The sequence below is a fragment of the Barbatula barbatula genome (genome assembly GCF_947034865.1).
Source record: "Barbatula barbatula genome assembly, chromosome: 15".
Classification (NCBI taxonomy): domain Eukaryota; kingdom Metazoa; phylum Chordata; class Actinopteri; order Cypriniformes; family Nemacheilidae; genus Barbatula; species Barbatula barbatula.
The window spans coordinates 10,700,294-10,844,472 of record NC_136778.1 but is presented as its reverse complement, the minus strand read 5'-3'; positions in this window follow the sequence as shown (position 1 = coordinate 10,844,472).

The window sequence follows — 144,179 nt, the reverse complement described above, 5'->3', positions numbered from 1 at the left end:
AGATTAGACTTCATTGATTAAAGTGCATGGCAAATCAATTGCCCCAACATCAAATATAAACCATGCTAATCCATGCAAGATGAAGTTTTGTTAATAGACCTTAAACTGCCTCTATTTCTATAACCTTAATGCATTATAGCAACTCTGTAAAAGGCCACTTGAGAACACCTCCTCATTCCATATGCAATAGGCACTGGGGATTAATGGCATTTAGGCGTTTGCATAAATTCTTTATTAAGCTTGAGTGCTTCAATTTATACTGTGCCTAGAATAGTCACTGTATTCATATTCTATCAGGCAGAGTCACACCTGGACCCGTGGCTCTGTCTTAGACTCGGGTCCTGAAGATCTGCTCCCACTGAACGGGCTTATTAATTCAGCACGACGCCGGCGGTTCCGTAAGAGAAGTCAGAAGCAGGCGCTTTGGAGTGGAGGGCACCATTTGTCCCCAGCAGCCAGCACTGGTGAAGACTTCGACAGAAACAAAGAACAGGAAAGAGGCACGGTGGCTTTTCTACGAATGCTTTCATCAAGTCTTCACCTTCAAATAAAGTAGAGGTCATTAGTAGAGAATTATCTCATTAACAGCCCTGCTCCTCTGCTCTCCCAGGACCAGTTTCAGTAGAGGCCATACCTCATATGGATGGAGTTTTAATGTGGTCTATAAAAACTAAAGGGCCTAGCTAAAATCTGCGCTGTAAAACTTGGTCCGTGACAATACCGCCTCGGCTTTGTAGATAAAAGGCTTTGGCGGGCACTTGGAGCTGATTTAGGATTTGTTTCTAGTATCTAAATCAAATTGAATCATTATGGATGAAAGCTCAGGACTGGTCACTAAACAGTTGGTGAAGTGGATTGCCTTAAACAGCTTGAAAGTATTAAACAGCTGCTGGAGAGGAGGGGAGTTAACGGTTTCGCAGTGACTCAGGATTCAGTGCGAGTAAATAATTAAACAAGAATAAACATAATCGAAAAAGCTTAATGAATATTATGTGAGGCAGACTATTTGTGTCTGTGAGTAAAGCTTACTGAGAATCCAAGCTGGTAGCTCTTTTGGAATATCGTAGATGGTTTTAAAGGAATCGTTCACTTTGGAATTAAAATTTTATGCCTCAAAGACGTCCATGTCTTTATTTCTTCTGTAGAAACTAATCCAAGGTTGTTGAAGACAACGTTTCAGGATCTTTCTCCGTAAAACAGAGTTAATGGGGGCAACCTGATTTAAGGTCCGAATATAACGTTTTTTCGCAGCTTTGCATGGCTAAACGTGACATCCGCCGATGAATTAGTGTCATGATCGTGGTGCGGGAACAAGGACAGAGGACCCAAGAACAGACACTGGGTGCGTAAATAAATACGTGGCTCAAAAACATAAAATGTTTCGCAAATTATCCAGCGACAACTGAACGGTCTTCCTTCTCACCAACATCTGCTTATGCCAGAAGTGGGACGTTTCCCACGTGATTAAGTATTACGGGAAGTCTAGATATTAGATATTAAATTCTAGTATTTCAATTTTGTGTTTAGTCATTTAAGACTGCAAAGAAACTGATATTTGGACTTAAATCAGGTTGCCCCACATTAAATCCATTATATGGAAGAAGATCTGGAATTGATTTCCTCAACAACCTTGGAATAGTTTCTACAGAAGAAATAAAGACATGAAACTGGGTGACATTAGGGTAAATAAGCATAACATTTTAATTCATAAGTGAACGATTTCTTTAAGGTAGACTAAACTGATCATTAGCTGGCTACAGTCCAATAATCGTAATAATCTTGTAATAACACCAGAATTGAACAGTCTTTGTGGTACTGTCAGAACATTTTTATTTATTTGAGCCTGCAACCAAATCCACTTGTTTGTCCAACCAATGACAGACAGAAGGAGATGTCTGGAAACTTCCAAATTTTGTGCTAATGGTGCAGAATTGACACCCAGAAGTTTTTTACCGAAACGATCATTCATCCTGGCAGTTTCAGTCTTATGTCCAGTAAATCACTCAAGTAAATAAAAATACAGCACCCACACCGACTCTGTTTATTTCTAACACCTAAGCATTCTCATTATTATATCTCTGCGGTGACTATGCGAATCGCTATTTTAAGCATCTTAATTCCTGCAAACTCATCTCTTCTCACCAGCTGCGAGAAAGGAATGTTTTTGTCGGATTGGACAGCTGTTTAACGCAACACACCATCTCGCCATCTGCAGCAAAAAACTTGTTGGCCAATTATACCCGTCGAGTGTGGAGTTATCGGTAGGCTGACAATTAGCCAACGCTGCCATTTGTACTCAAGCATTAGGCACAGACAGTGAAACTGCAATGCAGCGTGGGAAGTGAAGGAGTGGGTTGCTGATTACAGCCATCAATTAAGAGTTTTCTTTCCTCACAGTCACTCATCACACTTATTTCAGACATTCACTTTTTATCCTAAAATGGTGAAATGGTATTTTAAATGGCAGAGCTCGAGAAAGGGCAGGCAATTTGGGATATTTTCAGACTATTTGTCAGACGCCAGAAAGGTTAGCTCGGAGGGAGTGCATGGCTTATTTTCAATCGCCAGTATTTTAAGTGTTTTAAATCACAGATAAAACTGCTTTAATTAAGAAGTATGAGTTGATGCCACAAGATCAGGTTATGTCTCTAAAAGCTGTTGGGGAATCATTTTGAAACATGACCCAACTAACCAAAATAGACAATAAGTGGGTCTTCATTACCTTCAACACTTTTTTAAGCTGTACCGTTTCTGTTTGATAACTTCAAAGGACTCTTATTCATACTTGTTCAGGAAATTCCATTCTAGTGTGATGTCTCAAAGTTTAAAAGGGATAGTTCACCCAAGAAGGAAAATGTTGTCATCAAGTCATCAACCTTCAAGTTGTTCCAAACCTTTATAAATTTCTTTATTCTGATGAACACAGAGAAAGATATTTGGAAGAATGTTCCATTTTAGTCATAGTAGGAAAAGGGTAGTCAAAGGTCCCCCGGTACTGTTTGCTTTCCTAACTTCTTCAAAATATCACATTTTGTGTTAAACAGAACTACTAATGAATGATGTGCCAAAAGTGAAAATTGCTAATATTCTTCCAAATATATTTTTCTGTGATCAAAAGAACCAAGAACTGTATACAGGTTTGAAACAACTTGAGGGTGAGTAAATGATGACACAATTTTCCTTTTTAAGTGAACTGTCCCTTAAATGGTAGTTTTCCATAGTCAGTGAATTGTCACATCCATATTCCTCCTAAATGGACACATGAAAATGTATATTCTATTATAAATTTTTGGAATGAAAATGTCTCATCCATAACGCTGGAATTGCCCTATATTTCTTTCTGCACCAAAAGCACATCATTTTACGAAGGCTCCCTGCAGCTTCTTATCCCAACAACATGTACAGTACAAACCTCCAGACCACTTTCCTCCTGTGAGCCTTTTGATGTCTGGTTTTGGATGCACTTGTCAGAGTTCTCTCTTTTTCTTGCAACATTGACTTTTATTCTTTATATTTTAAAGGTGTTAATAGTGGAGAAGTGTGGAGATGTTTCTTGATTTAAAGGGTATGAAAGAAATGGCTAGAGGGTCCAAATGAAAATCAATGTACAAACAGCATGTCCTTGTTCAGTAAGAAAGTCGTTCAATAATAAAAACCCAGAACATATGTTCATTTACAAACAGCAAACTGGTGTGCGAGAGAAACAGGCCTCTATATAGGAATTGTCAAAGTGTGGGGACCCAGAAGTAAAGCTGAAAGAGACATTCACCAAGCAACTTTTAAAGGTGGGATGTTGTGGGTTGTTGGTTCCGGGTTTACCGGTGTGTGAAAGTTTACTCTCACTCGCTGTTCTTATACTTATTGGTTTTAAGTGGAGAGTAAAGTTGACTCGACGCATCTCCGTCTCTTGTCTCCTCATTTATTGCACTCCACAACAGTGACTATATTGAATTATGTTTGACTATGTTTATGTATTTGTACCGTAAGAAATTTGTTTCCCCGATCACTATTCACAGTAATGCACCAGAGGGCATTACTTAGGTAATATATCCCAAGTTAAAGCTGCTTTCATAAGTCTAGAGACGTTGGGCTATACAGAAACTACAGGACCATAAAAATGTGCTGCCACAGGTGCCAACTGGGCAGGAATGAGGCAATACTAAAATAATTCTCATCTCCTTAACAAGGCCGAGTTATGACTACCATCACCGGCACTGGCAACTTTTTAGAGGAGTTATTCCATTTAATCTTGTCTTATAAAATAACACGAAATTTGGCTTTTGCACAGGATCTCCCAAACTTCACTTCTTTGTTTATGGGACTACATCAATGCCAATGAGGCAATCACCTGAGGTGTATATACCATGTGACCAGTCGCTGGAAGTGAAGGTAGATTATGTCATTAAAAAACTGGCTAAGGGCACCAAGAATAGTTACTTTCCAGAGTAGACAGTTTCATCGGACGCACATGCTGTCCCGAAGTTAACTTTCTGTGTGTTTTGTTATAATATCTTTTTTTTAAACTTATTTTGTATTTATATTAATTCTTATATATAAGGAAAAGACCGACATCCTGGGAAGTGGAAAGTTGTTTTAGCAGCACCAGGGGCACCGCTATGCCACGAACTGCCCCTAACACTACCGAGGATGACCCCTGTAAACGTCAACGGCAGAGATCCACCCGCTCGTGATTCCCGTTATGCACTCTTCTTACGTATGTCTGCTGGCAGGATCATGGCAGAACCTCATGTTAAATGTGGAGAGAGGCAATTATTGTTGTTATGGCCTTCCATACACTCTCCGGTCTCGTCTCTGTTCCCATCCTCTCGATACCTCGTTATTGATTCATGCCCTACACCTGTTCCCCTCTTGATTTGGTCCCTTACTTAATGCTCCTGTGTCTTCTGTCTTGTGCTGGTTCATTGTGGTTGTTGTGTGAGTTCCTGTGTTGTGTGAGTTCCTGTGTTGTGTGAGTTCCTGTGTTGTGTGAGTTCCTGTGTTGTGTGAGTTCCTGTGTTGTGTGAGTTCCTGTGTTGTGTGAGTTCCTGTGTTGTGTGAGTTCCTGTGTTGTGTGAGTTCCTGTGTTGTGTGAGTTCCTGTGTTGTGTGAGTTCCTGTGTTGTGTGAGTTCCTGTGTTGTGTGAGTTCCTGTGTTGTGTGAGTTCCTGTGTTGTGTGAGTTCCTGTGTTGTGTGAGTTCCTGTGTTGTGTGAGTTCCTGTGTTGTGTTATTTTAGTCATGTGTAGTTTTGTAGTTCATTTTCTAAAGTTTATTTTTGTCTTGTTTAAGTGTAGTAAGTCTTAGTCCTGTCATGTTATTACAGTCCCATGTTTTGTTCTGTTACCCCTCGTTGGTCTTGTTTTGCAGTTATTTATTAAATATCTGTTAACCCCTTAACCACTGTCTGCACCTGGGTCCTCTGTCCGTGTCTCACCCCACGCTCTTGACAGAAAATGATGCGGCTCAACTATCATATCTATTTGTGTTATATATCCCTAAAGGCTTGTGAAATGTGTTTATGGATGATCAGTCTGATTAATGAGTTATCCAAATAGCAAACAGCATGTTTCTTTTACATGCAAAAGCTGTTTATTACCTTTTTACATGATGTCAACACTGTTGCTATTTCGTTACACCGGCAAATTCATCATGGCGGTCAAAATTAATCGCAGATGACAGTTTAAATAGGCATACAGGTTGAAGTTTGAATCCATGATTTGTTTATCTTTGTTTAAATTTAAGTGGTGCAAAACAACTTGAATAAAAATTTAACTAGGATCAGGAATAAACTCTGTTTACTTTAATCCTTGTTGGTGCAACCCAGTCAGTGATTTTAAGTTATACTTGGCTTCACTGGCCCTGCCACAAAAATAAAATAGTTGTTTTTGACCCATCATGTTATCTTGAAAACTTATATGACACCAAAATAGATACCATCTTTACCACAGCAAAAACTATTGACCTAACAAATATAAAGTTCAAACCTTATTAAAGACAAGTAAAGTAAACAGTCAGTAAATAAGAACTATCTCCCTCTTTCGGGTTTCTCTCATCGCAGCTGTTTTTACGCTGCATGCAGTCAGTAAAAAATAACAAATGAACAAAAAATTACACTATTACACAATATAAAAAACAGAACAAATTAAACATTGCTTTGGGTTTTCGGGCTTAATGGTGTTCAGATACAGATATAATAAAATGCAATAGCCTAATCGAAAAAAAAATATTTTCTGATATTCTTCGCTGTATTACATATAAAAATGACATAACTTGACTGACTGTTTTCCAGGATACTCGTCAAGTCGGGTATTATGATATTCTTCAGTATTTATTTGTCACCAAGAAAAAGAAGACACGGAAAGAAAGAAAGAAAGAAAGAAAGAGAGGTCTGAGGTGCACCCTGATCGAGCAAGTCACAAATCCAACTGGCTTGAGCGTCTTTCACACTGGCTATCGGCACCTGAGCTGACTAGCTTTCCAACGTTAAACAAAGAGAAGTTATGTGACAGCCACCATCATATGCCTTTTTACTTAAAAGTGTTAAATAAGTATTTACCTTTAAGGACTCGATGACAGTGAAAACATAAGCACTATTAAGATGCTGTATACAGAAATTAGTTAGATCTAATGGACGAAATAAGCTCATGCAGTTTACATATGAATGCGGCAGGAGATGAGTTATTATTTGGTGAGAAACCAAAAAGTTTGGTGAGTTTTAAACATTGTGCTTAAAGTTTCAATCCTGTCTGGCTAGCTCGCAGAGAGTAGTCGGTCTTTTGTGGCTGCTCGGACGCCTTCAACCACATGAGCGTCTTCACCACAAACACACTCCGGTCGAATGAGTTTTTCGACTTCTGGAAGTGGTAGAAAGTCTACCAGCTCAAAACGTTTCACACCACTTTAACATCGTCCACTTGTGATCTGATCAACCAAAACGCATATCAGGTGTAGGCTACACAGGCCTTGAGAGGACACTTCAGGGGTCAATACGTTTTAAACTGGGGCCAGTGTCCCTCTGGTCCTGGCGTCATTAATTGTTAATTCACCCAGAAAAATATTTCTCAGCTGGTGCGAAAGGGGCAAGGCTAACATGTCAAAACACAACTTTTGATATTTTAAAGCGAAAGAAATAAGCTGCATCATTCTAATTGGTTTCTTCATCTATATCTTTTTGGCTTTCTATAACCCAGGCAAACTCTCCCATGTGAAAATCTGAACTTTTCGGTTGAGATGAAGCTATCCTCTACCCACTGACCCCTTGGGGAGCGGCCTCATAAATGTATTAAAAAAATCCATGTTCAGCTCAGGCCGGCGATATAGATATCATTTCAGACCGGCTCTCTCTGTGGGGTTCCACAGGCTAGTGAAGAATACTTCACCTGAAGCTGATTTTGTACCGCTGAGAGGCAGAGAAGCAATCTACCAGCTGTCCTTTGCCAGGGTGATGCTGGACCGTGCTATCATAGATGCCATTGATTCTTAGTGCTTGATGGTATTGAATAGACAAATTAATGTAGATGTGGCTGAGCTGAAGAGTAGGGTTGAGTTGAGAAAGGTCATGTTTGTTCTTCAAGTTCCAGTCATTCCAACTTTACTCGTTCAATGAATTTAGATTCACATGGACTGCAGCAGATCCCTCCCTTCTTTTTTAGACTCATCTTGTGTCTGATCTTTTCCCACACCTTTATTTTACTCACCTTTTAAAATTTTCCACAGATCTCTTTGCATGCTGTTTGTTTCAAGTGTTGGGAAAATAGAGAATAAAAACCAAAAAGAGGTGTTTCTCAGTTATTGGGCATATTCAAACCGTGAACCATTTGGCAAAATCAAGTGGGCAATTCCCAAATCCATTCTCCCATTGGATGGTTGGAAAATGCCTAACCTGTTTGGAAACGGCCAATAATAAAAATGGGCTTTCTCCATTACAATTTTTTTGTCTTTATAGCTTATATGATGAGTGCAAGACAGGTAATTATATGAGGAGGGAGAGAGACTGAATAGGAGCTGGGAAAAGAACCATGAGCGGGGACACAACTTGGGTCACCCAATGTGCAACTGCACAACATGTCGGCACAGTCCAGTGGACAACCGCCCGGGACAAGCTTCCAATCATTTTCCATTAGACAGAGACCTGTACTTCTAAATGTAACTTTTAAGACTCCAAACATTTTTGTTCATCTGTCAGCTGACAGAGATTCTTCTTCAGACTATCAGTATGATCGATGGTCGGCTTACAGGCATTTAATTGTCTTTATAGACAGTTGTCATATGTTTATATTATACCACCTAAAGGTATTTTCTCAAATTACTTTGTGGCGTAAGTACCGTATATACATGCAGATTGGGAAACAAAACTATTAACTTTCTTTTACTGTACATTAGCTTGCTCGCTCTCGCTATCTCTATATCTCATCTTCGTTGTTGCTTGTATAAATATGCTGTCTCTCTTTTGTGGTGTGTGCAGCTCTTAGCTGCAGGACTTCTGTACGTCACGGTGCAGTTGCGTCTGTGTGAATTGGTTTAAATTAGTTCTGACAGGTCGAATGCATTCTCGCAGAGACGGCCGAGGCTAGACGCAGGGCTAAGGCACGCCATCCACATCTCAGACCCCGCACTACCAGTAGGACCTGGTTTGTGAGGAGGCAGCAGTGGCTGTCTTAGATCCCTTCTTGTCCTTGGCAAGGTTGTATCAACTTTGTTTCAAAATGTTGTTCTCCAAAAGTTCCTTAGGAATTAAGAAATAATACAGTTTTGAAGTACAGTTAGAGTTAAGCTATATACCAGGGGTATTTGATAAAATAAAAAAGAGATTTATTTTCTTCTGGACAGTATGTTTTTGGAAAATAAATATTTAATCAATTTAGCCCAGTTAGATATATATACCGTATATAATCTTTTATCAAGCCACATTTGATACTTTAATATCCACAGTATGTATTGTAGGCTCTTCGGCTCAATTTAAAGAACCTTTTTTTAGGCCATGTCTCGCGGTCCGGATGGAACGAAGCAAAGGTTCGGATCCGGCCCACGGTTTACAATTCATATGTATTGCATAGCTCATCTTATTTGGTGTTCGATAGATTTGATGAACCACATGAGTTCATATTGAGTTCAAACCGTGTACTATTTTTAAGGATACATTCTGAGATACAGTAGAATTAAGTCTCTATTTGCTCACCATGTAACATCATTGCTGTCTAGGAGAAACAACAAAGATATTCAAGACAATTCATCTGTTGTTTTTCTTGTGTGAAGCTTTCCCCTGCCCAGCTTCTATTTTTTTTCGACATCTGCTGGCAGCACTATGGGACCGATGAAAAATGTTGCCACAATGAACTGCAACAACATAAAATACTAACACAGTGTTTCCTTCCAGTCTCCATCTGCTTGTGTGTGTGCATTCACCATTTAGATTCTCATTAGGACAGAATTAACGTTAATTTCCTTATTGCTATGATTTAAATTAAATTTCATAACAGATCCGACAGCAAGCAAATGAACAATGTGATGCAATCAAATTATCCCGGCGTTTCGCTTCCCATAGTTACAGCGTCTAAGGCCTGCGATTTCTGGTCCAATCAGAACCCGGGTTCCGATCATGCACGCTCATTTAGGACAGATGCAGGGGGCAGAAGAATTCAATTGACTGGCAGCGGGACGCTGTTGCAGTCTATTTTGCCGGGTAACGATTGTTCGCGTTTGATGAGAGATATTAAGGAGTACAGCAGGAAGTTATTGTCAGGGGCAAATTAATAACACATTTCAGACTGACCTCGACCAGTGGCTCTTATTTTGAAATAGGATTAAGGTCCTGCTGAGGTGATTGTTCGTTGTCGAAAGTTCAGGCCACTGGAAAATAGGGAAAAGGAGAAGTCTTAATAGTTTATATAGAGCATGTTTTGCATTCAGTACTGTACATGTACAAGGTCACTGCAATACTGTAGAAAGAACTCCTTTAATGATAAGACAATAAAGGTCAATCAGAGTTCATTAGAAACTGTAAGTTTCAATTAGACTTACCTTCATGTAGCTCAAAACTTGTATATCTGTGGAGGACAAAAGAAGATATTTTCAGAAATTTCTTGTTTTTATGTCCATACAATGGACGTCAATGAGGGCCAATGTTGTTTGGTCACCAACGTTCTTTAAAAAATCTTATTTCGTGTTATGCAGAAGAAAGAAAGTCATGCAGGTTTGGAATGACACGAGTATGTCAAATATATATTTTAAAATTTGTCGAGTATGCTTTTCAAAGCATCACGGAAATCCCTATAGGTCCATTAACATGCAAAATCCTCAATTATAAATTATAAGAGGAAATACTGTCAAGCAGTCATGGGTTTTGTTGTTGCGTTTCTTTAGAAATTGTATCATAAGCCTATGTAATCATACTGTACTGGTTTGGCAGTTGTTGAGAAACCTTTTTTGAAACTTCATCTATGAAATTAAAGAAAATTGTTCTTATGAAACTAAACACAGTCGTTGAAGGATGCGTGTCAAAGAGCCTCACAGCGTGACTCCAATCCAGCTTTAGTTTCATGGAGAAATGCACATTTAAAAACATAACACTATAAAGAAAGGTTCACTGATTCAACTCCATCACGCCTTTAAGACAAGCTCACAATGGATGTGTGACAGATGATGGTTGAAAACAGGCGCTTTTAGAAATCTAAAAGGTTCAAAAGGCTAAATTTGAGCTGAAAGCTGTCAAGTACTTTCTCAATGAACACAATATATTTTTTGGCATGATTCTTTTTTAATAAAAAGATTATTCTTTGCAATAAAAGTTAAATATCCCCAATGGACCAAAAGTAAACATTGACCGAGCACCCCCCTGTGTCTGCATGAAATGGTTTGTTCCTGCCTCAGCGCGCTCATCAGTGACGTGTTTAGTTGCAGAAAGTCGTGTCGCATCAGAAACAGAGATACTATGTTGCGTAGTAAAAAAATCTGGGTTTCAAAAAAGCAAAAGAAACAAAATTGAGAGAGCAAAGACAAAAGAAAGGATGTCAATCTGAACCCAGTTTTTCACCAAGAAAGGTGTGTAGCATTCAGTCTGTGAGTGGTATTAACCTGTTGTCCATAGTGAAATAAGATAGCTAGCTGCAGGCTAGTGTCAGCCTACATTTCATAAACATTTAATCAATGCAGGGAAACGTTTAGCAAGATATTCATATGAAATAATTGTCCATGACTCCATGGCCATCATAACAGACTTAACAACAGATGAGCCAGCAGCACCCCAGTCTCCCCATAACTGCACCCCTCCCTGTCCCAGTGAAGAAGGTGAGCAACACTGTGTTAATGACTTAACCATAACAAAAAAGAAAGTGGAATATTTATTAATGACAGAAATCAAACAAAATTGTTTTTCTCACATAATGACCGTTATGACATAAAAAAGAACCTCTTGTCTGTATTAGATGCATTTAGAAACAATGAGTAGCTCACCTCAACCTGCATGTAGGTTACAGACAATATTAAAATAATCCAGTTTGATGCGTTCATTTAGACTGAATTTTGGCTGTTAAATGACATCTATAGATACAGACCTTATTATTCCCACCATGAAGGGCAATTTATTTGAGAAGCTTGCACACACACACACACACACACACACACACACACACACACACACACACACACACACACACACACACACGCACACACACACACACACACACACACACACACACAAATCTATCATATCTAATGTATGTAATCAAGTGATGATAATACAGAACTATAGGTAATTTGGGTCAATGTTCTGTAGTGTTAGTGTCATTTATTGGTATATATTTCCATTGTTCTTATTTGTACCATGTTAACTTACCTTTTAATTTGATGTCACTGGTACTGTTAGTTTTGTTATGACCATATTCCACCTATTGATTTAGTGATCACTTGATCTCTTTTGTAGCACTATAATAACCCTGATGTGGAAATTTCGTTTTACACGTCAACTTTATTTTGTTGTTGGCATATATGTGCAGTTAAGTAAAAAAAAGCTGTTTTCATTGTTTTGAGATGATGATGTTAATTTATTTTGATTAAAAAGTTAATATATATTTAGGTTTTTTCTTTTTCTTTTTTTAAATCTGTCAATATTTTTACAATAACAATACATTAAGAATGGACATTTTTATGGTGGCTTTTAATCTTGCATCAAATAGTGAACTGTATACTGTATGTAGACTTGCATTTACAGATCACCAGGAGTAAATATTTTGCTAGTACTAGTATTGAACTACAAGAAGCAAGACAGTTGCAAGCCTTTGATTGGAGTTATTGAAAGCTTTTGATTGGACGGTTAGGTCCTAGAGATGTGGTGCCAACAGCTGCACAGAGGGGGCGCAATTAGATTTTTTTTCATGGGGCCCAAAATTCCTGGCGGCGCCCCTGCTTAAAGGTCAAGTGTATGAAATTAACCGGCATCTAACGGTGAGGTTGCGAATCGCAACCAACGGCTCATTCCACCCGTTCCTTTCGAAGCACTACGGTGGCTGACACAGGGCTCGTCACAATTTCACTTTGCTGAAGGAGGCAACGTATATAAGAGTTTGTCCGTTTAGGGCTACCGTAGAAACAACATGGTGAATTCCATGCAAGGGGACCCGCTGTGTTTTGTAAATATAAATAGCTCATTCTGAGGTAAGAAAAACATAACCTTTCATTATGTAAGATCTTTATACACCTCTAAAGATAGCAGATCAGTCAGAAGTTCAAAACATTAGACATCATACCTTTAAATGCATGTTACAAGTTAATAAGATTAATGATATGTTTCTACTTAATGCATTTCTGACCATGTGTCACAAATGAATTAAGTATTAAACACACCAGTCAAGAAAGAACGCAGAAGGGTTGAGCAGTTTTACTGATGTAAATATATATGTACATATTTTTTCCTTACATCTTGTTGAAATGCAAAATGAAAGCCAGAGTGCATTTTGACAGAAAATCACTTCAGCCAAGTTTAAATGGAAACAGGTATACCAGGCAGATGCTTTAGCAACAGCAACACACACACATTCACAAACTTTAGACTGTAACAGCTTAGAAAAATTGCATTTTCATCACCCACAGTGGAAGTATTTGATTTCGCTCCTTTGCGTATGTGCTTAGAATTTGGTCTTGTTGCTTTTTTTATTAAACACAACCTTTTACATACCTTACAATCCCAAGCTAGATTTAAAAGAATGCATACTGTAAATGAATGTCTGCAAATACAAAAAAACATTTTCCATGTCGCAACAATGCCGTGTAGCAAGCCTGTGTCTTTAAAAAGATAATTTTGGATTCATATTAAGATGACTAACTCACACAAACTTCCAAAAACTCACATGATGTCTCACCACTAATCCACATCAAGCTGCTGAAAACCCGGCGTGGCATATACGTTATTGTGCAATGTTGAGGAAAAACACACACGAAAGCTGATTTGATTTATGCTCTCAGTCTGTCAGAGAATAATGGCGCATGAACCGTGAGCTACACAATAAGATCAAGTCGATCAAAGTGAGCGTCAGCATCACGACAATTCACCCTGCCAGAACAAAGAGAGACGCAGTTCAGCTAATCTCCTACGGGTGGCGCTGTATGAACAAATGATTCCACACACAATACAGGAAAAAGCACACTATGGGTTGAACTTGCACTGTCACCTGATATAGCTGGGTTCACACCTCAGTGGGGGGGGGGGTCACATTTAGGGGTAGCGATAGTGCCGAGTCGGAGGGTCGGCAAATGAATGGTGTGCAGGTACAAAACCAGACCTCACCCCATTATGTAATTTGCAGGGCTGACAAAATGGAGCAGACATCTATGAGTTAATGACTTTGCTCTGCTACTCTGGTCCGTGTGTGTATATATGTGTGAGTCTGAATTTGTGTCACTTGTTGGTTGCCGCATGCCTGAGCGAATGAGCAAGGAAGAGAGGTGGGTGACTAGCCTTACTAGGGGATACATTATGTAAAAAGAGTAAAAACATGTGTGAATGACAGAAAGCCACCCTTTGCTTATCAAACCCACCTTCAACGATTTGTCAATTTGCATAAGCCCCTCTAATATCGGATGTAGAGGAGCGATGGCGGCCTCGCTTGAGCGGTTAAGCAGGCAAGTGCATCCACACGAGTGAACCCGCGCATCTGACTGAACAGAGAGAGTTCCAATAGCGACGTTAAACGCGCCTGTCCTTTTTCACAGGTAATTTGCTTCACATTTCCATATTCGGATTACGGCAGTGGGCCAGTGCTGGTGGCCTTTTGCAGGTTTTTATTAGATATATAACCACCTCGTTTTCCTCTGTTGGAGTTTTCTAGTGCACTACTCTTCTTCCCTCGATTGTGTGTATTTTGGAATCTGCTTATTTCTTAAGCAACAAAACTATATGCAACTATTAGTAACACTGTGTTTTGACATTCGTATTTGCAGCAGGATTTTTCCTTTCGTTCCGGGCGATTATGGTTGCAGCTATATATAACAGTTTGGACAGAAGGCTTTCATTTGTCACAATATTGAAGTGTCCGTAAGGATGAGTGATGGTTGAAACAGACAAAGCAACTCAATCTTTGGCCAATTCAACACTTTTACGAGGTTGCTAATTCGTATGAATTTGCACAATTTCATTCTTATGTATATGAATTGCTTTTGCGCCAGTGACGTTCACTGTAAAAACGTTTTTTCTGTATATTTGCATATTTTAAAAATCTGTAAACAACAGTAACATTTTGTAAAAGTATACATGAAGAATCTGTAAAAATAGCATTTAAATTCTTTTTTTACAGTAAAGGTTTAGGGGTGGGGTTGGGTGGGCTTCAGTCTGGCATTTTTCTAATTATACAGTTTTGTTCGATTCACATGGTACAAATGGATACTAGTGGAAATGGAACTAGCCACCTCGTAAAATAATTACAAATTCCTTTGAGATCAGGCTGGACAGACAGATGACAGACAGCTGTGATGATGTAATGTGAATGACTTTCCCCAGCCGTACTGTTCCTATCCCATCAGCCATCAAACCTTCCCTACAGACCAAAATTACAAATCTGAACTAGAAAGACAGACTGAGAAGCTCCTTACAGCCAGAGCACTATGAACGATAATAGTAACATGGCACATCTGTCCAATCCCATTCTCTCCCATACCTACTTTTTTATTACTTTTGTTTGGATCTAATCATAAAGAAGCAGAAGTCTGATGGTGGAGAGACAGAACCTTCTAGTTCTATCAGGGGATTAAAATAGCTGGAACAAACATTCGACAAACAAATCATTTCCTTTAGCAGGGAAAGTTACCAACCATTTACAAAGTATCATTTTGAATGTTTGAGGCAGTAAGCAAAGTACTTTATAAAAATACTGTTGCGCCATAAATATCTTTGAACTCACAGTCTGATGATTTTTTTATGTATCATTAAGAGAAAAATATATATGGCGACATTTCGCTGAATATTGGATTTGGATTGGTGTATTGTGCAGGCAGATATTTCACTATAATGAGAGCTGCATATTTGATGGTTGCTCATGGTAACCTAATGGTGGATAAATTGACATTGTAATTTAGATGTAATGTTCCAGTTCTTGCTTGGCCGGTTGTCTTCTACATTGTAATGTGCTATTGTTAAATTAAAAAGTAAAATACAATCTCACATGAAATTGTAACTATTTTACATGGTGGCTAATTCACATACATTTGTACAAGCTTATTTCTATGGTTTTATTTATACATTTTTGTATGATTTGCATCTGGGCTAGTGAAGTTAGGCTTAGGAGAGGGAAGGGGTTTCAGTATTTAGTTTTTGTGATATTTGGATGTTTTTATTCAATTAACATAATATGTATTCAGAATAAATAGCAACCTCACAATATAGTTACGAATAAGCTTAGGTAGATAAAATACTAAAAAGGTGTCAACTCAAACATTTCATGTTCATATTTGATACACATACTTATTAAAACTATGAATATAATGCTATGTTTACAGACCTACAACTTTTTAAAACAACATCGTGAATTTGCGCCTTGCAATAATACTGTTCTTTACATGTCACAGTTTTCCTATATTCTCCGACTGAACTAATATTTACCATATTTTATTACATATACTGTATTTATTTACTAAAATGTGTATTACCGGAAAACTGTCTTGCAACAACTCCATCAGGCTTTATTTGTTCTGGATTTCTTTGTTACGATGTCTAGCTGATTATACATTGTCTTAATTTTAAGTCCTATTTCCGTACCCCATTCCTGTAGCTCAGTGGTAAGAGCATACAGTTAACAATGCAAAGATGGCGGGTTCGATCTCAGGGGATTGCACATACTTAGAAACAAATGTATAGGATAATGCAAGTCGCTTTGGATAAAAGCGTCTGCCAAATGCGTAAATGTAAATGTTGTTTCTGATGCTTAACTACACAGCACACTGGCCGTGTCCACCAAATGTGCAACTCATAAACCGTCGGAATACAGTAAAATGATCTGTCTTGCAATAATGCTTACTGTTGGGGTTGGAAACTTTATGTAATGTGCAGAACCAAGTCTCTGCCAGCAAATCAAATGAGCTTTTTTTCTATCTTTATATTTATCATTTCTCTCAAAATGCTACCAAATCCAGAACGGATGCAAAAATAAAGCAAATATTTAGCTGGGAATATATCACCTCAGACTCCTGTATTGAAGAGAGAGCCATTAAAGCCACATGTTTGTACCATTCAGACTCTTTTAAATGATACAGCCGGCGAGGTGCATGAGTGTATGAGCTTTTGTATAAACCCTGTGATTATTGGCTGTGGGCAGAAATATGATTAACTGTACTCAGAGTTCAGAGGCGATAAGCTCGAGCATTGCTTTTGCTTCAGAAATATGGGAACAACTTGCTTTAAGGCTATTTGATTTACTGTGTGAAAGGTCAAGTTCGGACTCGAGAAGGAATATATTATACAAGTAGTGTAACCTTATTAAGTGTGAGTAATGACTGAACACACACCTACTGACTCCAGTTCTGTGAAATGTGCAAACGTGGCTGTACAGATTGCAGGATCATCATGAGTCAAATGTTGGGCCACATGCAGTATATCTGCAGAAGACAAGTCTATGTGATTCTCTACAGTTTGTTTCATTTTATGTTTAGTTCTCATAATGAAAAAGCTAATTTAAAAGGATTGGTCACCTAACAATTGTGGCATAATTTTTTTACCCTCATGTTGTCCTAAAGCTGTTCTTGACGCTTTCGTTTATGTGAAACATAAAAGAAGATATTTTGAGAAAAGTCTTATTTGATTTGTGCCCATACATGTTTGCTTTTGTTTTCCAAACAACACCTTTTGTGTACAGGTTTGGAACGACACGAGGGAGAGTAAATGATGACAGTTTTTGGGTGAACTGTCCCTTTAAGAAAGACTCCGACTGCCACCTAATGCGCTTTGATGCATTCTAAAGTATTACAGTATTACAGCAATGCAACGTTCATGAATCTTTGCCCTAGTGTCTAAAGAGACGATGTCGACTCGTTGTTAAAAATATGATATTTGTTTCAGTTAAGATAAGACAGGATGTATTCAAAGAGGCCATACGATCCCATTATGACATTGATTTATATAAGCCTTTAAATGACACTCCTGGAGAAAAGAGCCATCGACACATGCCGTAATTATGAGGCTATTTGCTTGATGACAGAATTGATCATTGGATAGATTTTGGCTCTGCATTCGCAAGCATGGGCAAAACCTCATAAACAGTTTGCTTTGCTGCCTTGCTACAGGTCAGTTGTAAGTCCAGAACTCCTTTAAATTAACCTGAAAGTAAACATAGCAAACGGCATTGCAAACAAAAACTCTTAACTGCCCAAGGACCATAATGGGGTTGTTATGAAAGCCCCAGAGATAGATAACCCCATCGATTCCTGCACCCTGCGTCGATTGTGGAATCTCTACCCAAATTCTCTGATGATTTTCATGGTAAATATTGTCAAATTGTAGCTTATCTCATGGGACGCTGTCTCTAAGGTGTTGGTTTATTCAGTCTGATCCTTATATTATTTATTACTGCAGTTCCAGGACTCTGATTAATTCTCGGCTAATTGCACCCTGTGCATGAGCTATTGATTTGTGAGACATCATTTTTGCCCATGGCTGCAATTTAGTAATTGTGCAAAGACAAATGTGTCTAAAACCCAATCTGAAACTCGGAAAAATTGCAGCCACCATCACCCAATATTTTAGAGGCTGGTAAACACAGCGTCTGTGACAAAAGCTGCCCCGCTTCCTGAATCCAGCCGTTGAAAACATACAGATGGAGTAAAAAATAGGGCATTGATTTTACAAGCCTGAAGCCTTAGAGATATGTTGTGATATTAAAGAGAAATGCTGAAATGATCATGTATAGCCAGAAGAAATCTACTTCTATCCAGAGAGGAATTAACTGTGTATTAAAACGCGCCGATGTACGAGCCCTTACATAACATCACCTCATATGCACAAGCATTAATGAGTTACAGTAATGGAATTACATAGTCTATAGCTTCCAGTGCTTCAGTTTGTGTTAATAATATGTAAAAAAGTGAATATTCACAGCCCACTTGTGAGTGATATATTAAACTTTAATTGGACATGTTTTATAATGTAATGTTTAGTAATGTTTACTGATACTCGGTCAGTCACTATGGAGCGTGTGCATGAGCAATAAGTACACTCAAAAATAAATGCTTAAAAAGAATATCTTCGATGCCATAGAAGAACCCTTTGGTTCAATAAAGAACCTTTAACATCTGAAGAACCTTTCTGTTTCACAAAAGGTTCTTTGTGGCAGAAAAAGGTTCTTCAGATTATAAAAAAGTATGAAAGAGATGGTTCTTCAAAGAACCTTTGGCTGAATGGTTCTTTGTGGGACCAAACATTTTTCTTCTATGGAATCACTGTGAAGAACCTTTTAAGCACCTTTATTTTTAAGACTGTAACCAGCTGCAGTTTACCTAGTGGCTTATGTGTTGCTAATAAAAAGCTTTTTGAATCCTAAATAACCACATTTTACATACATTAATCACATTTAATGTGAAATTATAAAAATGACAACGCTACTTGTTAACATTAGTAAATGCTAAATGAATATGAGCTTAACGTATAAATGCTAAAATGAAAATGAACAAAAATGAATAATTATTCTAGACGTACAGTTCATTGTTAGTTTGTTAGCTCATGCATTAACTAATGTTAAAGGAACAGTTCACCCAAAAATATATATTCTGTCTTTATTAAAGCTCACCACCATTGACTACTCTTGTAGGAAAAATGTATTTGTTCTGTTGAACATAAAAGATATTTAGAAAAATGTAGGAAAGAAAACAGTTCTGGGGCACTTTGGCTACCATTGTCATTTTCCTACTAGTCAATAGTGGCAGACCTGATGGATGAATTAATAGGAAGCGTCTATGTTTTTGACCTGGACCTGGCGACCCGTCCTTATTCCCATGAGTCTGCTCGTAGTCTACTAAGTGTCAGGTATGAAACTGCCAAACACATAGCAAACTTCATTCAGCTTCTCCCCGAAATGTGCCGGCACATGACAGCACAGCGCTGAAAACGAGCCATTGCCATGGAAACATCTTTAGGCTGTGTCTATCAGGCCTGATGCCTGTTTGAGTGTGATGTACTGTACGCTTGAGTCAGCTGCTCAAGTGACCTTACCAGTGAAGCAGATCAGATCAGATCTTCACAACATTGAATCTAATGTGAAACCATTCGAGAACTACGTGTCTAACTTGTTACAGCCACCAAGCATAACAACCAAATAGCCAAATATAACCAAATATGTAATTGCAGTAAAACTATAAAACTAATCAAAATAAATAAATTGAAACAATACAAAATATAGCCTGTTTCTGGCAAAAAAGTCAATATTATATTAGTATTATACTGTATATAAATATATATTATAATATAAAATGTTAACTTTATATTTGCAAAAAGTACAGAGTTTTATGCACCTCAATTCATGCAGCCGTGTACATCTTCTAAAGGTGCTCCCATGGCTGTTATTTTCCCCTGACCTTTTGCTGAACTCCTGCCATTAGACCGAGTCGAATCCGAACAAAGTGCATATTTAAAAATGTGTACTCTTTTCATCTTCCGCCGAAGCCTCCTGACATCCGGAGGGAATGTGAATCCACGTGATATCTGGAAAAGTGCATTAAAGTGATAAGTTTATTCCACAGGCATGAAAGGGAATCGCAAAATAAGGCATCTGGCTCCGAGTGCCACGCTGCCTTGCGAAGCGGGAAGGACTAATCAGACTCGAGCCTTCGCGGAGAGCGAGGACGTCTGCCGCAACATCGGTGCAGACAAATCTGAGACATACTGAGAATCCAGATTTCATTTGAACAGGGACCGTAAATTATGAAGGACTAACAAGGAGTGATAAGCTTGATGTACGGCTGTGATTATGCGTAAACAGACGTGATTGGTGAATTTTCGTTCTGAGACGATAATTATGAGAGAAATGTGCTTGTTGCTCGCTTTGTGTGCTTTATTATCTTGTTACGTCTTGGACTAGATCAAAGCTTGTATTGCACTGCAATGATGCCGCTTCGACGGATCATTCAATTCTTTGATCTTACACAGACACGGAGACATTATAATTGAGAAATTCTGTTTTCATTTTTCTATAAAGTATTGTTACCATTCATCCACAATGCTTGTTAGATGCTAAAGATCATGTTAAATGTCACAATCGACAAAACAATAAGAACACACAGACACATTGCTCCATTATACAAAGCCATAAGGAAAACTAACATCAAATTTCTCCCCTAAAACCCCCGATACGGGTAAATAATTCTCTCGGCAGATTGCAAACGCTCCCTGACTGGAGGCTTTGTGAGTTTTTGTGTGTACTGTGTACAGTAGTGCCCTGGTATGATAATAAGATGCGTATTGACTGTTTAGAATCAGAATAGATGTAGCGGATGCACTCTGCGAATCCCCCATCGTGTTTTAAGATCAGCTTTGCTCTGATGAGGAGCCAGCACAGCCACAGACTCACTGAGATCTGCTCTCTCTCTCCCCGCATCACATTGTAAGCCAAACTTTACTCCCCGGAGAGCTATTGGCTATAAACACATCTTCACCTCCGATGTCATCTCTAAAAATGTTTACAGTTTTGCACAATTTATCGTGCCGCTAGATCCAATTATGATGTGATTTTTGTGTTCCTGTAGGCCGACTGAGAGCATTGTGGTTTGTGCAAAGGTTGGGGGTTCTCGGAGAACACACGTGGCTTGAACGAACAAAGTCACTTTGAATGAAAGCATCTACCAAATACATAAATGTAAATGGGTTTTGATATAGAGAAGCTTTAAATGCAGCTGTGCTGCAGTGTAGCAACTGTGTTAATAAATACAGTACATAAATGAACACATGACTACCCTTTACCAAACATTTAAAATTACGACTAACGCATTTATTTACGCTTTTCTTCAGAAATTATGAAAGTTGTAGTTTATTGAACCATGCTTCACCAGGTCATGTCAATAACCCATTCGTACACAGGAGCCTGACCCCCAGTTAACTTCCGGTTTGTGTTTGGATAGTGTCTAATAATATAACTATTTATTAATTTATATGATTTTTTATTGTATACACAATTTGTTGAACGGGTCGTGCAGTTTGGTCGCATTTAAACCAACCGTATTGACATCTAGCGGTTGAGCTTTGTATCAGAGTCTAAATTCTAAATGTTGGAGAGACAAGTTTAGCAAAGTGACGCTTCTTCTCGGTTTCTTTTGATTGTTATCATAAATTATCTACAAGCACTGTATTGTTTGTGACTGTGTACCGAAAGTCAAGGTGGGGTGACAAAAGTGTGCATGCGCAGGTCTATATACTGTACAGTAGTTAGGTGGTTTGAATGCTTTGTAGTTTTTGGAATACCAAAATGTAATCATGCAGTTAACGTGTAATGTGTAGAATAAATAGCTAGAGGACATAGAGTTAAGAGCTGCCATTGCTCTAACAGTGGAGTAGTATTTACATCTAAACACCCTCAGAATCCACGCCGTGACCTGCAAGAGGTCCATTTTCTAAATCTATGGTGGTGGTGATTGTGCATTAGCCTGAGGCTGATTAAATTTGGGGGATTTGTGAATAAGGAGTTGATTTGGTTGAAAGGGCAGGCTATAGTATGATTAATGGCCTTATCCCGAGCTGATTCCTACCCATCGGTGATTAGATAATCAGTCATCTCTCTGTCACACTTGACTGCAGAAATGAGGGGTAAGAGAAGGAAGAGGTGTCATAGAATATGAAAACGAGGTGACACAGGGCCATTATGAGCGGTTTCAAATGTGTGAATTTTACAGATATGAACCAAATGTGATCAGACTGAGCAAGCTTCGTTGTGCATTTGTCATTTTGTCTAATCTTGACAGTCGATTTTTGGTAATGTAATGCATTATCTAATCAACACGGTGTTACATTGTGTAATAAAGATTTCACAGTGTCATATAAATTCACATTATTTTCCGAAATGTGCTTATAGATAGGGTCAGCAATATTTTTATGATACATTTTTCTATGAGAAAGATGGATTCTGGTCCACAGGTGTTTTGGAGGAGGCGTGGCTTAGGAGAGAGCTCTGCGAAGATGATTGTATCTTCCTATTTTATGTTTTAAAAAGCTAGCCGTTTCAGCCAGGCTTGGGCTATATGAATGTTTTTTGTGCAGTCCACTTAATATAAATCCAACTTCAGTTTGTTTGTTTTGATTTGAGCCATAATAACAAAAAAAAACAGCTAACGCAATAAAAACATTTGAAATTTTTTTTTAAGCGGAGTTATCTCATTTTGGAACCAAACTCTTCATATATAGGATGTCACTTCTGTTTAACTGTTGCTGTAATTGGGTGCTGGAAATGACAGTGCTGTAGGAAAGATCCGTGATAAAGATAAATAACTGCTACTCTGGAACATTTTGTGCATCATTAAACATGGCAAACATATTAGCTTGCATAGAGTGAAGGAGAATCCCAGAGGAGCTGGGGATGAATCGTACAGCCCACAGTGATCATAAAGGGGTATAGACTCTTGCCAATCCTTGTAACATAAAAGAGAAATGGAGAATTTGCTGCATGCCACCTGAATGACTAAACAGAGGAGGGCTTTGCATATAGGCAGACACTTGGGAAGTGGGATATCTTTGTGAATTTCCTCATAATACCTTTAAGCCTCAATTTAAAGACATCAGTGCTAAATGATAACCCTCTTTCTGTTTTGAATAACATGACATCGAAGTTCTTTCTCGAAATTAGTTTATCAAAATTGTTTTTTTTTGGTTTCAGTATGAATATTTTAACCTCATGGATCTCTATAATAAAGCACTGTTTTCAAAAACCCTAACACTTAGCATTTAGAAAATAAAAGCATTTAACAATTTTTTCTGACATCAGCCAACATGCGACCATTGCCTTTGAATGCCAGCATAGTTTTTTTGCTGCGATTTACTATTTCCTGCATAAAATGCACATGATTTAAAGAACATTATGCAAAACTTTAACCTTGATATCTTTCATATTGACTTAGTAAGGTCATGTCATAATTGAAATCAATATTTATGAAGCCAGTTTCTGTATTGTTTGTGCAAAATAATAAAATGCATTGTCAATAAAAGCATAAATGTCAGTTTTATAAACAGAAATTGGAAATCTATCTGTACAGTAATCCATCGTTTACACCGATAAACACGCATTACACATTTTACCATGGATCATCATATGGATCATCGACGTTGACATCAATTTGATGACATCATTCTGCAATTCATCTCATTATTTATTGGCTATTGTGAAAGAGGAGGAACCACTCAACATGTCCCGTAATATTTCAAATGACAAAACGCATTAGAAAAAGCTGAACAACTTCAGTGGGTCTTTACTTTTTTTAAATGTGTAAACAAGATTCAAACCTGTGACCCCTCACACTTCAAATATTCCTCTGAGCCACATGACGTCCCTTGAAATCTTAACCCCCCCTGATCTTACCAAACATTTCACGGTCATACCTTTGTTTTTATGGGTATGGACAAGCCTGAAACGTTAATGGTCAATGTAAGTGTTATTGTCCATTTGGGATGGAACATAAAACCGCACCCACATTCCATCTGCCTCTGTAAGGTCTCACCTCTGCCCTTCTGAATCTCTGCCTTTAATAAACAGGACTGCTAGTTCTTTCATCAGCTTGAACAAGCGTTACACACAACCTGCTCATCTGGGACTCCACTGACAGAAACTCACCTCATTGTGAGCCAATAAGGCCACTTACCTCCTCCTTCAGGGCTTATATCTCTCTCAGATAGAAAAGCCGGTTCCCGAAACAACAAATGTAATGGGATTTTAGCAGTTTCAGCAGCAGTTGAGAGAGAAGCACTCTGGCCTGGACATGCTGCAGAATACCATTGTTTTGAGTATATATTGACATTTCACAGGCTGGTAAATGAGGGAGACCTGGCCCTTGGCCCCTGGCCCTCAATGTGAGTTCGGTGGCACAGAGCAAATTAAACGTTGGACTGGGGGACTGATGGGAAATTGATGTTCCTGTGTGTCCCTCGGCACTGTTTGTTTTTCGACGAAGGCAATAAGTCGGCGTGTGGTCTGGGTGCGAACTTGCCATTTCTACACATTGTGCAAAGCAGGTGGATGGAGTCTGTAGCATAAACCACAGGTTTCACTTTCTTGTTGGTAGTTTTGGGGGAAAAACGAATCAAAGCCGAAAATACCATTACTATCTCCATAGAGAAATTCGGTAAAAGAGCTAAATATGACATCTATTGCTAAATAGAGATGAAATATAATTTGGGAACGTTTCGAAAAGGGACCGCAGCCAGGAACATGTGATTTATCCCACCTAGGAGAGAAAGGAGAAAATTGGAGAGTTGTGGTGGTGTTTGTTTCGTGTGATTGGGTTTCTTGGAGCATGAAGTGTGTAGGTACGCGTGACGTTTTGTTAGAGTAGCTCATGTTATTGTAGGTGTCAGGGAGATGGAAGTTGGCAGACACGTATAGAGTTTATGAACTGGAGTTTATGATCTAAGGTTCTTTCGTCCTTGAGAAGTGGAGATGCGCGTCTGTGTCTGCGAGATGCGCGCATACATGTCTGTAAGTGTCTGAATGTACTCGTTCTTTGATGGAAAGGCAGCGTCTGCCCGGATCTTTATTGTCTCAATCTATTAAATGAACTGTCAGTTATCTTAAGTCCGCGTCTCTCTACAGGAAAGAAAGTTGTAAAAGTGAGTCAATGAGCAAAGCAGAGGTCATTTTAAAGACGCATCTCCTAGAAAGCGCCTTGAATTCTGGACGAAAGTAGATGATGCTTGTATTTTCTCTCATGTGTATAAGGGAACTTCAACAACAAATTCATGATTCTTTGTTTATACTCCGCAAAACATATCATGCTTTTGTCATTGTGTCGTGGCCACATTTGTTTAGTCTAAACATTCGTTTATTCGCCCAGATTGTATCAATTGTTTTAAAAATATTCGATTTTGATTATTTTATAATAGTAAATTTACTGTTTATTGTATAGTATTTATTCTGTATACCTATGGTACAGTATGTTTTTACTGCATAGTTTTTACTGTTATTATCATACATCTGCACCTGCATAGCTGTAAAACTCTCATCTACTACAGTAAACAGCTTTAAGGACAGGCGAGAACAATGAAAGTAGTTAATCAGCTCAAGGAATACTTCAGGCTGCATGGGTCACTGGGTGGCCGCCACACCTGTGCTGCAGACACGCTTCATGTCTCGCCACCATCTAATGAGCGATTTGATGAGTGAAACCTATCAGGTTTCCATCTGTGGCATATAAAAGCGCAAGGTCCGGTCTGTCACAGAACCAGAGCTCAAACAGCCGGAGAAAGATTTACAGCAGTGTCTGTTTATTTGAGAGAGTGCTTGTGGTCAGATATGAAAATCCCCTTTTCCCTCTCTGCCTTTACTTACTGAAACACACATGTGGGTGTATATGGAAAGTTCAAATATTCTCTCTTATTATTCTCACATTGTCTGCAATGCAATGTGGTCGATTTGATCCTATTGTTTTCATGGGATATTTCAATTCCAGCCGTATTGCAATCATCATTTTAATGTACTGCTTGGTTCATGTTTAATTATTTAATCAGACTTGCGAAAGATAATAGATTTTAGGCAAAAATCTAATTGAGACATATGCAAAATAAACAACTTTTCCCGAAGTGGGACAACACCCGCTAAATAAGGCTTGCAACCTATTTAGGTCATGTGAAGAATGACATACAATATGATATCTATGTAATCCTGTTGCTTGAGCTGCCATCTTGTGACATCCGTTTAAATTTTGTGCTGATACCGCTTTAAGAAGTTCTCTCACAGGGTTTTTTCATTCACAGATCTGTTCCATTTATATTCATATACAAGCATTAAACATTAAATGTTTTTTAAAGGTACAGTTAGTAACTTTTTTGCAGTAATGAAATAAAATCATGTTCTCTAGCGGCGAATTTTACAAACAGGGCCTTTAACAGAACAACAAAGATTATTGAAAATTGTTAATGTATTGGAAGTCCTTTATTTTAAATTGTTCACAATTTGTTAGAAATATCTTGATACAGTCGTAACTGTAAAGTCAGTTTTGTGCGTCATTGAATTGCGAGATGAGTGAGTGGTTACACAACTTATGTGTACTGTCTCACATGCTGTCTTTACAAGCAGGCAATATAATGTGTTGTATGCTTATCTTTTAATTCTGAACATAACCAGTGAATCACAGTGACTCATCATGGCTGTGAAAGAAAGAAATCCTGAGACAATTGTTAACATCCCTCTTATCTCCTTCAGTTACGCTGCTTCTAATGACAAAAGCTGAACTTGTGACTGTCTGAAAATCATAACTTCAAGTAAAAACCAGCATTCAGAGCATGGGACAGGCTTTACGCATATGGACGGACGCATTTCGCAGACTGCCACTTTGACGGGAGAACCCAGTGAAAAACGTTCATCTTCAGCACTTCAATAGCATTTAAGCTCTGTTGAGCCCCCTTTTGTTGTACAAAGATTTTATTATCACGACTCACAAATGTTGAAACTCTGGAGACCAGGTTTGGGTCTTCAAAAGATGATGGACAAAAGAGGAAAGGGAGCTCGCTGAGGGACTTCTGTCAACCCCGCCGGCTCTCAGCAGCGGCGTCAATCGCACAATTTACCCAAATGTGCTCATTAACAAAGGCTACTCACGGTGTTTATATTTTCTACCCTTGTAAATCTGGTTGGTCTGGTGATGAAAAAGCCGGCAGCCTCTTCTATTAACCAGGCATTGTAATCGGATTAGGTCTTAAAGAAACATAAAATGGCAGACTCCTCCGGGAGATTGTCGCTGGTGAGCGGATTACAGTTTGTCGTAGATGAAAGCAATTATTTAATGTCTGCAGGAGTCAAAAGTGTAATGGGGAGCATGTTAGTGTGATGTGTTGGAATGTGCTGTAAGCAGTGTTATCAGCCGAGTAAAGACTGTGGCAGGTTTGCATACATCACCCTTTTTGTGTTTCTTACTTACCAAATGATGTATTTTTTAATTACAAAATCTCTGAAGAACTTACATTCCTTGAACGAGAGATTTTTGAGTTTTAAAGGTTTTTGAAAGGGCCTTTCACACAAAGAATGGTAACTATATGGATAACTATACATATAAAGTTTAAAAAAATTATGAAATTTTCACATTTTACTGGGAAATGAGAAATAATTTTGTTGGGATCACTTTCAGAGCATAATGAACAATAAACTCTGAGAGCCAATCAAAAATCCATTCAGATCTGCAGCACGCAAGCTTAGAAAAGTGTTTGAACAACGTTAGAATAACATTATTGAAGTTGGTGTGGATGCTAATGTAATGATTGTTATCTTTATAGTTACAGGTGTCTGTATGTACATGCATTCTTGGTGAACAATCTTTACGTAGGTGTCTGATCAAACGTGTTAGTTGGGGAATTATTTCTTTATTGTTTCATTCTCACTCCATTCCATCTTAAGGCTGCATTTATTGCGAGAGCTAGTCAATCCACACACAAGCCTATCCTGTTAGATTGGGAAATAAATCTTTATTTACTTTCAATCTAGTTTTATTGCTTTCAAAGTAAAACAATTGAAGTGATTCAATTGTTAACTTCTTTTAATGTTTACTTTCAGCAGATCTAAAGAATAGAATTTCGGAATGTAATGTGAAATCTGAGTATTACGTCTTCACATGATGACAAACTTTTGTTAGATAAGATCATTTCCTTACAAAATGTATTGGTGATTAGTCAAAACAAGTATGGAAATCGCAAATATGCAGTGGCATAAATCTGACCCAGAGCATTTTTGGAAGCCATCCCAGGTTCCGCTTTCAATATTATGTTTCTTATATTTTGAGATAAATTGGTACAGTAGACTCCACAGAAATCGTTCTTTCTCCAAGATGATGTCAGAGATAAGCCGCAACTTATCTGGATAAGCTCGCTCTGGCAGTCCTAACACTGCTCTGTCTTTAACACCAGTCTGATTCCTCTGTAAAAAATGACTGTTATCAAAATCGCATCAGAGCGGTCTGTGCGTGATTAGTCTTGTCATGGGAGAGTGAAAGCGAGAACAATGAGCTCATCAATTCTCTTAATTCATCTAAACTGGGGATTAGTCAAAAAGAACTGGATCCTCAACCCCGTAAGTCTCCTGTTTCCTAAAGCTTGCAGTGCTTCTTGCCTCAGTGCTTCTAACAAATGTGATCTTGCTTAGCACCAGTTTTATCCATTTTAAAATAACATGCTGAATATAAAGTTCACGGCCACACACTCCCTGGCTCCTCCCTCAATCTTCACGTACCCTTGTAGAAAAACGAGGAAGCCTATACAACCCGAATGTTTCTCGCTTATGTCCTCTTGTCCTTTCGCAGTAATGAGCCCCTCCCGTTGAAAGATTTCTCCCTGGTGTCATTGTAGTCGCCTAAACTTTAGTTCCTGATGATTCGTGCTATGCCTCCTTTGCTGCACTTTGGCAAGGTTGCACTATATCTGGTGGCGAATGACAAATCGCCGGCCTTCTCGGTTCCTCCTCTCCTCAGGGGAGAGAGACTCTGTGCGACTGTTCGCTGCTTGTACCTCTTTGGGACATTGCTTCAAATGAAAGAACAGGGTTTCTTCATGGAAGGGAAGAATACTGTATGTCAACACTGCAGACCCTTGGATTTCTGGGGGGCTAGTACAGTTCTGTTGCATATGTGCTTAAAAGAATAGTTCCTTAAACATCACACCGGTTCTCCAATAAATAATGAATATTTTTTAGATGAACTACCCCCTCGATTAGTTTATGTACACTTCTTAAAGCCTAGGGAATATATGCATTCATACTGTGAGAGTACAGTAAACCCCGGCTGTCTAATCAATTGACTGACATACAGGACTCAATCTCAAGAAAGCCAGGGCCATTAAAAGCGACGCCAAAAGGCTATTAAATGCAAATGAAGTGACTAGGTAATCTGTGAAAATTTGTTGTGTTGATTGTTTGCAGGGGAAGACAACAGACCTCATCAAGACTTGTTTATACTGGCAATAATGCAGCCGAACGAGGACGACGAGAATGTGACCTGGCAAACAAAATAAAGATAATTACAAATCAAAAGAGAAGCGATGGCGTCTCACGCACGTAATCTCTAATACGTTCAGTGGGAAAAAACAATTAGCAGTCAGTCTTTATTATTGCTGTAGAAAGACGTTTAGGATGAGTAATATGAATCGTAAGGTGTCTTTATTAATAGTGAAAGATTTTACTGTTTTCATTAATCTGGGTTGTATTTATTTAAGCTATTGAGTAATGGCTAATATAATTAGTTCCTCCTGTACTGCAGTCATTATTGGCAGAACATTATGAGATGCATGGATTACTTCAGCTGTGCAGTCTCTAAAGTCTCAGATTCGTCTTAACCGATAGCATGATTAGATCAGGAAATGATTTACAATTCACAGCCCGCGCTGCTTATTTTCTGACAATTAACGTTGAGGGAACATCCGCACGTGAGAGAGGCAGATTAACTACACAACAGTGGTTTTCGCACAGGAGGGAGCGGAACGTATTGGGGTAAGACGAGGCCGCTGTGACAAGACAAATCTTCTGTCATTTAATTAAGTTGTTCGGCTCCACAACTTCTGTCTCCAAACTAGAAAAACATTGGCTGGCAGACAATAAAGTTTCTCCGAGATGTTTAAAGTTTAATGCCGCACGTGGGGCGCCATGGATTTGTACAGAACCTCGCCGACAGCTCCCAGGGTGACCCGGGCTGGCACCACACTGAAAGTGCATAAGGAAATATGGCTGCAATTATCCCCCCCAAAAAAGTGGGCACTCCTCAAGAACTCTTTTTCATTCCCCCTTCTTGTGAACACGGTCTCTCTCGGCACTAATCCTGTATTAATGCGGTAGAGTTCATCTAGAGTATCAGCGCTGGCTAAGTATAGACGATATTCACCCTCCAAAACTCTCTGTAACAACAGCATTGTGATAATGACGCTTAGAGGATGAGCGGCGTGAAACTGATAGTTGGACAAAGAAACGTAGAAATAAGGGATAAACCAGCATGCCGTTTTATAATTGGCCTTGTGGATTCATCCTGCTCGTCTGCGTGTGTTAAACCTCTGATGTGGCATTGGCTAAATGAGTATGATATTCTACAATTAAGAACATCACATGCTGTTTATCTTCTCAGTGGCGGAGAGCTAACATGTCATCCATTTCATCATTTAACGTTTGTCCGTTTTTTTTCAATTGTCGCTTCTCATTTTCTGCTTGTGAGACCTCGAGGGCATCGTACTTTCAGTTGTTAATTTGGCACAGATGAATTAGAAAGCAGATAAGGTGTGCGCGTGCCAGAATGTGTGTGACAGAGCGAGCAAAGAAAAAGAATCATTTCACTGTCCGTCTTCTCCCAAACAATTATGTCGCCGAATTAATCACTTTGCGCACAGCGGGAAGCCTTCGATAATTTGTGTATGAAAAGTCAGAAATGGGGATTCGCAAAAATAAATTAACACCGTTTGACCTCAATCTTCTTAACTTCAATCTAGTTAGTCAGCGCTTTAATCACTGTAATTAATTGGCTGCCTGGTTTATTCATATCAAGGATAATGCTCGTATTTTAGCCACTCGGCTTCTTTACACAATGTATCTCTCATATTAGTGACATCGAACAAGGCTTGATGCTTTATGGTAGAATATGAATAATAATATAAGCTGATTATAAAAGCAGAAGTCTTTGTGATTATAGCGGAACGGGTGAGTGACCCCGGCGGCGATCGCTGCCTTTTTCTGCCCCTTTCCTAAGCTGGATATGGATACGTCAAAACGAGAGGCCGAGATCATTCATTTCAAAACTGATCTCCTGAAATGAAATGTTATCAACATATTTACCTGAACAAGAAGAGCCGTTAAAAGGATGAAATATAGCAGTCAAAAGGATGAAAGCGAACCCGCGTTTGGAATTAGATGGAACTGTGAGCGGACTGAGAATGAGGCATTTGGGTCATTTTGTCAGCTTGAGAAGGCGACAGATAAGTCACTCGTGCATTTTTGCAATGTGCATTTTCGTGTCTGCTGTTTTTGTGTCTGCTGTTAGTATGTCCTGCTTTTATCATCACGTTTTAAGATTAAAGGACTAAAATAGTCAAATGCTTTGTTTCGAGCTGTTTGAAATGCAGAGCACGTCCTGCTGCAATGCTTGCAGAAAATGATGCCATAACCGATGCCAAGTTTTAAAACGAGGCATTTGTTGGCATGTTTTTATAAAACTTAGTGTAAGATTTTTTAAGTTGACAAGTTGAAAGTCTTTTTATTATTATTGTAATTTTTGTGTTTGGAGTCATTTCTGGCTACTTCTGACTAGATTATAAGGGTGACCATACAGTATGTGCCATTTTTCCCAGTCCTGACTAGGATTTCGGGTGCATCCTCCAGAGGTGGCATTTGTCCACCGCATACGTCATCAAGGTTTATTATTTCAGGTTTGTTTCATAAAGCAACCATTATATTTTGAGGTAAGAATGAAACTACAATAAGTATACATCTTAAGAGAAATAAATGTAGATTTTTATGATGTTTTTTTAAATGAAATGTGAGAACCTTGATGATGTATGCGGTGGACTAACGCGACCTCCGGAGGACGTGTCTTGGAAAAGTGCACGTATGGCCATCCTAGTTTATTACTGTCACAGAATTGTATATGTTAGTTTTAAAAATCAAGAAAAACATATTTAGTTTTGCTGCATTGTTTGGGCAAAGGATCTTTCATTCTAACTGTTACAAAGTTCGTCTGTAAATATGCACATTGATACCCAGACAAAGGCTTGTGAATAAATATAGCTAAAGTCGCTGCTCTTTTAGGTGTGTGTGGTGATTTTGTCAGATGATGTCACAGTTATAAATCAGGACTGAAATTAAAACAGATTTTTGGGCAATAGGCTGAATGTTTGTCAGAGCTTAACTATTTAAGTTAACAATACAGAATGTTTGTCAGAGCCAACGCAACTGTGCCTCTGGTGACACGAGTTAAAATCCCGGCTTTAGTTCATGTGCCTATGCTTCACCCATCTTTCCACCTTATACTTTCCTGTCAAAATCTCTCTACTGTCCTGTCAAAAAAATATAAATATGCAGAATTCTCATTGAGTTAAAGTGAAATGGATCTCAAGTGGCACCACAAATACGACACAATGACATAATCATCATGCACCATAGTCCCCCGAAATCCTGTTGGAAACACTTCATGCTAATAAAAATAAAGTGTTTTTATTTTTGACCTCAACAACTTTGAAACGCCATACAAGCGAATCATTCAGACAACAAAGCATGTTTTTTTTTTTATTTTGCAATAACTCTTCCAAGGTCAAAAGTGATTGTACCAACTTTAACGTTGAGCTCTGGGTTTTTTTTAGCCAGACCATTGATCTAAGCGTTCCATCATTGACGAGCGGCTGATCTGATGTCTATGATCTTTTTACCCAGAGTGTCATGATTGATTTTACCTGTATTCTCTCATAGGCTGCGATCAATGCTCTCAGTTGATGAGACTGGGATTACAGGGCTACCCCAGAAAAGCTGCACATTCAAACTTTTCTCTTTCCTTCTGACCCTCGTGCTCATTTTGTATGTTTCTCCCGCTTCCCGCTTCCCTCTTGCCGTGACACTGCGGACCTCTCGAAAAAAAATGAAGTATCGGCGAGAAACAAAATTACTTTGCAGAGATGTAGCTTATTGTCTTCCTTTGAATTGACAAAGTGCAATGTCAGATGGTAAGATGTGTCTCTCAAGGGAAGCGAATCTGTCATTGCAGTCGAAAGAGCTGGAAGACCATGACTTTTCTAACCAGGATGCAATATGTGGGACAAGCCTAAACATGCAAAAACTCATGACAAATGCGACACGGTTTTATATTTATGGGCTGCCAATGCATTAGGCTATCTTTGACTTTGTAAACACCAAAGTAAAGTGCAAACTCTGCCAGTTATAAATTTGACCTTGTGAGTACTCTAATAAACAATAAGCTATTTTATATTTGTCTCTGGTACCGAACGTGATTTTCTGTTTTCTTCCTGTCCTTTTTGTCATTCTGCCTTGACCATTCACTCTAAGGCTTAGCAGCTAGCAGAAAGGGAGCGTGGATCACTGTCGCATATGTCTTGTAAAAGCTCTTAAGCTAGCGTAACGTCGAAACTCGCTGCTATTTGGGAGCTAATCCTGCTCTGAATGCCTACTACTGTTATATCCCTGTGTGGCGTGAAAGCCTTTTTTATCAGGGAAAAAATATAGATGGGATAGCACGTTTTTCAATTAGTCAATTTTGCAATGGCACGAGTGCTGTATATGAAATGAAACTTTCAGATACTTTGCAAACTTAACTTTAACTACATTCCCACAGATAATGGTTCCGAGTTTACACAGAAGAATAATTAGACATTACCCAGGAAGTGTTTGAAACTTATTTTTATCTTATCTAAATGAACTTCCTTTATTACAAAAAACAAGTACTGTATACTTCAAGTTCATTTTATTATGTAGGTTCAGGTATATTTTAAGGATACTTTATGTGTTAAGCATATGACGTAAGCCGCATAGTTCAGCCTTTAGCCGGTTAAATGCTGATGCATCTGAATTCCAGAGGGCGCTTTCACGCAAAAACTCCAAATATACGCCACAGAAGACTTAACACACATAGTTCCAGGAAATTCCAATGGGCATCTTTCTATAGCTGTTCTGTTATAACTTACACTAACTTTCTTAGTTTAAAAAATCAATACTAATCACTTGTAAACTTTTTTGTAAGGGCAACAGCCAACGTGGCACAATAAACATTACTTCCCATGTTTTCTCATTCAGCAGAAATACTTGTTGACCACCAGAGAGTTCAGATGCCTATAAGAGATAGTTTGTCACCACGAGGAATAGACTGGATAATGAGCCTTCTCATAATCCTTTGGCTTGGAACTAATGGGGCATTTAAGGGAAGACTATGCATCTTCCTGCATATAGCCCGGCCTCTTCATCTCATCCTCATTTGTGGGAAGTCATGTAAAAGTCACTGCACAATTAGTAGCCTTAACAATGAACAGCAGCGCTCTGTTAAAGTATTTACTAGCTTCACTGGACATGGAAATTTACCAGTCACGCTGTCAGAGAGAGGAGCTATGAGGGCTCTTTAATTTTTACAAGAGGTTCTCTGTTTCTTTTTGTGAAAGAAGGTCCTTAAACGCATGAATTTTTTATGCCCTTTACATATTGCGACGGTTATGTTTTATTCATATCGAGATCATGAGCTCTATGTCAACTAATTTAAAACTCCTTTGTTCATAATGTACATTATAAAAGGAACATGGGAAACGAATCATTCCCGGTGATCCAGAGCAACGCTCCGAGCAAGCATTATGCCAAAGCCAGGTAATCTCACGACCGTATCGTGATGATAAAACCGTTTGGATCTGTGCTGAACCGCGGACCTGTACAACAGACAATTTGTTCTCTTGGCAGAAGCCCAAACCCACCTATCGACATTATTCATTGTGAGTCGTCTTTGTGACATTGCCATCAAATTTGCGCTGCACAAACCTCTGGGTTGCGTTTAATTAATAATGATAGTGCTTAGAAATAATGGTTCATTCCACTGCATTTGTCTTCTCTGGGGAGCATTGAGTTCCAATGGGCCGTCATTGCTGGACGGTGGCCCAGAAAAATCATATTCCTCTTCATAGTCTATCAAAGACGGAAACAAAGAACTTCAACCGCGGAAAGTCTGCTGTCTTCCACCCCCTGATGTTTAGAGCAACGATATTTCCACTTTTTTGTTTGAACACGGCGACCTCATCACAGAAAAGATGTGCTGTTCTCTCCTGTATGTGTGTTTAATGAATATTTATGCCTGGTGACAACAACATTGCGAGAATTGCTGTGGGCTCAGTGACTGCTAAGCTCGGTTGATCACGTAGACCGCGAGCCATCATTTTCATACCTTTTGTCTTGCTCCTGCTGCGCTCGGGATTGCCAACTATCTCCTCCCTGCGACAGATCTACTTGCATCTCACGTGAGAGTCACGCGAAGCTGATGTGTGGTTCAACTGTAAATGGGTTCGTAATCAAGGCAGAACGCATCATTGTCGCCTCGCAAATGCGATTTGATCGTGGTGCGTTCTTTGTGTTGTGATGCCGCATTGCTCTTTTATAAATGGTATGGAATTCTTAAACAAGCAATCAACACGTACACATGTAGTTTATGTATAGCGTGCTGTTAGAATGCATAGTCCACTCGGGCCGCAATAGAAATTATTATGTTTAATTGGATATAGAAGTGACATACACGGGAGGTGAGACCTCCGGTGGATATTCCCTCTGTCTCTCTCGTGTTGGGTGATAATGAGACCCGTGGTATTTCATGTTCCTTAAAGGTCGTTGAAGTTTAATTTGGACATTTCGCCAAAAACTCAGTGCTGTGTCAAGGGGGTCTGAATGACAATTTCAGTTCTCGGTTCTGGTGAAAAGGAACTAAATGTAATAAGGGTTTGTTTTTGCATGAAAGAGGTCATTTTGTAATTATCCGTTCAGTGGTGTGTACTGTAAGTTATGTCTTTACATTTTGCTGTACATTCAAGAGGGCTTCTAAATGGAGATGCAGAATGTTTCAAAAACCTTTAAAGTAACTCCATATTATAATGTCTGTATCTAGTAGATCACTGGTTCTCAAACTTGTATGATCAAGTACCACCTTTAATGAAATGAGTTGTTCCAAGTACAACCTAATGAATAAAGAATCAAATCGAAAGTAGAGCTGTGAATCTTCTCTCTTTACATCTCGTCCTTCGATTCTAATGAATTAATATATATTATAAAACATAGGATGAGTTGTAATTTCCTTTGTTTTTTACTAAAAAAACGAAATATTACTTATCGGACCAAAGACACGTAAGCCGAATATTTCCGGTTATAACCTGCAAATTGAAGGCTGCACTGTTACTCCAAAAAATACAGTAAGAGATCTAGGCGTTATATTAGACAGGAACCTGTCATTTCGAAATCACATCACAAATGTCACAAAAACAGCCTCCTTCCACCTTAGAAATGTTGCCAAATTACGAAATATTCAGTTTTTCTGACGCAGAGAAGCTTATTCATGCATTTGTGACCTCAAGACTTGACTACTGTAATGCGCTACTTAGTGGTTGTCCTACATCAACAATAAACAAACTACAGTTAGTTCTGAATGCAGCTGCCAGAGTTCTAACCAGGTCCAGAAAATACGATCACATAACCCCAATGTTATCAACCCTTCATTGGCTACCCATTAAGTATCGTATTGACTTTAAAGTTCTCAGGACTTTTGATAATACCTAGAATAACTAAATCCATCAAAGGGGGTCAAGCTTTCAAATGCGTAGCACCTAAACTCTGGAATTGCCTTCCCGATGCTATTCAAGGGTCAGACACACTCGCCCAATTTAAATCTAGATTAAAGACACATCTTTTCAGCCAAGCATTCACTTAATGCTAAATATGCTAAATAAACCACCGGGAGACTGCTGACATTAGATATTATTTACTAGAATGATCTTGCTTGTTCAGTGAACACCAACACTGTGCTGTGCGTTGCCTTTTTTGTGTTTTTCAGTTTTTATTATTTTCTCCTGTAAAGCTGCTTTGGAACAATGCACATTGTGAAAAGCGCTATATAAATAAAATTGAATTGATTTATTAATAATAAAAACATTTATGGTTTATTAACCAGCTGTTTTCAAACTAAAGAACATGTTTTTTTCATGTTTTCAAGTTAGTCAGCAGCAGTAATAGTGGACGCAAAACACTTTCCTGTAGTGCACTGTAAATAGGGCTCTGTAAATGACTTTTATGGGGGATTTATTGACTTTGTGGGGACTTGCAGAAAGACTACAAACTTATATTAAAGACAAACAATGTGGAATGAATATTTAAGACATTAGATGAATAAATATACGGATACTTAAACATCAAGAGAACAGCTGTATACAACAAACTTGTTGTCTAAGCGACGTGTCAAAAATACATTGCAACACGCGCTTCATTGATTTAACCTCGAGTAGATGAAGACGCGTGTTGAATTAGCACTTTACAGCAATAACAAACAGATTTAAAAAGCGGTTCAAGTGCAGAAATACAAAGAAACTTAATTTGCACGAAGCTTGTCAGAAGAGAGAGAGGGACTCACAAGTGCTTGAGCTGCCCGTCATGCAACTGGTTTACATCAACCAATGATAAATAGAAACTGAAAATAGGCTGAAATGTATTCCGTATTTATCAATCATGTATTAAACATTTGAAATTGGATTTAAAACACAAAATGTAAATTGAAATATAGAGTTTTCTGTTGTGACACCTACCAGCGGGGTCTCTTCAAGTACAACTAGTGGCAGCATACCACAGTATGAGAACCACTCTAGTAGACGTAAACATGTTTTCTCCACTGCCCAACCTCTGGATATCTGAAATACTGAACATACAGTAATGATAAATGAGTAAATCAAATAATTATGTATTTAATAACAATGTACAGATAGTTTATGGTTGTGAAAAATGATCCGAGAAGTCATCATTTATTTCCGTTCATGTTATTCAAAACCTGTTTATGACTCTTTCTTCTGTGAAACATAACAGAACATTTTTGAATATTGTTTTTTTTGTCCGACCAATGGAAGTCAGTAGGGGCCAATGTTGTTTTATTACCAACATTTTTCTTTCAGGAACAAATAGGAAGAAAATGATAAAACAATTTCAATTTTTAAGGTAAACTATCCCATTTTCATTCTTTAGTGGGTAAATACATCCTCTATTTTACAATAACGCATTTGCTTCATCATCAATGAAGGAACAATCTCTCTTTATAGGTCTGTGATGTAGAAAGTAGCCTTACGAATGACAATTAAGAAATGCGGGGATGTATTTGATGTAAGAAATTTGTATTTGATCTGTAAAATGTGTGTTTGGGGTCACTTACCTTATCAGCTTGGCTCATGAATATTAATTTGGTAAGGTCATATTCATCCACTGCATTAATATGAAACTAATGTCTTTTATGATTAATATCTCTATAGGCCCGATTTAAAGTCTTTTTTCAGAACACGACTGAAATTTTTTTATACGCTTTCACTTTAATAGCTCAGGGTATATTTAAAATAGTCATTAATATAAATCAAACAATTAGCTCTCAACTAATTGGTATGTTTTCACTTTTTTAAGGGCCAGTCTGTGCCTGCTGCTTCTGAAGCCACAGACATTGATCAAAATTGAGATAAATACACCAAATTCGTTCTGACGGTTCGTGGGACATAACGCTGGGTTCTGAAGGAATTAGTTAACCTTTAACCTTTACTTCCTTCAATGAAGTTCCTTGTCTGTGTTTAGTCAAAATACATTTTTTTAAACTGACATTAAACATGTTTGTCATAACAATTGTTATTATACAGAAATCCCAGCTGAAGGGCCTTAATATATACTTGATTATTTTTGTTTCGGGAATAAAAATATGTTTGGAAACAGTTGGTCTTGTACCACAGCGAACGTGTAATTGTCATGATCCTGCCTCTCCTTGGCTTGGTTTTCGAGTCTTGTGGCAGGATCATGTCAGTCCCATGTGTTTTGTGTGGAGAAAGAGCATTGTTTTGGTTTAAAAAACGCCATGCTCTCTCTCCGGTGTCGCGTCCTTAAGCCCCGCCCCCTTGTTTCCCTGTTAGCGGCATTAGTGTTTAGTCCTGTCACCGTCCCTGTTCATTCATTCACTTCACCTGCCTCGTGCAATCCTCTTGTTAGCTTTCCCTTAGTGTTTCATCCATGTGCCTACTTCCTGGCGGGCCTCGTTAAGCCTCCACCATTGGAGGAACGGGAGAGGCTGATCCGGGGGTCCTCTCAGCAACTGGTCAGCAGTCTTGCCTCCAGCTGCCCTTCGGCTACATGCTCTCCCCTGCCTTCGATCCCACAGAGTCGTTCCCTGAGAATCAGGGTTTTGGGCATCGCCACACCCTCTGCTCCACCACCAGCTAGTCTCCGTGGTAGGCGTGGACGGAGGGAGTCGTGGGACTCCCTGTCCGACTCTTCCAGCACGGAGGTAGTTGGGTTCCCCACCGCTACTCTGCAGCCGGCCACACCTCCTGTGAGCCGGTCAAAGAGGAAGCAGAAGAGAGGGGCACCGTCCAGCCCTGCCCGGCAGCCGGTCCCCAGTCCTGCTTGTCCGGTGGTCCCGTCAAGTCCGGTGGTCCGTCCTGCACCCAGTCCTTCTCAGCCGGCCCTCCAATCGGTGTCTCAGCCGGCCCTCCAACCTACAGCCCAGTCGGCCTTGCCCCAGCCGTTCCCTACTATGGCCGTCCTGTCTTGCCCTACCCCTTCTAGTTCCTCCCACTCCAAGAAAGGTATCCCTACCATGCCCAGACCTTCCTACCCCACCTCCCAGCTCTAGGAAGCAGGGTCCTGTCCCTCCTAGGTCCCCACCCAGTTATGTTCCCAAGTTTTTCCCACCAGTTCCGCCTCCCCCCTTCCCATTGATGTTTATTTTATTGTCCAATCCCTTTCTAGTCATGTCAGCCCTGCCCTTAGTGTGTTCTGTTCTGTGTTTATGGTGTCTGTGCTCCTGTCTGTCGGTCTTGTCATGTTTAGTGTGATCTTGAAGAACTCCTGGAGGAGTTCTTTAAGGCGGGGCTCTGTCATGATCCTGCGTCTCCTTGTCTTGGTTTTCGAGTCTTGTGGCAGGATCATGTCAGTCCCATGTGTTTTGTGTGGAGAAAGAGCATTGTTTTGGTTTGAAACGCCATGCTCTCTCTCCGGTGTCGCGTCCTTAAGCCCCGCCCCCTTGTTTCCCTGTTAGCGGCATTAGTGTTTAGTCCTGTCACCGTCCCTGTACAATCTTCCCCTTAGTGTTTCATTCACTTCACCTGCCTCGTGCAATCCTCTTGTTAGCTTTCCCTTAGTGTTTCATCCATGTCACCTGCTGCCACTCTCCCTGCGTATTCAGTCCTCGTTAGTGTTCCCTTTTATCAAGCCCCAGTTTCCCTCTGTCCCATGTTGGTTCATTCCTCACGTTTACCCACCTTAGTATGTCCTGATACCTTGCCTTCTATTGGAGTAACCTTCTTGCTGTTCCCTGTTCCCTGGAAGTTTGTGGACTTATAGTTTATTTATTATTCTTATTACCTTGTTTGTTTTTTTCCCCTTGTGGGAAGTTTTTAATTTTCAGTCTTGTCTAGTTTTTGTTCATGTTTTCCCCATCGAGGGTCTTTGTTTAAATAAAGTTTTATTATTTAGCAAACAGCTGCCTGCGCTTGGGTTCTGTCCATACCTCATGACAGTAATTTACTACAAACTTTCTCATTTAATAGTCACTTTTGGTTTGACAGACATATGAGTATCAATATTGCAGGACTGAAATGTTGCCTCCGGTATATGACATGCATTACAAAAAATACCACTGACATTTCCAACTTTCGATGCAGTCTAAAAAAAAGCATCAAACTCCAAATCTCACGGTGGTATATGTTTGATTCCAATGTCCCTGTCTGTGATATTATTTGATGACAAAGGATTACTCTGAAGAACAGGGTGGAGAGGAATGAAACAATGGATCTTAAATCTTTCTATATCTTTATCTCTCAGAGCCACAGTAGCACAGTAAAGCGTAGAACGGTCTACATCAGCCTTAATAACCTTGAACGTGTCTCTGGCCGTATTAACAGTGCCGTCTCGGGCTTATGTGGGGCTGAGCCGGCTGTTGATTACCTTGTCAAGCAATTCACGATGTGAAGGCTAGTACCTTGGCAACTTTTAAGGTGCAAGAATGTTCTCGGGGCTGTTTTCAAAAATAGCCCAGACAAATTGCCACCTTTGCGTTCAGGAAATTGTCAGGCAAATTGCCAGGCTTTGTGTGTTTTTGTACTCTTCTATGATGGAGGAAGTTAAAACCACCGCAGTGCAGAGAATTTATTTCTCTGTAGGCTGTTGTTTATGCCGACGCGGTGTTAATTTAGTCACAGGATATTATGTTGCTAACTGGATAAAATGTAGCGTTGAAAAGTAGAAATGTTTTTTTAACCTTCAATGGTTGACATTTGTTTTAAGTAGCTTCAATAACAAAAGAAAAATTGAGGTTTTCTGTTACAAGTGACAAGTGTGTCCCGCCATGGCAACTTTTAAAATTTCAAATGACTATCGTGTTTTGCGTAAATATAGCCCCGGAAGACCTTTCCAAATCTTTGTTTATTTCACATTTCTGGATGTTTTGTGCCCATTCCAGTCCAGTCCACCTGAACCCCATCCCATGGACTCTATATATACTCAGCCTTTTGTCATGTTATCGTCCAGTCAAGTTGTAATTTGTCATTGTTCAATACCCTACTAGTGGACTCGCTTTTTGCGATCTTGGGCCTGTTTAGTTTGTCGCTGATATACATTTAGGATTATTTTTGCCTGTGTTCTCAGTGGATATTATTTTGGATTGTATTACTTTGATGTTCCCTATTTAAACCTGAGCACTTATAAGTTTGGACTCATTAAAACCACTTGTTCACTTCAACATCCTGTGTCCCATATATATATATATATATATATAAACATTTAGAAATAAATGCAGTAGCCTAATACAACTGACCATTTTGTAGTTTATTGGAAGGGTGAGAAATATAATATATTGCTGCATCTTAAAAAGATATATAAAAAATATTTATTCTTTACATATTTATTTTTATTAAATTAACATTATCATATACAGTAGTCAAAAACTAATAGGCAAATGATCTTACAGGTCAAATAAAACAAAGTCTGCCTCATTACCTATTCATCCGGTTAACTCTACCCAACTTTTCATACTTGAAGATGAGGCTCATTTGTAAACAGTCGTGTCTCTGGCCGTCTGGCTGCACTCTACGTGGCTCTCGCTTTCTAAGAACTGGGTCAAAGTCCCAGTCATGCACTCGGGATTACCTTTGTGTATCTAATTATATTCTGTATGATATATTTACTTGATTTTACTTAAATGACAAAGACATACTGCCTTCCTTAAGCCCCTCATAATTTAAATCAAACAAGCATATGGCCGCTACCGACTTATCATTTAGTTTTCTATTTATTTAACGTTTTTTATCAAAGTTTCTTCAAGAACATTCTATAAGAGTGTAGATGTGCCAATGGGTATTAAAACTTTAGTCGTAGAAGCTGGTCTTTGTGCAATAAAACAAGAAGTATGTTGTAAAAAGTGTTTTCCAAGAGACTGTGTGATACTTCAGTATGAAATAATTTCAGCCAATGACTATCAGCTGTGACCTTTACTGGACAGCAGAGAGCTGTGATGTCATTAGCACCTGAGACAGCGAGGTTGTGTGTGTGTGAGTGGGGGGGGCTACCACTAATGATGGTGTCTGCCATACAAAGGTCAATTGAGAGAACACGGAAGGGAAAAACTTATGCCAAGTATAAACAGCAACTCTAAAGACGTGGTGGAAAAACACTTTAGACTGCAATGACATGAACGTTACTGTGAATGTGACATCATTCTGGGGTGCGTTTCCCAAAAGCATCGTTAGCCAACTATTGTCGCAAGTTCCGTCATCCCAGCATAGTTCAACGATTTAAGTGTTTCTCAAAACCATGGTTCCAACGATCAATCGCAAGCAGCATTGCAAAGTTGCGTGGATGTACGTTAATCTGAACGTATTTATTAGTAGACGTCATTACTCCACCACCTGTGTGGCATCAACTAGATTGCTGAACCAACTTTGTTCAAACAATTGATCTCTGACAGAGTTACTACGGTTTTGGGAAACAGTCTATTGAATAAGTCAATTGTCATGCCATAGAATCTTTTGTTTTTATGCGTTTCTGGGGAATAGGATGTAATATTAAATATGTCATGCCAGTTAGTATTATTAGTCCACTTTAAATACAGATACACTAAATGAAGATTATTGTAGGTCATTTGGTGCGTGCCATTAAAGTATTATGAAACGTAACAGAAAGTTTAGCCTTTGCAAGGCTCAAACTTTTTCTGAAAGCAAATTCATCTCCAGACCAGTTCTTCACGCTTCAATGCTAAGCTAGATTTTCAAAGTGTTTTTACCCGGAAATTTGTGGTCTGAAACCTTATCCTCTGCAATCTCTGTCACTCAAATCCATGTTGCGACTGGCGTGTGAGACAAAGAGCTTATTCGTTTGATTTGCACAATGGAAACACAATTTCTCTTTCCTTGAGAAGCTGAAATGGGCTGTGATGAAATGGGTAGAACAGCGGTTCAGAAACAAAGACGACTTCTCATCACGCTTGTGTCCAGACGCATCATGCACGCTACATCATCAGACGGAATGATGACTAGGTTGCTGAAATTTGGCAAATGAAAAATACAGCTGATGAAAGCGCGTCAAACATAAGAAGAGATGGAATCGTGACGTTGTTTAGCCGGTGTCATTGTGGAGGGTCGTGTCTCAGACACAGTAATTCTTCATTCGAGTCTGCCTCGGTTAAATGATGTAGGACAACAAGTGTTGAGCAATAAATAAAGCAATTTGGAGATCAATTGCTGTGAAATTTGGTAGTGGAAGGTCAGATCTCGGCTTGGTGTCTTGATATTTTGCTGCTGCTGGGAATTATTTCTGTGATCTTCATATGTGAACAATATTAAGTTTTAATGTGAAGAAAAACAGTATGCTTAATTTTGGGGTACAGTCAATAACACATTTCTTAAACTAAAGTAGCATGAATATTAATCCTTGATGGGTTTACACACTGTTAAAAAAATGTGCTGTACTGTAACTTGTTAAATCGTTGGCTTTACAAGTTACTTGAATTTAAATTACATTAAACTGACTTGTAAAATATAGCTTAATCCATTTCAACTTTATAAGTTATTCAAAATGCACTCGATTTTAAATCCGAGTGACTTGCAAAGCCAGTTTGATTTAACTTTAAAGCAGGTGTGAACTAAAGTTTTTATGTTGAATACATACAGTTAAAACATTTTCATACATTTTTGCCATAAATCATTATTGTTAGTCACCCTTAATGTTCTTTACTGGGTTTGCAAATATATAACAAATCAACTTTGACAACACAATATTTAGTCTTTTCTTCCATTTCCTGAAAAACTGTGAATTTGGACATACGAAGTTTCAGAAGGACGGCTACAATATAATAGATGTGATTGTTTCTACTGACACTACTCACTCCATATCCTTGAATTTTTTGGTTGTCATAAAATTGTCAAGGTGAAAGCAATCTTTCTTTGTCCAACTGAGGTCTGCGCATTTAGAGGTGAGATGTGTGTTACAGGCAGAGATGTATAGTATACTAAACTATTTCACTACTGTACTTAAAAGGCTGTTTCTGTACTCTACTGGAGTATTCCTATTTTTTCCTACTTCCACTTTTAGTTCAGTATATATTTTCAAAGAGTTTAATACTTGTTTTACTCCGATACATTTTCTATGTGCTGCGTCATTACTCGTTACAATTACATTCATTCCAAACCCACATTATCACTTCCAGAGCGGTAGATGGCTCTGTCACCAGGTTTGATGAAGCTGGCTCATCATTGAGCGAAATCAAGCTAACAAGAAGGTCGAGCGTGGTCCCATTCTGCCTTTCACTCTGTTGCCTGCCTGAATTGAGAACACTTGAACTTTGTAGTTCTTTCAAGATGGAAGAACCAGAAACACCACCTTCAACTTCGAGTGGCGGGGAGGAGAGGGGAGGGATGCTTTAAAGGGGGAAGGGGCATACTTGATCTGTTTTTGTTTACAAAGAGTTAAGCTCAGTGTTTTAAGGTGCTCTAGTACATTCCTGTCCTTGTAATGCTGCTACAGCCAAAGGAATTGTGAGTGTCCTTTAGGCTAAACATTTAAAATAATTTAACAATATGATGTTCCAACTTTTGACTGCTTTCTTTGCAAAATACTTGTACTTTTTCTTTCAGTACTTGAGTAGTAAATTTAAAAATAAACTACTTGCAAAATACTTAGGTACAAAAGATGTTGAATACTTTAGTACTTCCACTTAAGTGTTGTGCTTAAAGTGGCGGTCCGGAAGATTTAGCTTCTTTGTCGCCATCTCAGTTTGTAATTGCTACTGCAAGTGATGTGTGGAGGTAATTTCTTTACGCGAGTTGTGATTTGGCACTGCTCAACTGCGCGGCTGAGTCTGATGTTTTGAGTCGTATGTCACGAGTGGCCTGTGACAGTGAACCAGTGAGAATCGTCACTGTACATCAGTAGCGCGTAATAAACAAAACAGATAAAAAACAATTAGAGTGCGTCACATGAAATACAGATGTGGGGAGGTAATTTCTAAATCACACGAGGTCCCCAGATAATACTAATCCTGTGCAAAAGGGCTTAAGTAAAATTTATTATAATGAAAATAACAAAGAGAGAAAGAACAACTGATGAAACCGTGTACCCGTCTGTAACACTTCAAGTGCGCTACAATATTTCTATTGAAATATTAATATGTCTTAGCTGTTCTGTTCAGAAGAAATAAATCCATGTCAGCCAATATTAATTCTTGTTTTCGCACGAATCCAATCACATTTCTCGTGTGATGAAATTATGCATAGACGAAAGATACCAAATAAGGATAGCCGGAAAAGTCGACACGACAGGTAAACAAAAAAGTATTTTGAGTGTTTGGGATTTTATTAGAGTATGAGATAAAATAGGACTTAATACATTTCCTGTGGAAAATAAAATGTCATCCTGAAGAACAATATCAGGGGTGGGTTTTCCTCCACCAATGGGTCCCCAGAGGAATATTAATGTAAGAGGTATCCTTAACGGTTTATCATTTAATACATTTCATGCAATCTTCATTTCAACTTGGTCTTGGAAGAATTTGATTGGAAATGTTTAAGTTCATGTTTAAATGTCTGACTTGATTTGCAGATGTCTGAGCAAATCAGAGCATCAACTATATTTAGTTTTAGTTTCAGGAGAAGAATCTGAATAGCAGAAGCTTACTGATTCTTACTGCTGTCTAGAAGAAATGCAATAGGCTAGTTGCACGAAGCCGCCATATTAGATTTCCGATCAATGAGTGTGGGCAGGCTTATTTCCGGTCGTTTAACACTGTATGGGAAATGTAGGATTTTTAGCTGGCACATATGAGCGTTTTTTAGATAAAAATGAGAAACTGATACTATCGGTGATATAACAGAACAACCTCTTTACATCGCTGCTGAGTAACCCAATGAGCCAACAAAACAACAGCAAAAAAGAATTTAATTCTCTCCCGATTTATTCTTTAGTCTATGCTCATGTGGTTAACCAAAATACGTATACACAATTTATGTATACAGCATGTGTATTGTACATTTCCACAGAAAATATTTTGTTTGACAGTTGGGGGACTGCGAAATGCATAAAAAGCATGTATTACCTCTTTCGATGTGAAACCGCTCTCTCCTCACCGAGAGCTATCCCGCTTGACTGCGCGATGAATGGAATACAAACAGCACCTGATCATGACTGTATTAATACATTCTTTGTGATAAAATTTTTGTATGATTTACTTTTTAAAAGATGAGGTCCAAAGCCTTTCGTTACTTTTCATGTTGAAGGTGTATGTGAAAATGCTTTCCGATAGCAATTGGCAACAACAGCAATGTTCTTCTACCTGTATGGAGTAGCTTTATGCTCAGTGACTCTGGAGTGAAGTAGGGTTGAATCAAGACAGCAGAGCATGAAAATTACTTTCCTGAGGCTCAAGGGTAAAGAGAGAGAAGAGGGAGGGAGAGGAAAAGTGAGCTAGAGAGGCCACTCCGCTCTGCAGGAGACAAACGCTTTAGTCGGGGAGCCAGAGCAGCGGGAACATGGGAGAAGTCACAGAAGCATCGAGATGTTACTTCATATATTTGCAACACAGAAAGGGAGTTGGTGGAGATAGATTATCAAAAGATATGAATATAACCAATTCTGGCAACAAAATTTCCTACGGGATAAAACATCACAAATGAGATACAAACGAGAGTTTCCTCATAAAAATCAATGACACAATTGAAAACATCACATCAGGTACAAAGGGTTTAAAATGTTACATTCCAAGTTTAAAATGTGACCCAGTCTGCATGTGGTTCAGTGGGTCTTTTTACTCTACTGGCAGTGGGGGTTGATCTTTCTTAACCCAGTGGTTGGGACCGATTAGGGGGGGTATATTTTTGCAGTTTTCCCCTCTGCATGTGCATATTTAGCCCACATAACGGTGTGTTCTCTTGAATTTTCCTATTGTGATACGTGCTGGATAAGAACCTGCAATGTTGTTGTGTAAAGCATCTCTTGGCATGCAGTGAGAATGTTGAATTGGGTTGACAGGATGGCATTTGCTTGCTCTGTCATTTGCAGCTTTGTGATGTAATCGTTCATGCTTTGCTGAGGAGAATTTGTATTCAGTGGGTCCTCTGAGGTGTTCTGTGGTTTTAGAGAAAAAAGCAGATGTCTCACAGGAGCTCATTATGTCAAGCTTGATATCTTCATCTCTTCACGCCGATGCCCCCCTGAGGAAATTTTCCACATAGACTTTCATGTATATTATCACTATTCTGTTTAGAGCTGTTACACTAGGATATTATTTGATGCAAAGTCGACTCCATCAATATTACGTCAGAGACAGAGATCATATACAAAAAGACAACCCTCACATCACAATGTACTGTACCTCTCGCTGACAAAAATGGAAATGTTACCCTTTTCTAAATTTAGGGGTAAGGATTGTTCACTGAATTATATGGTTTCACACAGATGCAGTGGGCTTTTTTATTTATCTGGCATCCAACCGGTTGTTTATAGTGGGTGTGAAATACAGACCCTTCAAAGGATTTACAGGACAGTAAACCGAGAAGACCATTCTCTGAGGAATTCCTTGTAACACCTGCCTTTTCATGTTAGCTGTGCTAACTTATCCCTTCAGTCTGGTTAATGAGGAAACTACTGTACGATACCTGACCATCAGACAGCTTAAAGTAATAGTTGACGCAAAAATTAAAATTTGGTTATCATTTACTCACCCTCTTCTCAAACTGTACGACTTACTTTCTTCTGTAGAACACAAAAGAAGCAAGACATTTTAAAGAATGTTGGTAACCGAACTACGCCATTGACTTTCTATACAATACAGTATTTTCATTTTTGGGTCACTTTGTCATGGTCAATAGACCTTTTTTACAAATAAATGGGTTTAAATGGTTAATCAAAGTGATGTATCAGAAGAAGATTTTTGGTTCCCCAAAGAACCATCACTAGAACCATTTTGTTCTTTTCTTTTATTTACTGCAGGAACCATTTCGTAAAGAAACAAATGTTAGCAGCAATTGTTGACTCAGTGTTGATTTTTTCCCCATATCACCTTTAACTGTAGCAGGAGATTTAATCTCTAATTCTTTCTCCTTTTGCTCTTTCAATCTCAATTTACGGTTTATGTCTACATTACATATCGGTTATCACAAAACCCTTTACAGACAAAAACAACTCTGATCAGTTTTCTTGCTTTTAAAATGATGCACCGTTGGCCAGCTTACGTCACTTTCGAGATCCTAATGCTGGTGCGAATGCAACCGTGGTTCATGGCCTGAAGGAAAACTTGATTCTTGAACTTTGTAAATTAAATGATGTGGTGCAAAATTGGAACTAGTCTGTAGAATCTTTATTAAATACAAAGAAAAAGTTCTGTGAATGTTACAGGCTCTTTATGGAACCGTGCGGTCCAACTAAAAACCCTGTAGAAACGTTATCTTTCAATGTTATTTTACAAAAATATTGTTTAGTGTGACCGAATCAACTTTTAAAATCAATATAACTATAAACAATAAGTACAATAGTACAAATAATGTTACAATTGTACAGTATTTGACGTGCTTAGTGATTTGGAAATGAGTAAACGGAAGGCTTTTATAAATGCTTTTAAATTGATAAAATCGTAAATTTAATGAAGCACAAACAAGAGCTGCTGTTTTTTTGTCCTCGGCTCATGTTAGTACCGCCTTTCACGTGGAACCACCTTCCTAGTTCCATCGACTACAGGGGTATTCTCATTACACTGGACCACCTAGCTCTCAAGTGTTGGCAGATAATTGTTTAAGAGCTTTCTCCTTTACCTGACAGACCCATTAATGGTTCCATTTTTAGTGAATGGCCATTCAGCCCAGTCAGAGCTCACAGAATGAGCTAATGCGAAGCTCCATTCAACAAGAGCAACCAATTTACTCTCACCAGAGGAACAGCGAGGAGTCGGTCAGCGAGTAGATCCTCTAGTGCCTGAGGAGAAAGTCTTGGACACCTTAGGATCTCGGTTCAGCTATTCTCACTTTTCCTTTTTGTTTCTTTATAAAGAAGGCTCAAGAGGTCAGGTGGATAATGATGTCTGAACACAGCGTTCGGAAGATCAGCCTCTTTGGCTCGTAGCCTCCGGTTATAACAACAATCTGTTGTCAGGGATCGCTGAGACTGTACTGATGGAGCTGAACTTCTCAGTTTTGGACTTCTCTTCTAAACTCCGATGTTTCCAGCATTGGAAGACTGTGAGTGACAGATTGGGTGTTGGCTGCTTGTCTTGGTGGAGCTAGAGTATAGTGAGGTTACTGTGAATCGAAAGACTGCAGTGCTTGTTTGATATTAAGGGCCTCTTTTCAGTGTTTGAAGTTTGTTTTTGAAGTTGGTCTAGTTCACCTGCTCGCTTTGGAATAAAGTAACCAAGGTTAACCCTTATCGACTGTTTCCTTTTGAAAATAGAAAATGTTTGTCCTTGGAAGAAATAGAGCGACAGAAGTGCTCCTTCAATTTTTTTTTATAAATCCTGCGAACTGCTTGCTACTTATCATTATGTTTGAAGTTGTGAAGCTGAGCATTAAATACTGTAAGGTCACTTCACTCTGTAAAGCAGTAAATATTAATGAAAAGCCACTGATGGCAGAAATACGTAAATTTGCTCATTCATATTCCGGACAATCTTTTTATGGGGGCAAAACTAATCTCTCACCTACGCTTCTCTTTGCAAACCTAAATTGGCTGTTGTGTTTTGGGAAGAGAACTTAATTCTCTGCAAACAGCTGTTAGTCACGCTCCCATTAAGAGATATTTCCAGTAAAATAAACAGAAATATGTCGAGCTTTTCTTCTAGCAGAACTGGTAAAGGATGAAACTAGCAATGCCAACATCTAGGGGTGGTTCTAGCTTAGCCCAGAGACATCCATATGTGTCAGAATATAAGGCATACACATTTTGTGTCTTAAAAAAGCACGGAAAACGTAAGCCTTTACGCGAGCATCGGCATCTGAAATAACAAACTTGTGTGTGCAAAACACAAATGTGAACGGCCCCTACGTTACTCGTACATGGTAATAAAAACATTTGGTGGGTGATTCTCACGAAATCACGAAAAGATGTCAAACATGATTTTCGTGACTTCCTTTTTATTCATAAAAAACACAATTTTGAATTTGTTTTACAAAAAAAGTCAGTAAAAATTATCATTACCGTAAACATTTGAAGACATTTGGTCCTACAGCATGTTTTGTTAAAAACAGCGAAACCATGATGCTTAAAGAAGTATTTATTAACCATGCATTATAAGACATTTACATTTAGTCATGCAGCAGATGCTTTTATTCAAAGCGACTTACAAAGTAGGGGAAAACAATAGAAGTAATTTGTGTTACAAAAGAACAACAATGCATAGGTGCAGTAAAACTGGTATCAGTTAGCTTACCATGGTATACGAAGCTAATATTATTTTTTGGGGGGATAGAAAAGTAGAAAAGAAGTAGAAGACTGTACTATTGGCTCAGATGTTGACAGAAGAGATGTTTTTAGCCGATTCTTAAAGACAACTATAGAATCCGCTGATCTTGTTGCAAGAGGGAGACTGTTCCAGAGTCATGGAACACATCCGGAGAAAGTGCAGATAAATGCAGATTAATGAATTATATTTAAATAGAAAAAATGTAAAATTTTTATAATGCGGAAATCTACCTGTATCGGTACTGAGAATGAAAAAAGTTGTGTACACAGCGTGACCAGAGAATATTAAGCTTTTAACTAGAATAATATAAAGTAATCTGTTAACTTGTCTGCCATTTAAATGTACTGGTAGATGTGTTTCTTAACATAAAATCAAACTTAATGTTATTACATTTAAACTGTTTCAACAGGCTTTTAAATGTGTTACAAAGGATGAGAATATCAGGCATGGAAACTTTCTTTTCCCACTATTTCCTTTTTATGATACATCTTTTATAATTAAAATCTTTACTGCCATGGTGTTTCAATGGTTTGGTGAGAATAACCCTGATGGTTTACATAAAACATTTGGGGCTTCATCCCCCTTAGCAAACCCCTAGCACCACCCCTTCCGAAATCACAGTATGTTTAGTATCCTCAGAACAAACATAATGATAAAATGTCTACCTTAAATGGTGTGATATATTTTAGTATTGAAAATATCTGCCGCTACCAGGAAGTCTATTGTAGTCATCATAAATCATAAAGCTTAACCAATTTAAAGTAAACAACATGATCAATTGTTGAACACAGAGAAGCTAGTGTTGACCAGAGAATACTAACAATATACCTATTTTAATTTGCGGAAACTTTAAATCTGTTTAGAGAATTTAATTGCTTGGATTGAAATAAGACCGTTGTCTCAAATAAAGTATAAGCATCACAATTTGCCTTTAAGTAACGAAAAATGAATCCTTTGTTACTCAATGAAATATGGTGAAATTATTCTCCCGTCCTCTTTTATAGTCTAGGAGGGACACAGCAGGTTACGTCGTGCAGGTCAAGAACATATCGGCTCGTGCTTTCATGTTTTTTTTATCCAATGTGTAGACCGTCCCCCCACCCCTTTCTTCTGATAAGAAAATAGCGTTCCTTTCCACTTCCTCTCATATTTTTTCTGACAGGCTGTGTCTCTTTTTGTACTCTTATTAACTCAGCTGTGACTCTTTTTTCATCTTCCATCCCACTTCAAAAGTCGATGCATAGTCAACACGCAGGGAGCCAGAGATGGGATCAATGGCATCAGTGCACTACCTTGTTTATTACCATGAATGTCAGCAGGCCCCTTCATCCTTAGCTGCCCTCTAGGTCTGCCAGACAAAAATGTCAGATGTATTAACGACAGCCATAACAACCGGATGATGCCCGCTGAGGAGTACAACAGAGGGTAAGACAGGCAGAGAACAGTAAATAGAGCTTTCTTTTATATGTAATTTTGATAAATGCCCCCAGCCGAAAAGAACTGTGGCAGCTTATGAGCGGCGTGGACCAAGGTGCCTGTCGGAGACAGAGGGGTAATTTACTGAGAATGAATTGTGCCCGGTAATAGTGCCACAATGTCTGTCTGTTATTTTAGCTCTTGGTTCGCTAACAGCCTGTCTACACCAGACACGATCGATGCCGTGGTGGTTTGAGTCGGTGTACACTGGAAAAACGTTCACTAACATGAACCAATCAGCTGTGAGCTTCACATACTGTTGATGAGTTTAGTAACAATAAAACAGGTAAAACTATGTATACCGTATAGGAAATCCATAAAAATCATATTTGTGATATTTTGTTGTAATTATTCGCCTTGTTATATTTACTGTAATAGTTAAAGGCTTTCCGTGCGCACAACTCAAAATCTTGTACAAGCTATTATCCCTAATATATTTGTCAGACCCCTCAGTGTTAAAATAGCTGTCAAACCAGACAGCTTAAGAACATTTATGCTTTTTTGCATCTGTTTGGCTCAAATTGGCTCCTGCTTTGCATAAGTGTCCATCTCACTCTGCGCTTGCATAATGAACTCTAAAATGCACAAATGGAAACGCTGGCTGCAGTTTAGCTCCATGTACATTGTTAAAGTCACCCCTGTTGTCCGACTCAATAATACGGGGGGAGGCTGTGTAACTGTTCTTCAGGGGTCTGTTTTAATAAGAGCTGAGGGACTTTCATTGGAAGGAGTTCTCTGAAGGCTAATTTGTAAGGGTGCCAGTTACAGAAAGTTCTGACAGGCTGGAGAAACTCTCAGCGTGATTACCCGGATGATAAAGCGTGCTTGTTATTAAACCTGTTTCTCATGCATTGGGAGTGGATTTTATTGGGAAACGCAGGGTTTTTAGAAGTCAAGCTCTTAATAGACCTGCATTTAACACTGATGTTGACATTGTGTTCAGACAGTGTTACATTAAGATATTCAACCATTTGATCTAAATCACAAAAAATGTCTTTTGCTGGGTTTTCACATACCTTGACCCTGCCTGTGAAAACCCAGCTAATGCCATTGTCATTTAATGTTTTCTGCATAAAACCAGTAGAGAAGTAATGCACTCTCCGGTTCGAAATAAACCGTTAAAATATGAGGTACAACACACAAAAGGAATTTGATATATTTAGTATTTTGATGTATATTTTAAGGTAGAAATTCAAATTAGTATAATTAATTCTGGGTGTAATTAAAAATTAAGGAACACTCTTAAGTGTTCGTTTAGACCGAAACATTTTAGTTAAAAAACCTTTAGGTCTGCAAAAACAAATAGTTAAAAATAAATTGCCTTTACAAGTACCCAGCATTTTTCTTCAAAACTTCACAAAAACTTGCTTCTCGTATGTAAATGTGTATGATAAATCAAAATGTTTTGATGGAAAGAAAAAGTAAATCAATAATTTACATTGAGTCATTAAGGAGATGCTTTTTTCCAAAGCGACTAACAAAGAGTTCAGGGAACAACAAGCGATATGTCATACAAAGAGCAATAGTACGATGGGTGCTAATACAAAGTTACTAGTTTCAACAAAAACTAGACCACTACCTGTTGAGAGAAGAGAGAGGGTTAGTATACATGCATTTTTCTTTCTTTTTTTTCATTCGTCTGTCAAGTATTCACAGAAGAGATGGGTCTTAAGTAGATTTTTAAAGGTTGTGAGAGATGTGGTTGACTGGACCGAGTTAGGAAGAATGTTCCACCAGGAAGGAGTTGTGAAGGAGAATGAGCGGAGGACCGAAGGAGAATAATATTACATACTACTTATTACATACTAAAATTACAGGCTAATATTGCATACTACTTATTACATTCTAATATTACATACTAATATTACATACTACTTATTACATACTACTTATATTGCAAGTTCATGTTGTTTATGCCCACTGTAGTGTATAGGCTATAAGTTGACTTGTAAATCTTTGAAAAAAGTGGCCGATCTGCCATGTAGAATTAGGTTTTGCTCAGCATGAATAAAAATGAGAGAGTACATTGGTGAAAAGCCTCCTGCTATGTAACCTTCCTTAGTATTAACATAAGGGGAAACCTTGTTTACACACTGCTTTGCATCAGCAGCATTTCCTTGAAAACTTCAGCGAGCTGATGAACACAGATGAGAGCACGACGGCCCCGGTGCTCCACGGCATAATTGCCCGCAGCTGTGAGAGCTGTGTAGAGCGACACTGTTGTCTGTACTGAGTGCCACTTTTAAGATGCGGACATAAATTGCAGGCAAAATTACAGATTCATTCACATTTTAATCAACATAAAGCGCTCATCAGTCGCACATCATGGCGGTGTCGTCTAAGCTTTTCCGTGGCGAATGAAACCAGCTTGAACGTTTATAATTAGAGGAGGGTTATAATGATAAATGTGGTCGCACGTGGGCATACAATATTTGTCTCTTTTGACCGTTCATATGTTAAACGTCTTTGCAAATCACAGTATGGAAAGTATAGTTTGTAAAAACGTTTTAGAAACTTATTTTAAGACTAAATGAATGTTAATAAATGAAAAACTGTAAATTAAAGAGCTGACTTTGTAGGCATCAAGCGTTTCTTTTCCAATTTCTGTGTTAGTATTATGATTCCTACTATATTTATATTTATAGTCTGTTTATTTCACATGATTGACTTTTGTATTTGCGTGGGTAGAACTGTGCCATTGTTAACAAGCGATTTTACATCGTGCAACTATTTATATGTACAGTATATTAGTTTTAATGCTAACAAGATGCTGTACTTCCTATTTTACAATGCTGTTTATTCGTGCATTATAGAAGTACCTCTGCGACTTGCTTCAGAGAGCAAATATCTTTGGTTTAATTGGCATTTAAACAGAGATTGGCATCAATTACTCTCAGCATGAAATATGTAATGAACGCACCGACCCATGGTCGCGTTCTGGTTGGCCACCCACAGGAGAAAGAAGCACATGTTTGATGGCTGTGTGAGAGGGACTGTTGGATTGTGGGGTTTTATTGTTAATCCTGAGTGAGAGGGCCAGATGCTATCAGAGTGCTGTGATCTGGGATTACGGAGAGTTGAAGGCATCACAGTATCCCACTCAACTCTGATCTTCTCTCCTTCAAACCCTGTCTCCTCTTCTCTCCGTCTCTCTGTCTTAACTTGACTTAGTTATGTCTTAAGGTTTCTCTAAGATGTTTGCTTTTTAACACCTTTTGCTACTTTTTCTTTTGCAACGGTTTGTCTTTTTCTTACATGGACGTGGTAATTTTGCAGGGGTTTGAAGTACTTTAGTCATTGTACTTCGTAAGCGATCGGTTCTTTCCCGAATGAGATAACATATTTTTACGAAACGTATTCTGTAGAGTAGTTTGTCAGTTTAGGGCTACTGTAGAAACAACATGGCAACATCATGTATGTAGATATAAATAGCTCGTTCAAAGCTAATAAAAAACACAATGCTTCATTATGTAAGGTCTTATAAAATTTAATATGAAAGTAAATTATATTTCATATATCTATTTCATTACATTTCTGTCCTTCATAAAATTACACACCGGACGAGTCGAACTTGACCTCTACAGAAAACATTATTCATGTGTCTAAGAACTATTAAATCAGCCTAGTCAATATGTTTTAGAATATTGGTTTTGGTTTAACATCTGGTGTGTCCTAGAGTCTTTCAAAGTCAGGAAAACATTGATAAACTGTATGCAGTGCAGCGGTAATGTGAAAAACTTCACTGTACTTATTTCATGAGTCAATTTCAAGTTAAGAAAATTATTTCCTTGGTTTATTTGAATTTTAACTGAGTACATTTTTGATACGCTATACTTACAGTACAATAAAAGTGTTGGTGAGTAAACAACATAATTTTCATTCTTGGGTGACCTATCCGTTTAAGCATTAATAGAATACAGTTTCTTAGTACTTTTTCAACACTTTTGAATACCTTTGAGTCTTTCTGTTTTCATTCTTCACTCGCTCTGACCCTCATTCTTCACCTGCTACATTGCTTTAGGTGAAACACCAGTATTATACACCGTCTGATTACACAAGGGATATTATACAGTATAGCAGTGCAGGTGAGATCAGACTGTACAGAATTCTGCAAAATGAGTTGCACATTGTAAATAATAAAGGAAATCCTGAGTAGCGGTCTAATGTTTTGATACATTGTCAATTTACACTTTCCTGTGGTTTGTAGTTAAAGATTGTGAAGCGATGCATGTGACCGGACTGGTCTGGACCGGAAAAAATAAAATAAACAAAATAATATGATAAAAACGCATCTTTCTTTGATTGAAATGGAATAAAAAATTTGGTAAATTATTAAATAAAGAATTAAATAAAGTATATATGGTTCATTATTCATAATTTTTTGTGTTCATTGTTAAACAGATGGCGCCACAGAAGTGAAGTTTAATTAGAATTAAAAACATACGTGGCACATATAAAGATGTGCTAACAGCACAAGCAAAAAAATGAAATGTGATTATGCACAGCAGGGACTGAGCCTGTTTCTTTTCTGTCTGATTACGTACAGCAGAAAAGGAAATTGCCATCAATACCTGCTATAAATAGAAGAATTAATGTACGGATATGTGTGGGCATTTGCAATTACAGACAGAAGATTCTAAATTAGGACTTATTTATGGCACGATGCTATTTCTTCCACAGACATTTAATAACTTTCACACAACAAGAGAAAGAGTAAAATATTGTGTCAGTAATGCGCTTTGCATCACTTCAGGTCATTTGTTAGTGATAGTTCATGCTTCAACATATCTTCTTTAGTGTTCTGCAGAAACTTTCTCAAAATTATGTGTTTCGGTATATCTGAAATTCAGTTTTTTTAAATTGTGGACAATGTTTTAACTGAACAAAATCACTATTTTAGGTTATTTACAAAATCGCTATCAGTAGGAATAAATAACAGATGTATAGACTGGAAACAAATCTCTGCATCTCAATTTGAAAGATATGCCACATTTTTGCATACTCTCATCTGACTGTAAACACCTTTTTAAGCATATCTATACTTGAATTTATACTTGAGTTTGATTGACATACAGTAATGCTGCGTCCAAGAATAGGATGGATGTTACATTTTGGCAGACACATTAAGGAAAGATTCACACTCAGAAAAGCTTATTCTAATCCAGCTCGCGTCCGTATTGACTTCCCCGTTGTCCTTCTGCCTTTGCTATCAATCAAATACAAAAAATAATAGACGCTATATTAATAAAGACCTAGTTTTGGCATTTATGAGGAACGTAAGGGAAATGTTTCTTGATGATAAAGTTATTCTTGGGTCTCAGCAGAATTGCATAGCTAAATTTATGTGTCTATTCAGCATCTCCCAAGTTTTTCCTGCAGAGCTGAAAGTCTCGCAAACACCAGAAGTATGTTCCTGTATTTAACTCGCTCGCTGTGTCTCAGAATAGTTGATCAGCAGAAGACTTGGAGATGTGTGGAATATTATTTATGAGTAAGTGTTGCCAGGGACCCAATTCCTGAACCCTGACTCTTCCCCTCATCCCAGAGCAGGTTAAGGTGATGTAAAGGAGTTCATATTCACCCAGGACTAATTACATTACCAGCCTGATCAAAAGTGTGTACTTTGATAAACTTTTTTGCTGGTGTCTATACTTTTGCACTTGCTGCCTTCTAATAAATATTAATGACACAAACAGAAATCAGAAATGCTTTTTTTTCCGTCTAACCATCCTTGCAAGTCAAGGTTGTGCTACATCCTAATAAACATATTTTTAATGGAGACAAAAAGTTTGAAATGATCATTTGAAAATAGGGAGTTTATGGATAAAAATCCACATTTTATATAACATGATATAACTATATAAACACATTATCATCATAAATAATACATTTTCAGTCAAAGCATTTAAGAAACCTCAGTGTATGCTTCCACAAAAATTTTATGAAACCATTATTACTGTATGCCCACCTACATTCATAATGCACAGCCTATAATGCCCATATTCTGTTGAGGGCAGAAGGCACAGAGAGCATCATGGGAAATGTGTGTAGCCGTTTGATCAGAGCTAATGTCCTGGAAGCAGGAGAGGATTTTTCCCTTACCGTTCTATTCTCATGAGAGAGAGGCAACGGAGGAAGAAAGAGTGAACGAAGATATTCCCAGCGGACGCGTATAGAGCATATCTCTGCATCATCCATCAGGAATTTCCCCTATGAGTTAATACCTCTGAGGACCCATCCTGACAGGTTTGGCCTTAATGCCACGTCGTAGAGAATTCTGTTCTAGTTTACATGGGCTGGGAATATATAGCACAGCATATGTTTCTTCAATGCTTATGTGTGGTGGGTTTACATCTCATGACCTCGTACGTTTTGTGACACGGAGGGCAACCGGCATGTGATGGTCTGTTAAGAAGGTCGGAGAAGAGATTGCAACTTCTTAAAAAAGCTTTTAAACCTTACAGAGCGTAAATGTTGCACATAGATTTATAGATAGAAAATGTTCACAGCAGTTAATATTCACATGTGACGTATATGTTTTATGCATGACACGTGTGCTTCTACAGCTGTTATAAGCAATAATTCTTTGCTCTGTTATTTGGACTAGCAAGGTGCGAATGTGTTGTCACATTTGTAATGTACAGGCTTTTAGAGCCCTGTATATACAGTATCAAAATACAACACAATCAAAAAATAATAGTAAAACTAATATAGGGGTTTCAAAAGTTGAATTGCATCCAGAATAAAATGTTGTTGAGTTTAATATATGTCTTTGTATTGTGCATAATCATTTTTATTTATAAGCAAAAACATACAGACAACTAACGTAGGCCAGCGAGAAAGAGCTGTGCGAGTAAGCCTCACTCCCCGACCAACAGAGATGCTTTAGCGACAGACGCTAGAGGCTGCGGTTTTCAGCCTCATTGCTTGAGCGCCCCTCTCCCATCTGCGCAGAGCGGGGGAGTAGGACCTATATAGGGCTGGACGATATGGCCAAAAATGATATTAAAATATATTTCTTAATTTCGGTCGATACGATATAATTCTGATAACGATATGAGAAATATTACAAAGAGCTATAAGTTGAGAGAGCCCTCTAATATGAACAATAAAATGCTGATCAAAATCATTCTAGATGCCAGCAGTGTGCAGAGGTAAATATGTTAAGAATAATAACTTTTTCTATAGCACTGTGCCCTTACCTTATGTAAGTATCAAATATTAAAATCATGTTACCAATAAAATAATAACTTCTCTAAATGTGCTTCAAAGCATAATTGCATAAATTCAAAATTTGCTTTAAAGCATGGCCGTATCTGCAAAGCGCTTAAGGGGCACAGGCCTCCCATTACTTGACACTTTTTTCATGAAACCCTGCTTTTTGACATATTCATCTAAATTAATAATTTTCAATTGATTCTTCAAATGTAAACTAATGGTACCGTTTAGCGTGTTGACAAAATGTTTAAATGCTCTCCTACTTGTAAGTCGCTTTGCATAAAAGCATCTGCCAAATGACTTAATGTAAATGTAAATTATTAACGTTCAATGAATTTTATGTATCACTGTAATACATGTAAACATTTCTTTATACAAGATTTGCCATGCTCTCCTGCAAGTTGACTTTCATAGCGAGATTGGAGACTTCGATGTCTACAACGCGTTGGACGCGTCCCTAATGCATGCACATGCTCCATCAGGCTCCAAGTTTATTCCTGTGGCAGGATGGGCCACATCTAACTATTTTTATTCAGTTTAAGTTAAAAACGTGTGGCTCTTAATAGTTCATCAATGAATAGGTAGTGCACGGCTGGTTAATGCAGAAAGAAAACAGACCAGCGCGGACATGTATTTCTGCATGCATAACGTTGTTGTCCGGCTTCGTTTCTTACGTTTTGATCTTCTATTGGTCTTACTCACTCACGTGATGTGAATTCGCAGGTCAGAGTTCACCATACTTGAACTTTGCTGCGCAGCGAAATGTCATTGAACGGGCTTCACATTCGTATGAATAGAGTTAAAAGTCAAGTGTGACCGTGGCATAAGTTGCAGATCCGTTTTGTAAATGAATAAACAGACAGAAATGATCAATGTAAACTTAAAATAAAGATTTATGGGGCACGACGGAATTCCACTCCATAAGACCAGTAGGGCTCAGGGCTCAGAGCCGGACGTGTAATGTGAGGGCTCAGAGCCGGACGTGTAATGTATTGAAATATCGGAAATGTGTATAAAAATCATATCACCGTTATCAAAGTTAATTCTATCGCGATATATATTGTTATTGAAATTTTGTCAAGCCCTTCTGGTATCACATACAGTACATAAATATATATTTAGGAAATATTTCAATGTATTTATTTATATTTACCCCAAAAATTTATTTTGTATAAATGTTAATCCATTTTATATTTTTCTTAAATATATGTATGTTATATTTTCTTAAATATATTGTGTTTGGATTTATAAATACAAAAGTAATAATTTGACAGCCCTATAACAACAACAAAATTAATTGTTAATTTTTATGATAATAATAATAGTAAACAATAAATACACAATAAACATATTTTAAACATAAAGTTTTATCTATGTTTCAGAGTGCAGTGTGACTCTTAAAGTGGGTGTTATGGAGTCAAGGCAATCCCAAAGATTTACTGTGCCCAGGACAAAATTTTAATGGGTATGCCTTCTTTATTCCTTGCCCAATGGCTAACTTATACTGTACCATTGAGAATGTTAGCAGCCCTCCCTTTACAGGCCCCGGGACAACGTTTCCAGTGGTAGATTGCTGCATCCTTAACAACCTTTCACTCAGAACATGCGAGATGGAGATCTGCGCTGTGTAAATAACATTCAGCACAAATTTAGTTTGCATGTTTGTGCAAACTTCTTTAACAACTTGGACATCATACGGACATAAAACGGCACCACAAACAGGCACTATTTGTTTTAAAATTCACATTCAAATATACAGTAACATTTTTCACATGTGCTTGACACATAAATCTTGATACACGTCAGATGAATTACATGCAATGTTCAGCAGTATTTGAAAACCATATTGCAATTTTGATCATTTTGACAGTTTCATTAAGCTTTATTTTGTAGTACATTTAAGTCTTTTCCTAGCAAATATTTCCTTATGTACTTCCAAATGTTTTTTCGATTGCTCAGACGTGCACCTGCGTGATGAACTGCAGTGCTGCGTTACACACTGTATCTCAGGTCTGTGAGCTTCACACACAAATTACTTCTGCAGCCTGTGTATCAATATCTTCCAGAGATTGATCGGGGAATTTTGCATTGCTTGTTTATGTGTGCGTTTGGGAATTATTGCGTCATATAACGTGACCTTGTTTTCCGTAGCAGCTTATACATACTCGGAGGCATGTTGGCAATTATGTCAACATAATTCATGGCAACTAGGACTTCAGGGAAGAACAATGAAGCCGCTTTAACAGATTTATTACCTCGCAATCTGGATTCTCCATTGTTTTCTTTACCTTCCCTCTCGAGAGCATGTAAAACAGCCTCTCTTGGAAGTTGCGAGCGATGCCAGATGTTTTATAGAGGGAAAAACCTTGACACAACACGGTGTTCAGGGAATAGCTAGAGATGTGAGGTAGCTGGGAATGTCACTAAAGTGTATGTTCAGAGATAAATTACACTATCACATCATGACACATTGATCTGCATGTGTCTGACCACCGAAGCTAGTTGGGAAAGCTATTTAAATTTCTGTGAAGTTATGTTGACTTGTGCTAAAATTCTCCAGCGACAGTCATCGAGAAACAGTTTTAAAACCTGTAGCCACAGTTGCTCTTTGATAACTGTGCAAATAATAACGATTGGGTGACAACTGTGATGTTTTGATTGTAAATAAAATGTTATTCTGTTAACTCGAATATAAATTCTTTAAATAGTGAGTCTATCGTTTATGTACCCTAATGTCATTAAAAACCTACTGTATGACTGTGTGCACAAAAGAAGATACTTTTAGAAATGTCTCAGTTGTTTTGTGTCCATACAATGGATGCCAATGGGGCCAATTTGGTTACCAACATTCTTCAAAATATCTTCAGAAGACGAGTCACAGATTTAAGTGTTAGAAAATAAAGAACTGACCCTTTAATAATTTGCGTAGAGTGTGATATCTGTATATAAAATAAGAGAATGTGTGTCTTAACTAAAACTAAAGTTACTTTTAAATGCTTTTTTAAAAGTGCAATTAAAAAAATAATGCAAACAATGCATCATGTTTCTTAATAGTCTTTAATTGACGTAACAAAAGATGTGCAAAGTTCAAAACCTCAAAAAGAAGGCCAAGAAAAATCAGCTGTATGATTATTTTACACACTTACAGAATAATTCACATACTTTTGGTGCCTGCTTATGTCAACTCTGTTTACACGGTAGCTTTAAAACTCAAAAGATTGAAGTATCTAGAAATCATGATTCAGAGCATGGCTGAGCTTGGGGTAATTCAGTATTCTTGTGCAGTAAACATTGTTTTGACATCATGACAGCTGTGAAACAAAGATGCCTGGAGGAACTTTGCGCCCTTGCACAAAACTTTATCTCTTCTGTGCCAAACAGTATTCAATCCACTATAGCAGACGAATCTGTGCACGGCAGCATGCAAAACCTGTAACTGCTGCTCAATTAAACAGAAACCATTGACATCTGAGTGAATGAAAGCAGACACGTCACATGACAGCGGTGCGAGAGACTAGGTGAATGAAATCACCGATGCGCGAGAGCGTGTGGGACTCTGCCTACCGCCGGCCTATTATAAGGAAAGGGGTTCCACACATACTTATTGTAGTTCTGTCTGCAAAGTTGTCTAAATTACATATGTGTAACTGGTGTGATGACCTGAAATGCTTTTGGATAGTTGGATCGTAATTGGTTGCTTCTCCTGTACACCTACGTACATACAGGTACAATGTTTTTATTCCACTTGGATGGAGAGCTCACTATTCTGCTCTGAATGTTCTTCCCTTCAGTATTCTGTAAACCTGAGATAATGATGCGTGTTTAGGGCTTGTTTGCTGCTCTTTTCTGGCAGTAACAGTATTTCCAGGAAACTGTCTTCTCATTCGTGCCTTCTGAGGAAATAACTACATTTGAGGGACTCTCTAAAGCCGTAGCGAGTAATTTATTTGATGGTTAGAAGAAGTTTTCCCATACCAGTTTAACAAGCAGAGACAACTGTAGGTTGATTCACCAACATTTTTTAAACACTGTTTGTTTGCGCACACCAACATGGCATCATTGGCTCTGTGGACCTTCAGGGTAAATATTATATTTACTCTGATGCAAAGTTAAATGAGTTTATGAGGGAAAGTGGTATAGTCGTTTCTGTCAACTGTTCACAAGTTAACAATAAAACTGCAAGTGTGAACACACCCGATGACTGATTCATTTCATATTTTTCGTGTTGTTTACATGTCTTTGTGGTGTTTTAAAAATGTTTTAAGACGAACCATGTGAAAATTTATTATTCATTGTTTCTCCTTAAAACTGCAGTTTTCCAAAGACATTTAAAAAAAATAGTTTGAAATCCCCCCGTTCGTTTTCAACATCACACTGTTGTTGAGTTTAAGATATAAAATGATATGGTTTTCATTACAAATTTTCTAAATGTCAATTAAAAATATCATGACAGCGTCATGACATCATTTTCATTAATCAACGTTATTTGACCGAAATGTAAATATTTCTTCTAGCGATAAGTCATTGTTGTCAATCTACTTCTTTGTTTTTTATGGTGGGTTGTGAACTGCCTTTAGAGGTGTGTAACGCCACCTACTGCAAGCAAATCTAGCCCAACCGTCAAGCCATCTTATAAGATCATCACTTTCATATGCCACGTGACCTGTAAATTCGACAGAAACGGTTTCCGTAGCAGTTTTGCAAAATATAACTTCATGGAATTGCCTGAAAAAACACTTCATGCAAGCTTAAAATCTGCAGTATATGACGTAAATGTTTCCATTATTTTTACGTATTTTTAGTGTGCAATTTCAATTTAACCAATTTGAAGGTGAATGGAAAAACAGCTATTGTTTTTGCCTCACAACCTTATTTTCTTTTGTTCCGGATTAAATCTACCCTGACTAAGATCCATTATTCTTTTTAGGTCGGTACTTAGTTTTTTGACCGACCATTGGCAGTTGGGGAATGTGTGGGTAACCAGTTTAACCAGTGAGTAACCAATTTTTGCAATCCCATAGACACCGAAATGATGCATCCCAATACTTTTGATAAGAAGGCTTTTTCAAAGTTTGGCAATGAGTTTTAATAATTCTTGATTACAATTTTAATGGGCTGAACATTGCAGTTCATTTCCTAAGAGCTAGGAGTAGACTTTTTGAAAGGTCAAGAGCCTAGAATATGAGCAAACACACCCACTCTTCACAATTTGATAACTGAACAACCACATACTGTGTCTCTGAATATAAGCCTAGCTCACTGGCAGAACATATTATTACAGTATGTTTTCATCATATAAGGCATAGGAGCCAAATGCCAACGCTGATAATTTACTCAAAGTTGCCTCTGGTTTCCATGCAGTGTTGGAAGAGCATGTTTGGATAAGTTGACATATACAGTAAGTTGACACTGTGGTGGAGTTTGTTTAGTAAACCCAAACAACACATTCGATATGCAATTTCATCACATCACGTGTCATTTTGTGTTTATAATTGTGTTAAATAATATTCTTTGTGTTCTGCAAGAGTAAGAAAGTCTTGCAGGTTTGAAATGACAAAAAGGTGAGTAAATGATGACAGAATATTTATTTTTGGGTGAACTATCACTTTAAGGCCAGATTATGTTGTTTTTGACACAACAGTTTTTAGAGTGTATTTGAGTGTTCAGTCATTTAAACACAAGAGCTCTAAGCTATGATGAAGACTACTGAAATAAACGCAGGTAAAACATATTTTCCTCAAGCACAGCATATCTTTTCTTTTAAAAAGAATTAGTAATGTTGATGATGTTAACCAATACCCCAAAGCAAAGACGATAATTGCAGTTATTGTAACAATTGCGCTAACAAAGTTGTTAACAATTGTAATGCAGATTCAATTGTTTAGTCGTCCTAAGCTGGGGCTCTATATGAAACTATTTCATGCAAATGTTAACATGCTCGTTCTGTGCATTCACAGATGGAATTTGTTAAAAACACCATCGTTATTTCCCAGCGCCTTAAAAACTCAACCAAGTTTTGTCTGAGTTGTTTTCTCTGCGTCTCATTTCAAGCCCCACGTATGTCCTGAAGCCATCGGTTGATGGTATCACAGTTTACTTCAACTCTCTTCCAACACGTTCTCAGATGAGGGAAATTTGCATTAATTAAGCAAACTCTGATTTACTTGAAGTGCAAGAATGCCGTCCCTGGAGGAATATATTTGAATGAATTTTCGAGGAAGGAGGTAAATTAACTTTCCTTAGAAACTCATCACTTGTGCATGTTGCGGAAAGGCTGTTAGACCTGTGGTGAGATTACAGTGTGTTATAAATAAGCGTGTGGTGGTCTGTTTCTATTTTTATTGATCTAATGCAATATAAAATATTATGCTGCATGTCATTAGTCTATCGTGGTTGTTAATAGTTTCTCAGCCATTTGGTATCTTGACAGATTTATTTGTGTGTTTGAGAACACACAGAGGTGTGCCTGCATACCCGACAGACTGGCATTTACGTTTACATTTGATATAATTTATATTTAAGTGATTTGTTTACCTGGTACTATGGTATGTTAAGCATAAAATCAATGATGCATTCCTGAATGCCTTAAATGGCTACTTCACTCAATATATAAATTCTGTCATCATTTATTCACCCTCATGTCATTTTAAACCTGTATGTGACTCTTCTTCCGTGGAACACAAAAGAAGAATTAGAAATGTCTGTGTTTTTGTGTCCATACAATGGAGGTCAATAGGGGCCATTGTTGTTTATCAACCTTCCTCAAAACATCTTCTTTTGTATTCTGCAGAAGAAATCAAGTCAACCAGTTTAGAAATGACATAAGGGTGACTAAATAATAACATAATTAACATTTTCATCATAGTGTTACCAGCCTATATTCTGTTACAAGGTTACTCAGAATGGCACAAAATAGAAGTCCTCATAATTGATGCTATATTTTATATAATTGAAGATCATTAAACCACCACGAGTTTTGATATTTTGCATACCAGAGAGGTTCTGTCAAAATGCATTCCGGTGCTAACGCAAGTGCTCAACGTCCCTCCGAGCTGAAATGTCTATCTATTAATCCGCAGGAACTGAATTATTAACATGCCTGCTGGCGGTGAGAGAACACACCTTCCAGCAACAAATTATGCACAGCTCTCGCAATTAACAAGCCGACACTCTGTTCAAGCACTTCATTGGGCTTCTAACGTTTCCTATTGCAGCTAATGCACTCGCTTGCAGAGGTGCCATTGTTAAGCATGTGTTGAGCAGATGAACATCTTTCGATCTGAATTACCTGTCGTGCATATAAAGCTAACACTGTTTATGTTCATGTTATTGTGGCCTTGTTTGTCATCCGAGTTTTGTTTGAGAAGCCTAACACAAAAGTTTGCTGGTTCTGTTTAGCTTTTCGACTTTTCAGGCAGAAAAGTTTGCATACCATGTAGACTAGCTCAAGACCATCATTTTCACTGCTGTTGCTTCCATGCTGTTGTAGCTTTTGTGTTCTGTTTATGTATCTATATTGTGCTTTGACTCTTGCCCGTGAGTCTTGACCCTGATCTCTGTAGATCCTTGAGAAACTTTTGCCATCTGTACACGATGTTAAGAAGCGAGAGCACTGTGGAGAAGGCAGAGAAATAGAACTTTTCTTTTTATCTAGAGTAATGTATAAGGCAGAGATGGAGCAAAGAGTGTTTTAAAACGGGGTCAAAACAGCGAATATCCTATAGGTTGTTTTATGTTTGGCTTCTGTTGTATTTGTATTCTTGAAATCTAAGTCTAAATCTAAATTCATGACAGAAACCTTTTTTGTTCTTCTAAAGGGGATGGTTCACCAATTTTTTTAATTCTGTCATCATTTTGTTATGACAGACACCGGAGTCAGAAGCGGGATACAAGAAACTTCATTATTTAAAATGATCCTGGGACAGGGCAGCACAATAGTCACAAAAGATAGTCACAGGAGGCACAGGACAGTCACACAACAGCGGGCCGGTTGTTGGGGGGATGAAGAGGGGAAGAGGCCAAAGACTTTGACCCTGGACACATGAAAAACAGGGTGGACCCAACCAAGATGAGGGGGAAGTCTGAGCCTGACGGCCACCGGATTAACCACCTTGGTGATACGGTATGGCCTGATGAACCTCGGCACCAGCTTGCGAGAAGGCACTTGGAGACGTAGGTCCTAGGAAGAGAGCCATATTCGTTTACCACACACAGTTTATCACACACAGGATGCCCAGGTTCATCAGGCCATACCCGAGCACTTATCACTCACGCCACCGGCCCCACCTTACGGTTCTCGTCCCGCCTTCCTCACCACATACCCCCATCACCCCTTACAGGCCTGGGGGGCAACACCTGGGGGTTTCAAGACAAGCGTTTTCAAGACAAGCGTTTTCAAGACAAGCGTTTCAGATGTGCCGCCATGAGGAAAGGAAAATCCGGTGTGAAAGAGAAAACAACACCGAGACAAATTAACAAAACAAGCAGGTGCTACGACCCGAACCCCGACACCTGACACCTTTTTTTTGTTCTGTTTAACACAAAAGAATATATTCTGAAGAATGTGGCAAACAAAACCGTTCTGGGGCACCATTGAGTACTATACAGTGCCCTCCACTATTATTGGCACCCTTGGTAAAAAATGAGCAAAGAAGGCTGAAAAAACAAATCTGCATTGTTTATCCTTTTGATCTTTTATGAAAAAAATCTACAATATTCCAACATTTCATTAATGTAAAACTATTTATGTGGGGGAAAATTACATTATGATTTTTTTTCTCTAATACACCCTGGCCACAATTATTGGCACCCTTGTATTCAAAACTTTCTGCAACCTCCCTTTGCATGAAAAACAGCTCAGAATTTTGTCGTTTATGTGTGACGAGATTTGAGAATAAATGGCAGGTCATCCGAGTCCATTCCTTCATGCAGAATCTCTTAAGGTCCTTCAAATGTTGGTGCTCTCTTATCTTTAGTTAATCCCGCTCATGTTCTATAGTGTTCAGTTCAGGGAACTGGGATGGCTATGGAAGGATCTTGATTTTGCATTCAGTGACACATTTTTTTTTTATTTTGAAGTTTTTTTTTGGACCAATGTGCTGATGGAAGGTTTATTCACGACCCATAAGATTTCTAGCAGAGAAAGTCAGGTTTTGATTTGATATTTGCTGGTATTTGATATAAAAATGATGCCATATATCTGAACAAGATGTACAGGACCTCTGGAATAAAAGAAGGTTCACAACAATAAAGATCTGGCGACATATTTAACTCTGGACATGGGGCATGTTTTTATCCCTGTGTGCACCAAACCTATCTTGTGGTATTGCTGCCAAAAAAACTATTTTTTAATTTCAAATGGCCATGGAACCCAGCCCTGGTTAAAGTTCCAGTATGGCAGATTTGTTTTTGCATGAGAGAAATTTTATTGTTTTAACTATTTCTTTAAAGCCATTTTGTATTTTGTGTAGCTCAACAGAACTATATTGCAGATCAGAACTATATTCTTTGGTTTTATCCATTGTGATGAATGTCAAGGGGGTTGGGCTTTGTGTTCCTAATATTTTATTCTCGTGTGCAACAAGAAATCATGACTGGTCAACTTGGAAAATGTAAATATCAATGTGAATATACTTGGGAGATATTTTACTCAAAATAATTTCTAAGGGTGCCAATAATTGTGACCAGGTTATAAAAGAGAAAAACAAATTCACATTGTTTTACTTTCATGAAATGTTGGACTATTGTAGATATTTTACCCAAAAATTCTGTCATCATTTACTCAGCCCCAAATTCCAAATCTGTAATTTTAAAGAATAATATTCCAACTAATGTTTTTAACTAAACAGTTATTTGGCGCTAATGACTACCATAGAAAAAACTAAATACTATGGTAGTCAACAGTTCCCCAGAAGTGTTTGGTTTAAAAATTTCAAAGTTTCAAATTTTTTCTTTTGTGCTTAACCAAACAAAGACATTTATACAGGTGTAGAAGAACTTGAGAATGTCAAGAATTGGCATTTTTGGGTGAACTATCCCTTTTAATATCGCTTTATTTTGCATGAGCCAAATTATTATATGACGTTTTCAGCTCTTTAAAATGTTCAATAATCACCTTTCAGATCCAGAGGATTCTTCGTCTAACCGTAACACACAACAAACTAATTCCCAACCAGACGGTGCAGCACTCTTCCAAAATTAGGACACACGGGGGAAGATTAACGCACAAATCAATAAAGATTTCAAAGAAACCAGGACCTTTTAGAACTGGGCCGTACCGTGCGCACCCACAGTCATACAAAAAAGGTGTATTAAATTACCATTGTCTAACTTTGTGTTTTATTTCAAAGTGATCCCATTATTTTGCAGCCTCTGAACAATTACATATCCATTGACTGCATTCACAGGCTCAAATGAAGTGGAACCGCAGATGAGAAACCCTTCACTAGTCCCTCGTCTCTCCGGGGAGCAGAAGGGAGAGCGTTTTTCGTGAAACCTTTTCAAAGCCTCATCTGCGTCTTCCATTAGCCATGCAGAACGAGAAGAAAGCAAGACGGTGACAGAAACAGGCGTTCGCCGGCGCGAGGGGAAACTCCGGAGGCTCTGATCAGATGTAATGTAACAATTTATTGCACAATGGGGCCACCGTGCCTGTTGCTTTGCTTTTATTGGAAAGATGATTACAGTGTGATTGCTCAAGGTCTTGATTTGTTCATTTGCCCGGCATATGTTACAGCGAACAGCAAATTATGTTGCAGAAAGGTGAGTCGGTATTTGGAGATTGACTTTTGGAGACCTCTGAAATCGGCCCTTTCACCTTGCTAGCGCACTGCGTGATCTGATTTGGAGGACGTTTATTCGATGTTAAATTGAGTTTACTGAGCACTCACCTATAGCTCATGGCTGATGCTAACTTGACATTGATTTATGTATGAGAGTTATTGCACTTAAATTATTCATTTACTCAAAAAGCTTTAATCCCGAACAAACAGGAGCCGCAGCGACGTGAGTGAGGAGCTTTTGTGGCAGTACAGACATTTGTTAGGGGGAACCAGACATTTTACAGCAGACGAACAAGACAAAGTTTAGTATTTAAGTTGTTTTGGATCATTTTTCAGTCTGCCAAAGTTTGAAGAAATTTGTCTTGATGAAAATGCGATTGAGTCACATGACCATGTGTCTTGATGTAATGCTGCCATATTTGATTTGAGAGCTACATCAAAATCTTTTATATATATATTTATGCTAATGGAACACTCTTTTATCCAAACTGACATACAGCTATACATATTGTCAGTTTGTGTGTTCTTTAGGAACTGTGGTGAATAATCTATACATTTTTTGTCTGTTTATCACACAAATCTCATGGCTTCAGAAGCTTGAAGTATAGCACCCAAGTTGTATGAATGACTTCAATAGGGCTTTTCTGAGTGTGTTTTGGAGACACGTTCCCCTGTCACTTCAATTATTTAAAATTAAACCCTACTTGGTCCCCATGTACAGGGCTCCTCATCAAGCATGCTTATGTTATTTAACATACAAACATGTGTATTTGTGACATGTGGGTCGAGCTGCTCAGAGATTTATGCGTCTGCTGCCAGGACACATACTTCTGTCTCCATCTGTATCGCTGACCGTTACACAGATCAGTCACCCACACACTCACCTCGTGGGGTGAGATGGTCCATCACAGCGCATCTCATGCTGAACCGGAGGTGGATGTGATCACCCATGTACCGCATCATGATTTTACTGTTGGTCAGACGTGGTAAGATTGAAGAACATTTCTGCATGAATCAGCTACATACGAAGTTTAATAAGTGTATTAAAGTAAATAGTGTATATTTGTTATTTTATGAATTAGGTATTGTGTAAGTAATTTAGGTAATTTATCTGCACAACAAACATGAAACAACTTTATTCAATGAACATTTTCTACTAATGTGAAGATCAGGGAGTGTAACTCAAAAACGGAATCTGTCTGATTTGTAAACAAAACCAAACTGTCTCATATAAAATAAGCTAATTTAAATAAAGATTAATTCATAAATAAAAGAATTCCCATGCACTTTTAAGTGCACTTTCAAGTTATACTTTTGTGTGTGTTTAAACCAAGTTTTCTTTGAAGTTGCCTTAAGTTGCTAGAATTTGCGTTCGGTGCAAATTTCCACCGACTAATTTTTAAGCACAGCATTGATGATTTGTGGTGCTACTGCTGTTCGCACCCTTTGCTCGCTTCTTCACTTGTGTTCTCTCCCTGTCTCACCTCATGAACCTCTGCAGACACTAACATATTCGTGAAATGTGTGAAAGGAATTGCCACATTCATGGTTGCCCCCTCCAGCACCCAGCAGGAGAACAGACAGATGTAAGAGAGAGTCAGACAGAGGTTTTTACCTCATGCTGCACGGTGAAGGTCCTATCAGGTAGCGTTTCATACCACACCACGCTTTGATGAATAAATGATGGCGATACTCCTTTAAATATTGAGTATTACAGTGTGTGAGGTTTTCAGGGCGACTTTTGAGAATTTGTCTAACTTGTAATAACAAGGATAGGTGATGTAAGGTGATGTAGCTACAGTGTTATCTCATATCGTGTATTGTCCACATCCTACGTTTGCATAAATTGATTTCCTCAATTTCCGTAAAAACTATGAGTGTTTACTTTGGATTCTATTTCTTGCCTAAACTATGCTAAATGTTTGTTAAAACATTTTAAACTTCATTAAACTCAAGTAAGTATTTGATTCAGAATTGACCAAGGATAAGGACAAATCACATTCTGTCCTCTGTGATATTTAACTATTAAAGTCATAAACTATGCAACTCACAATATCTACACATCGATAATCTCCTTCAATATTACCACAACCTTTTGCCTGGAATTTGTGTAAGCACAGACTTTGCTTGTCCCAGAATTATGAAAAGCTAAAGTACACTTTATGTGTGTATTGAAAGTTTAATTAAAGTTCCGTCTGACTCAATGTTGTCCCGTGGGAATTCCTCCGCCCTTTTTTAATATTGCTTACCGCCGAATTAAATTCCACTGGTCTGCTAGTTGCAGGCTGATCTCAATGCTTCAGTCACACTTTAAACATGACTGCAAAAACACTGGACATTTCTGCTAGAATTAGATGGAGAAGCGGTATCAACACAATCTGGCGTGAATTTGTAACTATTTTATGAGTTGGCTAAATAGTATGGTCTTGTTTGTATGTTTTAGTACGATTTGCTTTTGGGCCAGTTTAGGGGACGAGCTTTCGTATTGCTTTGTTCTAATAATCATACGTTTTTGTGATTTCGCATCGTACAAATACATACGAATTAACCACGTCCTCAAATAGTTAAAAATTCCCTTGAGATCAGATCATGGTATAGTGTGTGCAAGCAACACAGTCTCTCACAGGAAGTTGTGACATTGTCACAAACTGTAATCTATCTATGCGTGTTTACTGACCCTTTTTTCGTGTCACCCAGCACGGTTTTCATTCTAATGTATTATAAAACACAGTATCTATCAAATGTGTAAATATAAAGTATATCGACGCAATCTGATGGGAATTCATACCTATTTTACAAGGTGACTCATTCGTGTGAATTCCTATTTCCTCCGATCTCATTGTTATGTTTTGACTTTTCCCTTGTGACGTTAGGTTTAGGGGCGGGGTTAGGGAAGGCATGTATCGTTGTTTTACCACCTCGTGAAACTCAAGTTATTATCCAAATTAGCTTTTGCGGCCGTGATTTTGGGGTGAAGTAAGGTGTTAGTCAGCCACATGCTAAAATGTGACTTCTTTTGATATAAGGTATATAAATATATAAATGTAAAAGCACCCCGCACTCTGTTTTTTGAAAGTCGTACTAAGTGACATTAAAAAAGGTCGTGCTTGCTGACACAAATTTTTATTTTATTTTTGTGTCCATGAACACACATCAATAGATTCCAAATTTCATTTCAATGCCACGAACTGCCGTGAAACTGGGTAGGTGCAAGAGTTTGTGATTTTGTATGTGAGTATGTAACTTTGCTAGCTGAATACATTTTTTGACCGAGATCAAATTAGCAATATCCTCACTGGATAGCCTAAATTAAGACATCCTTAACTACTGTTAAAATGTATAGGATTATGTTGGAGCCGATAGCCTCGGGGTTAGTGCTCTGGGCGACCCAAATTCGTATCCCTGCTTGTGGTCCTTTGCCGATCCCACCTCCTCTATCACCCACTTTACTGGTGATTTTCTTCAATTATACTGTAAAAAATTCATATGTTTTTACAGTTGTTTTACCTGAACTCCGCCATTAACAGAATTTTGTTATTTTGTTCATTATCTAAAACAATTATTAATACAAAAAATTAAAATATTAATGTTTTCTCACAATGTTGTATTTACAGTTAATATGTGTATGTATATATATATATATATATATATATATATATATATATATCAATTATTATTACAGTTAAGAGTGAGAAAAAGACCCTAAAGGAACTGTGCTGTTGAACTTAGTATTGGTTTGTATCATACATGTTCAAAGAATAGACAGGACTTCAAGTGTATTGATCCTTGTGAAAGTCTCTACTAAGAACACATGACAGTCCAAAACTCCAGATCTACACCTCTTCTCCCTCTCCCCTTTCCTCCCTCACTTCTTCGTCTCAATTTCACACCTTCTATCCTCCCTCTTGCTTTCGTCCTCCCCTCTTTCGTTTCTCTCTGATTGAAGAGATTGAGTTTGAGCAGGTGTGCTGGTTTCCTCCTCTGCCAGCCCCCTCACGCATCGCTACGGTCCTTGCGTTGTGTTAATCGCTTGATCTCGGCATCACTTTCCCTGCCACTTCTCAAATTTTCTCCCGTCCTTTTCTCGCTGCACAGGTTGCCTGCTACTTTTACAGCCTCGGGGCTGGCAGCCTTTTTGCGAATGTGTTTTCGAGCTTTCAGAATGAGGAAAACAATAGAGGTTGACAGGAAAATAAGGGAAACACTCTATTGATTTGACCTATCCCTTACACGCTGTGAATGGCATTCACTGCTGATGGCGCCCCATGTGCAGTCTGGGTCTTTTCAGACGGCTCTGACTGCGGTCATCGACACCGCGTTTTGAAAAGATGACTCATTACGGCTACACAATGGGAGCAACAGAGCTGAGACCAATTTGAACACTTAAACACAGCCGGGCTGAAAACTTCCCAGTGAATTATCTGAATGTGACAATGTCTACGGAAGTCGAAATGCCAATTAAAGAGTTGTATATCAGCTCTGCTGTTTTGGACTAAACAACTCTGGGGATTTTTAGTAGCCGTAGCCTAAATGAAACCTAAATTGATTAAAATAAACCTACATTACTGGTAGGCCCATCACTGAAATATCCATTTTAAATCTGAATTATACAGTGCATAGGGTGCACTGTAAATTTTGCTGTAGTTGTGCAGCTAGTTGCCAATAACTTAATGTAGATTTATATTTCTCAAATGTATTGGCAACGGTTTGTTCAAAGATAAATGAACATTAAACATTAACAAGTCTTTATCTTTACAGACATTTTTTTATAGTAACAGCCTCATGCAAAGCATTCTGGGAAACCAAAAATCCTCATCAACCTTTTTCAGTTTTATCCCACCTAATTTTGGTTCCCAGAACGCTTGTTTTTTTACATTACATAGCTTACGGCAGGGCTGGTTCTAGGGTGAGTGGATATCAGGGGCTTCGCCCAGACTTCACATACATGTCTTATAACGTGTGAAAAACTTGTGTACATGTGAGTCGCAATGACTTTCACCTTCTCTATTCTTTATGCTCTTTTATTTTTTTAATCTGTCTTCCTCTCATTCTCATACAACATGCCGTAGTTGCTTGTAGAACAACTCCACGATACATCTCTGTCACTCATTCAGGGAAAAGCTTCACTTTTAGATGTCAACAACAATTTTACAATTTCATGTCTCGTGCACCTGCACATCTATTATAGAGGAAATGGTGTTGGAGTTATACTACTAAATAAATTATGAGCCGAAAATTCTTGCTTGACATAAAAGCTCACATCTTGCACAAGTGTTTAATGTTAAATTATGTTAAAAATATCTAAGTTGAAAGTGTTGTCATTATTTATTTATTTATCTGTCTATATTTCAGGCCCTAAGTTCTTAGTATAGTCTAAATGGCCAAAACCTTTTGTTGTATGTAAAAAAATTGTGGACCAGATGTGATCGATGTGGTCAGTGTGTTTAGTCTCTTAATTTAAGCAGATTTCTTTCTGATTTGCTCACTGTTATAAAAACAGTACATCCATCATGAGCATGTGTATAATCTTGCAAGGAATCACAGCTGGTTTTCAACACCAAGTGCTTAAAACTTTAAGAATATTTACAGTTCCATTTCATTAAACATAAAACAACAGATGACAGAAGTAAGACAGTGTTACCTTATGTAGCCTTTTGGAAGCAAATGATTTGGAGTCAATTTTACTCACAATTTCTTTCTAAAGTATCACTTGTGGTAAGTGGTGGTTTGCTTTGGCGAGTCCATTTTTTTACATGGGGTCATTTTCATGTTCAGCTTTCTTTTGACTGACAAACCCAGACATCATTTTAACATGCCCCGTTTTTGACTCGTTTGCTTTGCTAGAAAACTGCTTATTTGTAGAAGATGACATGCCATCAATTTCTGCCTCTGCTGCTCTATTTAGTCCCTTGCTGTTGTTCATACAAATCACTTTATTGTCTGCTCACACCTCGCACACTCCATTAACTCATCATCTTTCACACAAAAAAAAAAAAATACTTCTCCCACAATGGTTTAAAGTGTGTTTCTTTGCCATTTTGGGATATCAATTTACATAAATGCATTGTTTTGTTTGGAATTTGACATCCGAGCAATGAGAACACGCATATTATTACTATCATTTTTTAAATGTACAGGTAGAAATGACTTTATATGGCATGATTTGAAATCTGTGTACTCTTTCCTCTATGTAGATGTTAATATGTCTGTAAAAATTATGAACTACTGTATATAAAATTTGTAATTTAGAAAAAAAGGAATATAGGCTTTTTTGCACAAAGCAAATGTGAACATCCTCTGAGTTAAGTCTTAAATGGCATATTGCCACATGGTTCTCCGGTGTTTTGTATCTTCCTCTCTCTCTCTTTCTCTCTCTTCCTTGTGTCCTTCACCGGTTTCTGGATGAGGTCCAGCGATGCTCTCTTTTCACTGGAGTGGGCATGATAGGTGGTATTTTGCATCCAGAGCAGCGGCGGGGGCAGAAATGCAGGTGTTGTGCGAAGAAGGGCCCCCCCCAGGCGGTTCCCAGAGACCCCGGACGGAATTATTTCCCTGACTCTCAATGCAATCAATCAGACACTCCGGCCGTGATGCATTATTAACGTCCAAGGTCCTAATAAAGCACAATGACCTTCTATTCATCATAACTTCCCCTTGTTTCTGTCTGTCTGTGTGTGTGCTTCTTTCTCTGTGTGTACTGCTCGTGGAGTCAGCAAGCTCCCAGACCTTTTGTTCCACCATGCCAAAACTCATGGCTTCTTATTTCACTTGCTTGCAAGAAAAGTTTACTTTAAATTTGCATACATGTTGCCCCCTAGAACATGGAGTCAATGTCACACCTACAGTAATTTGATTTTATTTCTGAACATTTTAAAGCAGCTTCTTGTGTGGCTAAACATCCCCAAGCAGTCATGTCATAGATGACTAATTACCACAGGCTTAAAGGAGATGACTTTCAACGTTCTGTCTAAAACTTTATAACGTCTTGTTTTATTAACCCATACTGGGTCATGTACTCTTATACCAAGTCTTGCCTCACCTTCAGTAAAAGATCTCTTGCATTCTCCTCTCATCGTATTGCTTATTTTTTGACCTGGTCTACTTCTGTCCACAATTTCATATTAATGAAGACACAAAAAGCTAAACCTGATACTATATCAGTGTTTTTTTGGGGGTTATTACGAAAAATACATCCCACTGTTTCTTCTATATGCAGTAAATCTCAGCCGTGGAGCTGGTGTGTCTCCATTTCTACAGCACTGAGATCTTCGGAGTAAGACGTCAAGCCTTCAGCCATAATTTATTGATAGACGTCAGGAAAAAAGAGAGAGAGAAAACAAGTTCAGGATTTGCAGAAAAGACTAAAGGAATTTTTAATGCGCTTTGAAGTGCCTTTTCCGGAAGTCTTCGCAAATGCATATTGATGAAGTCACAATTGTCTTGCCTGGGGGGGCTTGACTGCTTTGCCCATCTTCTAAATATTCATGAGCCGAGAGGACATGGCTCTCTCCGATTGCATGTGAAAAATTGTAACAGTGACATGATTGGTTCCGAGCAGTGATGGAAAAACTGTGTGATGTCATGGGATATTTTTTTCTCTGTCTAAAGTGGCAATCCGAAAGAATGACCTCTTCGTCGCTATCTCAGTTTGAAATTGCTACTGCAGGTGATGTGCGGAGGTACTTTATTTACATGAGTTGTGATTCGGCTATGCTCAAATGCGCGGCTGAGTCTGATGTATCTAGGTTGTATGTGTATTTGTGTGTTGCACGTCGTGTGGCCTAAGACCTTATAAACCTTGTGTAGACTTAAAAACCTTGTGTAGACTTACAGAAAACATTTGACCACTGTCATTGCCAACAAAGGGTATATAACAAAGTATTGAGATGAACATTTGTTATTGACCAAATACTTATTTTCCACCGCAACTAAGCGCACCAACGACGAAAACCAAAGGCTTCTCTCACACAAAATAAATTAAATGTATCATAATTAACATAAAAAAGACAAAAAAGAACAACCTGTCATGATTCTGACGCATCATGCCATGTTTCTCGATGTTTGGTGCAGGGACGTGCACAGGGGGGTTGCTCAGGTTGCCCGGACAACTGCCCATATGCCCTTCTCGACTCACGTTGCCCTCCCGAGGTGGAAAATAAATAAATAAATCATGTACAATGAATGCTGAATTTCACATAAGTCTAGATAAAAAAACGCAAACCTCCGTATTCGGGCAACGAAAGTAAAAGTCAGAAGGGGAAGGGCGAACTCTGTTTACATGGGTTCAGCGCTGCAAGCGACCGGCATCTGAGCTGAGCCTGCATGAGCGGTCCTAGAAGGAGATTGTCGCGGTTATCGGGTGATACGACTCAACGCCATACGTCTGGATTTCGGCCGGACAGTCCGGATTTTAAGCCCCCGCGTCCGTGGCAGCCTCAAACCGGACACTCATTTGTCCTTCTTTTGTGCTGAATCGGCCTAAACAAAACCCGCTTTAGAACATTTATTGGGACGCAGCAGCATTGCGTCTGACGCCGTAAGATCTCCAGTCAAACAAATGATTGGCTGAAAGAGGTGTCAAATAAATATCTGATATATCATTGGTTAAAAACGTAAACAAGCCTCCACGACGTGGAAGTGGAGTCCACGTGCTGGCTTCGTCACATCATAACGGTAACTTGCTGACACCTCATTTAATCTGGAATGGACAAAAGAGCACAACTTTATATAAAAAGGCTGTAGAGACACTTTTCATGGATGTCGCTGTGAAGTGGACGTTTGTAGTAAAGGGACCTGCGACATGCCAGCACAGAAAAACAAAAGTAACCGACGAGCTGCAGGTACATCTTCCCTTAAGCTTAGGTCAAATATTCATTGCCAGACAATTTTTGAAAAAACAGAGTAGGCGATATGATGCACAAAATTGTATTGTAGTTGCGAGTACACCAGAGTCCTATGCAGTTATTCTTGCCTCACTTAATGCTGCAAAGTGTCCTCCTTTTTGGCGTTATGGAAATGGCCACTATTACGTTGTCAGAAAAGGTGAGTTTGTGATGTATAACAAACGAACGATCATCATCATCAAGTTTTGTGAAATGAATTAAAATCTTCATAAATCCAGGCTGAGTTTGCCACGTTTAGCCTAAATAACTGCTACTATTTTTTTGGTAGGTAGGCATTAGGCAAACTAAGCTACATGTCTGCTGATAGTTAGTTTCTCACATTTCGTTTTAGCAAGAAGAATGAATGATGGAAGCATTGCATCACATTAATTATTTTATTCTAAATTGTTAAATGCCTAAATCCTATCACTATTTGGGATAATGTTTGAAGCCAAGATGCCCACTGAAGAGAGGCGGATTCAGGAGAGATATTTCAGGGAGTTATGTTTTTCTGTGTTATTATTAGTACTAGTTAAGGTGATTGAGTGCTGTATTTCAGTGTTTTACTTCTTTATATATATATTTTATATAGTTTTTTTTGGGGGGTGGGGGTTGCCCTTTTTTCAGGTCAGAGCAACTGCCCCTCAAAATTCCTGTGTACGTCCCTGGTTTAGTGGTAGGATCATGACAGAGCATAATGTTTTGTGTAGAGAGGCATTTATGGCCCTTGTGGCCTTCCATACACTCTCTCTGGTATCGTCTCTGTTCCCATCCTCTCGTCTACAAAAACTACAAACCATTATTACAAGCTTTCCGTGGTGAATCCAGCAAGGGGAGTGACACAGTTTTAAACAACATTCTTTCATGTACTTGCTCAATAATTGGTTTAAGTTCATTTTTACTCAAAAGAACTTCTGGATTGCCACTTTAAGAAATCTTTATGTGAGACATGAATATCTAATATATGTACCACTTTAAGAATGCAATAAATATAGATTAATGTTGAAATATAGAATAACCTATTTTTCGTGCAATTAAAGAATATGTGGCAGGCTGTTCTTTAGTTGTTTTAATAACTAGTTGTGATGTATTTATGAATGTTTATACCCAACCTACGTATATATTAACACAGAAAGATCTATTCATGCGTTTGTTGAAGTTTAACGTAAGTACTTATGTTTTATGACATTACGGCCAACTCCTTATTTAATCCTTAAATATTTTAGATGCCTTGCTCGGCAATAAGGGTCTCTTTATATATGACCCTACTCCTGAGTTCGAGGAGTAAGTCATGAAATACTGCTCATGAAAGCCTGTTTTTTATGTTTGCTTTAAAATAGTCATACATCAGCTCTTTCTCCATCTTTCTCTCTGATGCTGAGAGCAATGGAAATGGCACAAAACTTTCACCGCTAAAAATAATTCCATATATCACCAGGACGCTAACCCCAGCTGATTTGAATCGCAGGCAGCTGGGGTGGTTTCACGTTTTAGGAATCCATCACACCGTCATCATAAAGCAGCAATCTGGCCCACACCACCTCATTTAAGAGACAATTACGATTCATTTCTATGATTGACCACTACGCTCATTCGGTAGCTCCCTGTTGTTAATCTATTTACTTCCCGATGGGTTCCAAAACTTTCTGCGGAGAAGCCAAATGACTTTTGCACTCTCCAGATGAAAACATGGAATGGCTTTGAGCTTTCCCCCCAAAATGCTTCATCACACTCGGATGTGTTCATCATTCTGAGTTTCCCTCCAATATGTCTTTGTCTCTGTGTCTAAATTGATAGTTTTTCGTAGTGTGTCATTTCAAGGAGGAAGTTAATTGCCTTTGTTGTCACAGGGGGGATCAATCCACTGTTCTAGATTACTTGATTTTAATTAAAAAACCAAGACCCTTTAAGACGCCTTAATAAAATTGTATTATTAAACTCACTTATTTGCATGGGAGGACAATTTAAATCACATTTTATCTAATGCGAGATGAGATATTACAAGCCTGTCAGCGTGAGAGATGAAATTTCTTTAGTGTTGTCAGCTATTTTCATAATCTCGTACCAGCTACTCTAATAGAAGGGGATCTGGGTGCTATGGTTTGCTAATCATTTTATATGCTTTTCATAACACATTACACAAAAGCAGTTAATTTGAGCAGACATTTAAACTGTGGTTTGGGCTGGGGGCAATAGCAGACTGGGAATAGAACATCTTTGATCGGGGTTAATGTGGATGATAGCCATTACAAAGACTTCAGCCTAAATATTTTCTGGACTGGCTTGTGAAAATGAGCATCATGGCATCATCTCATACTATTAACACAAATTCTATCTTATTGTGCATATTTTAGGATATGGAGGACTGAAATCTCCCTATTGTAATTATATGAGATGCCGGATCTCAATATGGTGAGAATCTGTCGCACACACACACACACACACCATATAGAGTGAGATATACATAAATACAGTGTTATATTGAAAATACCAATAACAAAATCTTTTGGAAAATTTGAAAATCTTCAGGATGATATTTTAACATATGCTTGTGATGGGAATGTACCATTGGTGACAAGCCCACTGAAACTCTTATAAAGTATTTTTTTGTAAAATAGGTCAGTATAAATATATTTTTATGGACTATTTACAGTATATCCAGATTATGTTATGACACTGGTCCTGTGGACACAAATCGCAGACAAACAGAAAGTTCCAGTAGGCCTGTTTTCCTAAAAACCTCTGGAAACTTGATGTGTAAACAGTTATACATTGTGTTGAGCATGCTCACCTTGCAGGCAGTAGATATCTACATATCTACTGCCTGCTTTAGAAATAAGGAAAACACAAAATCCACAAAAATCTATTTAGAGTCTCCCTGAAGAGCCCGGACAAAAGCAGAGCTCTACAGAACATAGGCACATCACCTGGGAAAAAAGAGATAGAAACAGAGATATGATAAGTGTTCATAAGGCTATCGGTCTTGTAAAAATGTAACAGAGAGGGCTCCTTTAGATCCTCATGACTGAGAGTCAAGGTGATAAACATCTGTTAAAAACTCAAAATCAATTTTTATTTTAAAAAGCTTCTCTAAATGTGGATGTAAATTAAATATGTTGTTCTGTTTCTGGTATTTTTCAGATATGTGTCAAACCATCATGAGTAAAAATATGACTGTTCTCAAATGTATCCTGAAATGTATATTTTACATCCAGATTTTCTCCTTTTATCATCACAGACATCCTATCTGTCATTGACCTGAGTATGTGTGTGTCTTAGTTCATTAGTTTTTGTGAAACCATTTACTTCCCCCTACTGTTTAATATGCTGAGCACTTGCCTCTATAACAAAGGCTGTCGAACATCCCAACAGCCTCAACACTTATTGCCTTTAACATTAAATAAGCATTCAAAAACCGTCTGCTGAGAAATCTTCGCCCATAAAACACCATCTGTGCTTCGTTCCCCGTCTTTTCATTTGCTGGAAAACATGACAGGGAGTGACACAATAAGGAAAAACAGAGCATAGCACAAATCAGGTCAGCCGTGATCTGTGACCAATTAGCTGTACGTGCTACACCACAGCTGCATGCTCAGATGATATTAAAGACATCTTTTTTTCTTTAGGATCTGCGCAAATATGACTTTTAACTGGTTTCTGCTAAGCAGTGAATCTACAGACGGGGCTGAAAGAGACCATCAAACAAGTCATAAATCAGATTAGGTGTTGCATAAGTTGTGTTGTGGGAGTTTGAAGGACTTAAGAAGTGCTGAGATGTGCAGGAACGTCTTAAACCTGGCTTGGCTATGAAATTAGCACACATCTGTATGTATTGCGCATATGCAATATTTTAATATATTCAAATGTGGAGCAAAGGTTGGGATAAGGTCAAGACATTTCTACATTTCTGTACATCAGCATATTTACTGTTATTAGGCATCAGCAGGCAGACCTCCGTCCGAAACAATAATTAGTCTTGATGGAAAGATATTTAAAAAAATATTAAAAGTATGACTAAAATTAACATGTTATTTGATCATTGAAATTGACGCTTGCAGCGTAATTACATGGTCAATACGTAGTTATTACACATGTAATGACAATGTAATAAACCATACATGCCATCTGTTTGAATTTGTATCATCACTGAAACTCCAGAGAATGTGTGAAGAGAAAGTTCTGTGTTTAACATGTCAAAAGTTGAACATCTAAGCTGAAGATGGAGAGGCATGTTAATTCAGAGCCCTGAAGCTCAAAAGTCCTCTCTCCTTTGAAATTGTTATACATTGGCCTCTGCATGGCCTCCCTGCATTTCAGGGCCACGGTACATTTAAATAATGTCCCATTTCATTGTATAAATGTCAACCACAACATCAAAAAGCAATTTGAGATCTTCCTGTAAAAAAATGCCCAAGGCCATAATAAAGCTGATTTTGATGTACATTTTTAGTTAAACTTAAGGTTATAACAACCGCTTATTTCAAGTGAAAATGACTCAATATTTAGGTCTATTTTCACAGAAAGAAGGGCTGCAGAAAGATGCTAAAAGATTAAAAATGTTTCTCTCGTGACAGGTAAGGCCATGAATCATGCAGTAAATTTCCTGAAAGAATGGAATCATGCATTTATAAAGGCAATTCTCAGTGGCACCAACCCAATATACGATCTTATTTGCCATTTTGTGGCAGGATTGAATTGTTTTTGATTGCCTTGTTAAAAAATTATGTTCATCACTGTATTTCAGTGAGAGCAGGGTCTTGCATGGGTTGGCGTTAATGGTGGGGGTCTGTGATGCAGGGATATAAGATCAGGCCATATAAAGTCAAATAAAAATTGTTTGGTAAATGTGAGCCTGAGCGCTCTTTATTCAATACTTGTACATTCATTTTGATGCATTACAGCAATTAAAAGGCAGTCTTTGAAGAAGCACAAATTAGTATCTTTTCAATAGAGCTACTGTTTAGAATAACAGTGACACAGTATAGTGTTATAACATTAAATGCACAACCTCATGACCTAAACAGATTTTAAATGTACTACCCAACAATACAGCCTTTAGGTCTGCAGTCTAGCTCGCCGTTTAAAAGAAAATAATATATGAGATCTTTGAAAGAAGGAACGTTTATAAATCCAGCAATAATACTGAATCAAACTAGTAGATGTACTTGCCTTAAAAGCCATGCCTAGAGCGTCTTCAATACCCAAACAATCCTGAGCTTCACTTAGCAGGCAGACACGGCATTGATTTCTACATCAATTTTGAAGGCCAAGTGAGCACACGTTTGCTAACACATCTGTAAAGCAGAACTGTGTTGAGCCAACAACACACAGACCGTATGTTTCCCTCAAGAGCCACAGATCCGGCAAACCTGCTGATCCTCCAGCATGCTGCACTCATCTGACATGTTTGTAGACACACATGCAGTATTTATCTGGGTGTGTGTTTATTGCATCATCTACATCTCTATTTTTGAGCTGTTTACAATAAACTTACAGTGCATGTTATTCTTTCTCCACCAAAATTATTTTCCAAGGAATCAGAATAAAGCAGCTTTAAGGGAAGTGATGCGATATGATATGAGAAGAAAGCAACTTGATGTTCCGATTATAGAGGCAAAGATAAATATGTGTGTGTGTGCCCATTTCTTAAAATTCTTTACATTTTATGTAGTTGTCCTCAATTTAGTCATCTTTCTATTTAGAAATGTATTAGAATCTCAGGTATTTCAACATCTTTCTAATATATATACCCTTTGATAAACCTTATACGCATATTTGTATATGTTAAATTATTTTATTGAAATACATTTTAATTGTGTGGAATAGCTAAATGCTTGTTTTTATAGGGAAATTAATTAAATAAATAAATTAAATAAATGTATGTTATAATTTGTGTACCCTCATGCTATTTAAAACGTGCACATGAATGCAAAATACTATATTTTAAGGAAATATCTTCTTTTAAAAAAAGGTAATACAGGTTTGGAACAACATGAAGGTAAATGATGAAAGAATTAAATTTTTTAGGTGAACTGTCCCTTTAAGGACTGCAGCTGTATTTATTTTCACAATTGTTTTTATACCCTTTGCACATAGTAAAAAGTATTTAGTAAAAGTAGTAAAATAGTAAAAGTATTTTGTAAAAACATTAACACCCATCCTTTACTTTAAAGATTTCCAAAAATAATTAAACGGATAGTTTAAAATTAAAATTCTGTCATCAAAAAATATACTATGGGAAACGATGGGGGTGAGATCTCTTTGGTTACTGACATTCTTCCAAATATCTTTCTTTGTGTTCAGCAGACAAAATACATTTATACAGGTTTGGGACAATCTGAGGTTGAGTAAATAACAGAATATTTTTTTTGGGTGAACTAATAAACTAATATAGCCATCAGCTATACTTTCTGTGCATTGTTTACAGTATGGTAAATTGGTGAAGTGGCCGTAGCTGTGCTTTATGCTAAATAAACCAACAGCGTTTCACCCATCAGCTCAAGGAACGGAACGATTTGTTTTATAGCATAAAAAAGTATAAATCATTGACCTGACCTTCTCCATACACCCGGGGTAGAGAGTGACATTAAATCAAACTCACTTCATTTTCTCCCCACTCTTGTTTTAAAGACAGGGACTGATTCATGAAGTTTCTTTGGGACTTTCATCTTTGTTCATTTCTTTCAGCAAAAGGAGGGATAAGCTTGAATGTTTTATGCATTTGGATCGAATTCTAGTCATAAATTGCAGTCTGACAACACAAACTGGCTTACAAAAATGGGGTGTGCTGCAATTTAATGGCATTCATATGAGGAATTCTTGCATTTGTGTGTGTTGCTTTCATATACGTGCTAATGTAATGTAAATCTCATGTTGTACTGTCCATCTGTTCAGAGCAGCCCACCGACATTAATCACAGCAAACAGAGAATACATGTGCAAATATTTGTTATATTTAGCAAATTAGGTTGTATCAAGGCACAGCTGTGTTTTGAAGGTCGGAAACGTTTTGGCTTCATTCTCGTCATTTCATCCATATGTGTAAATAAAGCCTTTCTTTACTTCACAAACCTCAAGCCTATTAATGTAATTAATCTTACTTGTGATAGCAAGTTAAATAGTGAGCGTTGACATGCCTTTGCGGCTGCATTTTTGAACTTTGGAACTCCACACGGTTTAAGCAAGAAGCTTGATATTATTTATGAGTGTGTAACTTAGAGCAGGTGTCCCTCAGGCCTAGACTCACTCATACCTGCAGTGCCTTGGGGGCCTAAAGGTTTTGCTGCAAATCAGCACACCGCATACAATTTTTACTTGCCAAGCCGTGACATTGTATTTTACTGTGGGAATGATGAAGATGTCATAAAAAATAAGACTCCATTATAACTCGGGGTGCGAGTGACAGTTAGCTAGGGATTTTTGCAATGATCAGAAAAGGTCTGGTTGTCACCTGTCTGCCGTTATGATAACTTATTTATTGTTTGGAAAACACAGCAAGGCTTTGTGAGGGTTTCTCTGTGTCTAGACTTTCTAAACTTTCCTCTCGCCTTTAGAAAAATTCTCATATCAATAGAGAACACACCAGGGGTGTGTAGTCAACCCCTTTCTGACCCTGCTTATAAAGGATAAGCATTCGTGTGTTTAGGAAGGTGAAAACCAGGAATGCGTCACTTTTAATAATGGCAAACAACCACAAATTGTCTTTTCTGTGTATGAAAGCCTACAGAAAGTGGGAACTTGGTTCTTGGTATAGGCACTACTGGTAAACACAAGTGTAATATCATATCAGGAGTCATGACATCCGCATCTAAAAGGCCACAAAGCTGGAAAGAGCTTTAGATAAGACACTCCATTAACAGCCCATTATCAGACCGCAAGTAGTTTCTCTGCCTCAGTGTCGAGTGTCTTTCTATAAAGACTTGTGAAAGTATACGGAGAAGAATCTTTTTGCCTACTTAAAAGCCAAAAAGGAAAGTTTTTGGTGTCACAAAGTTCACATTTGATGCGTTTCGTAAAATGCTTACATGAAAAGATACAGAAAATTCAGATTTCAGTAGATTTGTTTTTATTCCACCTGGTGTCATCATCCTGGCTGCAGTTCATATCGGGTGCGATGTGTTGCCATATATACAAAGGAATGAAAAATTCATAAAGTGCCTCTGCTGAAATCCTTAATTTCTAGGGTTCATTTAACCAGGTTTAAAGGTCATAAAATGTACTTGCTGTTCTAGTTTTTGATAAGCCTGCATCTTTCCAAATGGCAGTAAAATCTAATAAGAGTTTAAATGATTCTCCAACGAGTGTGTACACGATTAACTTAAAATGCAAGATAATGGCTGTTTTGTGAATGAAAAAGCATATTGCTGTGTAATGGACCTTTAAGAAATGTAAGGCAGAAGAAGGTTTTTGGCAGATGTCAATATGTGTTTAAGTGCAAACCCGGGTAGAGGCGCCACTAGCTGTTCTGGGTCGACTGACTAAATTGTAGGCTGGGCCATTGGACAGTTCTTCCGGGGGCCCTGGTTTGTTTGCGGGGGTCCCTGTTTGAGCTACATACATCAGTCTCAAGTGCCAAATGGTCCTACAGGACCATTTAATAAAGAGAATAAAAACTGTATAAAATTGTATCTGAAGGATGAATTCACATCTTTGGCTGCCTTCATCAGCTTTACTGTTGCTGTTAACCTTGTCCTTCTACGACAAAGATTTAATGTCCCCAGTAAACCCGAAATGTTTGTTTTAAACGAGCTGTGAAAAACCCCTCCATGTGTCCGCCAGGTGCTGTGCATGCTGAATTTATCTAAGACATTTCATCCCCTCCTGCCCTCTTGCAAGCCATCTTTTTCTACCATTTGACACAGAGCCTCTGATCAGGAGACATATTAGCATGTAAAGTTCAGAGTCGGGGATGATACAGGGGATCTGATTATGTCGGGTTGTGGCCTGGGGAGGAATGTTGGTGGGACTGGAGCTGAGATCAGGACAGCCGGGAGCCTGCTGGGCAGATGGGATAGAGAGGTGAAATAAGCCATCAAACTTTTGTGGCTCTCAGCTTCTCGGTCTACAGCAAACCCTCCATTCTCACCTCCCTCCCATTCCACTTCTCACAGTAAATGTATGATCAGACCCCCTTTGAAGAGGGGCAAAAGACAGCGCGGGTTCTTCAACTATGGGTCTCAGAAGGCAAAAGAAATGTGTCTTTGTTTTTTGAGAGGTTTCATAAGGGAGATGATGACATGATCTGTAAAAACTTGAATAAAATGAAGAGCAGCTTTGTGTTACAGTAACTTACTGTAGTTTAGGGTAAGAAATTTAACTTTTTAAATAAATTAATACTGTATTGTGCTAATAAAACACAATCTCATGGCAATCAATTTTTTAATTCAGTTCAGTTTATTTCTACTGCACAATTTGGCATTGTTGCAAAGCAGCTTTACAGTAAATTCATATAAATACAGACAGTAGTGACGATGGTAGAAAAAAATAATGAAATATACAGAATGCAGTGTAATTGCAAATGTTCAATAAGATGTACATTGATGAAAATTATTGTCTGTAGGGATATTTTAAAGAGTGAATTCGTATATACATTTTAGTACAAATCTGCTTTTGCCCCAGTGACATTTTATGAGCTTCATGGATATGTCTTTCATTCTTGCTTTTTCAGATAACCATATGTTTTGGTCTGATTCCTGTCATACAAATTAAACTGGGCTTTGTAACATACTTATGTTTTCCTGCAAGATCAGATAGAAAAGTTGACATGCTTCATCCTAATACTTGAAGCCGGCAACATCCCTGAATACACTATTCAAGCAAATTAATCCAAGATATTAATATTAATGTAATAAAGTTCGTAAGAGGGGAAGGAAGGAGGCGGGAACCGGCGAACATTCAAACAATAAAACTTTAATTAAATAACCAAACACTGAAGGAACTGACCGACAGCCACCTCACGGTAGACTGCCGGCCATAAAACATACACGAACTAAACACAGTTTCGGGCCCGGTCCTCTCTCGTCAACAGTCCTGCCGAACATCCTTTTAAGCTCCCAATCTCCTCCGTGATAAGATGCGGGACCGGTGCGCGCACAGCTGCTTCCACTTATCACTCACGCCACCGGCCCCGCGTCACGGCTCTCGTCCCGCCTTCCTCACCACAATTAACATTACATTCGTCTTTAAAAACCTTTCAATCAAGTATTAGAATGAGCTTTAAAATGGCATCCATACAGCCACTGCTTATATTTTTCCTGTGAGGGCAGAAATAATGGCCATACAGTTAATGGGAGCATTACAGCTGTCCAGAGAAATACGAGACAGCAGGTTAGAGGATGTTCTTCCAGATGCACCTTAGATCTAAAGGTCAGAACATTTATGCTCCCCTTGACAACCATCGTGATTTTACACAGTCTCATCACCTGCTGTAATTATACTTGCTACTTGAGAAGTGGACTGTTTCAAAAGAAGTGCTCTTTTTTGTAATATGAGGCATTGGTTATGAGAGTTTAGATTTTTCAGTCTTGAATATTCTCAAAGAACACTATGTGTACACATAAATTACACTTATACAACTCCAAAAGTTATATGCATGTCCTCACCTAACTTTGCACTTTGTGTCCTTTGACCAACGAACAGCATCTCTAGTTAACTCAAAGACGGCTCAGCAGGATTTGCGACCTCTCTGAAAGCGAAAACCTCAAGAAGGGGTGAAAATCATGCAGCGAATGTTTGAAAGAAGATATTAAGGGTCAGTCTTCCCTCAAGCTCGGCTCGGACAGCATCAAGTGTCTTCTGCATTTGACAGGGCCCGGAGCCCGACCTCAAATTCCCCTCACATCAGGCATCACTTCAAGGGAGTCACTTTCTGCGTGAACGTTGATATCATTATACCCAGAGCCTCTCACCTTTGGCTGTGACGGCCCTTCTGTCGAGAAAAAAAGGTAAAAAGCAGTGACAGTCGTGAGGTGAAATAAAAAAGAGGGCAGGAGATGGTGCCGACATGCCAAATCAACAACTTTCTCTGCTTTCGGAGTTTCACGTCCGCGAGAAAGGAGCTGGAAAAGTATTAGTGAGTTTTTTGGAATTAGTGATACAAATTTTCTTCAAATTAAATCCAAGGGCAAAGGCAAATAGCTGAGAGGATTAGAGCCTGTTTAATTTGTAAAAAAACAGGATTTGGGGAGGATTCTTTATTCTCAGCCACTTAAATGGCTTTGTAATTGAAAACAACTTCATCGACGCTCCTCTGAGAACTCATTCAGACAGTGGCTTATAGGCCGCTGAGAAAAAGGTCCACAAACAAACAAGTCTGTATGTGATTAATGGCTTATTTCTGGTGTGGTCAACGCGGTAAAATATTTACACCAGGCAGACATACTCGAAACCTGGAGGCGGGGCTGAGGTGTGTGGGTCTGCCACGGCTTTCAATGTCACCCGGCTCTTTTTTTCGTTTTTAACTCATTCCATCAGCAACAAAAAGATGCTTCTGATAATAATAATAACGTGTTATCGGCAGGAACAAAGTGACAGATCAAATCAGCGGTCTAATCCTTCTTTGTTTATCCCTCATCTGGAATGTCAGGTAGCTGGATTTTGACGGGGACCGGGTGATCTCCCAAGCACTCGTGTCTGGGTCTCCTCCATCTCACCTCCCCATGGGAAAGTAACTCTCGCTCTGAAGGTGCACAGAGAAATGAGCGATTAATGGGTCTCTTGCTTGGAATGACAAATTGTTCAAGTCGCCCTCCCGTTGGGATTCTGCCGTCATATATTGGCACAATTTCTATCATATCTGCGCCTTATAGAGCATCCACAGACAGAGGTTACTGTATGTCATTTCAACAACGCTGGGTGAATTTCCAGCATCCTCAGATATAATTTGCAGCCTCAAAAGCAATCAGGGTAGAGTCATCCTTATCCAGGGCGGATTCCTGTTTCTCTTCACCCCTTAATCTGAATTCTCTCTGTTTTACTCTTCGCACATTCTGCTTTATAGCCTTTTGATTTTCTGGACTCACAATCAATTACAGTGTATCAGGTAATCAATTAAGCGTGAGCTTTGTGTATTGGCAAAAAGAGCGAGGTAATGTGTCTCGCCTCCATTGGTGTCAGTGTTGTAGTTCTCTATATAACTCTGTTTCTCTGTCTCACGGCAACGCTCAATCGCAATAGTTTCACTCTTCTTCGTTCGCACTTCGAGCTGGTAAAATGAAACGCAAGTTGGCTAATCTCACCAGTTCTTTAATGTTTAATTCCACTCTGAAAGCATACGGTTGTAGTACTTTAAAACAAACTCCGCTCTGAGATTTGAGGCTCAGAATGAGGCAGTTGCAATTTATTGCTCATGATCTCTCATTTCACTTCACATAATTGCCTGCATCCTTGAGGTATACGTCTGGAGCCGGCGCATCGAAAATAACCGTCCCAATAAAACAAGATGTATGACAACCGCGTGAGAATGGAGCTTCGCTCGGGGGAGAGGATTCTGTTTTGTGTAATAAAAAATGGCTTGGCGTTTCTCCCCCGCCAACCCAACATGTTATAAGTTTACCTGCTCGGAAAGTGCTTCTTAAGAGCCAGTCTTCACCATGGACTAGGTTTGTCTTGTGGTCCTTTTCTACCTACAAGTTTCAGGTGCTCGCTTACAATCTAGAATCGCTCTTGTCATTCAGACATACACATAAACATTTAGACATAGACACATACAAACTTAATCTCAAGCTACAACTAAATAATATTGTTTGTTTGTTTTATTTGACATGGAACCATATGCTTTGTTTGAGTGTTTTAGTATACATGCAAATTCAACACCTGTCCACAGAAAAATAGTTTTAATAAAAAAACTTGTAGTAATAAAATTACATATAATTAAAAAAATTGTAACGACAATACTAATAATAAATTATAGAAAAAAACAGTGAAAAAAATCAAGCTATTTCCATCGTTTTTTAACTGAACTTGAAATAATTTACATGTAAAACATTAGTAGGCCTATTGTGTTGTTTAAACATGAATTTGAACCTGTTTTCTTGCAGTATTCAAGATCTGCAAACATTGAATCGTTTTTGTGATTTTAACAAGTTTATTTTATTTCAGTTTTCTGCAAATATAAAACAATACTATCATTTGGTTGAAATGTTATCATTATTTCACAGAATTAAACCAAAATTATCATTTTACTTAAACATGTACCTGTAAATAGTACATTTAGAAAACAATAATAATGATTTTGGAGTGGTCTCTTACTTTTTTTCATAGCTGTAGACAATGAATATTATCTTAGATTATAATTAACGGCTTTATTTCTCATCGATTAGAGAGACAGATTACTTCAAATAATGTCACCCGTATTTAACTTCAATTATGTCAACAATCCTGTCAAAGCCACTTCTTCTCCATTGTGAATATTCTTCACTTAACATTTTTAACCTGCAGAAAACTTCTCAAGGTGTCAAAACTGCTCATGTTCCTAGAAACTACACCCGGTGTCACCGCTAACTGTCCATTCTGTTTAGTTCTGTAAATAAGTGATAGCCTTGTCTAATCCACCGAGTCATCCCCCACGGTACCTACTCCGGGAATACTGACAACTGCCTCTGAAATCCCTTGACATCTTATTTTAGGCAGCTCTCCCAGAGCCTGGAGGAGTCGGGGCCAGCAGAGCAGATGCCCCGGGGCAACGAGGCAGAAGCCGGGCCACGTGGCATCCGTGTTGGCTTCGTTTCCAGACAGCGGAGCGGGTGTCTTCAGTTGCGTTATCTGTTCTCGTAGACCCCGGGAGCAGTCCCTCAGGAGGAGCGGGCAGGGGATTCAAATAATTGGGCGTATGGTGGCGCAGTCGCAGACCTCCGTGCGTGTGTGTGATGGGAGTTAGCACGTTCTAATTAGAAGCTTCGGCTGTCGTTCCACATGTTCGGAGCAGAGAGACAAGTTCACGATGGGCCACATGATTCCAGTTAATTATGGTTGATTTGATTTTTGCCAGGCTACTTTGCTGGTGTGAGGAAGCTGTCGGAGCTCTACGCGCTGGAGTCCTCGACTCTGACATCGGTTAAAATCGTTAAAACAGCTTCAAATGGTGCTGCTTTGAGTCCCGCTGCTCTCCCATCGGTACATCAAACATCAGTGACAGGCATGAGAACTGTTCCCATTGCGAAAGTGCGGTCGCAATCATCCCTTGACAACCTCATGATATGTTCGTTTCCATCATTTTAAAGGACAAAATTCAAGATAAGCTGGAGTCCTGGAGGTCCTGTCTTGTATTTTACGGGGTGAGAGACAACTCTCTGGAAATGAAGAAGACAATTAGACTGTCATGGGTGTAGAACTGACAATGCATCAAAGTGTGTATATTTTAGGGATGATTCACATTTCGCGTCTAAAACTGCGTGGAAAATGCTAGCTGCACAGCTTTCTCTAGTCAAATGCCCGCGCACCGCACTCTGTAAAGTTGAACTATTTCCATCTCAATGTGACGTTGATCCGCCTAGAAAAATGCCTATGTGAGCTAGCTTTAAAGGAACAAAATGAAAATTCTGTATAGAATACTATACAATGTATAGTATAATGCAATGTAAGTCGTTTGGACAAAAAAGCGTCTGCCAAATGCATAAATGTAAATATAAATGAACACAGGAGAAGATATTTTGAAGAATGAAAGATTTTGTTTTATACATTTCTTTGTTATGCTGAACACAAAAGAAGATATTTTGAAGAAGGAAAGCACAAAGTTTTCTCCTACTATGCTAGTCAATGGTTGCCAAGAACTGTTTGGCTGTAAAAGAACCGTTCAGCAATAAAAGAGGAGCCTCTGAGCAATAGCATTTTATTATGGGTTTTCGCTACTTTGTGAAACAGCTTGTTTGTTCAAAATCTGGGCTTGAATCTTTTGTGGTTTGTTGAAATTGTCATCAAACTAACCTTAAATGTGACTGATGGGATTCTACAAATGTAGTGATTCATGATGTATGCTTGAAAAACATATCAAATAAACAGACAGAACTGGAAATTACAAGACACAAACCGCAATCAGAGCGCACATCTTTATGCTGACCCTAACTTCTTTCTTGTTTACTGTCTCCAAAACAATTAGTTTTGCAACACTTGCCTTTTTGGATGTGGTACAGATGGCTCTGATGAGCTTCTTGTGCAAGTCCATCTTGAGATGAGAAGTGCGGTTGGGATAACTGTCTACTGTTGCAGAAGGAGATCTGTCAAGGCCTCATTCCTGCACAATCCCATAATCTAACCGCTCGTGCCTTCCTGTTCCCATCATACTGTGGCAAATACGGTAGTGCAATATGATTCTGCCCCTCCTTCTGGATGAATCCGTTCCCCTCCGACCATGGCAGGAGCAAAAAGATTGAAGAGGAGAGAAAAAGAGAAAGTATGAGCAAAACAAATTAATTTACCCTGTTTAACCATCAGATGTCAGTGTGTGGCTGGTGCAGAGCTTGCTAAGCGAAGCATTGTGTGGCTTCGGTTTAAAGTAATTAAGTGGAGGGAGACAAAAAAAGAGCAAACAAAAGAACGAGTAATGGATCATTATTTCTGTTAGATAGGCACGGAAGAGAGCTGCGAACATGATTTTATGTGATATAGGGGAGATTTGGACTAGTCGTGCCATTCGGGTTGAATGCATTTTTATTTTAACTAAATGCATATTGACCTTATATGACCACATGTACGGATAAATATGGGGCAAGTTCTCACAGCCGAATGTCCCATTACACAACTTATTATATGCGTTTGAATAAAATGTAAGCAGGGAATCAAATAAACCACACTATGGTGTCCTATGGTGTGACAGCAATAATTTCGAAAAAAAATCTAACAATGCAGATAAATCTCTCTTATGCCATTTTCTATTACAAATATAAACATGAATAATAAAAGAATATATTGATAACAGTTTGTTATTTGTTATTTTTTGATGTCGCACTATTGGATACATGTACGGTTTATTTCTCAACTTCCCACATAGGCCTACAAATGTTATCATTATTTAGGCCAACACAATTATAATTTCTTTGAACAAAATGAATTATGAAACACACTTGACAACATAAAAATGGGCTTCGACATAAAATTAATGAGAACTGTGTTGAGCATTAATTTATAATGATGTACTTGAACGCATGATACTGTGTTAAAGTTCCCCCAAACACTGTTCTATCATTTACTCTCCCCCATGCCATTCCAAACCCATATGTCTTTCTTTTTTCTGCAATACACAAAGAAATATTTTGAAGAACTTGGGTAACCAAAACCACTGAAACATTTCTTAAAATATGAATACATTTTTTGTGCTAGTCATATACAAGTTTTTAGTCATACACAAAAACTAGTCATATACATGTTTTTAAAAGCATGAATGTGAACAAATTATGAAATATTATTTGTGCCCTTGTTACTTTCACTTGTGACAACTAGCGCCAGTGTAGATATGCTATACATCTTTACATTACAAACTATGTAATGACACCTTGACATTCACTGTATTCATCTCTCCGTCGTTCTCAACGCTACTGTATCGCTCCATCTTGCCATGAGCAAATTTGAAAAGATAATCTAGAAAGCCTGCGTTTCGTGTAATTAAATTTCATGTGAATACTCCAACATGACACTCTTGTTTCTCAAATTCCTCTTACCCGGGTGTGTATAGTAGGGGTTAGGCTTAATGGATTACTCCACTGACTGGCTGATCATATCTGCTGATGACCATATGCATCAAAACTCTCTAGAGCCCTCTCTAACTTTCCCATCATGCCCTTGATAAGTGTGGTCTGTTTTATCCTCCCCAGCAGCCTCACAGAAGGCTGGAGCTTATCTCCAGCAACCTGAGCTCCCAGCATTAATCACTCTCCCAGCAAAGACAGAAATTAGTCACAGTGCTATCTAGCCAGCCATCTCACAATGATTAACGTCAACCCCCCAGTGTCTGCTTGACATTGCCCAGCACTGTATGATCTGGCGTTACAGCTGAAAGCACTCTGCAGTGACGCAGAGGATAGAAGGTAAATCCAGACAAGGCCAGAACATGACGTGTTAAGCTATTTATCCGAGTAATGTATAATCGTTATCTTTATTTGCCTTAAAAGGTCAAATCTGCAGTAATGTCTAGCAGAATATTGACAGGTTTAAAACAGGTTTTCAGAACACTTCCTCTGTCTTACATTGGTCAACCAAACTGGTAGTCCCAAAGCTTGTGCCATTTGTTGGTATTGATGCGGTGTTCATGTAATTACGAGAAACGGCAAAATGTTTAATACTTGCATGTCATTCATTTGCGAATTAAATTTTATTATAAAGAAGTTGGAGATGATAGCCTTGTGGGCAGCGCACCGACACATGGCGCAACTGTGCCTCCAGTGACCCGAGTTCAAATCCCGGCTTGAGGTCCTGCTGATCCCGCTCCCCTCACTCCACCTCACTCTTTCCTATCAAAAATCTCTACTGTCATGTCACATAAAAAGGCATAAAAGCCGCCCCCTCCAAACTGTTGTAAAGATAACCTTTCATTTATATTCAGTTAAAATTCAGATATCATTGTTCATAGTAACCAATCTTGATCATTTCCCCATTTTAGCTTTATAAATATAATCATAAACATCGCTATTCAGTTCAGCTCATTCAGTCTGAGACAGCTCCAGTTAGCAGTGACAGGAGCAGCTACACCAGGAATATTCGAGTGCCTATTTAACACGTTCCCTTTCCTCACCCACTGCTGCACTCGTTCACCTCCTATGCTTCCCTTCTTTCTCTGGCTGTTTATGGACACACTCTCCCCTCATCTGGTTCCAGCGCTTCATGATAGATGTGCGAGTGGGTGTCCCTGTGACCCTCCAGCACCGCACACAGTGGTGTGAATAAACTTCTCTGCCAAACGGAATATTGATTTTGTGTTCGAGATCGAGATCTTATACACTTTACGTCTTAAAACATATTTAATAAGAATCATAGTACCATTGTTGCCAAGGAGACGACTAACAGGGTTGCATGACCCAATGTTGCAGACAGCGTACATTTTTGCACAGATATTTTTGTTTGCTTGTTTTCGTACAGTTTCCTTTGTATAAGTTGATTACATCGTGCAAGATTATGAAACAATGCTTTGGTTAAAAGAAAACTTTAACCACATTTTGTAACATTTTGAAAAATGAATAATCAAGTTAGAATATGTGGAAACTTTAGCTACATTAAAACAGTAATTGTGTTAGAGAGTTTAATTTGATATGTTATTGAAACTGTTTCCATGTTTAGAGTCTATTAGTCCCTCCCTCCCTGTTTGCCGATTCAATCGAAATGGAATTTCTTAAATTATAAATGAAACCTACCTGTCACAAAATTGGGTGTGACTTTTTAATAGTAAAGACCCCATATACCCCACTCCAAAATGAATATTTAATGGCTAACCATTTGCCAGATTACCGGACAAGCGGTCAGTTTACACACGGGACCCGGTTTCCAAACAAAACCTGTTTGTTCAGCATAATGAGGCATCAACTCCATTGACTTTCTTTCAGTCAGATTGGCTTCTTGTCTTCCTGACAGGATTTCACAGCATCATGCATGGGTTAAGTTAACTTTGAAAATTCCATATGAATTTCTCCTGACACAGTTTAACTCTTAGTTCTTGTCCTATTTTATTACCATTTTCTAAACGATAGTGAATAAACTGTGATAATGTGAGAAACGTCTTCATTGGCATTCTGACCAAAATCTTGTGACTAATTTACTTGCTGTGTTCATTGATATAATTTAGTTGTTATGAGCTTTTGCGTCTTTATTATCGACAAAGTCGTTTATAAAAGAAAAAAAGATTGACACGTTTTGTTGATCAGAAAAAAACAGCTGCAGAGTTATATCTGACTTAATTATAGAGGATGAGTTGTAGACACACACACATGCGCGCACACACACACACACACACACACGCGCACACGCACACACACACACGCACGCACGCACGCACGCACGCACGCACGCACGCACGCACACACACACACACACACACACACACACACACACACACACACACACACAGGTCCTGAGAGAACATGACAAGCTGTTTGAGAGTGGATGAGCAAATATCAAATGACCCACAGTGGTCTTCCCCCTGGTGTTTTTTCTTCTTAAGGCAATTTTTGGTTTGTATCAGCTGTTAAATTTACATGTATGTCCCACATGCTCTACAGAGCGTATTCCTATTTATTCATTATACATATTGTGTATTTGTAAAATGCATGCATACATGTTTTAGAAACAAGGGTCTCTATATAAGGACTTGATCTTTTGCAACTTTATTCTCATTCTCAAAATTATTTTATGCACTGATTTGTAAGGTTAACTGGTAAGTAGTTATGGATGTCAATTTTACTGAAAATCTGTCATATGAGAAATGTTTTGGGAATACGTATTGTATCGTGGCCTTGTATCGGGATGCATATCGTATCCTGAAGTTGTTGGCGATACACAGCCCTTTAATAAACCCATTTTATTACATGTTTTCTTGAACATGAAGTTGACTGTTTCCTCCGCTGATTTGTGCCTGTGGCTGTTTTGAATAGCCACAAATATATTGGAACTTATGAAATGGCATTTGCAATCAGAAAATTACTAGCCAACCTGTGCTCTGCGTGTTTCCCTCTGTTATGTAAATCGGATCCGTAAGTGCATGCTTGTATACCATTCACTACCTTTTCCTCATATCTGTTTACACTAATGAGACCCTCTTGAGAAACGAGGCAAAACAACTGACTAAAGCGATGCGTGCTTCATGAATATGGTAAACCACTCCAATAATTATAAAGTATTTAGGTGAAAATCAGCAATGCGTGTCAATGGTCCCCAACCGAATGTCCCAGCTCTGGCACATGCATGCAAATGTGAACTCAAATGTTTACAAAGAAACATTAAGAAAGTCCCTTCGGCATTTTTGTTGTCTCCTTTCCAAACATTTGGACAACAGTGTACTTTGCCCTTAGCTAAATGAACGGCGTGTTTTGTGTGAGTTTGTGTTTGTCTTAATGTGTTTGCTATTTTTATATGTTAAAGCCTGGTTTGTAATAATGGAAAACAATACTTTTGGGAAGTTACCACATAACACATAAAACCCACACAGAAAGAGTCCCAGCATGCATTTATCATGACCTGGTGGCTTTGAGTCCCTGTGGTTGTGTAATCTCTTCACCACCCATAAACACCAGAGCTGACCAGCGGGGGCGCTGTCATGCAGAGCCACACAGCCATTTATCAGCTCCTTCCTGGGCCAGTTTGCTTAATGATGTCCCCTTTTCCAAACATGATCCCAGCATCTGAGTAATAGCAGATGTGTGGAGTACCCAGAGGCACCTGTAGGGGTTGCTGTCACAGAATAATCATTAATCACGCTTGTCAGCCTCTGCATCCTTGAACCTGACCCAGCTGTCACCTAAAAAAAGAGACAACCGATGTTATCATTAAGCCTCAGTGTGTGGACTGTGGCAGATCAATTCTGACCGCGTGAGTCAACGCTGTTTGAGTACTTTACAGATGTGAGGAATTGCATTGTTTAGCAACTAGCCTTTTATTAGTTATTGTTAACATCATTTTACTTGATTTCTGGTAAAGTTGCTTTATTTTATAGATCCATAAAAATCCACTTTGATGTCCCAGATTGTATGGACGCAGGTACACGTTTTATTGTTTTTGTATTGTATTTTAAAATAATTTGTCTCATGTTTTATTTTAAAGTTTTTATTAATGATGCAAATGTATAATAAGTCACAATTTAGATATGCTCACTGTTGTCCTACTGTCATTTCAGAATTCCATTCTCATCCTCAAAAAAAAACAGACAGATTGTCAACAGCTACCTGTTCATGCTGGATACCAGCTGCATAGGCTCAGAAATTGACCGAGTGATGTCTTACAGAAAGAGTTTTTTCCTTTTGATTTACATTTATTGATTCCTCAGATATGGGCCGTTAATCAAAGGGTGAAATAACCTTTTCTCCTCTCTATACTGCAGCAGTCAGCTGTAAATTTACATGGCCAAACATGTGCAGGATTGGTCAGCATGCTATCAACCAGCTAAGAAAACGCCTGATTTATTCTTGGCACTTTACTAAAGATCTGCCCTCGTGGGTTAGCCTTGTTTGCAAAAGGCATGTGTTTTCTTCGGAGAAAACATGCAAATAGCTCCTAAAATGTGATGATAAATATATTTGCTCTAAACAACACTTCCTGGAACTCCATTTGAGATAGCAGGCAGGCACTGTAAAAATAATTCTGCCAAAAATGTAAAATTACATTTTAAATCTTGACTATAATGAACTTCTTTTGAATTATTTTTTATAATTTCTTAACTTATATTGAACAGTTCAAGGAAAAACATAGACTTGATCACATCATTTATTTTGGCAACTGTTGCTTGTATACGAAGAAAAAGCCTTTTGGACCATTTAAATATAATTTCAATAGATTTCTGTCATTTTAGAAACCATGTGAACTTTCAGATATTCACATCGTCTGGTAAATGTTGTAGGGCTTTTTCAACATCCATCTTTCACGTGACAGAGGTCGTGTTTACACTTGGTATTAACATCCGTCTCAAGTGATTCGATTACAAGTAGTCAGCAAGCACATAGCTGTTTATATCTGGTAGTAACATGCATCTCGAAGGTATCTCCTGTGACCTGTTGCGATCAGATTTCATGGGGAGAGTTTCTGGTTTCATAACAACATACATCACTCAAAAAGCTCTCAAATGTAAAACGATAAATAGAAATTTAGTGCGCTCTTCCTCCTCAAAACACTTTCTACAGATGGGTTTTCACAGCAATACCACAGAAGTACCATTTTTGGTTCCTTAATAAAACATTTGAAGAATGGTTCTTATAAGAAAATGTTTACTTTATTTTTTTAATTGTGTAGAGAACCCTTTTCCAAAAACAAACAAACAAACCACGTGATGAACTTGCACAACTATCTTTAATTTTAATAAAGGTGATTGACAGGTGATAAGGTGGTCCTTCATTGTTGTCTGTGACATATCAGGATAGAATAACATCTCCACTACAAAAAAATTATTTGTGTTGCTTTTACCTCTGCTATAAAGAATCAATCTTGATTTCTATATATATATATATATATACATAAGACACAATATATTTTAATATTTGCATAGCGTACCTATGAATGCAGCTTTAGCAGTGGCATCACAACATATGTCAAATCTCATTTTAGCCCTGAGCATCTGTGATCAGATCTCTCAAGATGGTCGTTCATATCAGGAATAATTAGGGTCAGACATTAAATAGAATGCAGTAATGTAATATTCAGGGGCATTGGTACCCAGAGTAGAATCCCTGATAGAAATATTATTAGTAGATTGCAAATTCCCTCCCTGAGGCTGAATAACGTGATGCGAGGGAGCAGAATATCTTCCTTAGACTAAATAAGAAGACCATATGTTCTGTGACCCCGCGGAACTTAATGGCATTCTGTTTTTTTTCTTCAGACTGATTTATTTCAAACGTTGTTTTAATAAGTGAGTTCTGCTTCTTTGCTTCATTACTCTGCTCTACACACCCTGCTCAGAGGAACAGCCGTCCTCTCACGGGAAGCCAGTTTCATCAATTCTTTAAACATTGGAACAAAATAAAAGATTAATGTGGGCAACTTGCAAGCCTATTTATCAGATTTTGCGCTGGCTTTCACAGACCTCGTCCCGTATGTTCCCATAGGAGAAAATTGTTGCAGTTTTCAGGTGCAATGTCCATGACTTTTGAATTCAACACGAACCCTAAATCTACTGCATGAAATGTCCTTTTTTGAATTCTAAGAGGAGGCCACTTCACTTTCTGATCTATTTGAGTATTGCCAGCGCATTGAAGGCACATTTTTACTTCAGTGGGATTTAAAGAATGGCGAATTTTGGAGGGGTTTATTCACACAAGGGCCGCTGTACACAAAAGCTCGCTGTAGATTTTTCATAAACATACAGAACTCCCACAGGACAAATATTGATTTGAAATTATATGATACATTGGGCAAATAAATTGGCTCTTATGGTTGCAACTTCCATTGAAACTAAAGCAGCCATGTCAGGACTGAAGACTAATGAACCTTTTAATAATGTGTGCAGAAATGCTCTCTTTGCAGTTGCTCACTGGAGTTATGAAATGATTGTGTGCATATCATCCAATTAACCCTCATGTTCTCTTTGGGGTCTACTGAGCATTAATGTATTAGGTTTATACTTCCTGAATTCCTAATCTTTTGGAGATATGATTAAAAATATAAATATGATTTTTCAACCTTTAGTATACGTAGTGTACACTCTTGCCACTTGTTTATTTTCATTTGTTTGTTGTTTTTGTCTACATTGTTGGCACTAATAATGTTTGTCATGTTTGCGAAAGGTGGAGTCCAGCTTTGGGATCACACAAAGAGAAGATGCATGAATAAAGAAAAAGGAAGGTGTAAACATAAAAATTTACATGAGAGTTATAGGGATCGTTTACCCTGGTCACTTGATTTAAAACAATACAATTAACAAAATAATAATTGTTAAATGTTCCATGTGGATTTAGAAAATATTTGACTTTCATTCATACGTATTTAAAAATAACAAAAATATGCAGATAGAGCCGATTTAATGCCAAATAAAATAATAATATATTCACTACTTAAAATATTGTGGCATGTATCCTCAAACATTATAACCACTTTAACATAGGCCTATATATTGACAAAAATTGCATTTACCTATGGATATATAGGATTACATTTGTCAATGAAATAATAACACTGAATAAACAAAACAAATTTTTCGATTTGTTCGTTAGGTCCCTGCTCTCTCATGGATGTAACATGTCTCTCCTTCCTTACAGGTTTCGGCACCTATGTAGCAAAGTTCAATAAAAGAAGGAAGGAGGTTGGAACTGATGAACATAAAACAGACTTTTAAATAAACAACAAAACTAACTTAAATTTAAAAAAAGGATTTTAAGTCTCTGCTGGTATTTTAGTCACATTATATCCTTCTGTGCTTTGCATTCGGTGGTTAAATGTCTGCAACATACCTGTGCGTGAGGAGAAACAGTGAAAAGTTATCATTCATCAGCCATTACTTCATCAGATTTGTTTGCGTTGCATTAAAGCTTTGGAATTTTGTCTTTTTATTTTAAAGATAATATGTACTTAAAACCAATGTTGCTGGTAAATAATTTACTTAACTGCTTTGATGCTATGACTCTGGTTTTTACATGCACTGAATAACATGAAAAGCTGAAGATTTATCATTTGTCAAAATAAATCTTTTCAAATAGTGTAGGTTTCATAAGCAGCAACATGCCATTGTAAATACATGTAACCGGAACCTAGTGAGCCGTACCATTTCAAGTCGGAAGTACGTCACGAGGCAACGCGCAAGTAGTCCATTGACTATAGATCTGTTTCATTTGCCACATTCTTCAAAATATCTTCTTTTGTGTCTCACAAAAAAATGATATTGTAAAAATTATATAGTTCAAAAGAACTGTCTGGCGTTCTAAAACAACTTGAGAGTGAGTAAATGATGACAGAAATTTCCTTTTGGGGTGAACTGTCTCTTTAAATATATTCCATCCTTCCTAAGCAGTGATCTACAACTGTGATTTTTAGTGTTTCCTTCCTTTAATGTTTCTTCCTCACCTGGTCTTCTCTAACGTTTTTCTTATATTCCCTATAGACCTTTAAAACTTTCCCTCTCTTTATTTCTCTTTGACGTTCTCAGTCGGACTTTCCTTCTCTCTGTCCCTGGAGCCTCCTTGTGTGCGTCCATCTTGTTTTCCACACAAAGTCTTCTTTTATCCAGTCTGTCTGGTGCCCACCTGTTGCTTCTGGTCTATGTCTCTCTCTGCTTTCCCTTCTACATCAATACATATTGGATATCGATGGCTTGCTTATTTTATGGGGACTTGTTTTGAAGTGTGTTGAACCTGTGAGCAATCCCCTGTCCTGAATCAGATATCAAGGGATAGTTCAAAGATTTATTCAGCTCACACATGAACAAACTTTCACGTATCATATAAAAGCACCTTCATAAAAAACACTATAGTTGTGTATGATATTGATCCAGTTTGTGACAGCACACTTTTGTGGTTCAGAGTAGTTGGCTAGGAAACCAGTCGCTGGCGTATTGAACAGGTCCTGTTTTACGGTATGTTACACATAAAGAAATTACAGCCTGCATTATTCACTCTTTTATAGATAGGAAAGTCAGTAAATTATAAGCAGAGCCAATAAAACTCTAGTGATCTAGTGCAGTCAGATGCTTAACATAATAAAAAATGTCATAAAATGTCGATTGGAGAAAAGGGGTCTGTCTTGTTTCAGCATGATTAAGCCAGCAGAAATGTAAGCACTGCTTTATCTTAGCAAAGCAGGATTGGAAAGCAGTCTGTATCTGGTTTGATAAAGCGTGAGTTAAACAGCCCCACTCTCTGTTTACACTTCGAACAGAACGACTTGCTGTCTTAAAGACCTCTCTCTCTCAAATGAATATGTCTCTGTGTGTCTAGATTCCGGCTCAAAGTCCAGAACTGATAGGGAGGAAATGTAGATAACAGATGTTTAAAGAACCCGAACAGACAAAGAGCTTGTAAAGCCATGATAACTTCTTAAGGAAAGGGTCTTGAATCAACAGACGAAACAGAACATTCCACTTCATTCGGAGCATTCTTGTTATGCGGTGTGTTGCTTGTCAAATGATGGATTACTTTTTTGTAATTTGACTTGTATTGTTAAACAACTTTTTATTGTACATCACCACAGGCTTTAGTATCATTTTTCAATTCTATATTATTCTGCCATCAGTATCCCACCTTAGTAAATATTAAAAAAATAAACAGTTGTATTAACATATTAAAAAATAGATTAGAAATCCAACAGTTCATGTCTCTAAAATGTACATATATTGTTTAAGTTTATTTAAGGAAAAATAATCTATAATTATTTGACAAATTATATATTTTTGGTGAATTCTAATAGGAATATTTTTGTGACTCATATTTACTTAATTTTTACTTACATTTACACAATTTAAACAGTGTATTCATTGATTTCACAGCTTTAAAAAAAAATCTACATAAATTGCTACATAAATAAAAAGAAAGTTTTAGCGTGGATATGCGGTTGCTTACAATTGGAATTAGGTAAATAAGGTTGAAATTATTTTTATACACTTTTATAATAAATCTTAATTGTTTTAAAAATGTTTTATGTGTGTCCACTATATAGAATCATGCGAGACCTGCAAACTTTGATTGAGTAACAAAATATGAACTCAACACAAAGGGATCTATTATAGCTAAAACTGCTTTTATGCTATGACTGGTGTTTTACGTGCACTGAATAACATGAAAAGCTGAAGATTTATCATGGAATATTCCATGTGTTTCTCCATTTTATTACGACTATTTGAATAAAAAAAATGTCTGGCAAATATTGACTTAACTGGTTATCATTTTATATGCTAGATAAAATGCAAAATACAATAGACAAATACATTTAGAGTTAATGAGAGTTTACAAAGTCGCTGAGATAGACCAGAGCATGTATCTTTTATTTAGCATTCCTTTTTTTAAATACCAAAAACAGGCATGCTTTAGTTTACCATAAATTATAAAATGCTTACGAAGTTACGCACATCAGCTGACACTGCATAACAGCAATCACCCAAAATTAAATTATAAGGTGGTAATTTATGACGTTCACATTATAGCCCATGTAAAATGTATGTCTTATATGTAGCATCTGTAAAAATAAGGATGTGGATTTCTTGCCTATATCTAGATAAATCCTCTCTAAATATATTGAGACTGTCCTACTATTACTGTAATACTATTACATGGAGACTAGTGATAAGATACAATGCACGTCCGGGTGACTTATCAGCCACCTGTACCTCCTTAAAGATAAGCTGTATCTTTGGAAACAGGCTACAGAAATGTAACCTCTGTCTCAAAGAAGGACTGTAAAGACCGCATGGAGTCAGAGACCTCACAGAGAGTTCATCTTCATGCAGCTGGTCAAGTGCTTCTCGAGGGTTCTTGGAGGTTCTCGAACAAAGACGGCAAATGGCGAGTGTAACATCTTAAATATCCTCAAATGTCATATTTCACTTGACAGTTGACTCTGTTCCAGATCAGTTGGCTTAATAAAAGAAAAATATGAATAAAATAACCGTTTCTCTCCACAATTGTAGACGTAAAATGATTGTAATTTTTCGTAGTTTCCAAGACCATTTGGTTCTCTCTCTCTCCTGATCTGTTTCTCACTGTCTGGGTGTAATGTGTCAGAACGGTGAGTTATTTGGTCCGCAGTAGGAGGCGTCGATGGGATGCTTCCCAGGCCTACCTACATGCAGTAATGAGATAACTCGATCGGCGCGACCAAGATGCGAGCTCACGCTCATGTAAAGAGCATCATCGACTCATCTTCACACATCCCAGTGCCAGGTGCCCCTTCTGAGCAAGAGCAGCGAAGAATTTCACACTTCATCCAAGAGTGTGACTGCTCAGAAACTTTGTTCACTTATTTGAGCTTTCATCTCACATTAATTATTATTATTAATGTTCTTATTTGGTCTCCGTGTTTCTTCACATATTTTTCTGGATGACATGCATGTGAAAATGTTCTTATCTAACATTAGTGTGACAAAAATAATCTTTCCCACAGTCTGAATGCAGTCATTACTAGAATCTGTTTCTCAAGCTACATTACCTTTAACTGGTAATTGCAAGACCAATTCATAAAACTTATCTTCATTTGGCAGACGACTTGTATGTATGCTATTCCAAACATACAGGTTTGGAATGACAAGAAGCTGAGGAAATAATGACCGAATTAACATTTTTGGGTGAACTACCCCTTTTAGATTTACTGTCATGAAAACAACACCATGAGATTACATGTTTTTTTTTCTTTCGAATCACTCAAACCCAATGGTTCCTAATATATTGGCACCTTTATATCTGAGTGTATTGATCATTGGGTCGCTAACAGCTCCAATGTGCTGTCGGTTCAGCACTGCGTACTTGACAAGTGCATCTTTCTCTCACTGCAGGGTGATATCAGTGTAATCGACTGCCCTGTTCTCACCCTGCAGCGGTGAATAATTCGTGCAGGGCTGACAAAACTAGAGGTGCCAGAAAAACAAGTTCCTCTCCTTTCAGCACAACCCTCTCCCCCGCCCCGCCCCGCTATCACCGTAACTGCAAATTCAACTCCCCACGGATGATAATGGCTGTTGCAAAGTGCAGTAATGCAAGCGGTGCAGGACTGCACCAGCTTCCTACCCTCGTTGGCATGCCTGCGTGTCCCTTTGTCCTTGCAGTCTGTTGGAGGCCTGTAGCATCCATCTCTGTCACCCGAGCACATCTCAGGGCCTCCCCGCCACATCACTGCTAAATGGAGCTCTGACAGGGTATTGACTGGCCCTGCACCAAACTTCCAAGGGAGAGCTGAGTGAGAGATACTACATGAAACAGAGATATAAATTGAAACAGGATGGAGAGTATGGAAAAAAGCAAACATGAATGAGATTTTGAAGGTTTCATATTGCCCGCACTCCCAAGTTGCGATGCAACCCATGTAGGTGAATCCAAGGTGGTCTATAACACTGTACCTGGACAGCGGTTTCTGTTAGCGTTCTCATTCATCTCGATGGCAGTTGTTTGATTGGACCAGTATGCAATCCCTTGGAACTACTGTATGTGAATTAAAATGATGTCATGGTAATATCGATTGACTGATGTGTGGTACGAAAGGGCAGATGACAATAAAAAATAACAAATTGTCAATGCCATTATATGGTGACATCCCTATGTGACATGGTATCCAAAAACATCATTATCAATATTGTGGTAATACTTCCCGTGTTTTAATATTGTAAATATTTCAGCACACATAAAAATAATTCTTGTGGGAAACACAATAGCCGCTTTGTTTTGAGTGTGATTCATTGACCAAAAAGAGAAAACAAAAGATAAATACATTTAAAGAAAAGAAATGGTCTATTAGCATGATTTATTTAGTATTATTAAACGGTCGGTTCTTGTCCTTGATTCTGATTGGCTGAGCCAATCTAAGCCGTTAGAAAATATATTTATAACGGCTGACTACTTACTATACTTACTTACTTTACTACTTAATTTATTGTGTGTGTGTTTGTGTTTGTGTGTGCGCTTCGCGTCGTACCACAACACCCTTAGCTGTTATAAAACGCACTGTAATCCACTGCTTCTTAAGGCTTATAGCTTTTAATTTTTTTAAATGTTTTTATATGTTACTGTGGTGTTGTTAATTTGCGTTATGATAAACAATGTGCAAGTTCATTATTTTAATGTATTAATTTTATGTATTTCCTCCTTTAAAAGATCAGGCATCTACACTGAACTAGTAGCTTACAATTGTGATAATATTGTTACAATAATCGTGTAGTGATTACAATATATCATGACAGCTCTAATGCATTGTCATACAATTAAACTGGACACTAAAACATATTATAATGTACATTTTATTGGATTTTTGTGTTACACAATTCAGCCAATGGAGAGCCTTGACCTATCGGTGTGAATTGTTAAATTAGGGAATCATAGCTGCTTCTCCGGCACATATGACGTTGTTTAATATGAGAAAAACAATAAAAGTTGAATACATAGTTGTCAGCCCTGAGGGTTGCTTATTGTACCTTTACACATACCTATACCAGTGGGGCTTATAAAAAGCTATTTTTACAGTTTAGTACTTTATTTTCATTGAGAAACCCCTATTTCAAAATCATGGTCGGACTTCTCGGGTGAGCTCCTCTTACCATCAACAGTGTATTTCATTTCAGAGATAAATCCCCTTCAGATGAATATGACAGCGGAAATAAAGTGTCTTTTATTAAATTGCGCGGGAAAATGAGAATTTACAATAATCCCATGGCTCAGTAGAAGCTCTCTGAACTGTCTGAATGAAGACAGTGTGCCATTATCAGGAGAGCTGCGGTGTAAGTGAAAAACGGCAACGTTGAATGTAACAGAGGTTAGACAGTGTAATTGTGAAAACGAAAGCGATAATGGAGAACAGCACTCAGTGTATAGACCGTTTCATCAAACGCCAGCGAGCCGACCACAGTTAACTTCCTGTTTGTGTTTGGCTAGTTTCCAATAATACAACTATTTAACTATTTAATATTAATTTATATTATTATTTTATTGTATAATAATTGTATTAAATAAACAATTTTGTTGAATTTTCATTTTATTAAATAAACCATTTGTTGAATGGGTCCTACAGTTTGGTCGCATTTAAACAAACCGTATGGTACACTGACATCTAGCGTTTGAGCTTGGTATCGGAGTCTAAATTCAAAATATTGGAGAGTAAAGTTTAGCCAAGTAACGCTACTTCGTAAAACATTTTTTATTTGTTATCAGAAATAATCTACAGGCACTGTTTTGTACCGGAAGTTAAGGTGGGGTCACAAAAGTGCGCATGCGCAGTGCCCTTTCTTTATGCTGTTAAGATGTCTATAATGCATAAGGTGCTCTCCCCAACAAGATATACTTTACAGAATTTGTCAAGTTATATGTATAGAGCAGCTTTAAAGACAATTCAAAGATTGTGACAGAAAATAATCCTTTCAGGTATTAATTATGTGCTTGTTACTTGCTCTTGTTGATGTTGTACCTTTTTAACATTTTCTCAAAATATGTTACTGTATGTTGCCTTAAATCAGAGTTTGATTACAAAAGTTGTGCCACTCGGTGGCCATGTTTGGTCCTGTCTAGATGGGGGAAGAGAGATATTTCTAAAATCGCTGGCAAAAGTTACAATTAAGTAGCATATTCCCACCAACAATTAAACTTAACATGAACTTTACCATAACCTTTGTTTCCGAAGCTTAACTTGAGCTAAAAACACCCTTTTTCGAGATTGCATAAGCCACAGCGCATGCACACAGGTTGGCAAGTGCCTCACTATAGAGTGTAGAGCCCCGCCCCAGAGAAACATCTTTATCAACTGACGATTGGCTTTTTTTTATAGAGGGCGGGACTTCCTTTGCTAAATGGACCATATTGATCATTGCATTCCCTATAATGGCATGGCGCATTAACTTTGATGACACTTTCAAATGTACTTATTTAAAAATTTTACAATTTATTTTTGCCATTTTGTACATCTGTAAATTCATCGTATGATATACTGTATGTATTCAAGCATTATGTACAGAAAACCATGGCATATTCACATTATTTTAGCACATACTGCTGCTCAAAGGCCTCCAGTTTGACCAGTTCTGTTCCTCAGCCTAATCTGAGGGGCTCAGTTAGGAGTCTCTCGAGGCAGCAGAAGAATCGCCGCACACCTCCCCAAGCTTGCAGTCATAAAAGGGAAAAGTCCTGCGTTTCCCGGGGGAGGAAGGAATCAGAGGCCAGCATTTATATTCCCCCCGCACGCACGCTCGCATCCATCAATCAGCTCATCCCACAGTGGTTCAGTCTCGCAGGCTGCTTACTTTCGAAGGCCTTTGAGTGCATGTATTGAAAAAATCCCGTTAAAAGAACAAAGGAGCGACAATGTCAATAAATCTCCACAGATAAAATGACATTCACTGCTTTGGATCAAAATTGAAATGCTGAGAGATGATTTTGACATTGGCGATTTTCTGTTCTCCCTGAGAACTGACCACATTTGTTTTTTATTCAGTTTGAAGGACAGCAGAGGATTTCTGATTTGTGTAACCCGATGAAAGTGTTTAGAAGAGGAGTTGACAAGGTTGATGCTTCTCAGTTTTCCTTGGCTGAGTTTGTTGATTTTAATAATTGTTAAGAATTGCGTATCATTGAATAAGATTTAAGAATGATAAAAAGACATTTCTACTTTAAAAGTCCAAAGTGGAATTCTTTTAGAGGATCCATTGACAGAAATATAACATAACTATGTCTTCAGAGGTGTACATAGACCTAACATAACAAAGTGTTATGATTTTAGAAGGAGCTGTTTCTACACCATGGGTCCCCTTGCATGGAGTTCGCCATGTTGTTTCTACAGTAGCCCAAAATGGACAAACTGCTGTACAGAGCACGTTTTGTTTTGTTAATACGTTATCTCCTCCAGCAAAGAATTGAGTACGAGAGGGCTGGAGCGAGACATTGGTTGCAATTCGCAACCTCACTGCTAGATGCTGCTAAATTTCATAAACTGGACCTTTAATCCCAAATTTTTTTATTTTTAGCCAAAGGTCGAAATGTCAGTATGAATTATTTTCTGTGTACTGAATTTCAAACAACAGCATCTCAGTAGATAAAGCTTAAACCAGTGTTGAACGTATGGCCATCTTTATGTGATAAAAGATATCAGGGAAAATGTGTGGATTAGTTACAATCAGTTACGGTTCATAAACAGTAGTTAAATGTAAAACACCATTACTGGCGGTTGTCTGTAATTTCCCCCCACTGGGGCTGTTTTTCAGGGCACTGCCATTTCCCAGGTGAAGTGTTGAAAAGCACAGTGCAATCTTGCTGTTACCATACAGAAATGTCACATCACAAAAACAATATCATTCGTAGAATAATTTTCATCTTTTTCATCAGTGGTTTATCTGGTACCAGGTTAGTCTGCTCAACACTTTGAGTCGGTCTAGTAATGAAGAAATCCTCAGAATGTTGTACTGAGTTAATCAGCTTGTACCAGGCCTCCAAACACCGTGCACTGTTGACTTGCACACATCTCTGGGTCAGTAATGATGCATGAGGTGTTGTAAGAAGAGAGTTTCCCTGTTGAATTGGAAGTCTTTATATTCCCCTCTGGCTCTTTTAGCTGTATCTGCTGAATCGTGTGAAGCATCTCTGCTGAATCACTGTTTTGTAATGAATGACTTATTCTTACCCAAAATCTGCACAGGCGTTTCTGGATGTACTGTATGAGAAAGGCATTCAAAAATGTTATATTTGACTATCAGTTGCTGTAAAATTTTATTTAGTCGCTGTATTATGCATATGCATATATGTAACAGGAGAATACGAAAAGGTAATCATCTTTAAATCAAAGAAATAGTTCATCCAAAAGGAACAATTCTTTTAGCATTTACTCACCAGTGTATGAATCTCTTTTAACACCAAATGTATGGTAAAAAATTTAAAGTGAATGGGCATTGATGCCGTCAGTCCAGAAATCCCTTTTTGTGTTTTACAGAAAGAACAAAATCATTGGGGTTTGAAACAAGATGAGCAAGTGTGAGTCTTTTTAAAAAGAAACAAACACCGTGTGTTGGGTTTGAAATTATAATATCAGTTTTATATTACCAGAATTACCCAGCATTTTTTCATGTCTTCTTAACACACTGCTGCAGATTAAGGGGAATAATGAGTGAGAGTTTTACAGGGTTGTTTCATCATATTGCTGTTGCATCATGTTGGGATTTCAAACGTCACAATGATTTCTGTAAGTGAGAAAAGACGGAGGAGCTTTGGGATTTTACAGACTATGGGGAGACTAAAGGAAAAAATAATAGGAAAAGCAGCTTTGAAAGTCTCCAGGGTGAAAAGGTCATGTTGGAACTCTCCTTTGAATCATTAGCAAAGTATTCTGTTATCCTGAAGATATAAGGGTAGGTGCATTGTGACGTGGGAAAGGGACAAAAGCTATATTTTTATATTACACATACAGTATATGCTCTGTAGCAGTGATTATGTATGTTGGTTTACAACAAATTTTTCATTGAAGTACAGTAATGTGACGACATGCCTCAATAGCTATTTCAATAATACACCTTTTCTGAGAAATATTAACTGAGTGTGACAACTAGCCCCGGGTATCACCGATTCTGCATATGTGTACACCCGATAAAGTAAATTACTTTTTATAAGACTGATGAAAGACAAAACAGAGCAAAGAGAAAGCAGAAAAAGAAAAGGGGAGGGGACGCAAAGCAAGAGAGCTGTCAGGAGAAGATGAGCTGTGTCCTTCAGCAAAGTGGGAGCTATTTTACGACTCACTTGACAGTTTGACTGCTTGTTTCATTCTCTCTGACCATATTCCACCTTCTCTCTCTCCCTGGCTTGCTCTCTTCCACAGCATCTTCAATCAGAGTATTTTCAATACTGTCAGTGGAGCTGCCAGGCCTGTGATCATGTTTCTCAGAAGACCCAGGGCAGAAGATGATGATGACCTCGGCCTCCTCCCTGTCTTCTCCTGCAAGGCCAGACAGCGCAGAGTCGACCGGCCCCAGATCCAGAATCATCTGCGCTATTAGAAGTGCAGCCCGCTCGTTGAGCTTACTTTACTGCGAGGGCAAAGGACCTTCAAACTGTCAGATGTTCAGTGTAATAGACTTTCATAGGTCTTTCATACCTCATACCTGACATAGAAAAATCAAGATATTGTGAAACTTGCAGTATTTCAAAGAAGATGTCTTGCTTTTGTGTAGCTGGTTTTGACCGTGCAAACTTGTTAAGGTAGTTGGTTCTTGGCCAGAATAAGCACATCAAACCTTATACTGATAGTTATAGTCTGGTTTGTACGGTCAAAACCAGCTACACAAAACCAAGACATCTTCTTTGAAATACTGCAAGTTTCACAGAAATGTTCAAACTGTCAGATGTTCAGTGTAATAGACTTTCATAGGTCTTTCATACCTCATACCTGACATAGAAAAATCAACATTAAAACTTGCAGTATTTCAAAGAAGATGTCTTGCTTCTGTGTAGCTGGTTTTGACCTTACAGACCTTATTCTGGCCATGAACCAACTACCTTAACAAGTATCTGACTGACATAACTGAAGCACACTGAAAAAAATCCTGTAAAAAGACATGTTTTTATGTTTTTCTTGTAAATTTGAATGATTTTTTAAATGTATTTCAAAAGCCCGAAAAAACTGTAAAAAACAAAACAAATTCGGCAGCTGGGGCACCAGTAAAATACCATAAAATAACAGGTTTGTCACACAAATGTCATGTTGTACATATATATATACACATATATTATATCAACACATCAGAAACATATACCGTAAAACTTTGCCGTAGTTTTTGCAGCAGGTAACTTTCTGTAGATTTAATAACTACCCAACATACTTTCCAATTAGTACTGTTTTCAATTACTTTAATCAAAATCAAAACACTTTGACTTTTGAGATTCAAAATGAGCAAGAAGAGACTGCCATTAGCACATAAACACTGCAAAAATTACATTCTTCTCAAGAATTCTTTTCTTGTTTTCTGCAAAAAAAAATATTTAAAACTTCTCAAATAACGATGTATTTACATAAAAAGAAAAGAGACCCAAGATATTTGTTCTTGTTTTATGAAAGAAAAATATATAAACCAGGTAAGTTTATGCTTAAAATAAAATTGTACATTAAATCTACAGTAAATTTCTGGCAAACCTGTAAAACCTACAGCAGGGTTTTACAGTGTATATATATATATATATATATATATATATATATATATATATATATATATATATATATATATATATGAAGAGATTTTTATTATGTTAATATGTTTTTATTGTTTTATTGTTTTAGTTACAAATCTATTTTTTAAGTTATTATGGCTCAAATCAAAACTGCAGTTTGATTGAATTTTTCAATGAGTTATCTCATGTTGGAACCAAACTCTTCACATATAGTTTAACAAATTAGATGGAAATCTCAAAATTGTGGATGCTACAATAATTGGTTGTCATGCAGAGTTCTAGTAAATTAAAATATAACCGTTCGGAAGAAATTATTCTAAAATGGTCAAACAAACCAAAAATCTATGCAAATATTTACTTTTGGTTTACAGAAACAAATGTTTACAGGAACAATAATGGCACTCTATCGCACTTTAAATTGAGTGTGAAATGATCTATTTTCCCCAAACTGTGACCATGGCACATTGCCCTTGAATGACCCAGGCCTTAATGAGCACAAATGGAACAGTGTAAGTCGACCGATTTAAGTGGCAGGCAGTAAACTCTCCCTTGAGCCATACACACCAACAATAACAAGATTCAGTAATGGGAATCAATGGGTGGCTTATGTGACCTGATAAGTAGCTGTACAGCCGCAGGACAGACGGCCGATGGTGTAGCGCTCGATGGCTGTGTCTCTGTTGTTTTCCTTCTTTCTGTATCGCTAAATGAATAGACAGCACAAATAACTAAATCATTATGCTCCGGCTCACCCTGACTGAGACGTGCCTTTTATAAAAGGTTACAAACATCGCTGAAATAGGTATGAATTATTTTATCACGTCCCCGAATAATGGGAACGATCTTTCACAACGTGGTGGGAAAGTTGAGATAAATGTACAAGACTATCATAAATTTGTCTGAATTAGAGGTTTCGGATAACATTCAGTACGGCGTTACTGTACAGGAGGCGTATGGCACCTGCTTGTGCATATTCAGATCACACAACAGGATCATCAGTTCTAGTTCTTCACGTCCTGCCCTTACACTTCATCCCAAAATTTGGACAAACCTGACACATGACCTTTACGTTCCGATTGAAAGTGAAGGCTTTGTTTGAACTGAGCTCTTGTGTGATGAATTAATGATGATTGTCACGGCTATACCGCCGTGGGAGGCTCTGACTGATGCTAAGCTAATGCTAAACCATCCTGCTGTGAGATGCTAATAAACAAGTATGCACCCCACCACGACACCCCCTGGTCTAGCTTTATTTATAGCAACACTTTTTCTGATAATTTCTGTCTTTCCTCCTCTTTTCCTTCCCCCCTTATAACGAATCTTCTCTGTTGGAACATTCCTCTGGTTCAGAAATGAAGACATCTTGAGCTCAACTTCAAACAGTCTCTTTGGTAAACAGACACCGTGGAGAGAGAGAGCTTTTCATCTGTGCCTCTGGGATATTATTAAGCCTCTCCAGCTCAGACTGCGGAAAAAAAGAGGGTGAAACGAGAGGATAAGAAAGGTAACGTCTGTTTTTCAACCCAGCATTTGGAAATACAGGAGTCTACCAACCTGGTTTCCGGGACTGTAACAGAAAGCTTGTAATTTTATTGGTGAATTGAAAAATGGTTTTGAAGCCAAAGAAGTAACATGACAGGAAGGTCAAGAGAATGCTTGGGATTTAGCGGCTCTTAGGTCGTACTATTCTGTTTTGGTGATTTATTAAACACAATATCACACTCACATTCGTGCTATTATACTAAATATCAGCACAGCTACAATCACATGCCACCAAATCACAGCTGTGTAAATATATTCAATTCAACAGCACAATGAGATACTGTATTACTTACACATACCACGTTTCTGCTTCCTTCACCTCAAAAATCATTATATAACATTTGCATCTGTTCAGTGTAAGCTAAAGTGCTCATAACGTACCCCCTCCCCTTCTTCTAACCCCTCTCTCATACTTGGACTCAACAAGCTTTGCCGTCCATTAAAATGCTCACAATTGCTCCATTCATCAGCAGCATATTTCGATTCGAGGTTATCTCCCGTTTGGTGATAATGACAGCACATTCCAACAGAATTAATGCATTGATACCAGAGGAATGATGATGGAAATGAGCCATGGAGACAGACCTAATGGAATAAAGTAATGTTTACCGGGGAACATTTATTTAATCTTTAAATGGACGTCTAGTACTTAGTGAATTCGGTGCAGCTGAGTTAAAAATGCTTGATACTTTTTTGAGGTGAAAGTCAAAGTGCAATTGCCGGTATGAAATACAATTTTTGGTGTGTAAGATATAACAGTCAGCAATTGAAGGTGGTAATTGTGAACATCTTTCGAATGAGATGATATGGAAAATAGAAAGGAAGAACACTTTAATTGCACTTGAGTTATAGGTTGTGTCTTTTTCACTTGTTATAAATAGATGAGCAAGATTATTATTAATGTTAAACAATACCATATTAATGTAATCCAAACATAAACTTTTTACTTTCTTTAACTGCGTAACTCTTAATGAATCCTCTGATGACTAGTCGAAGGTACAATTGATGGCACATTTGCGAGGATGCCGCAGCAGGTATATGAGTTCAATGCACAATCCAATGCGAAATATAATTTATTTGTAAATGATGGTGGAACTTTGTCTCAGAAAGACCTTTTTAATGACCTCATTTATTTAGAAATGAATTCCAGATGGGCCTAATAAAAATAAAGTCATTTGCACTGTTTGTATGGCTAAATTTAATTGTCATCAAAGCTCAGCACGTATGAAATAAAAGTGAAATGCTGGGGATGTTACTCTTTCAACATCAGCGTCGTTTTACTCATTTACTGATTTGTGGTGTGTGTGCTGTCACAGTGTTTCCGACTTCTAATTAAAAATCACGCAGAACAAAATGAAACCATGCTGTCAAATTAAATGTGTTAAATGCATTAAACGAATATGATGCAGTTAAACATAGTAAATCGTGTTTATTATAAATACAATTAAAAAAGCCCTTTATGAACCTTAGAGTGTGAAAATTTTGTTTTTCTGAAGTTGTTAAAGTGTAAAGGTCTATTTTAGATGCTTCCAATACTTTGATATTGTATGTCCCAAAACCACTAAAACCACATCATATGTAGACTACCTATATATACCATAAACCGTATACAATATGGACACAACTCTCCAATTCACATCCATGGGGGTTCCCATTGGTGTCATTTGGAGCCAGAATCTGCACAGTAGTGAGCACGAAGCACTAAAACCAATCAACAAACGAACACTTGGACATACATAAATGTGATGAAAACTGAATAACACAAAACATTTGAAGTGTCATTAGATTTTACAGTTTGGCTCCTGTCCCACTGGTTTCTCCCACATGGAGAGGGCGGGGTTTATGACATATACCAGCCACCAGGGGGCAATCAAAGAGCCTGCAGCTTCAGTTATCGGGACCTGTGTCCCAAAATATATCATTGATAAAAAAAAAATTAAATGTCTGTAACGATAGTTACTGCTACATTTAGCTATTTTGAAAATCTTGTCGTGTAGTGCACATGAAACTCTAACTAACTGCTTCCCGACGAGTACAGCTTTCATATTTTACGATGTGTGTGATGTTATTGAGAAAGGCAGAACTAGCAAGTAACTTCCACAAACAAGAGTATAAACAAACAAGGCTACTAAAGTGGTGTGTTTTGTAATGGTTATCGCTTCGTCAGAATGAATAATTAATTACGCTTGTTCGTGGTATTTGCTTTAGGTAACTTCATAAAGACCTAAGTATTGATGCCATAGCTTCATTGTTTCTCTTTCGTTTTGTACTTTTAGTGGCATCTATGGGTTAGGTTGCGAATTGCAACCAACAGCTCACTCCACCCCTCCATTTCAAAACACTTAGGTGCACAGAAATAAGATGTTGTTGCATTTTTGCTACTTTGTAGATGGTGATAACATATTTATGAAAAGCATTCTGTAGAGCAGTTTGTCCGTTTGGGGCTACTGTAGAAACAACATGGTGAATTCCATGAAAGGGGACCCGCTGTGTATGTAGAAGGAAATAGCTCATTCTAAGGTAATAAAAACATAATGCTTTATGTAAGGTCTTAATACACCTCTGAAGACATAGTTGTGTATAATATATGCCAATACATCCTCCAAAATATACACACTGGACCTTTAATTGAGATATTTAAATAATTTGCACATTATCAATTTTTATGGTTTAGGGTGAAAGGTTCCCATCATCAGTTTTTATATCATCAGCAGTCTTGATAACGCACAAAAGTTGATTCTGGAAGCTTATTGGTTTGAAATGTTACCACTCACCACTATTATTTACAGTAAACAGAAAAAAAGTCAAATTGCCTTCTTGGCCCATATTAAGGTCTTTATGCTGTCTGTGTTCTCTGTCTTTCATGGAGTGATACAAAAAATATATCTTAATAAATTAATGTTACAGCTCATAGACAATTTGTATGAGTTTTGTACAATCTGTACAATCCTCCTTAGACGTAACCGAGGGAAACTTTGCTGTGCCAGTTAACTCATCCCTGCCATATAAAATGTACCCTTCCTCTGTTGCATTTCACATGCTCTTGGCCATTAGAAGACAGAATTGTGACCGTATATTGTAGCAGACTACAGCACTGTGATGCAAGAGAGGCACATTTCTACTTGTGTAAGAGAAATGAAATAATTTCTTACATTAAAATGTGGACTACACATTAGAGACACAAGATAACGTGATTTTAGTCAAGCACACACGTTCACCCACATCTTCTTCACTCCTCATGTCACCTCCTCTCACACACACATGTCCATGCTAACACTCTCATTCGCACACACCCACAAACACAGAGCAAATTACAATTAAACAATACATCAACATACATCAATACTAAATGAAAAGGCAGCGCTTACATGAAAAAGTGGCACTTTTCGGTGCTAACAGATTGGGGTTAGTCACCGATTGGGTTGAGAATTGCATTATTCTTGTTACTCGACATAATTAAGTCATTAAAATATCATTTACCTTAAAAATTGCAAACGTAAATGAGGCCTGCAGCGGTTCTTGCGTTTTTTTTTTGAAAGAGTGAAAATGGAGCTGATGACTTTTTAATCATGAAAAAATGGGATCTTGACACAACACATTGTCAGTTGTTCATAAAACAGCGTGTAGCGAATAACGTAGGAAAAAGTCATAAATATTTCTCTGCTTGGAAACGACCTTGTGATGTAACGGCCTAATGCAGAAATGCGCTCATAAAGTCTGATAATATAACTTAATAATCCGCTCGATTTTATACGACACAATGATGGTTTCTCAAATGACCATCCATATCGGGCCTGTCGTGTTGATGTATTGCATTAGGATGCTTTATTGAATGAGTCGGAAACTGTTCTATAACAGTAAGGCTGCTGTGGTCTTACCTGTAAAGGAATTCTTGTTTGCAAGCCTGCTGTTTTCATTTTACACAAAAAGCCCAATGCACCTATAGCATGACATACATCCAACAAAAAGCACACATGTAATGTTTATTTTCTTGTAAATCTACCGTTATGAAATACAGTTTGTGTTGAAAGAATTACTATTAGCTTTCCATCTGATCGCTGAAAGAGAGAGAGGACCCATAAAACCAAACCAGATTAACTTCATGTTGAGCCCTTGTAAGGGAGATTAATGCATGTTTTGACACGTTAACACAAAATGCTGTGTCGTAACTGAGTCTGAATGCCCCTCAGAAGCAAACATTTGATATGCAACCGGTGATTGACATTTTTCTGGATGAAGTCATACTGTATGTGGAAAGCACGCCCGCCCGCCTCCTTGTAGCTTCAGATGCATTAATATTTATTAAAATAATCATTATAACAAATATATGCTTTGTGTTACAATATGAACTATCGTTGAACTGTTCAAGCGTTGCCAGCCTTATTGATTATAATGGGGGCGTATTCGTTTCGTTGACTCCAGTGTAGAGAAATTGTATTATGTTTCAGAAGGTATTGCTTTTAAGTAAACTAATACAGTTGCACAAATAACAGGTACCATTTCATCAGGACTTGTTTAGGAGAAGCAGGTTTAAAGCTGTCTGATGCCCAAAATCATTAGCTGGTCATTACATCAGCTGTCAATCAAAACATCTGCCCAAGGCTCTAAAGCTGAAGTCAGTTCATAATACAGAATAGCCCGTATTAGATCCAACACTTGTCTGCTCGTGCATTGTTGTTCATCCCCCGGATGCTTGTTTGAGTCTGTAAGCCTTTCGTTTCTACATGCCTTTTAAAAATGCTACATGTGGGCCGCAGATGCCACTCTGTGCGGGCTGCTGTCAACAGAAGATCTTCATTAGGACTTTCAAAGCCCGATCCCTCTGGCTCTATACAAGCAGCCCTCAGCACTTCCAGAGGAAAAGCTACTGCAGCGGAGAAAAAAGAGCCTCTCTCGCCCTGTCCTCCCTCTCTCTCTCTTTTTCTCTATCTGTCTCACCCTCTCACCCAAATAATGTTTCTTTGCCATTTCATGTTTTATTCATCAGCCCTCAGCTTCCAGAAATCGTGCTACTTTTCGATTGTTTTCGAGACTGAATCCACTCTACACAGAAAGCTTCTGTCATTATATGAAATATTATCTGAAGACTGTGCTGAATAGAAGAGCTACAGGCCGATGTGCTAATGGAGCAGAGCAGATCGCAGTTGCATATGCTGCACATAAGCATGTGACAGATGACATTACAATAAGGTTCATAATTGTTAAAGCATTAGTTAGCATGAACGATCTGCGAATTATGCTTTTTACAGAATGTATTTTTCTTCAGTTAGTTGGAAGCGGTCTGTCATTAATCTCATTTGGAATTGTTAAGATTTAATATTAGAATTCGTTTTGCATTTGTTTTGTGTATAGTGGAACATTTTATAGCCCTGACTTACCATTCCTTATATATAATAATGATTAAGTTGTTGGGTATGATTTTTTAGGATAAACTGTGTAAGAATGAATATCATTTAAATTCAACCCAAGTAAAGATATGTACAGTAACCTGCAATTGCATGATTCAAACAGAGGTGGTGGAAGAGAGACAAAAGTTACAGAATGCAATTCAATTTTAATTTTATATTACCAGCAAGATTTTTGTACAGTACACAGCGCTGTACAGTACAGGTAGTCATCCACTGGGATGACCAAATTCTGAGGACTGCGGATTCTGACGTGTGCGCAGGCTTTAGCTCTTTATTTGTTTGGAACACTTTGGCCGTGTCATCCCAGAGCTAATACGTCTGCTAAATAAGCCCCCATCATTAGCATGGACAGTCTGTGTCCTGGCAGCACCAATTAGACTGGCATATTACTGAAGAACCAAGATGAGGTCAAAGAGTCCGTGACTCTCGCAGCAAAAAATGAGCGAGGGAAATGAAAGAGAGACACACTCCTGCGGTACTTAATCAACATTTCCAGAGATCTGCACTTGAAATGCCTAAACAGACGAATACATAAACAGGGGAAGAAACGTTAATCACTGTATAGCAGGGTTTGTGTGAGTGTGTATGTTTGGCACACTGAGGCGAGTGTACACAAATCCATCATCTGATTTGCATCTGAATTAATGACAGGTCTGTGTAAAACACTTTAATTTTACTATGCATATTAACATCATAATTAATAAACAGATTTATAGTCGATTAAATATAGTTGATAAGCAGATGTGATGGTTCAGTTTGACCTAAATCACATTAAATAGCTATTTCGATTTAATAATTGCTTTAACAACACTCTGCAATTTGTCCAACATTTTAAAACATCTTACTGTAACTTGACCCAAGGCAATAGACTGCGTTTAGACCACAAGCCTTCACATTCTCTTACTTTATTTATTCTTTTTTTCATGCCGTTTTTTACTGAACTCACAGAAGTTCTGCCAAAACCATTGTGTCCTTCCTCTTGGGTTAGGCGGACAACAGGGCGGTAAACTGACTGACTGCCGTTGGCTTATTCCACTGTCAAACTAGTTCAGCAGAGTTGAAAATCAGACCACAAAGACTTCAATTTGACAATTTGATGAATAAAAAAATTTCACGAGGAGTTTTAAATTACATGGGGATCAAATGCTATACATGTATAATAGTATTTTATATCTTTTGATGTCTCATAGCTATGGCGTTCATTACAATAGACCTTGCTTCTGAACTAAATAATTAAGAGAGGTCAGAGATAGAAAGTTATGTTAGATAAAAGAGATCAACGTTAAGCTAGAGATAAAAAAGTTAGTTTTTATAAAACATTTTTGCTCATTTATTTAAAAAGTTAGGCTAAAAGCTGAGAACTTGACTTGAACATTTCATACATATGCCAGTACTGTCTACGCCAAATATATGTAAAACTTTTGAACAGTTATTCATTACAAACACATCATCAAACACTACACCTCAGATAGTTAACAGTAAATGTGTCGATGATAAATGTTGGCAACAAATTAAATATTTGTATATTTAATACGGTAACATTTAAACCCTTAAAACGACATTTGTAAATGAATAAAAGTATCAGGGAAATATTTACTTTCTCTCTTCTGGAGCATCATTTATCAAACGTGTGTACACAAAAATCTGCCCATGTCAGGGTCTGAGCAGACGTACGCACTTTTCAGGTTTTTGGAAATGTAAGTCATTCTTGTCGCTTGTATAGGATTTGACCATTGATATGTGCTCTTTCATATATCAATGACATTAGTTGAACATTATTAAGAAACTGCATGCAATTTTACAATCTTAAATATTATATAAGGTAAAATTCTACACATTTTGGTTGTTTCTTACCTGAATATTAAATACTTATGATTGACTCATAGCTGGAATTAAAATTAAGTTTATGTGACCCTGGACCACAAAACCAGTCATGAGGGCCACTTTTTTAAAACTGAGATTAATAAATCACTTGGAATCTGAATAAATAAGCTTTCCATTGATGGATGGTTTGTTCGGATAGGACAAAATTTGGATGTAAAACATTGGGTACATAAAAATCTAAATATTTATAAAATTGCCTTAAAAGTTGTAGCAGGTCACTGCTAAGAAGAAATAGGTATTAACACTCTCTATTGGCTTACCGCTGTAATGACGTTGTGGAGAGTAGATTAACCTGATGTCAGGCCTCGGGACTAGCACATGTCTGTTTCATCATATGGTGTGTGTGTGTGTGTGAATGTTCATGTTTGTAAGGATTGTTTTGACAGCCACGCGTTCTATCTGCGTGTTATGTGCCACACCTGCCGCCTCATTACTGCACGCATTTAGTTCATTGTTTGCACCTGGTGTTAATTTAGTCTGCCCTATTTAATCCTCACCATTCACACTCCCTTTGTGCGATCGTTGTACTCAGTTCACAAACTCTGATTCCGTACCCCCAGTTAATGTATTCCTGTCCTGTCCTGTCCTGTCCTGTCCTGTCCTGTCCTGTCCTGTCCTGTCCTGTCCTGTCCTGTCCTGTCCTGTCCTGTCCTGTCCTGTCCTGTCCTGTCCTGTCCTGTCCTGTCCTGTCCTGTCCTGTCCTGTCCTGTCAGTTTGGATTATCGCGTCAAGCCTGAAGTGCTGGATACCTTGTTGGATGTGTGCGTGTCGTGTTGTGGATTACCTTTATCTTCGTTTTCCTCTGTTAGCTCAGTCTTCCCAAATCTACTGGATTTAATCCTGCCACCTCTGCGTCATCCATAGCAGATATCCCCGCCTCCGAGAGGATTGCTGACGCTGCGCTCAGCTGTCTCCCCACTCGCTACTGCCGTCTTCGGCACACACGGGGTCTCGTCGAGGCTGCTCGGACGAGCGCCTCCTACTTAAGTCGACGCTGCTGTTACTCCTGTTACCCCTGCAATTGAATCCGTGTATTTCTCTACCCTGACTAAACCCTGACAGAACGATCGCACCAAGAATGGATTCAGCAGGGGCAGATCCACTGCGGGCGGCCCTTACTCAGCAAGGAGTAATGCTGGGCGAACAAGCTACCCGTCTCAATTCCGCGACACAGGAGATTGGTGCGCTATACGCCCAGGTTAAAGTACAGGTCGACGCAGCAGCTCGGGCAGAGCCTCCAGGACGGGAACCCAAACCCCATGTCAACAATCCTCCAGTCTTTAATGGTGACCCCAACTCCTGCCGTGCCTTTCTGTCTCAATGCTCTCTGGTTTTCAACCTCCAGCCTCTTCGTTACACCTCCGAGGCAGCTAAAGTGAGTTTCGTCTTTACCCTCCTGACTGGTCAGGCCCGGGAGTGGGGTATGGCTGTCTGGGATGCTCAAGCACCGAGGAGATGCAAAGACTGTTTGACCGCTCCGTTCCTTGGGGACGAGGCGGCTAAACTATTGCGTTTGACGCAGGGCAGCTCATCCATCACTGATTATGCCATCCAGTTCCAGACCCTCAGTGCTGCCTGCGAATGGAATGCTGCCACTCTACGAGCACGGTTCATGCAGGGACTCAACGATTCCATCGCAGACGAGCCAGCAATTATGGATGTGCCCACAGAACTGGAACAACTAATTTCTCTTGCCTTACGAGTTGAATCTCGCCTAGATCTCCGCCGTCGCAGACGACAGGTCGTCCACCCATGGCGCCGGACGGAGGCCACGGACGTCCGGGGATGCAGAACCCATGCAGCTGGGGCGACTCCGACTCTCTGCTCTCCAGAAACAACAACGGCTGACTCAGGGTCTCTGTCTGTACTGTGGCCGATCTGGTCATTTCGACATCAAATGCCCACTAAAAGCCAATGCCCACCAGTAGGACAGAGGATACTGGTGGGCAAGCTTCTCTGTCCTCTCACGGAGGTGTCCCACACACAATTACTGTTTACCTTGGAGTACCAGGGGGTCACTCACGCAGGTTTGGCTCTGTTAGATTCAGGGGCCGAAGGCAACTTCATTGACCGCAACACGGCTCAGCATTGGCAACTTCCTTCGATTCCTCTCTCTGCTCCAGTCTCGGCTTGTTCATTGGGTGGCGCTCTCCTCTTCACAGTCACTCACTGCACCCCTAGCGTAAGTCTGTTTGTCTCTGGGAATCATCGTGAGAACATTGTGCTGTCCATACTCGATTCCCCCAACAATACTTTTGTCCTCGGGCATCCGTGGTTGATACAGCACAGTCCTCAAGTTGATTGGGTAAATAACACCATTATTTCTTGGAGTCCGTCTTGTCATGTGTCTTGTCTTGGTCCTGCCCTCTCTCCTGTCTCTGTCTCTTGTGCCCCGCAGGTGGAACCCATCGACCTGATCTCGGTCCCGGCGGAGTGTCATGATCTTGGCGCGGTTTTCAGCAAGTCCCGGGCCACTTCGCTACCTCCTCATCGCCCATACCACTGTGCCATTGACCTCCTCCCCGGCACTTCTCCTCCCAGGGGTCGATTATTTTCCCTGTCCGGTCCTGAGAGAGAGGCCATGGACCAATACATCCGCGATTCTCTGCAGTCTGGACTCATCCGCCGATTCTCCTCCCCCGCGGGCGCGGGCTTCTTTTTTGTAAAAAAGAAGGATGGCTCTCTGCGTCCTTGTACCGATTACCGAGGTTTGAACGACATTACCGTTAAGAACAGGTACCCCTACCTCTCATGTCTTCTGCCTTTGAATTATTGTAGGGAGCCATGGTCTTCACTAAGTTAGACCTCCGCAACGCTTACCACCTCGTTCGCATGCGGGAAGGAGATGAGTGGAAGACAGCATTTAATACACCCACTGGACACTACGAGTATTTGGTGCTTCCCTTCGGACTCACCAATGCTCCAACTGTCTTTCAGGGCCTTGTCAACAGTGTTCTGGGTGACATGATCAATCAGTTTGTCTTTGTGTATCTGGAAGATATTTTAATCTTCTCCCCTTCCTTCCAGGTACACACCCAGCACGTTAGACGGGTTCTCCAGCGCCTGCTAGAGAATAGACTATTTGTCAAAGCAGAGAAGTGCGAGTTCCATGCCGAGTCTGTGACATTTCTTGGCCACATAATATCCACTACGGGTATCCAGGCTGATCCCGGCAAGATAAAGGCTGTCGCCAAGTGGCCAATACCCGACTCTCGTCAGGACGTGCAGCGGTTTTTGGGATTCGCAAATTTTATCGCCGTTTCATCAGAAACTTTGGTCAGACAGCTGCACCCCTTACTGAATTGACTTCCACCAAGACTCCCTTCAGGTGGAATCAGCAGGCTCAGGAGGCCTTTGATAATTTAAAGTCCCGTTTTATCTCTGCCCCTGTCTTGTCTCTTCCAGATCCTGCGGGGCAGTTTATCGTCGAGATTGATGCTTCAGACGTCGGAGTAGGCGCGGTCTTGTCTCAGCGGTCCGTTAACGATGGGAAGGTTCCCCCCCTGTGCCTATTTCTCCCATCGGCTCAGCCCGGCAGAATGTAACTACGACATCAGCAACAGAGAGTTGCTGGCGGTCAAGCTAGCCTTGGGCGAGTGGCGTCACTGGTTGGAGGGCGCGGCGCAGCCCTTCCTGGTCTGGACGGACCACAAGAATTTAGAGTACATCCGTTCGGCCAGGAGGTTAAGCTCCCGTCAGGCCCGTTGGGCACTCTTTTTTTCTCGATTCAACTTCACCCTCTCGTTCCGGTCTGGCTCAAAGAACATGAAACCCGATGCCCTTTCTCGCCTGTTCGAGGTCTCTGAGGACATCCGGTCGACCGACGCCATCCTTCCCACAGGAGTGGTGGTCGGGGCTGTTTCCTGGGGAGTCGAGCAGCGGGTGAGGGAGGCCGGCCAAGGGGTGCAAGTTCCCTCTTGTTCCGGTCTGGCTCAAAGAACATGAAACCCGATGCCCTTTCTCGCCTGTTCGAGGTCTCTGAGGACATCCGGTCGACCGACGCCATCCTTCCCACAGGAGTGGTGGTCGGGGCTGTTTCCTGGGGAGTCGAGCAGCGGGTGAGGGAGGCCGGCCAAGGCGTGCAAGTAACTATTGAGTACCCGGCGGGTCGATTGTTTGTGCCGGCTGCGTTGCGATCTGCGGTCCTTCAGTGGGGACATTCGTCCAGGCTGGTTTGCCATCCAGGGATTCTGGGAACGCTGGCGTCGGTTCGACAGCGTTTCTGGTGGCCGTCATGGTTCACCGATGTCAGACAGTTCGTGTTGGCCTGCCCGACGTGAGCTCAATCTAAACCTAGTAACCATCCTGCCATTGGTCTGCTTCGTCCTCTCCCCATCCCCTCCCGCCCCTCTTCACATATAGCCCTTGATTTTGTTACTGGGCTTCCTCCCTCTGGCGGTAACACGGTGGTTCTCACTGTGGTGGATCGCTTTTCCAAGGCGGTTCATTTCATCCCCCTTCCCAAGCTTCCCTCCTCACGGGAGACTGCACAACTGGTCATTGACCACATTTTCCGGCTCCATGGCTTGCTGGTGGACGTGGTCTCGGATAGGGGGCCACAGTTTACCTCCCGATTCTGGAAGGAGTTTTGTAGACAGATCAGGGCCTCTGCAAATCTGTCTTCCGGTTTCCACCCTCAGACCAACGGGCAGTGCGAGCAGGCCAACCAGGATCTCGGAAGAATGCTCCGCTGTCTGACATCGTCACTTCCGAGTTCTTGGAGCCAACAACTCTCATGGGTGGAATATGCTCATAACTCTCTTCCGTCGGCTGCCCCAGGTTTGTCCTCCTTCGGGTGTTCTATTGCTTATAACCCTCCTCTGTTTCCCTCACAGGAACCCGACGCTGCCGTGCCGTCTGCTCTGGCCTTCATCCAGCGCTGTCGAGGCACCTGGCGGACTTCAAGACGCACGAAGACAGCAACCGATCGTCACCGATCTTCTCCCCCTACCTATGTGTGTGGTCAACGGGTTTGGCTTGCTACTAAGGACCTACCTCTCCAAGCGCCTTATTGCAAGCTGGCACCCAGGTTCATAGGGCCATTCCGCATCACCAAGGTGGTTAATCCGGTGGCCATAGGGCTCAGACTCCCCCCTTCCCTCTGTCGGGTCCACCCAGTTTTTCATGTATCCCGGGTTAAACCTGTGGTTTCTTCACCTATGAATCCAGCCTGCAGCCGACCCCCGCCACCACCACCACGTCTTGTTGATTGTGCTCCCTCTTACTCGGTAAGGAGACTCCTCGACGTGCGTCAGCAGGGCAGGGGGTTTCAATATCTAGTGGACTGGGAGGGATATGGCGCAGAGGAGAGGAGCTGGGTGCCGTCCCGGGATATACTGGATCGCTCATTGATCGTGGATCTCCATCGGAGACGAGATGAGCCCCCTCCTAGACCGCCTGGGGGCGTTCGTGGAGGGGGGGTACTTTCAGGCCTCGGGACTAGCACATGTCTGTTTCATCATTTGGTGTGCGTGTGAATGTTCATGTTTGTTAGGATTGTTTTGACAGCCACGCGTTCCCTCTGCGTGTTATGTGCCACACCTGCCGCCTCATTACTGCACGCATTTAGTTCATTGTTTGCACCTGGTGTTAATTTAGTCTGCCCTATTTAATCCTCACCATTCACACTCCCTTTGTGCAATCGTTGTACTCAGTTCACAAACTCTGATTCCGTACCCCATTTAATGTATTCTTGTCCTGTCCTGTTAGTTTGGATTATCGCGTCAAGCCTGAAGTGCTGGATACCTTGTTGGATGTGTGCGTGTCGTGTTGTGGATTACCTTTATCTTCGTTTTCCTCTGTTAGCTCAGTCTTCCCAAATCTAGTGGATTTAATCCTGCCACCTCTGCGTCATCCATAGCGGACATCGCCGCCTCCGAGAGGATTGCTGACGCTGCGCTCAGCTGTCTCCCCACTCGCTACTGCCGTCTTCGGCACACACGGGGTCTCGTCGAGGCTGCTCGGACGAGCGCCTCCTACTTGAGTCGACGCTGCCCACTGTTGTCCCCACCTGCTTCACTCGGGAGAACAGACTCCACACAAGACTTCCAACGTCGTTGGCTGGTGGCTCTGTCTTCGCTGCTGCTGTCGCCTGCTCTCTCTGGGTGGTCCTTTGAACTGGACGGACGTTCGCTTTTTCCATCGGATGGCGCTGCCGTACACTGGGTCTCCCAGTTGGCCTTGCAGTCAGCCCCGACGTCTGGACCATTGGTCATCTCCAACTTTGTTGGTCTCTCTCAGTTTCTCTGTTGCAGCTCAATAAATACTCCTGTTACCCCTGCAATTGAATCCGTGTATTTTTCTACCCTGACTAAACCCTGACAGAAATGTAGCTACCAAACTTGAGTGAGTAATTCCCAAAGAGCGGGCAGCAGCGAGTGAAGTTTGTAGGCATGTTTCGAGCCATTTTGTTTAGCGATTTTGCTGAACCCACTCACAAAAAAAGTTTCGATATAGTTACAGTAGGAAATTTACAAGATATTTTCTTTACTTAATATAATAATGATTTTTGGCATAAAATATAAAATGAGCCATACAATGTATTGTTGTCTATTGCTGTAAATATGCTGTACCTGTGCTTGACTGGTTTTGTGGTCCAAGGTCACATATAAAAAATTACATCAGTGAGAACTAAAACAACATAAGATGACAAAAACATCTCCAGTCCTCAAAGGGTGTCACTCACAGAATATTTACACTGACGTTCTTCAGCCAATTATTTTGGCCAGTGGAAACGGAGTTGTTGAAAGCTCTTCAGAAATCTTTTGTTCTCTGCCTAAAGGTGAGGAGCGGCGAGAGGCGGTGGGTGCCTGTAAAGTCCTCGCTCTTCTGCGGTGCATTCTGAGAGAGGTAGATGGGAAGAGGATACCCTCCATTCCTACACCGCAACAAAAGAAACCCTGAGACTCAGTCGCCTCTCAAAGGCCTCGATGAGAGAAACCAATATCATTAGCGACACTGGAGGAGCAGAGAGGATGAAAAGATGCAGGCAATGAATGGGCTACCGGGTGTTTTCTTTTTTCCTAGTGGGGTCGAGAGGGGCCGGAGGCACCGAGTTGCTTCTCAGACTGCAGATGGCAGCTTCTCATTGTTTTTAATGGGAAAGTGCCACAGAGCACTGTAGACACCCACCCGCGCCTTTCCACAAACCCTTCCACAATGCTTGGCCAGACAGATGGGTTGTTTTACAGTTTGTCATTTTTTGCGTGGTGCTGTGAATGTCACAACAGATTAAGCGGCGTGGAATTGCGGAGCCCTAAGCGCACAGCGTAGCCGTGTATTCATGCTTTACTAGTCAAATCTGAGTTTTAATGAAACACATCCGTTTTAATCTTATGGAATCACGAGTCGCAGAAGATTCTCTTGTTGAAACGTTGCGCTCGGAGACGAGTGCAGATTATGGTACCGTTTGTTTGGGAATTGTGTTTAATACCGTCAGCCTGTCAAGCTTTGTGTTTATTCGTGCATGTGCGTTGCATTGTTGAACTCACTCTCAGTTATCACAATCCACAAATATATTATATTTCATATTACATATACATATAAATCCAGCCATATTGAAACAGCACGGGCACACAGATAATATATTCACCGCTGATTTGCGGCGTGGGTGCTAATGCAGGTGGCTGTCATCTCCGCGAGCGATGGAGCTCGTCGTCCGTTCTTAAACAAACAGGCCGCTGCAGGAAGTATACAGTGAGTCATGGGGCGTCTCACTGGCAGCGCCACAAACAGCCGCCTCTTTTGAAACAAGGATCAAAGGCTTGTCTATAGTGCCGGGCTCACTGCTTCTGTGCCGAATATTCATGAATAACACAACATCTGTCAACAAGTAGATACACCAGGGTAGTTGGCATGCAAGGTGACGTGAAAAAGAGGGAGGGGCTACGAACTGCTGGAAAATGTCTTAGATTTAGGACAAGAATATAAGAATATTCAAATTTATGAAAGATATGAGCATATGTGCGATAATAGGAGAAAACAGACCTCTTGTACCAGACTGCTTTTCATTTAAAAAAATATGTAATAATAAACAGTAATGAAAATGCTCAACAATGCTGTAGAAAGATTGACTGTTGAATTTGAAACATTTGCTCAGATTCCTAATGTTTGTACGTAACTTATTTTTGCAGCTGGCGTTATTAAAATCATGCACCTTGAATCAATAGCAATATCTCAATATCGACTCAAGTATTTTCATTTCGCTGTCTGATGTTAAAATATCAGTTTAGTAAAGACTTACAGATGCTTAAACTTCAAACAGCTTTCAATTCTGGAAATGGACAGTAAAGAATGTGCTTGTCTATGCTTTGTTCTGAAACTCGGGACCGTTTGCCAAAAATGTGTCTGCCATCACTTGCACCAGTGCATGCTAGAATTCCGGGGAGGGCGCAGAGGTCGGTTGTTTTTAGTGCCAGGGTCAAAGGTCATGTTACACAGAGCATGGCACCTGTTGCATGGCTTGAATGTCTGATTTAATAATGAGGTGGCTGAGATGTCAGGGGGGTCAGAAGTCTTCACCTGGGCCATTCGAGAAGAGTGTGTGACACATGATCAGAGAGATAACACAGCCAAATGACAGTTCAAAGACACGACTCTCGTCTTCAAACAGGGGAAGGCAATTCAATGATAATCTCTTATGCTGTATCTTTCCTGCCCATATGAGATGTAAGTCACAAATTAGATCACAAAGAGATCTTAATTCAATTCAGTTTTATTTACAAAGCGCTTTTCAAAATTTGTATTGTTGCAAAGCAGCTTTATATGCATTCCAAATAGTAATACAATATGTATGTTCATAATAAAACAACATAGAAAAGACATTACAGCAACATCAATATTAAGTGATTCCCATCTCTCTTTTATTCCATCTCCATGTTTTCTTTTCCAGTCAAACATTTTACGTGTAAACTTTTTGGATTGTACAAGGAGTAACCAAATCTATATAGATGCCAATACACATGCAAAAAAAACCAATGACCGGGTGAAAAACTGTAAAATTGTTAAGGTCATCATTCAAGCGCTCCGCTCCTTTGATCATAATATTTTAAAACAACATCTATATTTAATCAAAGAACTATGTTATCTTTTGATAAACATACAATAATGGTTTCAGCTAGCAGCCATCAGAATCCCCGGAATAGCATGATATTGTACCTCTCCCTTCAAACGGGATGGGATCAAATTGTGTTTTGATCTATGCAAATGAAAACCAAACCATGCAAAGTAAAGCGGAGCAAAGCCGAGGAAGTCCAATTCCGCCCAGTGTTATCAGCATGCCCAGCCCTTTGGTTATTGTTGATATGATGTGTATGCATGAGGAGACCTGGTATCAAAAGCTGTGGCAAAATCCCTGTAAACTTCTTGGGTTAGGTAAAGCAGGTCACAGTTGCATTTGTATTCATGAGAAAGCCAATGAGCAGATTAATGAATAAATGTATGACAAGAGGATTCCAGATTGTCGCATAAATGTCAAAGGATGGACGATTTTCGCTAAAATGGAGCAATTCAATCAGCACAACCGGAATATGGCTGATGGCTGGGTCAGCAGAGCAATGTGTGAATAACTTGAAGAGTTGAACTTCCAAGCGCTTTATTCGGTGGAGTTTTAACACTTAACCCACTGTAATGACATAAAAAAGGTTGTTTTAAAAACAAATAATAATTTTGTTGGCCAATAAAGTGTATAAATGAATGACACATTGCTTGAATTGCCGCATTGAATGGGCGTATTACAACTGAAACTGACATAACAAAAGTAAATTATTGATTTAGTTAATCAAATTTTCTCTTTGTATGTCATGATATAACATTCCGGAGATGAACTTGATGGTGATAGTGATTCATTTCATGGAGGTATAAGGCAATGGGAAATACTCAAGTTACGACAAATGTTTTCTTATAGTAACGTCAGTGAAGTTCACATTTCCTAATTTCACTTCTTTATTTGTATTGTGATGTAGTTCCTAATAATGTTACTGCCCAACTTATTTTCTCACCAAATTGCTTTTTAATTGCATTTAGTGCTTGGTGACGTAAATCTGTTCCCTGAACTCACAGAAAGAGATGAGACTCTGTTGTTCTTTTGGTAACAACCTTTATTTTTAACAGGAGAAGGAGAGATGGATGTCAAGGGAAGATCTATAGACAATCTGCCTGAACAGGATTGAAGCTTCTAACAAACACAGTGCACAATGAAAGTTCCCTATCAAAAGCTACTCTCGATGCTGCGTTTCAAACGCAATGGGAGAAGTCTTTGTTCGACCGGTTGTGAAGCACGTGTGTCAAACACGCCAATTTAGTTTTACTTTAAATAACCTCGGCAGGTGACGTGGCTGATTACACCAGCACCTGCAGGTTATAAATACACGTGGCGCGAACACATATTCAGGTTATTTTGTCTTCAAGGACAGTTTTGTGTGCTTGTGTGGTTTTTACATAGCGTAAGTGTTTAGACATAGTGTAAAGCAAAGTAGGGCTTGTTGTATATTGTCTAAGCACCACGGTACCTTAGCCTTATATAACAAAGAAAGAGTAACAAAAAAAATATATATAAAGAGAGTAATGTCTAGTCCAGAGCGTAAATATGTGCCTCCTTTTCAGAGGTTCCTTGACGAGCTGGACAGACATGAATTCTGTTCTGAGTGCTTGGGGGTTGATCATGTTACCCTAGGGCTAGAGGGAGAGTGCAAACTCTGCGATGTATTTGACATTCGAGTTCTCCGAGTGCCCCGGCACTTCTTTGGATCGGGCGGAGGACAAGGCATCCCTTCTGTAGATTTGGTGAGTTCTGCCTCGGGGCGTTCCTTTTGCTTCCCAAAAGCGTTGGACAAGCTTCTCACATAGAGATCTTGCCACAACACAGGATTTGCTTTTGGGGGTGAAGCTTACCAGTATCGGGTTCTTCCATTCGGCCTGGCCTTGTCACCCTGCACATACACAAAGTGCATGGAAGCAGCTCTGGTTCCTCTGGGGTTGAGACCCAACGTCAAAATGACAATCTTTCCCATACGCAGAATACCAATGTATCTGGCAGTTATATGGGATTCGATCGCAATGCAGGCTGTCACCTGGACATGTTGAATCCATCCAGAGCACCCTGAGGAGTATCAGGTTTGGCCAGAAAGTGACAAATCATCACTAGGTCTCATGGCGGCGGCTTCTACAGTAATAACTCTTTGCTTCCTGCGTGAGTCCGTTTCAGTTGTGGCTCAGGGCCATGTGGTTTCATCCAAGGGAAACACACCCTTTCTATATGGTTCAGACATCGGTTTCTGACTTTAAGTCCCTCTAGCCCAAGGGATCTGGAGAGGTCATCTTCTCGATTGGCATATCAATTGCCTCGGAATGATGGCTGTATTTCAGGCCCTGAAAAACTACCTATGGCAGTTACGAGGTGTCCTAGGTGGGTGGACAACAGGTCAGTTGTCTTTGTACATAAATCACCAGGGTGGGCTGCGGTTGCGCCACCTGAACAAAATGGCCCAGCAGATCCTGCCCTGGGCAGAGGGCAAATTCCTGTCCCTCAAAGCGATTCACATCCCGAGGCATATGAATGTGGGAGCAGACTTGCTGTCCAGACAAGCTGTAACGAACGGGGAATGGAAACTCCACCCCGAGATAGAAAGACAAATCTGGGAAAGATTTTACAAAGCAGAGGTGGACCTCTTTGCTACACAAGAGACAGCACAATGTCTCCTCTACTCCTTTCTGAGTCATCCAGCTCCCCTGGGTCTGGACATGATGGCCAATACGTGGCCCAGACTGCAACTTTACGCATTTCCTCCAATAGCTCTGTTCCCGGGAGGCCTAGTGAGGGTCAGTCAACAGGGGTCTCACCTCTTAATGATAGCTCCCCACTGGCCAACTAGAATCTGGTTTTCGGACCTAGTATCCCTCCTCGATGACACGCCATGAGCAATCACAGTCAGGAGGGATCTCCTGTCTCAAGCACATTGGGCGATACTTCACCCCCGTCCAGAGCTTTGGAATCTCCATGCCTGGCCCATGAAGGGGACCAGCTGAGAGGTGCTGGGCTTCCGTCCGAAGTAGTAGAGACTATTCTAAGTGCTAGGGCTCCTTCCACTAGAAGGAGCTACACCCTTAGATGGAGCGTTTTTGACAGATGGTGCATGGTACACCATGCAGACCCAATTCACTGCCAGATTGTTTCAGTGTTGGAGTTTCTGCAAGAGAAACTGTCCTCAGGGACAAGCCCTGGTACTCTCAGGGTTTATGTGGCTGCCATTTCAGCTTGCCACGCCCTGATTGATGGGGTTTCTGTGGGAAAACACCCTTTAGTCGCCCGCTTTATTTGTGGAGTGGCGGCCGGTGCCTCCTAGACAGACTGTTCCGTCATGGGACACAATAGTGCTCGAGGGTCTGGTTAGCGCCCCTTTTGAACCTATGGAGTCAACACCTATCAGGCTTCTGACCTTTAAAATTTCTTTTAATGGCAATCACCTCTCTTGAGAGAATTGGAGATTTGCATGCACTCTCAACCTCGCCGTCCTGTTTAATTTTTGCCCCGGGGATGGTCAAAGCTATTCTGCATCCTCACCCGAGTTATCTGCCTGAAGTTCCGTTCTCCACCATGCATCCGGTTGTTCTTGAGGCCTTCTGTCCTCCGCCGTTCACGATGCCGGAGCAGGAACGACTACACCTACTGTGTACAGTGCGTGGTCTTCAGAATCACATCCACTGCACTAGCCAGTGGCGTAAATCAGAGCAGATTTCATATGTTATGGAAGTCGCAACAAAGGGGCGGCTGCCACCAGGCAAACAATGTCACATTGGGTGAGGGATGCTATTGCTCTGGCCTATGAGGACTGCCGTCAAGCTTCACCTCTAGGTGTCAGAGCTCATTCAACAAGGGGGGTTAAATCTTCTATGGCCTTAGCAAGATGTGTCCCCTTGCAGCAAGTGTGTGATGCACACTGGTCCTCTCCGCACACATTTGTAAGATTTTATAGTCTGGATGTCCATGCTACTCCAGGCTCACACGTCCTGGAGTCTACATCCCAGAGTCTGATGCCTCCTCTTGGTTTATGCACACATACCACACAACCTTGGGGGGTCCAGACACCTCCAGTGCGGCAGAGTTGGTATTCTCGTTCCCATAGCGTTTGAAATGCAGCATCGATAGTAGCTTTTGATAGGGTACGAGATGCTGCGCCATAATGCCCCACTGTAGGTGTGCCGGATATAAGTTGCAACCTGAAGATGCGTCCGCGCCATGTGTATTTATAGCCTGCAGGTGCTGGTGTAATTAGCCACGTCACGTGCCGAGGTTATTTAAATTATTTAAATTCCGTGTTTGACACACGTGCTTCACAACCGGTCGAACAAAGACGTTCTCCCATAGCGTTTTAAATGCAGCATCTCGTTCCCGCTTTTTCAGGGAACAGGGTTACAGCCAAGTAACCCGAGACATTCATCATTATTATTTAACGCTACAGCTACGCTTTGATCTGGTCTTTGATGCAGACTTTGAGTCTTTTCGGGGTAAAGAGTCAGATCTGTCAACTGTCATGCCATGCCAGAATTAGACCCAACTATAGACCATAGCTTCATTATGTTGAAACGCCAGGAACTTGAGCTTTTTTGCTTTTTGAAACCCATTTCAAACAGAATATAAAATCTTTAAGTTTAATTTAATTACTCTCATTTGAATTAAAAGCTAACATTGTTCTTGCATTACTTCAAAAACAGCTTAGTATAAACCTTAGCAAATGTGTTAAGATTGACCTAAAAATTGTTAATATCTAATACACATAAATTTTATATAGTTTCCCATAAAATGATTTAAATTGAATCTGATTATCTATCTAATAACCACATACCCATAAGCATATCAGTCAGTATGGTAATCCTCTAGCGTACATTAAAATACTATTAGGAAACCAATGTTTTCTTAAAAATATTTTAATAAATATAAGCATAATTATTTTTGTATGTACAATAAATACGGTTATATTAGGATATTGTCCGCTTTTTTCCTACTCAAAAAAAATCATTTGGATCCTGAAAAAGAGAAAAGAGTCTTGAGAATTTTGCTAAATGTCTGCTGGTGAGATTTATGAATTGTTCCAAGGCGCTCCAAGGTTATCCATATCAGTCGTGCTTGCGATAAGAATGTTTTTTAAAGAAACTTCCCTTAACAGATACGTCCGTCACATGCCTCTGTCTGAGTTCCTCCCATGACCCCTAAGGAGGTCAAGCAGTGTGTATGTGTGGGTGTAAATGTGTTCTGTTTTGAAAGACTGACGGGAATCTCAATGATCAATAAAAGTCAAGCAAACTAACAACTCGGAGTGCCCCTTTGACCCATATCTAAGGGAGGATCATACAAGGACATGAACACAAAACGTCTCCAGTCCACTCAAACATCTCATTGTCATTAAGAATGACGTCCATGTTGACCTCAAAAGTATTTGGTTTTATTGATTTATATTATGTAAGTAAATATTGTGAGGCATTTGTTTAAAACAAGGATAGTGCATACCAAAATTTAGAGAAATATTACACAAAACCTTTTTTGCGTTTTCAGTTTCATGAGGGCAATGTGATTTTAAATAATAATCTATTCTCTAAGCCTACAAAAGTGCTACAAAATGTGAGGGTGGGTATTGATTAAATTTTGTTTGAGGAAATATAGTATTATGCTTATATTAGTCTATGTATACTGAAAAAAGAAATAAGATTTAAAATTGTAATTTGTTTATTTTTGCACACAGTTGTTTATGTAAATGTAATTTCTATATATAAAATAAATGTACAGATACATATTAAGGGTACGTCTCCAGGACAAATACCTAAAACAACATTAAATTCATCAAAAAATAATTGGCTTGCATTGCAAATCCAAACAGAAAAACTTTGTTTTGAATTATTGTATGATAGGCCAATAACCTGGAAAGAAATAAAAATAGTGCTGTGCAAACATGCTTTGCTGTGCAAAAGTGCATTCACTCATAACTATAAGCCAGATTAGGATATTAGCCAAAGTAACATTGTTTGCCAATAAAATAAATGCAAGCCTTCAGTCATCACTGAGCTATTGATTTCCCGAAATTAATATGCAGCGATTCAGAATAATGGTGAATTTTGCGTCGTGTTTCTGAAAGGAATGTGCTTGGAAAAAGGCTGCGTTGACGGAATATATTACAGGGTCTAACCTCTTTCCACTTCATATGAATTTCATATACAGTAGTTCTGTTGAAGCAATGTGTAGTCTGTGCTTATATTAAGCTGCATGCACATTGTTAAACATTAAAGTATTGTTTTCCAAATAAAGTTTCACAGAACGGAAATATTGTTTGATACTAATGCATTGTGATTCTGTTGCATGGCTGTGACTCTAAACCAAGTTTCCCAGCAACTGTATATCTCACACCATAATGATCTCTGTATTCAACAGTGCCTTCGGGAAATTCAGCACAGATCTGCTGCCACACCAGCGGTGCTACACCTCTCTGCGTTTGTATTTTCCAGCCCTTACCTCCATCCCCTCTGACTGCCTCTGTCTCTCCTCGCTCAAAACAGATGTGGCACTTCTAGCCTGTGTGTGTCGACAAACCTTCCCCCCATCGTACTCTCTTCTATCTCGCTCTCTTCCTCTTGGTCTCTCTGTTCGTCCGTTCCTCTCTCCAGCTCCAGGTAGGATCAAAGACACACACAGTAAATAAACACATCAAAATGCCCAACAAAACAGCCCTTAACAGCTCGGGAGGGAGGAGGAGAGGGATGAATAAGAAAGCGAGAGCTGTTGGCCATCAGATCAAAAGGCAAACCAGAAAAAACAGGCTTGTTCAGCGGAGAGCATGTAAACGAGTGTAAAAAACAAAGCCCCCTAATGATGTTACTTCACAGCCACCGGCAAACCTTATTGATATTGAGCCACAATATATCCACTGTTTTGTTCCTTTATAGGATGTTTATCAAATACCAAAGAGCCCTTGTTATGGACATAATTCATAAGTACGGTTGAAATCTCAAGTTTTTATATTTATTGGGCACTGAAAGTACTACATAGTATTGTGTTTACAATCAATAGCTGGCAAATTGAAATTAAAAATTATTTAATGTTGTGTCAGATAAAAGCATTTATTAGAATTTTTTTTTCAATATATTGGCATACAGCTGTTCATACATGATGTTTTTAATATATTTTTTTAATTGTTGTACTGTGTACACCCACTGATCTTTGGGACATAGGTTTTGCTGTTTTTCTGTCTCACAACACATTTTTAAGACGCTGTGTAAGCAGATCAGCCATTTCAATTTCATTGGGCTCTCTATCTAGCGCCATAAATTTGATCTGAAAACACAATCCGACGTTTTGCTCACTACCATCTTGAAAAAAAACGTAAGTTGAATGTGTAAAGTTGCTTATTACGATATGTATGTATAGGTCAGAGAGATTAATTGTCATTTTCAATCACTTCAAAATAATAGGTTAAATGAACATCCCCAATTTATTTAAATACAATGGCCAAAAGTAATGGCCAACTCTAAACGAATGACGTCTTTGCTCTTAATTTAAATCCATTATTAAATATATATTAAAAATGTTGTATAAATATTGTATAGTTGTACTAATAATATAATATAAACTAAGCTCAGCTCAGCTTTGAGAAGAATCTAAAGTGTCTTCACAAAAGTCTAAAAAACAGCTCAGATGAATGACCACAAAATAATACCACAAGAAAGGATCAACAAATTTAAAGGGACAGTTCAGCCAAAAATAAAAACTGTGTCATCATTTACTCACCTTGAAATGTCTTTGTTCTGATGAGATTTTTTAATAATGCTTGTAACCATTCTTGGCCACCATTGACTACCATAGTTGGGAAATTGGCAATGGTAGACAAAAGTGCAACCAAACTGTTTGCTTCCCAACATTCCTCAAAATATCTTTTTTTGGATGAACTGTTCCATTAATAACAGATAACACTGTAGTAAATGTTTGCTTGATTTCCTGAAACTTTGTGTTTCTTTGCATTTTCCCTGCATTTCCATAACTGAGTAAGTATTTGAGGTGAATCAATCACAGACAGAAGAACTTTGATTTGAGTTAACAGGTATTAAAGCAGTACACAGTATGCACACTTTAAAGCTGTCGCCAGCTCTGGATTCACTAAGACATTGTTAGACAAAGAAACAAAACAAAGTTGCTACAAATATGAAACATGCGGCCAAATGAATGTTTCAGGGCTCATGCACTCATTTTGCGTTTCCTTGAATTCCACTGCAGGTTTCCAATATGCCCACTAAATCAGGTTGATGCGATTCTGACACGGCCTCCTGCTGGTGCACCATGGGCTTCCAGAGTGGGCTTTAATAGCTTCTGACAGGCGAATCAAAGAGCAAGATGGAGAGGCACGATAAATGGCAGGTCTTTATTAATTACAGGGAAGGTGGACAGCAGCGAGGCGGAAGTAAAGACAAGGCTTCGAGCCGTGTGTGATTCGGCTCATAGCTAATGAAGCTTGGGAAAATGTGACAGATTCCTAGCCAGACGCACATGCAGTGATAGGAAATGAAAATATCGTCGCTAGCACTTAATTAGCACCTTCTTTCGGCATCGCATCTTGAATAATATATGACCATAAGGAAGACAAAAGTTTGGCGGAGTGTTATTGGGCTGCTAGAATTTATGGCAAATGTCTATTTATATGCGCTGTACGTATGCCACATCCCATGCTGTGCTCTTTGAAAGATGTACCTCAAATGTTTTTCGGTAGATAAATCGTGGCTGTTTTTCTCATAGTCAAATGTAAAGCCAGAAAGACTGTCTGTTCTCCACACCTCCTGCCGTGTGTAAAAGTGGTGTTCTAGCATTAAGAGAAGTGATTTTCCACGTAGGGATGCCTCATAAAAGAGAAATTATACTAAAGTCCCACTTGTGGGAGAGGTGCACACTGATTTTATTGCATTATAGTCTCTAATTTGGCCTGATTTCAGTTTGACCTTAACCTCAAAACACGTATATCCTACATTCGAAGTAATTCATTGCAAAAACTTTGCAGAAAACAATTGTTATGTCAGCTGCCAGTCTGTGAGTGGTGCTATGGTAACAAAGGCTTTCAAAGTAACAACAGTCACATGTATTCCAGAAGGTCTGCACAAAGTCACAGTTCATAGTTCTGTTTGTATAGTTACAGTTGAGAGCCACAGAAATGTTACTTTGGTAACATTCTCGTCTCATTTTTAAGGCTTCTGGTAAAGCCACAGTCTGTTTCCATGTGTTTTAATTAAATCAAACAAGAATATATACAGTGTTTAACAAATACGTTAGAGTCAGACCACCAACCAATGTAAGGTTTTTGCCACAGTTGCCGTAAACTAAAAGTATTGGTGATGACCAGAATAATTTGTATGTTTCTTTAATGGTTACAGTAGTATTTTTAATGCTAAACTATAATTGTTGTTCTAATTTACTGTTTTACAAGAAAGGCAGAAACATAGTAGAGCACTTTATTTTTTTATTTAGATGCCAGGTTGCAGCCAATAACAAATGAGACTTTGGAAAAGCACCAAACAATGGCAGCAAGAATGCAAGCTGCTATCAAGGCCAAGGGATTCCATACAACACATTAAGTTTTCGGATATTACAGTATGTGTGAATAATGACTTTTAGTTGTTTCAGTTTGTTATTTACCAATTTGAGAATAACATTTTTAGTTAAAAACATTTTTTTTGTCTCAATTTTAATATCTGTGTTTTCCTTTAATACGCAAGGTGGTCTAATAAACATGTTAAGCCCTGAACAGTATATTGTCTTTCCCACACCTTTTTTTTAAGCAAATGGATAAAACACTTTAAATATTTGCAAACCCAGTGACAAACATAAAGGGTGATTAATATTAATGATTTATGGCAAAAAAAATTAAATCATGAAACATGGAGGGACAAGTTTTCAGAAGGGCAACAGCGATATAACCCATAACATTAACCCTTATCATACCCTACAACCTAATAAACTGCCAGTTGATTTAATCCCAAAAGTAACAAAACTGCTTCATAAAAAGAAAGGCATATGACTCATGCGCTCTGAAGCCATACAGTAGCCCACAAATTAAGTTGATATTTGCTGAAAATCTTGAAATATTGCTGTCAAATTTCAAAGTAAATGGTGTTCTGCTTTCATGTCTAATTTATGGTATTTGAAGGGTGCTTTTGTCATTTTGAGTGTGGTAGTTAAAATCAATGGCTCATTTATAAACGATAAAGCTGTCTAAACTGATAACAACTTGCACTTACGTATCTTAAAATACACAAGGCATGATTGTAAAAAAAAAGTTTCAGAATTTTGACAAATTTCTGAGTGAAATGGAATTTCTAATGAGAATAATAGTTTGTGTGGCTTTCGTCTTTCTCTGCCATTTGACTGGATTTACAAAAACAGACATTGCATTTTGAAATGGAACTGGCAGCAGCCTGACAGTTAACAGGGAAAAGTCAACGGATGCTCCGTCCAAGCCTTTTAACATACTTCATTTAAAATGGATAGTCATTACAGAAACATATTCTAAAATGAGAATGACCCACATTGATAAACCTTTTACAATAAACACTGCAATATTTCATGAAAAAATAGGCATTGAATTTTGTTATTTCACTGGGACTTTTAATGTCCTAATTTTCCTAAGAACTAGTCCTGGTTTACGCTAATCTGTGTCCGGGAAACCGCCCCTGAAAGTCTAGCCTAGGTGAACAAGTAGAACCCTCTGAATAACTTGTGAATCTACATTCCTTTTACAGAACATGTTGGCCAAAGAAACCCACAAATGCGTTACATTTGTGTCTGCAGAATTTTGCTAATCTTCGATTAATTCTCTTCCGCATGAACTCCTATGGAGGTAAATTTACGGGTATATTTAGCTCCACGGGAATTTGTTTGTTTGAAATTTAACAATGTGTTTTACGGCCCTGCTTAAGTGATTATGCACCTGCTTTCCTTTCTCCCCTTGTGATTTTCTTTGTGGCTTCAGTGAAACATTATTGTCAATTGCAAAGTGGATACAAAGCAGACACCGTAGATCAAACCATTAACCAAATGTTTCTCAGTTGAACTTTCTTTTTGTTGTAATTTTAACTGTAGACATCATGAATACCAAGTCATGTTCGCTCTGGAATTTCCCGTTTATTCATCTAGTTAAATTTGTGGTGCGAATGAAGTGCAAATGTTCAGTACTTAAATATACTAGCATTTGTAACGCCACATATTCT